Below are 141,563 nucleotides of genomic sequence, written 5' to 3' on the forward strand. Positions count from 1 at the left end.
GCATTAGGTCTGTGCCCACAGAGACAGAGATCAGGTCACCCTTTGTGTTAATTATTCACCCTCTTTGCAATGCAGAATTTTACATTTTCACGTGAGGAATGAGGTCAGGTTCATATCCATAAGGTATTATGAAAAGAGCTACTGAACTTTTTGTTACAGAGCATGACCTCTGAGTCAACTCTATAGGACTGCAGAATCTGGCTTTGCCCATGTCAACACTAGGAGTTACTCACTGGTCGGTTTCTCTGGGGTCAAATTAAATCCCAAGTCCACCTGAAAGGCTCCACCTTCATCGCCATCACCAAGAGTGATTTTACTTTGACTTCTTTGGTATTTATGGACTGAACTTCTTTTCCACATTTCACATGTCCATTCTCGCCCCTCACCAAATGGAACAAAAGCTTTACACAGTCATTCAGTTATTTGCCTCATATCTTAAAGCATAAAAAATACAAATATCTGACCTTTTCATGAGACTCTTCCTTCGTTTTTGGTTGACTGGGTCAAAATCTTGCCACTCATTTCTTTTCCTGAGTCTTAGTTTTTATGGTTTTGAAAGAATTGTTTTGTGTTTTCTTATGATGTATGGGGTTGTAGATGTATTGATAAATATTCTACTAGGTTGTGAACTTTTTGAGGGACAGTATGCCTCTATGTCCTTATCCCAGACACCCACTAAGGGCCTGGCATTAGGTAGGCTCTTATTCTAGGGCTATGGAATCTCGTCAAACACAAGGGCTTTACCTAATGCCCAGGGCCACATGCATTGTTTTCTTCTTCCTTCTTCCTTCAACTTCCTGAGTCTGCATAAAGGCTTTTTTAAAATAACCATGGCTTGCCTACTTTTGTTTTCTTCCATAATCTTGTCCAACTGGCTCCTAAATTGTTTCAGAGTAGCTGTTCACAGCTCAGAGTGAGAGATCCCCTCATAGTGCTTGAACAGGGAAGAAACAACAGACAGACATGGGAACCAGCTCAGGAGTCAGAACCAGACAGATGTGGCTTCATATGCTCACTCTGCCCCGTGGCAGCAGAGTGACCATGAACAGGTTATTTAGAACTCTGCCTCTCACACAATCTGTGGTAAAGGATCAGGTTTTTGAAAAAAAATTAATTCATTTTAGATCAATATTTTTACACAATACAATTCTTTCTGCAAAAGGCAAAATTATAGCAATGGTAAAAAGACTAGTGGTTGCTAAGGAGAAGAGGGTGAGGAGGAGTTGAGTACAATTGAGGTGAGGAACATGGGTTTTTTTAAGACAGTGAAACTATCCTAAAAAAATTTTTTTTTACTGTTTATTTACTTTTGAGAGAGAGAGAGAGAGTGAGAGAGAGCACAAGCAGGGGGTGGGGCAGAGAGAGACAGAGACACAGAATCCGAAGCAGGCTCCAGGCTCTGAGTTATCAGCACAGAGCCTGATGTGGGGCTCGAACTCACAAACCATGAGATCATGATCTGAGCCGAAGTGGGACACTCAACTGACTGAGCCACCCAGGTGCCCCAGGACAATGAAATTATTCTATATGATTCTGTAATGGTGGATACATGACACCAAGCATGCGTCAAAACTGGAGAACTTTATAGCACATAAAGTGAAACTTCACGCATGCAAATGAAACAAGGATCATTTAGGAGGTCAGGGATCCCAGGATGGAATGCAGAATGTGACAGAACAATCTAACTGTATTGGGAATATACAAAACAGTCTTGCTAAAGGCAGTGGGGAAATGGTGCTGATATGAGTAACTTTGCAAATGAGTGAAGTCTATAAGGCTAAAGGCAAAAGAAACTAGTAAGTTGCTTCTCATGGAGGCGCAGGCTAAGAATTCTGCCAACACTATACAAACTAGAATTGAGCAATTAAGTGGATGGTGATGGTGGCAGCTAGGTGGCTCTCTCTCAGGAGCAGGAAGTTACAGGTAAGTAAGAGGAGGAGGCTAAAATTATCCGTGTGAATTGCAGGTGGGGACATCAGAATGAACTGATTCCCAAGGTTAATGTAGGTCAGGACTCTGAGATTAAATGTGCTAGAAGTACCGTGCACTTGACCTTCATAATGCTTAGTACCACATTTTAAAATATTTGTACAATGTCTATTTTCACCAGCTGACTATATGCTTGATGAGGACAGGTCACCCATCTGCCTTATACAGGCCTGGGTTTGAGAATATTTTCAACAATTACTAACAGAATTCAAATGGAGAAACTACAGATAACAGAACTCATGTTGAGCTTAATGTAGATACTGAAGGTTATATAAAGAATTTATAAATATGTGTATGTTGTGGGTTAGTACACACATATATTTCCTTTCTCTGTCACCTGAGAGACACCAAAGGAACAGTGGGCATGCCTAGCGTCAAGATTTTGGCTTCTAATGCCATCCTCCCATAAAAAAGAACCTGGGTTCCTTGGAGAAATGACGAATTCTAGGACCAAGGCAAGATACACTGCAGCATCTTGTAGAAGTGCAGAAAGTAAAGAAGTGCTTAAAAAAATAAAACACAATGATGAGACATGTCAAAGGGACACAAGGGCTAATTGAAAAAGTTCCCAATGGCTAAAGCTGGGACAATTTGAGCAAGATCATAAATAAAATATTGGATTCTTTTTAAAAAAAATTTTTAATGTGTATTTTTGAGAGAGAGAGAGAGAGAGAGAGAGAGACAGAGTGCAAGTGGGGGAGGGGCAGAGAGAGAGGGAGGCACAGAATCCAGAGCAGGCTCCAGGCTCTGAGGTGTCAGCACAGAGCCTGATGTGGGGCTCGGACCGAAGAACTGCGAGATCATGACCTGAGCAGAAGTCAGACGCTTCACCAAGTGAGCCACCCAGGCGCCCCATAAAATATTGGATTCTAATCTAAAGTATAAAATAAATATTCCCAAATCCATACTTATAAAAAAATAAATGGGGGACAAAAGACAAATCTATGCAGAAGAATTCCAAATAATTTATGTGATATTGCCCTCTTAAGGAGGTAGGACATCATCCCCCAACACTAAAGGGTGGGTTGCATATAGTGACTTCTTTCTAAAAAGTACAGTATGGAAAGGGGGAAAAAAAAGAGTGGAGAAACTTGACAAACTTTACCTCAGCCAGGTTATCAAGGTCAACATCAGCAGTGACAGGTCATGTTGAGAGCATGTACCCTTGATATGATGTGATGAAAATGGCACTTCTGCGATGTTCCTTGCCAAAACCCACAACCTCAGTTTAATCATGAGAAAAACATCAGACAAATTCCAGTTGAGGGGCATGATACAAAGTTCCTGACCAGTACTTCTCAAAACTGTCAAGATCTTCAAAACCAAGTGTGAGAAATTATCACAGCCAAGAGAAGCCTAAGGAGATACAACTAAATGTAATGTGGCTTCCTGGATGGGATCCTGAACACGACAGAAAAAAGACCTTAGACAAAGAAATCTGAATAAAGTGTGGATAAATAATGTAAATAAAGTAGTAACTTTAGTTATCAGTATTGGCTCATTCATTGTGACAAATGTACTTACTTACATAAGATATTAATAGTAGGGGAAATGGGTGTGGAATATAAGGGTACTTGTACTACCCTTGCAATTTTTTTCTATTTTATTTATTTATTTTAAATTTACATCCAAGTTAGTTACCATATAGTGCAATAATGATTTCAGGAGTAGAATCCAGTGATTCATCCCCTGTGTATAACAGCCAGTGCTCATCCCAACAAGTGCCCTCCTTAATGCCCCTTACCCATTTAGCCCATCCCCCCACCCACAACCCTTCCAGCAACCCTCAGTTTGTTCTCTGTATTTAAGAATCTCTTATGTTTTGTCCCCCTCCCTGTTTTTATATTATTTTTGCTTCCCTTACCTTGTGTTCATGTTTTATATCTTAAATTCCACCTATGAGTAAAGTCATATGATATTTGTCTTTCTCTCACTAATTTCGCTTAGCATAATACACTCTAGTTCCATCCATGTTGTTGCAAATGGCAAGATTTCACTCTTTTTGATTGCCGAGTAATACTCCATTGTATATATATACCACTTCTTCTTTATCCATTCATCTGTTGATGGATATTTGGGCTCTTTCCATACTTTGGTTATTGTTGATAGCACTGCTATAAACATTGGGGTTGCATGTGCCCCTTCAAAACAGCACATCTATATCCTTTGGGTAAATACCTAGTAGTGTAATTGCTGGATCTTATGGTAGTTCTATTTTTAACTTAAAAAAATGTTTTTTAATGTTTTATTAATTTTTGAGACAGAGAGAGACATGGCAGGGGAGGTGAAGAGAGAGAGCAAGACACAGAATCCAAAGCAGGCTCCAGGCTCTGAGCTGTCAGCACAGAGCCCAACGTGGGGCTCGAACTCACAAACCACAAGATCATGACCTGAGTCGAAGTTGGACGCTCAACCGACTGAGCCACCCAGGTGCCCCTATTTTTATCTTTTTGAGGAAACTCCATACTGTTTTCCAGAGTGGCTGCACCAGTTTGCATTCCCACTGGGAGCACAAAAGAGATCCTCTTTCTCCGCATCCTCCCCAACATCTGTTGTTTTCTGAGTTGCTCATTTTAGCCATTCTGACAGGTGTGAGGTGGTATCTCATTATGGTGTTGATTTGCATTTCCCTGATGATGAGCGATGTTGAGCGTTTTTTCATGTGTCTGGTAGCCATCTCTACCATTGCAATTTTTCTGTAAATCTAAAATTATTCATTTAAAAATGCTATTAAAAAATAAATTCTGGGGCGCCTGGGTGGCTCAGTCGGTTGGGTGGCCGACTTCGGCTCAGGTCATGATCTCACGGTCCGTGGGTTCGAGCCCTGCGTCGGGCTCTGTGCTGACAGCTCAGAGCCTGGAGCCTGTTTCAGATTCTGTGTCTCCCTCTCTCTGAGCCTCCCCCGTTCATGCTCTGTCTCTCTCTGTCTCAAAAATAAATAAATGTTAAAAAAAATTTTTTTTAATAAAAAAATAAATTCTATTAAATTCTCTTAAATGCTATTAAAAAAATGAAATTTACAAAAATCAAAGATATATAAAATATGAATTCCCAAATTTTATTTTATCTTTTAGTTTTCAAATTGTAGGCTAGGTTTACAACTATTTTGTGATTATAAATGCATGATGATTACCTAAGGTATTTTTTTCTGATAAGAAATAAATTATGGCATAATTAGAGACCCTTCATTGCACTTTTAATTTATTCTAGTTCAGTCATATAGAGCAGAGCTTGGCAAACTTCATCTGCAAAGGGCCATAACGGTCTCTGTCACAACTACTCAACTCTGCCATTTGTAGCAAGAAAGCAGACATAGTCTGAAAATGCATGGGCCTGGCCGTGTTCTATTACAACTGTAATTACGGGGTACCTGGGTGGCTCAGTCGGTTGAGTGTCCAACTCTTGATTTTGACTCAGGTCATGGTCTCATGGTTCATGGGATCCAGCCCTGCATTGGACTCTGCAGTGACAGCGTGGAGCCTGCTTGGGATTCTCTGTCTCTTTCTGTGTTTCGCCCCCTTGTGCGTGCACACACACACACACACACACACTCTCTCTCTCTCTCTCAAAATAAATAAACACTTGAAAAAAAACCTTTAATTACAAAGACAAGCAGTAGGTGAATTTAAGTCACGGGCCATAGTTTGCCAACCCTTTGCATTTTAACCAAACATTTGTGAGATTTATCAATTTCCCCAAGAATATGTGATAGGTTTTCAAATCACTATCTTGTGAAGCAACCTTCTCATAAATTTTTTTTCCTTGTGAAGTTAAACATTTTTTTTGTTTCCAGTGAATATATACTGATGGGTCTCATGAATATGGAAATGTTTCCAACAATCCTAAGAGAAATAATCATCCCTTGAGACATGTCCACTAAATATATATATTATTTCTTGGGATTCCAGTTAGTGCCAGAGTTTCAACATTGTCAAAATCTTCATTTAGTTTCCATGATTTTTTTTTCTGGATACAATTCCCTTGCATTGATCTATTTACCAGTTCTTGGGCTAAGGCTATACTTCAAATTGCTATGGTTTTATATTTTGATGTTTGGTCATTTCTTCAAAATTTATTTTTTCATATAAAGTTGAGAATCAAATTTTCAAATTCAGAAAACTTTTGGCATCTTAATTCTTTTTTAAAAAATATTTCCTTTTTTAAATTTTTATTTACTTATTTATTTAGAGAGAGAGAGTGAGTGAGCATGAACGAGGGAGGGACAGAGGGGGAGAGAGAGAATCCCAAGCAGGCTCCATACTCAGCGTGGAGCCCGATGTGGGGCTTGAACTCACAAACTGTGAGACCATGACCTGAGCCAAAATCAAGAGTCGGACACTTAACCAACTGAGCCACCCAGGCGCCCTGGCATTTTAATTCTAAATGCAGAGATAAATATAGGGAGAATTAACATCTGTACACTATTAAAGATCTTCACCTAAGAATGCAACATGCCTTCCACTATTTAGTCAAGACTTTAAAAGTCCCTTGTTGGGGCGCCTGGGTGGCGCAGTCGGTTAAGCGTCCGACTTCAGCCAGGTCACGATCTCGCGGTCTATGAGTTCGAGCCCCGCGTCAGGCTCTGGGCTGATGGCTCGGAGCCTGGAGCCTGTTTCCGATTCTGTCTCCCTCTCTCTCTGCCCCTCCCCCGTTCATGCTCTGTCTCTCTCTGTCCCAAAATAAATAAAATAAATAAATAAATAAATAAAAGTCCCTTGTTAACAGTTTAAAATTTTTTGTCATGTGACTTCTTCACAGTTCTTTTAAAGTTTGTTCCTAGCAGTTTTATGTCAAATGTTTATTATTAGATAAAAGAGATACACAACTTTTCTGTTAAAGTGCTATAGAAATTTTCAAACACCTCTCAACTCCTGTCCTTACCTCCCTGTGACCAGCTTAGGTCTGTGAACTACATTTTAGAAAGCGCTGATTTAGACTTCTCTGAGACTCAGTTTCCTTTTGAGCCAGTAAAGATAGTAAGCCCTTTTCAGAGGATAGTTACTAGTCAGAGTTGAGTGTATGCTCCAGGGAGGGCACCGAGCACAGTGCTGGGTACAAGGCGGGCTCCTAACAGAGGCTTTCTCGTGGGTTCCTCAGGCCCTGCAAAGAGGCATCCCTGCTCTGTCTGCCATCCTCTATGCTCACGGTGCCTCCTTCTCCCTAACCCCCTCCAATACCCTCTTCCCAGTACCGGCCTGACTCTGTTTTCAGGTTGAAGCCCACAACCTCCCTTTAATGGGAGTGCCCTCTCCTCTTTTCAAACAGCTCTCCCTTGCATGGAGCCCTCCCTCCCTCCACACCAGCCTTTCACTGTGGGCACTGTGGGCCATGGGCCACAGGGGGTTGAAAGCCCACCTGCCTGCAGTTGGTATCTTCCTTTGTCCTCTTACTGCTGCGGCCGTGCAGAGGAATGCAGAGACAGCACTGGCCCAAGCCCCCACTCCTGCTGACCCACATCCACCCACAAGTCTGGGCTGGGTGGTAGATGTGATGTGACACCAAGGTACAAGAACTTTGGCACAGAAGCTGCTTGAGGCCACCCCATCTCTAATACCTACCCAAATCCTTCTGTTGTCCAGTGTCTTTGTGTCCTTTCTCCCCCATTCACCCTCTTCTTTTTTTGCCCCATGATGCAAGCTGTGCCATTTCCTTTGCCTTCCTCCTCTGGTAGTCTTTGGAGCCATCTTCCCCTTCCCTTCCTCCCTCTAACTCTCAGGTCTCCTTTAACTATTGGTTGTCACTCTGGGCACTCAGAAAGAGTCAACACAATTTTTCCTATCCATACCGCCCCCCCCATGTTTGGTCCCTCCAGTGAAAGACTGTTAGTCAAACATTATCCTGGATGTTTCTATGAGAGTGTTTTTAGATGAGATTTACATTTATTATTTTTTTAATGTTTATTTTTAATGTCTATTTTTTGAAAGAGAGAGAGAGAATGTGAATGGGGGAGGGTCAGGGAGAGAGGGGGACAGAGGATCCAAAGGGGGCTCTGTTCTGAGTCAAAATTGGATGCTTAACTGACTGAGCCTCTCAGGTGCCCCTAGATGAGATTTACATTTAAATTAATGGATTTTGAAAAAAAAAATTAATTAATTAATTAATGGATTTTGAGTAATGCAAATTGCTTTCCATGATGTGGTGGGCCTCATCTAATCAGTTGAAGGTTTGAACAGATTAAAAGGCTGACTGTCTTGAGCAAGAGGGAGTTCTCCAGTAGACTGCCTTTGGACTTCATCTGGACACTGGCTGTTTCTAGTTTTCTAGCAGACTGCCTTTGGACTTTGAACTCTTCCTGAGTCTTCAGCCTGCCAGCCTCCTCCATCAGATTGTGGAATCACCAAGGCTCTGCAATTGTGCAAGCCAATTCCTTGCAATAAATCTCCCTCTAGGGGTGCTTGGGTGGATCAGTCGGCTAAACATTTGACCCTTGATTTCGGCTCAGGTCGTGATCTCACGGCTCATGAGTTCGAGCCCCATATTGGGCTCTCCTCTGATGACAGCATGGAGCCTGCTTAGGATTCTTTCTCTTCCTCTGCCCCTTCCTTGCTCGTGCTCACTCTCTCTCTCTCTCAAAAATAAATAAATCAACATTAAAAACGTCAAAAATAAATCAACATTAAAAACGTTAAAATAAATCTCTCTCTCTGTGTATGTATATATACATTACATATATATGTATAATTACAATATACAATTACATACGTAATTAGGGGGAGAGGGGTTATGTTTCTCTAGAGAATCCTGACTCATACAGGCACTCTCATACATTGCTAACTGCAAAATTTTTGAAAAGTAATTTGGCATTATGTATTAAGAGTTGTGGAAAGATCTATAAACTCTGACTCGGTAATACCACCTCTGGGAATCTATCTGAAGGAAATGATGAATAGAAGGAGAAGCTACTGGCATATTCACCATAGCACTATTTACAACAGCTAAACAAGCAAACCAGCCAACAAATCATCTAAATGTTCAATATTAAGGGCATAGTTAATTAAACTGTAGTAGCACTACTTGCTGAAACTCAGTAAAATTATAAAAACATGTGATATTGCAGATGTTTAATTAAATGAAACAACTGAATATAAAATTATATCTAGTGTTGTTCCAGCCATGTTAAAATGTATGCGTGGGTGAGAACATTGGGAGCAAAAATAATTATTAGGGTTATTTATTTATATTTGGTTTTCTGCTCTCTAACATCAGGTTTTCTCTAACATTTGTGTAGTGAATTTATTTATTTATTTATTTATTTAAAAGATTAAAGGAAGGAAGGGATAGAGGGAGGGAAGAGGTGGGGGGAAGGGAGAGTGAGAGGACAGCAGACATCTTGGACACTATTTTTGTGGTGAGCACAGTTGTGCCTGCCTTCGGGGTACGGGCTTTGCACCCCAACTCCACCAGGAAGGTGGGCATACAGCAGCTCCTGGAGGGGAGGGAAGAGCTGCTGTCTGGCTCTCCCCGTACCAGTCACCTTTCCTTCCACCACTGGGTTCCTCCTCCACCTATTCCAGTCCAACTATCCTTCACTACCTGCTCACATCTGAGGACTGATTGAGTAGCCAGGGTCTGTCTCCCTGTTGTTCTCCCAGTGGGAATCCAACAAGGCGGGGAGCCAGGGTTAGGCCCGGAAACTTGCCTAGAACTTTAGCCAACTAACTGCTAGTGATGAATTCACCCAGTGGTGGCCCAGGGCCACCTGGAGGCCCAGATGGCTCCTGGGGTGGGGAGAAAGGAGACTTCTGGATGTTTGCATATGTTCCTCCTTCTGCCAGAGAGCCTTTTCCTCTCTTTGCCTGGTTAATTTCTAGAGTCTTGAGAGACTCAGCTAAGACATACCTCCTGCAGGAAGCCCTCCTGGCTGGTGCAGGTTGGGAAAGCCAGGAGAATAGAGGCTCTGTCTTCTTAGGCCTAGGCAGAGCTGAAATGTAGAAAATATTCGCCAACTGAAAAGAAAAATCACTTGCTTGTGACTGACCTGGCTCTTAGCTTCACATCTCCCTGGGTCCCCAATTCCCTCCACCACACATACTATTTTTTGAAGAACAGCTTCTGTGATTAAATTTGCATGTCATAAGGAGGGAGGAAATACTTCAGTGATGCGACAGCCATGAAAATGCACCGCTCAGCTCTCCTGCTGCAGGGAACATAATTGACTGACACCCCAGCAGCTGCCCCTCAGCATCCTCCACCACCTTTACCCAAAGGACATGCTTCCCCCCTGCTGCTTCGACAAGGCCTGGGCACAGAGACGGTATCATGCAGGCACATTCCAGAAAAACATGGGACTTCTCCAATGGGTGACTCTTGCTTAAGGACATCTTAAGTGCCTGATGAAAACCTTCTTAGACTTGCCGGCAGTCTAAAACTCTTCCTACTCAGCCTTCATCCTTCCTTCCCTGTTTCTCTCACAGGGGTCAGGCCCGCATCATGATGTGAAGGTTCTTCTCACCTTCTCTGGTGCCCTCCCTGTGGTGGCCAGTTTTCAAGATGGCTCCTAATGACCCCACCTCCTGGTATTCATGCTTGTATATATCCCCTTCCGCATTGTACAAGGGTTGGTCTGTGTGACCAGTAGAACATAGCCCAAGTGATTAGCATGTCACTTCTGAGGTAAGGTTATAAAAGATACCGCAGCTTCTGTCCTGGCTGCCTCCTCTGCCTCCTTCTCTCTGTCTCTGTCTCTCAGAAGCTGGCTGCCATTTGTTGAGCAGCTCCAGCCTACAAGGTGAGGAGCTGAAGTCTCCAGCCAACAGCCACACGAGAGAGCTGGGAAACCTGTGGCTGACCTTAGCCCCTCTGCTGACAGCCCAACCGTAACCTTCTAAAAGGCTCTGAGCTCAAGACCCACCTAACTCGGTCTCTCCAGATTCCTGACCCTCAGAAACTGTGAAATAATAAATGTTGTTTTAAGCCACTAAGTTATGGACTACTTTGTTATGCAGCAATACACAACTCCCCTTTTTCTATCAGAAGTATTTCCGCCAGCAAATCTTTTGCGTGTCTAAGCCCGTCACAGCCTCAGCTTTTCAGGACACTGAAACAACATGGGTGTAAACAGGTGACAAGAAAAACATTCAACCCTTCCTGAACGTGTGGAAGTGGTAGACACTTCTAATCACAGATCACTTCAGTTAATCCTCACAGCCATCCCATGAGATAATACTGTCCATATTTTATTGATAAGGAAACAGAGGCACAGAGTTTTCTCTTTGGTGGAGAGAGAACCCGGAATACCAGAAAGAGCTGTAGTACGTGCAGGAGGTTCTAGTTCTGACTCAGCCGTGTGACTGTGGACAAGCCATTTCATGCCTCTGGGCCTTAGTTTCTCGTGTCCGCCGCGAGGCCCTGAAATAACTGGTCTCTGAGGTCCCTTTTAAGGGTCACAATAAGGTATCACCAGGATTCTGAAAGTTAGAATGGTAAAGTTAACATGTAATAGATAAGATCAGACACACACACACGTACACGTGTTGTGTACATACACAAATACATGGGACCCAGATGTCAACCGCAGTCATCCTTTCCTTGCAGTCTAGAGATAAAAGTTGGATCAAGCCCCATCCCACCTCCCTTGTCGAGTCCAGTGTTCCCCCCAGAACCCTTTGGTGGTGGGGGGAAGGTGATGCCCTTGTGCCAGTGCCCATCCCCCAAGCCCTCCCCAACCCTACCCTAGTTTCCTGTCTCATGGCTTCTTAGGCTTCACCCTGCATAAAGCAATTGTGCTTTTTTCTCCACCTCTCTGTCAGCCCAAATGTGAGACATGGCCTTTCTCTCCTTGATCCCTGGCCCCGTTTCCTTTCCCCCATTAGGTGTCCACCTGCCACAGAACCCTGACTGTGGGCTCCAGTTCACTGGCCACGCTGCACACATAGTTGCCTGTCACTGAACGGCAGGCAGTCTTTCTGTCACCTGCCCCAGGCTGCCTCCCTCCCCACCCCAGCTGTCTAGGCACCCCCCTTGCCTCTGCATGGAGTTGCCAGATAAAATACAGGACATTCAGTTAAGTTTGAATTCCACACACACAACAAATGATCTTTGGTAGAAGTATGTCCCAAATATTGCGTGACATACACTAAAAAGTTATTGGTTGTTTATGTGAAATTCAAATTTAACTGGACAGCCTATATTTTTATTTGTTCAGTCTGGCTTCCTCTCCTTTTCCAAGGCTTCTGCTCTGCCTCCCTCTGAGCTCTCCCCTGACTCTCCAGATTGTGTTCACTGTGTAGGTCAGAGCAATCCTGGTCTCCCCAGATCTCATCCCCAAACTCAGCCCTGGACTACAACTGCATTTCTAAATCCCTCAAGAACATCTGCTCCTTTATTAGCTCAGTGCACCCGTAGCCTATGGTTTCGTCCTGAATTCCTTTAACTTGTGATTCTAAATAGCACCTTCCTCCTCCGTTGGTGGTATAGAAGTCATCTTAAACACAAAACAGCTTCCCACGCTGACATCAGGGTTTAGAAGGCCTGGTAGTGCCAAACAATGCAAATTATAAGGATAAAGAAAGAATTTGCAGGCCAAGGCTGGTCAACAAGGAGAACAAGAAAGGGGGCCCAGGAGGCTGAACTCGGCGGGCAGCCAGACGGGAGAGGAAAGGCCCACGGTGCAGGAACACAGCTCTCCGCTTCCCAGAAACCGGCTGCGGCAATAGCCCAGTGTTAGCCGTTGGAGAGCATTAGTGAGTATGGGGGAAAGCTTTCGGCAGTCAAATCAATTAGGAACATTTCTTGTAAAATGACATTCATTTCAGAGCCTTGGTTCGGCCAACACATGTAGTGAATTTCCAGGGGTGGGGGGGACGTAAGCGGCCTTCTCCAAACCTAATTGGCTTTAAGAGTCCTTTGTTTTTTGGAAAAGGGTTCAGCTCATGTGGGCGTGTTCTGCTTTGGGGAATGCGGCCTTCCCACTCCCCTCGCCCCTAATTCTGGTTCCAGACTCCCCAAGCTGCCTAGTTTGGGTATTCAGATACCCAGAAGTTGTGCACAGGACAGGCACCCTGTCATCAGACACAGTATCTTAATCCTTGCAAAGGCGCAGCTCGCACTGAGGATGAGTAGACGGGACCAGGGGAGAATAACTCAGTAGGCATCACGCACCCACCCAGCTAGTTGAGGAGTTCTAGCGTATGTTTTCAGGGACTAAACGGGCATTCTCGTTCATATATCAGCTGTCCCCCATGGCTTTGGTTGGCAGGAATCATTTCCCCAGAGGCCAGGCCCTTCCTCCTGGCACTGGGCTGAGATGATGAAGCAGTGGGCTCCTTGCTACCTCCCACTGAGCACCTTCCAACGCTAGAATTATGGGCTTTAGGAAACATGGATCTTTCATAAACATTAACCTTGCTGAGGACCAATGGGGTCATCATAAGCCAGTCTTCTTAGCAATGGGCAAAAGGCCAGTGAGTGTCCAGAGGTGTGTGAGGGAGGTAGTGAGGAAAGGGGAAGTGTGAGAAGGGAGAGGAGAGATGAGTCAGGGAGGTGTGACAGCCAGTGCTGACAGAGGATTTGGTAGGTGCCCAATACTAGAGGGCAGTCGGGGGAAGAGAGGTGGGGGAAACAGGAGGTCAGAGCACCTGGGCTGCTGCAGGCCGGCTTCACCGTGGTTTCAGGCTGAACCCAGGAGAATCAGCCAGGAGGAGATGCATGTCCTAGCCTGGGAGGCCGAGAGTTGGCCGTGGGTCTGCACGGCCGTGGGGGAGTTCTGCAAGTGTGGACAGAGGCTGGAGGTCATCCCTGCAGGAGCCACCTGCTCCAAGCACTCACGCCTGGGGAGAAGGGCCTGTGGAAGGTGAGGGCCTGGCTGGGCTCTGCAAACTGAGACTCAAAGCCTCTCATATCCCATCTTCCCATTGGATGTCCCTTTCCTCAGCCACTGCCCTGACCCTTCTTGTCACGAGAGGAGAGGGAGTTCCCTGTGGGCCTGTGGAGACTGGAGAGACTCGTGCTCTATGGGATCCCCCTACCTACCTGGGCCAGGACACCATGGCAGCCAATTCTATTTCCTCTGCCTGGCCTAGGGGCCTGAGCTCACAGCCACCTTCTCTCTGCCCAGAGGGCAGCAGCCAGGGCAGTCCTGTGACACGCCGCCCCCCCCCACCCCCCTTACAGTTCCCATGGCAGCCCAAACTGAAACTGAATTTGACGCATTCTCTTATTTCCTTGTTCCTTTTGGCACCTGGGTCACTGCCATCCTGGCCCCAAATGCCCATTGGGCCAGCACCCTCTGGAGTTAGGGACCCACCCAGGCAGACTCAGAGTCTGACAGTGTCGGAGCTGGAAGGGACTGGAGTGGCCAACTAGTCCAACTTCATTTCACAGACAAGGAAACTGAGGCAAAGTTGGGAGCAGCTGCCCAAGGTCACACAGCGGTGAGACTGTCCAGGTTTTAGAATCTTGGTGACCTGAACCGAATCTCTGAGCCGAAAAGATACCCACACAGAGAGCCCCTGGGATCAAAATCCAGAGGTCCTTCTGTCCAGTCTCCTGACTCCAAAGGGCTGGTGACAACAGTGGTCACTGCTACCCCATAACCTCTGGTGTGTGTAGTTATCACCCTGGCTGCCCATTGACAAATCCAGCCCAGCGCCCTCCCTGGCCCCAGCACCAGTTTTTACTCACTGACTTAACATAGGCCCTCATGTAAACTGTTTCCCCTACTAGAGCCTCAGTGTATTCACCAGGGAAAGGGGGGAGAATGAGCCCAGTAGATTCTTCTTCACAGTGGTCTTATAAAGCCAAAATGGGAGTCAGATGCCAAAGCACTTGGGGTGGGACTGTGTGAGGCCCTTGCAAGGTAATGGGGAAGGGCGATCTGCACTAGAGACATTTGGCTCTACTCGGGCCAGTGGCTCTGGCGGCCAGTGGCTCGGGCTCTGTCTTGCCCGGCTGACCTCTGAGCCAAGCAGATTCTGGCTTTGCTGACACCTTCCCTTATCTGGAGGGTTCTCCTTCCGGCCCTTGGTGCACCCATCGCACCACCTTCCTTTTAGGAAGAGTCAGTGCCCTTCTGGTTTGGGAATCAGATGGAACTGGATTCAAATCTGCACCAGCCAGCCTGCTGTATCAGTCTTGGTCTCAACAGCTGCCCCTCCTGTTAGGAAAAGTCTCAGATCCTTCAAATGGCTGATAAGCCCTACATCTATGTTCCTGGAAGCGTCCTCCTCTGGCTACCTGCCTCAGCATCACTTGGGGAAAGAGGTCAATGTGCAGGTTCTCCAGCTGTGGCTCAGTGGGGGGGGGGGGGGGAGGCTCCAAAGCCAGCATTGAAATCAGCACCCCACCCCCCGCAAAGATCCTCATGCCCATAGAGTTTGAAAACCTCAAAGACCTGACACGTACCCACCTCTCCAGCCTCCTCTCACTCTTCCCTTCCCCACATCAATCCCTCTGGCCTTCCTTCAGATCCTTGATTAGGCATAGTTTCTATCCACCTCAGGGTCTTAGTACATGCCATTCCTCTGCCCACAGCTGTCTTGCCCCAGCTCTGCCCAGCTGACTCATGCTCCCCCTTAGCCCCAACTTAGGCATCCCTCTCCCTGCCTCCCCACCCCACTTAAGTAAATGCTCCCACTGTGTGTCCCTGGAATGCTCTCTACTTCTCCTTCATTGCACTATCACAGTGATAATCATTTGCTTGCCTTCTGCTTAATATCTCCTTCTGGACTGGACTGATGAGGGCAGAGACTGGCAGTCTTGCTCCCTGCTGCCTTGATCTCTGCTTCTAGCCCCATAACTGGCACAGATAGGCACTCGATAGACATTATTTGTATTAAAGAACTAACCTCCATGTTTAATTTTCTCAGCTGTAAAAAAGGATAAAAAAGACCCAAGGATTAAGGATAATATATCAAAATGCCAAACACAATAGATGCATAAAACGGTAGCTTAAGAAAATGACAAGACAAATGGGACCAGCAGCACAAAAGAGCCCACACAGAGCTTTATGGAGAGAGCAGTGAGGACATTTTCTCCAGGGTGGATGGTTCCGTTTCCTTCTCCCGCCTGTGCATCAGGTGGCCTCAGGGTGGGAGAGGGTGCCTTCCGGTGGGAGAGGGTGGAAGGCAGAGGTTTGGGCCTGGACCTGCCTGCTACAGAGCCAGGCCCCATCCGGGAGCCGGCCGAGGCCCAGAGTTGCTGTTGAGGAAGATGGCAAGAGGCGGGCAATGCCTGTGCAGCACACACAGGCTGGCTTCCCTCTCCTCTAGCGGAATGGATGGTGGCAGGCTGAGGGCCTTTGGTGAATGTGAGTCCAGCTGGCCCTCAAGCCCGCACTCACGGGCATTACAGCTTCATCACGACAGCTGTGCCAATTCATCTCATCCCACCAGACCAAGGGCTCCCCATGGCAGGCGACTGGGACTTATTCTCCAGGTGCCTTTCCTGCACCCAGCACACAATGGTGCTCGCTTAACGATCCCTAAATGAACTTATGGATTAATTGATGAGTAAGACGGCCCAGCATGGTGGCCTCGGTCACGGGAGAGGAGAGGGGTGTATGTGTCACACTTTCATGAACCAAGGGGCTGGAGAAAGGATGACTTCAGAAGCGGCAGTGGAAAGCGATGGCCTCCAAACCTGGGAGTAGAGGGTGGCTGAGGAGTTGAGTAGGGGGAGGCCGGCCTGGACTCTGGCGTGACATGGTAGCTTCCATCCCTTGGCTTAGCCAGGGCTGGGTAGCATTTGGTGGGGCTATTGTGGGGGGCTACTGTCTCAAATCGTTTTCAAACTACAACCTACATAAAATACAGTTCACGTTGTTGTCCTCCACACAGGCACACGCGATTGTTTTAAGGGCTGGTGCTGGCCCACTCTGTTGGCGTGAGGGCCTATCCCCCGATCTCAGGGTAAGCCTGGGGAAACCACTGCGCCAGCTGGCCCATAGGCCCTGTCAGGCCTGGAATTCTGTGGCCTGAGAAAAAGTCATGTAAGAAAAACCTTCATTTGAAAAACTCACAGGGCACCTGGGTGGCTCAGTCACTTAAGCGTCCTACTTCAGCTCACGTCACAATCTCACAGCTCATGAGTTTGAGCCCTGTGCTGACAGCTCGGAGCCTGGAGCCTGCTTCCGATTCTGTGTCTCCCTCTCTCTCTGCCCCTACCCATCTCGGGCTCTGTCTCTCTCTCAAAAGTAAACGTTAAAAAACAACATTACAAACATACAAACCATGTTTAAACATTTTACTTCACAATGTTTTGACTTTTCCCTGATTGCTGTATATTTTTCCACAGGATCATTTTTAATGAATGCATTATGTTCTTTTGTACGAGTGTACGAGAACTTAAGCAAATTGCAGCACTGCTCCGTTAGGCAGTTTCCAGTTTTTGCCTTGTACATACGTCTTTGTATACTTGGCCTGTGATTTCCTTTGGATGAATTCCTAGAAGTGAATTTCGAAGAGAAGTAAAACCTTAAGACTTTCACTATATTTTAACAAATTACTTTCCAGAAATGTACCAATTTATAATCCTAGAAGAACTATGAGAGTCCCTTTCTCCGTATGTTTATCAATCCTGGGTATTGTCATTTATTCCAAATCTTTACAAATGGAAAAATTTTTTTAAAGTATCTTGTTTTGGGCACCTGGGTGGCTCAATCAGTTAAGTGTCTGACTCCTGATTTCGGATCATGATCTCATGGTTCATTAGATCGAGTCCCACATCCTGCTTGGGATTCTTTCTGACCCTCCCCAGCTCAAGCCCGTGCGCTCTCCCTCAAAATAAATAAATAAACTTTAAAAAAGAGTATCTTGTTTTGATTTGCATTTCTTTAAATACTAGTAGGATTGAAAACTTCCATATATTTTTGTTTTTTCATGTCTTGGTTCCCCTTTTTAATTTTATTTTTATTTTTTACTAAAAAAAGTTTTTTTTTTTTTTTTTTTTTTTTTCAACGTTTATTTATTTTTGGGACAGAGAGAGACAGAGCATGAACGGGGGAGGGGCAGAGAGAGAGGGAGACACAGAATGGGAAACAGGCTCCAGGCTCTGAGCCATCAGCCCAGAGCCCGACGCGGGGCTCGAACTCACGGACCGCGAGATCGTGACCTGGCTGAAGTCGGACGCTTAACCGACTGCGCCACCCAGGCGCCCCTAAAAAAAGTTTTTTAAATGCTTTATTTATTTTTGAGAGAAAGAGGCAGAGTACGAGTAGGGGAGGGACAGAGAGAGAGGGAGACATGGAAACCAGAGCAGGCTCCAGGCTCTGAGCTGTCAGCAGAGAGCCCAATGCGGGGCTTGAACTCAGGAACCGTGAGAACATGACCTGAGCCGAAGTCAGACACTTAACCAACTGAGCTACCCAGGTGTCCCGCTATTTTATTTTATAATACTATTATTACTTTGTAATAATATATTATATAACATTTAATATATAAATAATATATATTATATACTTATAAATATATAAATAACATATAATATACAATATGTAAATATATATAAATGTTATAAATATATATATTAAGGATATCATATCTTTTAAATATGTTGCAAATATTTTTCTTGAGCTATTTAAAATTGCCTTTCAAGTTAACCTATGCTTTTTGTTTTTAAATACAGGTTTAGCCTTCTTTTGAAATATTGCCAACTGCATTCAAAAGCCAATAATGATCATGTTTGGGTTTTGTACGTTATTCTACTCTTCTCACTGCCACCTCCCTCCCCACAATGTACCATCCAGAAGCAGATAATCGAGAGCTTCGTGTGGTTGGCAAGACTTACCTCATTTTCCAACCTCTTACTTTCTCTGCCCCTCTCTAGGTCATGGTCAGGCTAGGAGCATATAGTTAAACAGCTGGGTCACAGAAGGAAAGCTAAATATGGATATTCTGTGACCTGGATTACCCACCCGTGTAATCCCAATGGCAGTGATACGACTTTGGCCCCACTCTCCTTTCAGGGCACAAAGACTGGCCTCCCAACCCTGCCGCTAGTGGGACAGAGGGGCTGGCCTGCACTCCTCCTGTGCCCACCTCACTCCTGAGGGACTTTTAGGAAGACTCCATGGTGGAAACACCCTCAGAAGCCCTGCCTCTTTCTCACAAGCCCCAGGGCCCACCTACCTTTCCCTCTCTCACTGTGTGAAGAAACCACAGGCTTTTTTGCCTTTGGGGGATATCGAGTAGCAAGAGTGAAAAAGTTGTGGAGAAAGACAGACCTGCATTCTCATTCTGGCTCTGGCTCCTGTTAGCTGCATATTCCTGGATGAGTTACTTAACGTCTGGGCACTCAGAGACACTAAGGTGCAGGCAAATAATTTACTCACATATATGAGGCAGAACAGCCAGCAAGCTGTTGTCCATGAATAAAAGCAAAAATAGGATTTTTAAAAAATGTTTATTTATTTATTTTGAGAGAGAGAGAGTGGGGGAGGGGCCGAGGGGATGGGGAGAGAGAACCCCAAGCAGGCTCCATGCTGTCAGCTCAATCTCACAAACTGTGAGATCATGACCTGAGCTGAAATCAAGAGTCGGAGGCTTAACCAACTGAGCCACCCAGGCACCCCTCAAAAATAGGATTTTTAGGGGTACCCGGGTGGCTCAGTCTGTTGAGCGTCCGACTTCGGCTCAGGTCATGATCTCCCACTTGGTGGGTTGGAGCCTCATATCGGCTCTGTGCTGACAGCTCAGAGCCTGGAACCTGCTTCGGATTCTGTGTCTCCCTCTCTCTCTGCCCCTCCGCCATTCACGCTCTGTCTCTCTTTGTCTCTCAAAAATGAATGAACATTAAAAAAAAATTTAAATAGGATTTTTTAAAGAGGAGAGAGAGAGAAAAGGTCATCTGGAAACTGATTTTGCTTTATTTTTTGTTATTTGGTCAATTGATAGGTGGGTGGCTGGGTGAGGGGTCCTTTGGGTAGTCTGCCCGGAGCAGGCTGGCTGGAACAATGGGAGCCAGCAATTTTAGTTATTTCCAGATTCTTTGGGAAGCGTGAGAATCTAGCCATGTAGTTTATGGGATGGCAGACTCTGTAGCGTTCATCAGCTTCCCTTTGGTTAGCCAGGCTCCTCTTTTAGGCTGGTTCTCCCCATTCCCTCATGGGAATCTCATAGTAACCGCCTCCTTGTTATTACTGTGAAACCTTTACATGTCAACACCTGCAAGCGTTAGAGCAGGACGGTCGGGTCTGCTATAAGGCTTGTTTCAGAAATGCTAATCTGTTCCACTGAGACTGATATATTTCGGGACAGTTCGAACCTGCCGCCAATTTTGCTTTTGCTTATGAATGATTTCATCTTCAAGAAACACTAGGCAAAAGCAAAAAACCTGCACCCAGTGAATGGAGCCACCTAAGAATACAAAAAACTCACATTTGCCCACAGACGTCTCCCAGCTACCTCAGTTCACGGTGTGTGTTGTGAGCAACATCCTTGCACATCTGACATCTGATGTCAGCTAGCTCTCCTTCCACACTCCGCTTTAACACACAGCGCTGCTCTTCCAACACCATCATCCACAGGCAACTTCAGATCTTCCTCAAGGTAGAGTGCCATATTTACTGTAGTATGAGTGTCTTTCTTAGCCATTTAACGTGCAAAACTGTGCTACTGTTTTCACTAGGTATATTTTTAATGCCATTTACAAGTTTTTGAGTGTTGTGACACTAGCCCCATTTTCCCCATGAGCCCTGTGGTTTTTATCCCACGATTTTGCAGAGGATTATAGCCAGGACCAGCTACAAAATTTGTGGGACCCAATGCAAAATGAAAACGTGGGGCCCCTTGTAAAAAAAAAATAAAGAATATCAAGATGGTGATGGCAGAGCATTTGACCAAACTTGGGGCTCTCCTAGGCACGAGGGCCCCATCTGACTACACAAGTCAAGCCAGCTCTGGTTTCAGTAGAATTTGACCATACCAGCATGTGGTAAATCCTCAAAATGTTCGTTGTCATTACTTTTGTGGTTTTAAAAAAATGTTTTTGCTATTTTCAGGCTATAAGGCAGAAATTCTATAAAGACCCATTTCTTCACCCATCCAGTTGACAAACATTTCTTGAGAATCTACTGGGGATGGGGCACTCTACTGGGCACGGAGACCTGGGAGAAGGGAGTATATGGTGCTTGAATCAGTCATCCTAGTAAACCTAAGGCTGGGAAAGAACCAACGACCCATGCCAGGGGAACTTGGTTTCCCCAGGTCTTGGCTCTTGGGAGACAATTCTCCATCGGCCTCTTGATTTTTTTGTAAGTCTCAGGAGCAGAAATATAGACAGCCTTTTGTTCTAGATTATCTCTTCAAGGGTGTGTATATGGCGAACAGCTTTGAGAGATGAAATATTGTCTCCTTCTGGGACAGAAGGCAGATTTAGTTGCTGTCCAACATAATAAAGATAATATTTACATCTGGGAAATGGTGAGTAAGTTTTCTTGCAGCCTCTTAAAAAGATTGGGGTTTCCTAAAATCAGGGTTTCTCAGCTGTGATGCAAGCCCATTGTGTCACATAACTCACTTGGGCCTACCTCTTGGTTGCCCCTGTAGGACTTAGGGGGCCAGGGAAGCCACTGTGAACATGAAGTTTATGCTACCTGCTCTGTCAGGAAAAGTCCTTTGTCTCTGACCTCAGAGTCTCATGTCTTCTGTCAGCATCCATGATACTGTGGCAGGCCCTTCACAGTTCTTGACATCAGGTAGGTATGCCTTTTCAGCTTGGTAAATGGACTGTGAAACAATGGTCCTCAGGACAGTCCAGAAGAGAGCCAGAGGAAAGACAGAGCTGGGGCCCTGGGCACCTGGGGGGCCTCAGGTAGTACCTAAGCAGGAGGGCAGGTAAGGAAGCCGAGGTTTGTCTGGGTAGAAAAGGTTTTGGCCTGATGAATAAGCTTCAGCCAAACCTAAAGCACTGTGAAGACCAGCCAGGGAGAGTGGGAGACAGAAGAACTGACTGCAGAGCAGAAGAAGCTGGGGCAAGAATCCCTGGGACAACATGAGGGCTGGCCTCCTCCTCAGCAAGATGGTGTGGGCTTCCTAGGGGCCTAGTCAGAGCTTCTTGAGGTGGGTGGGAGGTGGTCACAAAGCCAGAGAAGGGCCTAAAATCTTGAAGCATTTTTGGGGACCAGAGGGTAGCTAGAAGTCTCTGGCCAAAGCTGTTCCTGCAGAAAGCCCCCTCTCAAGATGAGAACTTACACATTCTGGTTCCCACCCATCTCTCTCTCACTCCTCTCCATGAACTCAAAGTCCTTCATCCCTGGTAGAAAACCCTGGTAGGGTAGAGACAATCACCCCTACAAATCCCTCAAAAACAAGTGTCCCCTACACGAAGCAACCCCACCCACCTCGTAGCACAGCAAGATGGGAGCCATCACTTCTTACAAAGCAGGTCCCCAGGATGCTCCTCTCACCCCTCAAACTCTTCTCTGCAATTTCCTCCTTTCTGAGGCTTCTCAACCCCAGGCAGGTATTCTGGATTCCATCCAGGTACCCAATAGGTTTTAGCCACATTGGAGGGAATTTGGGTGAGTCAGCTACTAGTGTTTGTCACATTTCTCATGGTGCCACACAGGTTGGCAGCATTAAACCACCAATGCACCCATGAATGACTCTGGTTTCACCACCTCATTTATTCTTCACACTCCCTCAACACCCACACCTGGGTCACACCCACAGGGGCTAGACTCCCTATCTGCTTCCATCAGAATAACCGTCCTCCTGTGTCCCAGAAACCCTGGCCACCGTAGCCCTTTCCTGCAGTTTAGTAGTCCAAGATCTGGCTTTGAGTGGATGTCCGATTGGAGCCGGTAAATTTGCTCAGCACTCCCCTCCTCGTCTTCCCATTTTCTCCTTGCCTTCCTCACCTTCTGTTTCATCTGATAAAAGGCTATATGTTCAGCCCTGAGAAGTGTTTAAGAAGTCATGGGTTGTGTTTTTTTTTAATGCATTGATCATTTATACAGAAACACAGACACACAGATGTGAATAAAAACATAGTGAATTTGAATTTTGCCTCTTTTTCCCACATCAGGCTGGTGGGGAAGGAAGAAGAGGCTCTAACCAAAGAACAAGAGTTGTGTTTGGGGTGCCTGGGTGGCTCAGTTGGTTAAGCAACTGACTTCAGCTCAGGTCATGATCTCATGGTTTATGGGTTCGAGCTCCACATCAGGCTCTGTGTTGACAGCTTGGAACCTGGAGCCTGCTTTGGATTCTGTGTCTCCCTCTCTTTGCCCCTCCCCACTTGTGCTCTCTCTCTCTCTCTCAAAAATAAAAAAAAATAAATAAAATAAAAAGAGTTGGGTTCATGTTCTTAATCCTTTAAGCATACTACAGTGATCATTACTCCGATGGCATGGGGTGGGGGTGGGGCAGGCTTTCCCACAGCCAGGTTCTCAGAAAGCTGGGTCCTTGCAGTGTGTACCTGGCTCTTGCCACGAGGCAAACAAAGGAAGGCGGTGGCCTAATTGTCTCAGAGTGACCAGAGGTTTGAGGTTTGGTGACTCAGGCATGTTAAAGGGAATCATACATTCAGGAGCTCTCCAGGCAAAAACAGCTATGAAAACTTCTAAAGCATTAAAAAAAAACCAATCTCACATTTAAATTAGGCTAATGTAGAGGCACCTGGGTGGTTCAGTCGGTTAAGCCTTTGACTCTTGACTTCGGCTCAGGTTATAATCTCATAGGCTCTTGAGATCAAGCCTCACATCAGGTTCTGCACTGATAGCTTAAAGTCCACTTGGGATTCTCTCTGTCTCTCTCTCCCTTTGTCCCTATTTCACACACACTCTTTCTTAAATTAAATAAAATAAACTTTAAAAAATAAAAGTAATAAATTAGGCTAATAATTCTGTATAACATACTATATCACATATCATAATATACTAGTGATTATACTACATATTAATTATTATAATAAGATATTGGAGCCTACATTTGAACTCCCAACAGAAAGTTAGGTTGCATCTAGGGCTTGCAGGCTTTTTTTGAGACAGTCTAGTGTCAGAATAAAAAAAGAAAAGAAAAACCCTTCAAATCAAAAATATCCTTCTGGAGGTATTATGCTAAGTGAAATAAGTCAGTCAGAGAAAGACAGATATCATGTTTTCACTCATATGTGGAATTTGAGAAACTTAACAGAAGACCATGGGGGAAGGGAAGGGGGGAAAAATAGTTACAACAGAGAGGGAGGGAGGCAAACCATAAGAGACTCTTAAATACAGAGAACAAACTGAGGGTGGATGGGGGATAGGGGAGAGAGGGGAAAATGGGTGATGGGCATTGAGGAGGGCACTTGGTGGGATGAACACTGGTTATTGTATGAAAGCGATGAACCACGGGACTCTACCCCAAAAAACAAGAGCACACTTAACACACTGTATGTTAGCCAATTTGACAATAAATTATATTAATACAAAATTACTTAATTAATTTTCAAAAATCCTTTCGGGACCCAGCTCTTCCTTGCCTTTGCATATTATGCTTTTTAGTAGATTGATTCGTACCATTGCTCTGATTCTCCAAACCTCATTCTTTCAAACAGGGTCCTCTCCCTCAGCCTCTAAACCATAGCTCTTGAAGAACTTAAGAACTTGCATGATCATTGCACAAAATAAGCTAATCTGCATATGATTAACACTGACACCTGATCTAGCCAAACTGAAGACCTCCCAGTTTACCAGGAGCCTGGGGGAGACAGTAGCCTCCTGAGCCCCATAGCCAGGCCTCCCCAACTTGTTCCCCTTCCCAAGCTAGTCACTCAGCACAAATTATACTGTAGCCCCCTCATTTCCAAGAGCCGAACTGCCACCCAGAACAACCCCAGACTCTTGCTCCAAACAACATTTTGGCTCTCTTTCCATGTCACTTTCCCTCAGCCGGGGTGACGGGGGTAGGTTGTGAGGGGAGGGAACATTAATACTAACCTTCTATGTGCTAAGTTAATAGAAATTATTACTATTCCCATTGCGCAAATGGGGAGATCAAGTTTCAGCTAGGAGGTAGCTTGCCAATGGTGACTCCAAAGCCTCACTCTTTCCCCTGGTGCACTCACTCCGCCTTCTGGGGCTTGACCACAGTCCCTCTCACATCTCCCTTCCTCAAAAGGAGAACCTGCTGGTGACCCCTCCTTCAGGCTCACCACCTCACACCTAAAGCAGTCTCCAAAACCCCAGAAGCTTCATGCTTGTCTCGGTGCGAAACTCATCCTGCAGTATTACACCCACATGGGACACAGTCTTAGTGATTACAATCCTTCTGCCTCCTTCTCCCAACTGACCCTCCCCCACCCTGCTCTCCAGGGCTCCAGGAAGAATTGGTAACAACTGAGGGCTGGAGTGGGGGGAGACAACATTCCAGGAGCACCTGAAGAAATAATTTCAGGGGACAGAGCAAAGTGAGAAGTCGCTTTGTGTGGGCGAAAGGGAAAATGTCTAGGTTCTTCCCCACCCTTGGAGAGCAGGGAGGGGTCTGGTGTGGGGGGTGGGGAGTTGGCTGCCATGCCCAGCTGTGGAATGCCTGGGCACAGGGTAGGGTTAATTTATATTTATACACCCTGTCCCTCTTGCTTTACCCACCCTTATTCTCTTCTCTGGGTTCAGAAGGAGACCAGGAAGTACAAAACCTTCACTCAGCTGTAGAAGGTCCACCTCTGAAAAAGCAGGGCTGAAATCATGGGGAGGGGACAGGTGAGGTCAGCTCAGGCTGGGCCTCATACTCCATTTTCCACCACATCTCTTCAGCCCTCCCAGGGAGTGAGGGGTGGCCTCTGCATGGACATAAGGAGGCAAGGCTAGAAACGCTGCCTGTCCAGCCTCCCACCTCTGGGAAGTTTGATCAAGGGATCAAGTACAGCCATTTCCTTTGGCCATCCAGACTGGCTTGGGAGCTCAGCGGTGACAGTGACAGAGGCGGGGGGGGGGGGGTGCGGCGTTTGGGCTAGCCCAGGATGAAGTGGCCTTCCCTGCTGGACTTCCCTGTAGAAGTCATCCCATACACTTACCCTTCCCAAACTTTCTTCAGAGATTATACTAGCTTGGATAAGTGCCCCCCCCCAAATTCATATCACCAAGAACTTCACTGTGACCTTATCTGGAGATAGAATCTTTGCAGATATAATTAGTTACATTAAACAGAGGTCATACTGGCTTAGTGTGGGCACTACTCCAATGACTCATGTCCTTATAAGAAGAGTGAAGGCATCCTTAAGGGACTCCACCTGTTTCATTTTTTAAAAAATTTTTTTCAACGTTTATTTATTTTTGAGACAGAGAGAGAGACAGAGCATGAACGGGGGGAGGGGCAGAGAGAGAGGGAGACACAGAATCAGAAGCAGGCTCCAGGCTCTGGGCCATCAGCCCAGAGCCCGACGCGGGGCTCGAACTCACGGACCGCGAGATCGTGACCTGAGCTGAAGTCGGACACTTAACTGACTGAGCCACCCAGGCGCCCCTCCACCTGTTTCTTAACCCACCTGCAGAGTCCTTAATCCACCTGTTATTTTTAGGTCGCCTGAGTAATTATCTCATTCCGTTGGGTTCACCTCCACCATTAGACTGTCAGCCTTAGAGACTTAAGGGACCCCACATCTTGTAGACATAGCTAATTCATGTTCATTGACTTCTTGCTCTAGAAGGAAGGTCAGAGCAGTCTACAAAGACATACAAGGCCTGATTCTCACCTAAGGAAATGAGCCTAAACATGCAAGGAGCTTCATGCACGAAGACTCTCCACCCTGCATTACCTGTAATAAGTACAACTGTAAATAAGACGTGCCCAACATAATTAAATAAGATATGGTAGTAGTCCACTCAAATGAGTTTTATGAAAAATATGTGAATGAAGTGTTTATAATAACGGGAGAAAATGCTTGGGTTTAAGGTTAGTGGTAAAGTAGGAATCCAAATTTTATCTGTGATATGATAGATTAAAACTACGTGTATGAGGAAGAAGTGAGAAAACTGTCAATGTATTAAGAGAGGTTTTTCTTGGTGGTGAAACATTGATGATGTTTTTCTTCTCTCTACTTTTAAATATTTTCCATATTTGCTATAATGGGCATGTATTGCTTTTATAATGGGGAAAAAAATACTGACTAGTAAGCTTTATTTTAAAAGACAATTTTGGGCCTGGCCTGGACTCTCGGTCAGAAGGCTGAGTTGGAGATGTCTGTCGGCTGTCCTGTCTGAGAGGACAATCTGTCATTGTTCAGTTCCCATAATGACAACACGTCCTGAGTGTTTCCTGGGAACACAGGTCTACCCTAAGGGCAGGGATTCTGGTTGGGGTGCCAGGAAAGTGCGAGGACAACCAGGACAACGAATAAACGCAGGAGGCAAGACAGCAAAGCAGAAAGAGCACTGGAGACCTGGGGCCAAGGCCCACATCAGCCACTCACCGACTTCGTGAACTCGGTCGGACACTCCCTTCTCTCTGGGTCTGCACCTCTTCCCTGGTTGAATGAGGAGTGTGACTACATGGGATTGCCCAAGTCTCTTCCAGTTCTAAAGTTATGTTGAGTTTTTTTTTATTTCAGAATTTCGAAAGGGAAACCTAACTGTAGGCTGCAGAGAGCAAATTTGGGCCCCTGGGGGTTTGACTTAGCACTGTGCCTAACTTCCTGGACTTAGTGTTCTGCTCTTTAAATTTGAGTGAATGGACGCAGGGCTGTGGCCGGGTGCGATCTCTGTGCCCCAGTCCCCTCACCTGCAGATAGAATAGGGCAATGACCGTGCCTACTTCATGAAATTGCTGTGGAGATGAAATGCGTTAGTACGAGCCGACCTCTTAGAACACAACGTCGCTATTATTATTATTGTTATTATTATTTTAAATGCTTATTTATTTTGAGGGAGAAAGACAGTACAAGTGGGGGAGGGGGAGAGAGAACGAGAATCCCAAGCAGGCTCCACTTTCAATAGATTCCAATAAGGGGCTCAGTCTCATGAACCATGAAATCATGACCCGAGCTGAAATGAAGAGTCAGACGCTTAACTGACTGAGCTACCTAGGTGTCCCAGAACATCACTGTTATCAAAGCATGAGCCAGGGTGCCTCGGTGGCTCATTCAGTTAGGCGTCTGACTTCGGCTCAGGTCATGATCTCACTGTTTGTGGGTTCAAGCCCTGCATCAGGCTCTATGCTGACAGCTCAGAGCCTGGAGCCTGCTTCAGATTCTGTGTGTCTCTCTCTCTGCCCCTCCCCTGCTCACATTCCGTTTTTCTCTCTCTCTCTAAAATAAACATGAAAAAAATTAAAAAAAAAATTTTAAAGCATGAGCCTTTCGAAGATTGTTTGTGTCACTGGGATGGTAGCCTCCCTGGAAACGGGCAGAACTCTGAGCCACCTGCCCCTGCTCATCTCAGTAGATGGCAAGACTTTCCTTCTCTCACCAATACTCATTTAGATGGGTTGGAACTGCAAACCTTTCATGCCTTTTGCTTTTTCTGCTTTGTTACAATTTGCCTGTAGCTTTGCTTGGAAAAGGAGAATCTATTGAGTCAATGTGTTTATCTTCTTTATTTCTGGTTAGTTTCTCTTTCTAGTTAAAACATACAGAAAATTTTAAGCTCATAGTACATCAGGGGGATGTTTAGATCTAAAATAAACTCGCCAAAATGAAGAAACAGGAAGGACTCATTTAATACATGCACTTTTTCCTTTAGAGATTCTAACTTTTCTTTTAGACTAAGAGCACCATTCCTTTTAATTAGTATAGGTCATCTTATTTCTGGTGACATTTTAGGTTTGGACATGTTCTAAAAGCAGAATACGTTAGTAAGATGTTTTAAACAACTGAATGGTTCTTATCAAGTCATCAGCCTAAAGCTGACATCTAAACACTCTAAAACATAAACACTCTAAAAATGACCATCTTTACTATATTCCATCAGAAGTTGGCCTCATATTTACAATGTATTTTCCCTAAAATACAACAAAAAATTGGCTAAGAAATTTCTGCTTACGTTGTGAATCTTATTTCTCTACTGGCTTCTATTTTTTTTAGGACTTGCCTTTTTACATCAAGTGTTTTGACAAACACAAATTAAGGGCTGTGTGGCAAATAAATAAATAAATCAGAGTAAATGGATAAACTTAGATTTCTGGGCCTCAAGTCGGTACTTCCCCTGGGCCTCTGCCTGCACACTCAGGATGGCTCCTCCTTCACAGAGACACCAGGCGAGAAGATGCTGCTTGTGTAGGCGTTATACCCATCCCCCATCCCCCACCCTGTAGCCCCCACCCCCATAAGTAAAATGAGAAGGGAAATGAGTTAATTGGCGTGAAAATACTCGGCACTTTTAAAGAAATGGACTGAGAAACCCAATCTTGGGAGAATGACAGGGGCCTTTATGTGGCCCAAAAGGCCACAGCCCTTGCTTTCACCAGGGTCTGAGAGCCAAGGCCCTGGGAGCAGAGCTGCCCTTTGTCACCTTGGCGAACCCAACACCTGTTAGAGCTGTCCTGAGTTGGTGGGGGCTGGGGTGAGGGGGAATAGCCAGGACCTTGCACCACTGCCTTGGCTTGAAAGCCGAGAAGGAGCTAGCAGCTGGAGGCTGCCAACTAACCACGCCCCTTGCAGCTGGACCACAGTCCTTCCTTAAAGGCACATCTCCATGTCTGCCTGGGGGAATTAACAGCCGGTTCAGCACAAAGTAAGCACTCAGCACATGTTCAATCCCTTCTTTTCCTCTGGAGGCAGGCTGACCACAGACTGCAGCTTTGTGTTCTGTGGTCTGGGCCAAGCGGTCAGGAGAGCATTCTCCAATTTCCCTTGATCACCCAACCTGAACCAGGACTCAGCAATGATGGAGCATGTGTTCATCTCCCTGAGGCTGGGTTCTCTCCCACATGAGATAAGGGGTTGATATGCACCTCACAGGGTTATGGGGACATACATGGGGCCCAGCACTCTAGTTATAAGTCTTTATGTTTAGGACTTAATAAATCAGATTAATAAATGTCTGCCTTCCTGCACCATCTCAGTCTAGGTACCTTAAATCTGATGAGAAATAAGTTTATTAGCAGCACGAGGGTCTATCGGGGCACAGATTATAAGGATGTAAGCAATTTCAGCCACCACCACCCCCCCCAAACCCAAAAAACTAGGACCTCTTGCTCCTGCTCCAGTTAGCTTAGAAGAGAAATCTCTCTTTAGGATCTTGACTTCACTGCCCAGAACCCAGGCTGAGTCTGTTCAAGCCAAGTCTGTAACTTTCTTTCATGTGAAAAGGTCATAATCTTGTCCTTGCTCCAATTTACTTATACCCCAAGTCCAGACTGACCTCTCTTGGTGCTCCCCACAAAATATCAGCTTAAAGTTGGTTTCAGGTTCCTGCCCATGAATAAACCCCGCAGTCTTCTGGCCTAGGAGATCTCTACCTGGCAAAACAGAGAGAATCCACTCATTGCCTCCCCTCTTACTCACCCCTTTGAGTCCCCATCAGATGCCTTGGGAGGGGAAAAGGAAGGACAAAAGACAAAGAGAGAAGCATTTGTTACAGAGACCCAGAAACATCCCAGCTCTGGAATATGGGCGAATTAAGAAGGAGCCGGGCTAAGAGAGGGGACTTGAGGCAGGCAGGGAAAAGATGAATGAGATTTGCATATGCCAATGTCTAAACCCCACTGGGACACAGCAAAGACCCTGAAATGCAGATGGGCCTGGAAATTCTTTTCCACACTCCTCCTTGTCACCTGGCTGCCCTTATCAGTTTCTAGCCTTAGGGATGATGTTAGGATGAAATGAGGGGCCACATGCCCTTTCCGGGTGTCTTAACATTTCTAAAGCATTTTAATATGTATGAGCTCACAATCTTTGAGGTGTTATTTGACAGAGATACTTTGCTTGACCACATCTTAAGCTCTGGAACCTTCTTCTAGGCCTATCTATGTACTTCCTTGTAAAATCCAGTTTTAGTAAGAACCCTGCGAGTTCAGTTCAGCAACAGTGCTCCATACTCAATATCTGGTCGCCTCAATGTCCTATCTGGTCCCTCATCCCCCACTGTCCCCCAGGTGATGTTTGATCACCCTGGCCTGTCTTTGGCAAGAGTCCAGTTAGGTTGGTTTAGCCAGAATCCCACTTACCACTGGTGTTTGCTCTTAGTAGTTTCCCATCCACTGACCAACCCCCCCCCAACCGCCTCCCCCCCACCCCACTCCTTAACTATAAATTCCCATTTGTCCACGTTGTATCCAGAGTTGAGCTTGGTTCTATCCTGAAGTCCTTCCCCCTACTGCAAGGGTTTTGAATAAAATCTGGTTTTACCGCTTTAATTACTGTCCAGCTTTGGTTTTCCCTTGACGTATTATGCCTGTTTTATAGATAAGGAAAACAAGGTCAGGGAGGCTATGACTTACCTTGGGTGGCAGATTCAAGCCCAGGTGTCCTAATGCCCAGTGGAATCTTGGCCATCACAGTGGCCTCTGAAAAACACTATGCCTCTGGTCTTCCTTGCATTGGAAAGTGGGAGGTTATCTGTGACATCAGGTCAACAATGTGTCCAACTCTTACTTTGGTCTAACCTGGAAAGTTTTTTTCTACTCTGTAGATGGACACTATAGTCCAGACAGTGTCACCAAACAAAACACACAGCAGGTTAATAGAGAAAACTCATGACAGAAATATTATTAAGAAGGCCAAGTTGGGTCTTGGTGTCTATGTAAATTCTCTTCAGTGATATCCCCCTCCTATTCTGTCTAGGTACTCTATGCCTGAAATGTCTGTTTACCTTTATGGGTTTCCTGCTCTCAGGAGAGAATGGGAGCAATTCATCCAAACAGAGGTACAGGGACTGGTGGGGACACCATGTTACTTTTCTGCAGTATCTACATTCTAACTGGAAGATCTGGCCTTTGTGCTCTGGCTGTAATTGGACTTTAGCTTCAGTGAGCAAGAAGCCAACAGGTGGTGGGGCCTTCATGGTCCTCTGAAGTGGCATCACAGTGTCAGCCATTTATTCCTCTTTGGATATGGCTCGCTCTGCCTGGGAATGTGGAAATGCTAAATTCCTCATCCTGGGCTGTGCGGTGTCTGAGAGCCTGAGCTCCTTGCTTTGTGACCAATCGCTCCACAGATTCCCACATTCAGGAAACCAAGTCTTGAGGAACCAGAAGCAGGGGTTTATGCTGTGGCAAAGGATGGGGGAATATCTCCACTGTTTTCCTTTGTGGAGCTACACCAACTACCCTCCCTTCAGAACTTTGCCCAGTACACCCTGTCTGGGGTTCCTGTCCCTTCTTGGTTGTGAGCAAGTCACAATAAGTAAAAATGGGGTGCCCTGAGCCCTAAGATCTCCAGAAAAATCTCAGTTTCTTGTGGGATCACTATTACTTCTCCCCTGGTTCTACCCTCAACCACCCATCCCAGATCCCTCAAGCCACTTTCCCAGGTGGCCTTGGGCTCTCTGGACCCTGGCTCTGTGCTCCCTCTTCTAGAAAGAAGAAACCCACCATTTGGTGAGAGTCTGCCACGTGCCTGGTGCTGAGCAGATATTCTGAGCCCAACACCTCTTTCCAAAATTTACATACAGGGTATTTCTGATTCCTACAATGTCCCCCCCCCCACTTCCTGTGTTTCTTAGGGTCTCTTCAAATCTCATCCTCCAATTCATACAGCCCTAAACTCACTCTTTCTTGGCCCCTTTGTTCCCCCTTCTCCTCTGCCATTTCTTCTGAAAGGCTCCCTCCCACCGACGCAGTCCAAAGCTTTGGCTGGACAAGGCAGCCCTTGGGAGGGAGAGGAGGGTCCAGGAACCCAGGCAGGAGGGTGGCCCACTCATTCCCAGTGTGCCCTGGTTTCCATCCCCCACATCCTCCTCCCATCCCTCCCCCTAATTGGCTCAGGCTGACCAGGGACAGAGCAATAGGTATATCAGCGTTTTCTTTTTTTCCTGGTGGGGGAAAGAGGTGGAGATTGAGGAAAGAAAAGACGGGGCAAGGATGATTGGCATGGGGCCCCGCCTTCTTTTGTCCTCCTCCCTTGGTACTCTGGCCCCTCAGGGAAATACACCTGTTTCAGACCAGCAGCTGGTACAGACAAGTTTACCTCTGTTCCTTACCTGTTCCTCATACCCACTGCTTCTGTGCTGAAGAGCTTCCCTGGGGGAACCTGAGGGACTCTTTCTGGAGCCATGAGGGGAGCCCAGTGGAGGAGGGTCCCCTGGGTGTTCCTGAGCTGTTTATGTTCCTGTCTCCTTTGGCCAATGGTCCTGGGTAAGTGATGCACCTGGGGCAGCATTCTGGGGCAGGGAATGGCTGACTTCAGGGAGCCGGGGCTGGGGGAAGGAGAGAGAGGGAAGGAGGGAGAGAGAAGGGAGAGAAGTGATGAGACAAGAGGAGGAGAGAAGTGGGGAGAACACTAGAGAAACAGAGAAAAGAGGAGATAGAGACAGTGAGAAGCAGAGAGGTGCTTAGCGGGCAGGAGTGGCCTGGTTTTGGGAAACCCACTGGGGGAAAATATGGCTTTATTTTGTGGGGAGAGAGACAGGTAGGTGGAACTGTAGAAAGAGAGAGAGAGAGGGAGAGTTGAGGAGAGAGGCTGACACAGAGAAAACAGGAAAGCCGGGTGACAGAATGTGAAGGAAAACTGACATAAATATGCAGAGTCTGAGGAAAAGACAGTGAGAAGCAGATGAATGAGACAGAGAGAGAGAGAGAGAGAGAGAGAGAAAGTGGGGAAAACCAGAGGCAGACCTGAAAGGAAAGGGACGAGGAAAAAAAGAGGCAGACTGACTTAGAAACAGGTGAGACCAGAGAGCAGCTGAGGTGTGGGACAGTTGGCTTCTTGCCTCTGACCTGAGGTTGAAAAACCTCCTCTTGGGATAATGCCTTCAGGGCAGGACTCATAGGCCTAGTGTTAGCATTGGCCTCCTCCACACTCCACTTCCTTTCTATGAATGGGGTGGAAGCAAGGCCTGTTGGAGAAGTTCACCCTGTATCCTGTAGTCTTCCTCCAAGCTGCTCCTGGCTCCAGGACCAGGTTTTATTCTGAATTTCTAGATGTATGAGCCTTCTGAGAGGCTCTGGGGCTCAGAAAAGGATGAGGGGTCAAAAGCCCAGACCAAAGAAATAGTCACAGCTCTCTCCCCTCCTCAATAGGCCTGGGGAAGCTTTCACCCAAGGGATCATTTCTTGGGAGTGGGCCAGAAAGAGTATATTCTATTACAGATATTAAGAGAGATAGTACTGGTGAAGTGTAATACTCTGCCTTCCTTGATATGTTTAAGGTCTTGGCTAAGAGCAAATGAAACAACTACCACTTCCCCAACCCTCCAACCCTCCCACCATACCCCCCTTTACCTCTGCCCAAAATACTCATCACATCATAAGGAAATGGAGGCTGGAAAGAGCCTGCAGTGGCAAGCCACTTAGGAGTAGAAGAGAGGGATATGGAAGGGGTGTCCATGGGGGTTAATGACCATAGGCAATGGGGAGAAGGTGGCTTGGATTTAGGGGCCCTGGGGCCCAGTGTTGGCTTTGCCACTAACTGATCTGGTTCCTATGTCTAGGTCCTATTGTCCTCTCTCTCTCCAGGCCTTGGTTCCCCTATGTAAAAAATCAGGTGGTGAATGGCATGACCTCTGAATTCCCAAGTTCTTAAGTTTTGATATTCTGTGATGTAAAGTCAACAGAAAAAGTGTTCAGTCCCAGCTCTGTACTTAGTCCTGTCTTAGGGTCCTCCAGCTCAGGAGGAACCAGGAAATCCATGAAGAAGAGCTCAGAGGACAAGAACTGAGGTGGAGGAAAAAACCTTGGGGATCTGTGGGGTATGAACAAGAGAAGGAGTAAAGGACCATGAAGGTGAGGACCTGAAAGAAAGGATGCCTTGGAGTACTGGGGCCTGTACATTGTTAAGGGGACAAGATGGAGCAGAGCCCACAAAGAAGGTGGGCATGGGGTGGGAAGAGATGCCTCAAGCATCTGGCTGAGCATTTAGAGGATGTGAGGGAAAAAACAGTCTCCATTGGACAGGTAGTTGCCACCCCCCCCCCTTATGTGCTCCAAGAAGCTTTTGGGAAAGTAGAAAGTGTTCTCCCATTCCCTTGGATTGCTGAGGGTGACATATGGGTGAACTGCCTAACAGAAACTAGGACCTGTTTCCACACTTGCTGCCAGTACCCTCACCCAGGCCTGGCTCATCCCTGGAATAGGTGTCAGAGCCTCTCCACCAGAAAGAAAAACACTGCGGTTTCCACAAAGATGCTACAGTGGAAATGGCTTCTTGAAGGAAAAGCCCAGCTGTCAAATGTGAAAGGGGAAAAGGAGGGTGGACAGAGGTGGGCTGGACAGGGAGTCAATGGAAACTCAATGGCTACTAGTGGCTCCCAGCAAGAGTGACTCTGAGGAAGGCTGGCGACCCTGATTCCACAGTCTATGGCAAGGAAACTGGGTCAAAATAAAACTCAGTTGCTGGGGCACCTGGGTAGCTCAGTCAGTTAAGCCTCAAATTTCAGCTCAGGTCATGATGTCACAGTTCATGAGCTTGAGCCACACATTGGGCTCTGTGCTGACAGTACATACCCTGCTTGGGATTCTCTCTCCCCACCCCACCCTCTCTGCCCCTCCCCCATGTGCACACAGGTCTCTCTCTCTCTCTCTCTCTCTCTCTCAAAAACAAATAAATAAACTTAAAAAAAAAAACGCAGTTGCCAATACTATCAGTGGCCCAGTAACTGAGGGGCTGCTGCCCTGCCCTGTGCCCCCATGGGAAGGTTACTGGGCTGCCACAAGTGTAGGACAGAGGAGATTGGTGTCACAGAGGACCCCAGAGAGAAGGGTCTTCTGCTCTCCCTCTCTCAGAGAATCTTCAGTCTATCTGTCAGTCTGGGAGAGTCCTACCCAACTTGCCACCAAGGGCACAGGACATCTGCCCCACCCCAGGAAACTCTCACTGTGCTTGGAGATACTGAAAAGGAGAGAACCCTTGAATAACAGGTCCTAATAAGAAAATAGATCAAATTTAGGCAAGTGGCTTAGCAAAATGTACAGCAAAGAGCAGGAACTTCAAATCAGAAGACACTGAGTGAATGTTGCCACTTAGCCAGCCTAAGGACACATGAGAAAAGTCCCTTTAGTTTGGTGTCTTTAATGGCAAAATGAGTTAAATAGGAAAGGACTATTTCATAAGGTTGTGGTGAGGATAAAATGAGGTAGTATATGGTATAAAGTAGAAGAGCCATAAAATCTTGTTTGAGAGAAGGTCTACTGCTACCTTTTAGAGCTGGGGAGATTGGGGGTGAGGAGGGTGAATCCAGGAATGGAAAGGACACTTCTGTTGGCTCAGGCATTTCCATTCACCCAAGGAGCCTCTAAAAGGCCATCCCTGTCCTTCCTGTGGGCTTGCAAGGGCTGGCTCGGCTTATTTAGAATGTGGCTTATCATGTGAACTGACCCTGAATGCCAGCTCTGCCATTGGGCACAGCCCCCACTAGAGCTGACACCACTGCTTCTCGGTTCCTTGCCCAGCAATGTTCTCCTGATCCTTGATTTCTGGGCTCAGCTCTGGAGGCTGAGGTTGTCCAGGAAGTGTTTGACATGCAAGTGATTTAGGTCTTCATTCCCGAAAGAGGCCAAGAAGCAGTTGGCTTTTTATGTGTTCAAACAAGTGCTTTGCTGTCTATTCCCTGGTTTCATGGCACTGCTAAATGCTTCAGGGAGGCATGTAATGCAGATCTCTGAGCCACTTCATCAAAGGCCAGGACTGAAGACTTTATAGGAGATCTCCTAGTTCCAAACTTCCTCCTCAAATATTCATCTTTCCTTCTACTAGGCTGAATTCATGGCAAGCAGACACTTAGTCATCATTGTTATGCCCATTCCCCAGCACAGAATGGATGAGTTGAGTTGAAATGAATTCAATTTGTTGGCACTTTGCAGAGGTCCAAATACTCAACATCTTGCTTGAGACTCTGAAGAGGCTCCAGGAGCTGGGTGTCTGTGCTTGTGCATGAAGACTCTACAGTCATGGCCATGGCCATACAGAGGGCACTGGCTTGTGCTGTAGGCAGCTCAGTGTGCATTTTTAAGATATCTATTCTCTACATAAATGCCCCCAGTGAAAATAGCAGTTTGAGTTCCAAAGTCCTGTTGGTGATGGGCTTTGGGAACTTCAAAGAAGGAAAAAGTTTGGAGTTATTCATTCACTTGTTGAACTTTTACTCATGCCAAGTGCTCTGGACACAAAGATGAATTAACTCATGCATAGTTCCTGCCTCCAAAGCTTTTTAAAGTTCACACAACCAGTAAGTTGGGCAGCTGGGACTACAATCCCAATTTCTGAACTCTTCGTTCACTGTGTTTGCATTGTATAACACAAACTTTTACAAACAAATCTCTAAACCAGCCCAGCCCACCAATGAGGATGAACAGAAACACTCACAACCCCTGTGACGGTCATTCATTCATTCATCCATTCATCCGTTCATCCATCCATCCACCCATTCATTCATTTGTTCATACATTTGTTAATTAAACAACTATTTTAGGAGTGCCCAACATTGTTCTAGGGCAGCATTGTGTGTACATAGTGAGGGATGGAACAGACAGGGCCCAGCCTCCTAGAGCTAAGATCTAGTATGCAGAAAGACATAAAATAAGTATAGAAAAATTCCCAATAACAAATGTGGTGTTATGTTGAACAAATGTTTTGATGAGAGTAAAATAGACAGACTTAATTTAAATTAGTAAGTTCAGGAAGGTCTCTCTGACCAAGTGCTGCCCTTTGAGCTGAGATGAGAAGACTGAGTAGTAAGTAGTAAGTCAGGTGGAGTAGGAGAGGGAAGAAGCGCAAGCCAGGCAGCAGAAGACATGCAGAGGCAAGAAAAAGCTTGACTTGGAAGGACCTGAAAGAGGCAGGTGCTATATCATGCAGGGCTTTGTAAGCCTTGGAATGGATTATGGGTTTTAAGGAACTAAAATGGGTAGACAGAGAGGGGTTTAGGTAGAGAAGTGACATAGTCATATTCGAACTTTGGAATGACTACTCTGGATACAGTAGGGGAAAATGGATTGGAAGTGGACAAGGGTGAAATGGGAGACCAGTTCACTGCTGACTGCAGGAGTCCAGGCAAAAGTTGTTCTGGCTTGCCTGGCAGTAGCAGCGGAGATCTGGGAAGGGAACAGGCAGTTGTGAAAACAGCATCAAGTCACAAGGACTGCTGCCTTCATCAGGATCTGAGAACTTTGCAATCATCAAGGTAACAGACAGTGCAAGTGCCATTTATTGAGCTTAGGTACTGAGCTAAGCATTTCACATGTATCACACACATTGGTGTTACAATTATCTACCATCACCCCACTTTTATAGATAAGGACCTCAAACCTCAGAGAAGTCAAGTAACTTGCCCATGTCACACAGAGAATGTTGATCAGTTTGACTCTAGAACATGCTTTTAACCACCCTATGGCCTTGTCAGATTCTGCCATTAATTGTCCATGTCAGGCTCAGAAAGATCCTAGTAAAGTGGTTCCAGAAGCACCATGTCTGTCAAGAATCACAGATAAAACAACCAAGCAAACACCAAATCACAGTAGTTACTACAATCTTGTTTTCTCGGTTCATTTCCTTCTTCCCTGAGTCAAAGACCAGCTAACCTGTGTTCTGAGAGAACTGGGGTGTTGAAAAAGTCACTGACATCATTATAGCTTCTTCAAGCATCTCTTTCCTATTCCTTCTTAGTAAACGGAGCCACCTCCTTTGAGTTGGTCTGAAATATTTAGGTCAATAACACCATGGGGAAAAAAAATTAGAATCTGATCTTCACAGTTGGCTCCAAGGCAAGAAATTTATCTCTCCTTTCCAACTACACCTACTTAAGTCACGCCCCAAACAATGCCAAGGTGTTTCTTCACCTTGGATACCGTCACAGGTCATTTGACCAAACTTCTGCCAGCATCTGTGTAGTGGCACTAAGGTTGCCCTAGTGAAAACCCCAGAAGCTCCAGAACCAAGCAAAGAGATGTCAAGACCCAGCTTTGAACAGATGTTCACAAGCACAGTTCCAACTTTCTTCTTCCCCACCCCTTCCTCTCCTCAGAAGTTCTATCTCTAGGCTCCATCATCTTGGTTTTGGATTTCATGTCTCCCTGGCTCCCATCTGAGGCAGGCACAACCTCCTAGCCTAGGGTTGCCCTTAGAAGTTTAGCTACAGTGGCCTGAAGTCTGATACAGTGGTGGTCACACCTCCCAGGCTGCAACCATGGTGTTGGCCTCCTCCTGGCCCCAGCACCACTGTGACAATGACAGGAGAAAAAGTGCAGCCTCACCCTCTCTCAGAAATCTCAGTTGGAGCAACCAAAGACCAGGGTACAGAGACACCTGAATTCATTTATTCAACAGATGTCCATGAAGTAATCCCTGTATGCCAGCCACATTCTAGGTGCTGAAGATATCATGAGATCAGTAACCCTAAGGACATTCTGAGTTAGCGTCTTTCCTCATCTCGAATTCTAGGAACAATGGAGGAAACATACCCAACAGACAGAATGCTGGTCACAGTTTCTGTTTCCTCTAAGATAAAAATAGAAACAGAAACCATAGCCACAACCTCCATTGTCACCTATTTCAGTTGCTACAGCCATGGCTCTAACAGCCATTGTATATATCATCTCACACTAACACTAGGTCCCTGAGGGGCAGCTCTTGGAGCTCTCCAGCTCCCAAACCCTGACCACAGAGAGACAGAAGCCTGAAATCACCCACAGTCCAGGAACAGCTCAGAAATTTCATTATTTGGTCACCAAGAATTTCCAAGGGAATGACAGTCTTCAACCGTGAGAAGCACAGACCCAGATGTGTGTGAGCAACAGTTTCCATGACCTGGTTCTTCCTCTGAGGCTGCACAAGTTACCATGATGAGGGTGAGAGCTGTGCTGGTTCTGAGGCTGACACACACACAAATGACCCTTGGCTCCCTACATGGGGTGGCAAGGCAGGGGGTCCTGCCTCCCTCTGTCGACCTCTTTATACTTTTCAGGGCACCTGCCACCCATCCATGAGTTCATTTTCTCTTCAAGGCTATCCTCACAGTTGGATGCTTCCTTAGCTCTAGACTGCCCCAGGCACAGCCTGGCAAAGAGCCCCACCAATCAGGAAATAACAGCAGAAAAGTGAAACTTTGGGGGTAATATGGCTCATGGGTTCCTCACCTCCAATTTCAGGAATGACTCAAGACAAACAGACCAGGCACTAAGAATAAACCTCTGATCACAACACAGGCACGTAAGACATAAGCTTTGTTTCCCTTAAAGGAGTGATTCATCGCACTGTGGGAATGTTATCTTCCACCAGCATCACCACTACGTCCACCACTCCTTCCCCTAAGTCAACAACACACCCATCGCCTCCTCATACCTGTGGAGTCACTAGAGGGCCACACAGGAGAAACAATGTCTATCAATACCATCAACCTCTGCCATCCCTGAAGCCCTGAGAGGACTCAGAGAATGCTAGACACCTCTCCTAGACACAGTTTAATAACTGTCTTGCTGAGAGCTCTCTCACTATAGTAGTAGCCAAGAAACCCATGGAGGGTTCCAGGACTCAGAGAAATGCCCCACCTCAGTGCCAGCCCTGATGCCCTCACTAGTCCTTGATGCAGGCTCCTCCTCTGAGATAACTTCTTTTAAACTATCTGTTTTAGGCAATATCACACATGTGTCTTCTGACAGTAGTTTCATCACCACAAGGGGTCAACAACCATCATAACTCACTCTGACATCCTCATGGAAAAGGAGACACCAGGAAAATTGGCAGAAATAGCCCGGAGTCATATCATTTGCCCCTGAAAATGTGCCAAACTGTCCCCAGGGCTCAGACCACTCAGCTTGTGGCAGACCAAGAACTCAGGGCAAGTTAGTCATCTTTTCTCCATCCCTCTACTTCATCTCTCCTGAGGAAGGGTTAGAAGAGCCCAAACTGTGGAGAGACTATACCCTCAGTGACCTCTCACAGCTAAACAATAGCTCACAATTTCCAAGTCTTGATGCTTACCTTTGAGCCCCTGCCCCGTCATTTACAAGGCATGCAATGTTGAGCAAGCTACTCAGGCTCTCCAAATCTCAGTTTCCTCATCTGTGAAATGGGAGCACTATTGACTAAGAGAAGCTATAAAACACTATGCAAATATGTGGTATCAACATTTGTATTATTTATAGAGTCAAAATGTACCTAGTGAGAGCAGTACAAAAGAAATCCCTATTCCCAACTGTATGGATCAATTAACCACAAGTCAGTTGACACTCAAGAACTCAAAGAGGAGACAATGTCTCCCACAGAAACGCCTTGGTAATGGGTATTCCTTACAGAAACCACGCTGCAGTACAGACAGGCCTACAGAAAAAACAATTAAACACTCTTCTCAGCCACAACCAGAGGAAGGTCAGTCAGAATCAAATGGCCTCTCTCTAAGGATACATGCTTCAGGACCCTGATTTCCTTATCACAGTTGTGACAGGGCGACAGGAACAATTCCAGTCACCAGTCTCTGTGGCCCTGATAAGACAACCAGACCCATGCCCTTAGGATCCAAGCAGCTACCTTCCAAGGAAGGGCAGTACAGGCATTTTCTAAAGAGGTCCCTGCTAAGGAGGTGATGAGAGACTCTCCTTTATGGTTCTTATTGCTGAATGTCAAGCTAGCAGTGGGTCAAGGTGGGGTGTGGAGCAATCGGGAGGAGCAGTTAGAGGCTGCGGCATTGGTCAGGGTAATAAGGATAACACAGCAAGTGAACAAGAGACCATGGTGGGAGAAATAATTTGGAGGAATAATAGTTGGTACCAAACTATGACGCTGGAGACAAGGAAGAGGAAAGAATCAAAGATGACTCAGGTATTTCTGTCCTGAGCATCTGGGGGACATGATGTTACAATTAACATAAGGAAGGAAGATGGAAGAAACAGTTTGAGGAAAAGTTTGGCTTGGTCGTGTTGCATTTGACAGGCCGACAGGAAATCATTGGAAAGGCGAATCTGGAAAAATGGGTGTGAAGTCAGGGTAGAATCACAGATTTGTAAGGTGTAAAAATAGATGTAGTCTAGCCAGAAGGAAAGTGTAGAAAGAAAGGGAAGGGCTGGAGATGACACTCAGAAAGCTGACTTCATCTGGGGGCTGGGAAGAGAAGAGAAATGGCCCAGGGAGCAGAAAGAATGGGGAGAGTGCTGGACGAGCAGAATTGTTCCGCTTCCAGGAGGGCAATGGGTGCGAATAGTAAGGGGACACTGGCTGAGGAGAAGATTGAGGTGGATGCTCAATAAATACTTGTCGACCAGATGAATGGACGGTGACAGACTTCACAGAGACTAACGAGGACTGAAAAGAAAATTGTTTTTGGTGATTAGAAAGGAGTTGTTTTTTTATTTTTGTTTTTTGGGGGTTTTTTTTGGTAACTTTTCAGGAAAGTGTTTTTGCTGAGGTGACTGAGGTGGAGGGCCGAGTGTAAGGAGAAGATAGGTGATAAAAAAGAGGTAGAGAGTGTAGAACCATCTTTCAGGATGCCTGTGGGTGAAACAAAAGATAGGGATAAGGAGACCTATGTCTCTCTTGACGTGAAATAAGTCTTTCATCCATCTTGTGGATTGTTTGTCAACGTGTTTGTCAACAGAAGAGAAGGAGACTCTCAGAGAAGCGATGGACTAAGCCACCTGAGGAGAGAAGTGGGGAGCAGAAAGGGCACTGGGTGTGTCTCTGTGTGTCTCTGTGTGTGTATCCTTTTGGTAGAGATTGAGCCAGTCTTCTGGGGTGAGATGAGGGACCGGGTGAGGGCAAAGATGTTTCCTGGTGGAGAGGGTTCTGGGACATAGGAGATCAAGTTAGATGGTCTTTTCGGTGAAGTAGAAGACGGACTGTCATAGAAAAAGGAGGGAGAGGAGAGGGAAAGTGTTTCTCTCAAATATCAGCTCTTCGCACTCAAATCCCTAGCTCTCAGCTCTGCAAATATGCTATGTATTTGGGCAGGGCGAGAAAGACAGGCTTCGGCTGTCTAATAATCTGATGGGAGCTGAAGAGCCGGGCTTGCATGCTGGTAAAAAACGAGGTCTGTTAATTCCAGCAAAACTTGAGCACCAAGAATAAGGCTGAAAATATTCTTGAGAACCAAGCTTGATCAAGAACCCAAATTCCCAGTGCCTTACAACTTCAGTAAGGTGGTTTTAGCTTACAAAAAAAAAATCTTAAGAGCAGATGCTATCATTTTCTTTCAAGGTCCTTAAAATGTGGTCCATTGATCACCGGTATCAAAATCACCCTGGGCATAGGTTAAACGCAGATTCCTGGACCGCACCCAATGCATAGGGATCAGATTCTGGTGGTGGGCCCCAGAATACACTTTTACAGGTTCCCCCAGGGATTTGGATGCATCCTATCTTTTGAGAACCACTTTATTTTTTTAATGTTTTATTTATTTTTGAGAGAGTGCAAGTGGGGGAGGGGGAGAGAGAGAGGGACAGAGGACCTGAAGTGGGCTCTGTGCTGACAGCAGAGACCTCGATGTGGGGCTTGAACTCAAAAACTGTGAGATCATGACCCAAGCCGAAGTCAGTGGCTCAACCAACTGAGCCACCCAGGAGCCCCTTGAGAACCACTTTCTTACCAAAAAGAGTTCTTCTACGGCTCTCCCCGCTACCAGGATTTCTTGCACAAGAATAACCCACTCACGTTTAGTAGATTGGGTTATTTGCAAACTGTTTTCCTAAGTTGCTGACTAATCTATTAAAGGAGTGGTTTAAGATTTTTTGTTTAAATGGTGGAGAAAGAAAAATACAGTACTGTAGTTTTTATGCAACTAACGCTAATCTCTTCCTTCTAAGACAAGCCCAACAGATTTAGAGATTTGTTAAGACCGTGCCTACTCCCCTACAGGATAAAACTGAGTTCCTAGCATGAAGAGACTCACTTGCTTTCCTATTTACTGGAGCAGGAGATTCTAATCAACGCAGCCCAGGACTGGAAAGTCTTTTAAACAAAGATTAAAAGAAGGACATAGTCCTGTTTGACAAGATTTAAAATTGATACTACCAAGTACAGATTTTTTCCAAAGGGAGAGAATATTGGGAATCAGGTACTGTTTCATATACTGCTAATGGAACTGTAAATTAGCATGACTTCCCTGCCAAGAAATTGGGCAGGATGTATTAATGACACAAACGTTTCTATAATAGCATTAACCCGGGCACCTGGGTGGTTCATTTGGTTAAACCTCTGACTCTTGACTTCAGCTCAGGTCAGGCTCTGCCCTGACAGCACGGAGACTGTTTAGGTTTCTCTCTCTCTCTCTCTCTCTCTCTCTCTCTCTCTCTCTCTCTCCCCTCCCCTCCTCCTTGCAGGCACACATGTGTTCTCTCCCTCAAATAAATAAACATTAAAAAAATAACAGCATTAACCAGTAAGTCCACTTACAGAAATCTATGTTAAGGAAATGAGCTGAAATAATGAAAACAAAACAAAATATTATACACAAAGATAGTCATCAAAGCTTTATTCATAATATCGACACATTGGAAAGCCTACCTGTTCAATAGTAAGTTAGTTAATTAGGGGCTGTCTCTATGATGGAATATTATTTAATGTATAAAGGCAACATCCAATGTCCCATAAGGGCATGGACACACACACACACACTATCACACATACATAATAGCAACACATGGAACAGGCATTAAGTAAGGTTTATTAGGGAAAAATTTACAAGCGTAGAACCAGTAGAGTGTACAGGATCCTTGAGTTCTCATTATCTCAAGATGGGTGGTTAGAGCTAAGCCCACTGAAGTGAGTGCTCCAGGAGGACTGCCCCTGTGCCACAGCCATTTACAGGGAAATGAGAATGGTGATAATGATGTTTTCGTTGAGGGTGGCTCAGTCTGTTAAGCATTAGACTCTTGATTTCAGCTCAGGCCATGATACCCAGGTCATGAGACCGAGCCCCACGTTGGTCTCTGTGCTGGGCATGCAACCTGCTTGAGACTCTCTCTTTCTCTCTCTCTCTAAAAAAAAAAAGAAGTTTTCAGTTGAGGGAATGGCTTTGTTGGGAAAAGGGGCCTCTAGAGCTCAGCAAGGAGAGTTAATATACAACACCCAAGACCTTGCCATTGGGCTTAGCTGGCCCAGTCCTCCTGGGCCAACACAGCTTGCTGTGCCTCCAAATGGGAGAAGAGAAAGAACTACCACCCCAGATTTGTCTCTCCTCAGGCTGTGTTTACAAAGAATAAATACACAAAGAGATGTTCATAATATTTTGTAAAGTTTTAAAAAATGGATGCAAAGTTATATATACTGGGTAAGTTAAACTATATGTATTTTTAAAGCATAGAAAAGAATGCTGGAAGGACACATAATAATATGGTTGTCTGGATAATGAGATTATGGAGTTTGATCTTTCAATTATCCGTATTTTTGCAATTTTAAAATAATGAGTAGATCTTCCCCAACATATTTCGATGAAGTGGTACAACTTTGTCCACAAAGATAAAGCACATTTTTTGTTAGATTTAGTCTTAGGTATTATATATTTGTCACTATCATAAACACTATTATTTAAAAAATATTTTCTTTTGTTGATGTATGGGAATACAGTTATTTTCACATTTTTTATTGTATATGTAGAGCCTTGCTAAGAATTTAAAATTTGGGGGACTTTATACATAAACAATTATATAATCTGCAAATGATCACAGTGTGTTTCTTCCTTTTCATACCAAAAACAACTTCTCTATACCTTCATATTCTTGTTTATTTTTATTTTTTGTCTTATTGCACTGGCTAGACCTCCAGCATAATGTCAAGTGGAAGTAGTTGTCACTGTCATCCTGGTCTCATTCCAAATTTTAAAGAAAATGTTTCTGGTATTTTAAGTGTGACATTTATTAATGTTTTTTATTGACATTGTTTGACAGGTTATGAGAGTTACCTTTTATTTTTAGTTTGCTAGGAGTTTTAACAGGAATGAGTGTTGAATTTTTTCATATGCTTTTCCTGCATCTGTTGTGATGATTGTGTTTTCCTTTCCATTCTGTTTATATGGTGATTTACATTAATAAAGTTTTATATTCTTGTATTTCTGGCTTAAACCCAGTTTAATCATGACGAATTTTTGATACAAATCCAGTATTGTATTTGGCTTACTAATATTTTTATTAGGACATTTCTATCTATATTATTATTGAGATTTATTGACCTATAGTTTTCCTTTCTTATACTGTCTTTGGTTTGGGTATTAAAAGTTACAACAGCCATACACAATTAGTTGTAAGGCATTCCCTCTTCTTCTAAGCTCTGGAAGAGTTTGAATAAAATTGGAATTATCCAGGGGAGCCTGGGTGGCTCAGTGGGTTAGCGTTTGACTTCGGCTCAGGTCATGATCTCACGGTTCATGGGTTTGAGCCCTGCATCAGACTCTGTGTTGACAGCTCAGAGCCTGGAGCCTGCTTTGGATTCCCTCTCTCTCTGCCCCTTCCCTGCTTACTTTCTCTCAAAAATAAATAAAAACATTAAAAAAAATTTTAAAAAGCCTTCTGATTTGTGAATGTGGGATGTGTTTTCATTTATTTATGTCTTCTTTCATTTTTTCAGCAATATTTTGTAATTTTTATTGTACAAGTTTTTTTTTTAGTTAACTCCTAAGTATTTTTTTCTTTTTGATGGCATTATAAACAGAACTGATTTTCTAACTTCCTTTGTGGATTGTTCATTATTAGTATATAGAAACAAAACTGATTTTTGTGTGTGGACTCTGTATCCTACTACTTTGATGAATTAACTTATTAGTTTTACAATTTTTTGTGTGGAACACTTACAGTTTTGTACATATAGACTTTTGTACGTATATACATGTAACCTAGAGTTTTGTACATATCATCTGCAAACAGATAATTTTACCTTTTCCTTTGTAATTTGGATGCCTTTTATTTCTCTTTTTCTTTTCCTTTTTCTTCTTCCTCTTCTTCCTTTTACTCCTTCTCCACTTCCTCCTCCTCTTCCTTTTCCTCTCCTTCTCCTCTTTTCCTTCCCCTTCCTTCTCCTTCTCTTTCTCCTCCTCCTCCTCTTCCTCCTTCTTCTTCTTCTTCTTCTTCCTCTTCCTCTTCCTCTTCCTCTTCCTCTTCCTCTTCCTCTTCTTCTTTTTCCCATAATTGATCTGGTTAGAATTTCTGGCACCTATGTTGAATAGAAGTGGTGAAAGCAAGAATCTTTGCCTTGTTCCTGATCTTATAGAAATAGCTTTCAGTCTTTCACCATTGAATATGAAGTCCACTGTGGGATTTTCATATATGACTTGTATTATATTGAGGTTGTTTCCTTCTACTCCTCATTTGTTAAGTGGTTTTTATCACGAAACAGTGTTGAATTTTGTCAAATGCTTTTTCCACATCAGTTGAGATGATCATGTTGCTTTTTTCCCTTCCTTCTGTTGATGTGGTGTATTGCATTGACCAAGTTTCGTATGTTGAATCATCCTTGAATTCCAGGAATAAATCTCAGTTGGCCATGGTGTATAATTCTGAATGAAGCTTGCTACTATTTTGTTAAGGACTTTTGTATCAATGTTCATACGAAATATCAGTCATAAGGGACCAATTTGTCTAGTGATTTGTAGTGATTTGTCTAGTGAACTCTGAATGAGTTAGGAAGTGTTCCTTCCTCTTCAATTTGTTGGAACAGCTTGAAAAGGATTGGTGTTAGTTCTTCTTTAAATGTTTGGTAGAATTCACCAGAAGCCATCAGGTCCAGGGCTTTTCTTAGCTGGGAGATTTTTGATTGTTGATTCAATCTCCTTACAAGTTATAGGTCTATTCATTTTTTATTTCTTTATGATTTAGTCTTGACAGGTTCTGTGTTTCCAGAAAACACATTGACCATTTCATCGAGGTTATCTAATTTGTTGGTGTATAGCTATTCACAGTGCTCACTTATAATCCTTCTATTTCTGTACGATTGGCAGCAAAGTCCCCATTTTCATGTCTGGTGTCAGTAATTTGAGTATTCCCTCTTTTTTATCTTAGTCCACCTAGCTACAAGTATATCAATTCTGCTGGTTTTTCTCAAAGAATCAACTTTTGGTTTTATTGATTTTCTCTACTGTTTTATTCTCTATTTCACATATCTCTGCCCTAATTTTTATTATTTCCTTCCTTCTGCTAGCTTTGAGTTTAGTTTGTTCTTCTTTTTTCTAGTTCCTTAAGTTGCAAAGTTAAGTTCATTCCTAATGCTCTTCCTTTTTGTTATCTACTTTAATTTCTTTTTCTTAATTCACCTTGCTGGAAGTTTGCCTAGTTTATCTTCATTTCTATTCTTAATTATATCCTCCATTCAGCTTTCTTTTTCCTTTTTCTTTCTGATTCTTCTAGTTCACCTTTCCTCTGAGAGTTCTAGATTTATGCAAAAAATATTCAATTTACAGTGTCCTGATCTAAGACTGTGTCTCCTTTTCTTATGGAGCCCTTAACTCTCAACACTTTACAGCTCAGAAATCTGTAGATTCCTTAAGAGCACTGACTTAACATCTCAGATTTTGACCCTTTCACTCTTAAGTGTTTACCTTTCTTTCTTCTGATCTCAGCTCTGCATTCAGAAAATATTTTCTACACATTATCTGACATTCATAGGTTTTGTAGTTAAAGACTTATCTCTTTTGCCATATTGCTGGAAATGGAGTTGTATCACTGTGACAAACAAAAATATTTGCTTAAAAATTGGACTATGCTATTGTGAAACTTTTGCTGCTGATATTAATTTTAATAGAGATGATGCAGCCTCCGAAAATATATTAATTGCCAAGAATCTATAATAAATTTAGTAAATTTGGCATGTGTATGGCTTCTGTGTGGTAACTCAAAGCCAGATAATAGAGCAATGCTTAGGAAAATGAAATAAGGTTAATAATAATGTTTTCTAATCTAAACCTTATCTGGATAAACCAAACTTTGGAACTTTATTGAAGAGAGTTTATATATAGAATCGAAAGTCCTGTAAGCAAATCTACTAATAATTCTAAATAAAGGCGGTCTCCTTTCAAAGTTGAAGCAGACTTGGAGTGCCTGGGCGGCTCAATCACTTAAGCATCTAACTTTTGATTTTGGCTCAGATCATGATCTCACAGCTTCTGAGATTAAGAGCTGCTTTGGTCTCTATGTGACAGTGTGGAGCCTGCTTAGGATTCTCTCTCTCCTTCTCTCTCCTTCTCTCTATCTCAAAATAAATAAACTTTAAAAAAGTAAGGTTGAAGCAGACTCATTTTGGGGTTAAATAGGGAACCAAGGACCTTCTAGCTCAATCCATGCATTTGTCCACACCAGCTTAGAAACATGTCATGTGTCATTAATTACTATTAACAAAGCATAGAAGGAGGCAAGTGAGTTACTTATATTTCAATAAATTAGAGCTGACTCATAACCATTCTCACTAACCTGAAATTCTAAATTGCTTTCGTAAGATGAGAAAAGTTGTGGAATTATAGTCAACTCTAGGAACTACACTCAAACCTTCTTTGCTGGAAGTTTGTCCCTCTGTGAACTTCATCTATTGGTTCACAACCCTCGTTGGAGCTTCCTAGATATAATTTGAAACTGTACTCAGAGCACAGGGAGAGACTCATGAAAGAGACAGGCCACTCCAGCTTGGTAGGTGGCAGTTTTAATAATAGCAAAGGGAACTGACATTCAGGCTTGGGTGGCAGCAAGATGAATAAATCCCTGCACCTGCCCACCAAATCCCAAAAGTTTATGAAGAGGCCCTATCTGGGCTCAGTCACATTTACCATGCAGGTGCTTTTGACACCACATCACTATCTCAAGGCTATGTCCTTGAGTGGATAGCCTCCAGAAGTGGAAAAGGCAAGCAGAACCCACATTCCAAGAATAAGGAAAGGGGTGAGAAGCCTGAAAGTGTCTAGGCCCAGCTCAGTGAGCAATGGGGGTGCAGGACAGGTCATGTCTTTTTGACTACATTCATCAACATCATGCCTTCAACTAGTTATGAGCACTGAGGTTTAAAAAAAAGTTTGAGAACAGCTAGGGAACTAATGAAAACCCAAAAGAATAAGTATCTAAAAGAAAAAAACAAAAAAGACTGAATGTTTCTTAAGTTCTTCTTTTGTTTAAAAGAATCAAGGCCTTTAAAATAAAATTCAGGAGGATGGTGCGCTGTACTGATTGAGGATTTGTCTACAACTACTGGGAGTGCAGTCAAATATTTTAAACAAACCAGATTAGTATGTAAATATTCGGCACAAAAGTAAGTTGAAAAAAATAGGCACGATCAATTAAATTACCATTATGTTATAACATGACCAGGGATAGAGTATGTACTCTTACTCTTTAGTATCTGCTAGATTGGAAGAAATGTTAAAAATGAGGAGGAAAAGTAGACATTTAATTGGCTTTGAAAAAAAACAAAACTCAGCTCAATAGCCTGCCCAAGATGTACACTAGAGGTACAATCAACAACATGCTTATTTGTTATTTCTACTCTGATATAGCAGCACCTTCCACGAATGGACAGGCTCAGACAACACAGACCACTGGAGTACCTCAAACCAGCATCATGAACGAGACCATGAGAGACTCTCAAACCAGCACTAACGCGGCTATGAGCAGACCACATACTTCATCCCACCTAAGTACACAAACCCTTAGACAACACAATTCCCAGGACACAGCCACCTATGGCAAAACAGGAACTTCATCTGCTTCCACTGTCAGCAACAAATCTTCCATGACGTCAGATATGTCCAAGTCACTGAACTCCACAGAGAACATTTCAGTATTTTCTAGTGCAAGCAAAACACTTGACGTGACATCAGAGTTCCGCCAAACACCAACCTCCACAGTCACCACTGGAGGAAACACAAAACACGCATCATACCCTGAAACAGCAAGTTTTACTGCAGTCACATCAATACTCTCAAAGACAACTGGAGTAGAGGAACAGTCCACGGCACCCACTTCCATCACTTCTGCTTCAGAGACAACAGCGTCTTCTCAAAGCCACGGGACTCAGACCATGGACACCATCAGGGAATCTCAAACCAGCACTATCTCAGCAGTGATCACATCAACTCCTTCATCGTCCCTAAGTGGACACACCCTTATAGAGAGCATCTCACAGGAGACTCCCACCTCTGGGGAAGCAAGGACTTCATCTCATTCCAGCATCAGCCACACACCTTCTGCAACCTCAGAAATGCCCCCGACAACATCCTCCACCGATGATACTTCAGCCTCTTCCCGTGCAAGCAACAGACATCAAATGACATCAGAGTTCCCACAAACGCCTCTTTCCACAGACACCACTGAAGGAAACACAAAACACATGTCATACCCTGAAACTGGAAGTTTGACCCCAGTCACCTCAATACTCTCAGTGTCAACTGGACTAAGAGAACACTCCATGGCACGCTCTTCCATCACTTCTGCTTCAGAGACAGCAACGTCTTCTCAAAGCCACAGGACAGAGACCAAGGACAGCACCAGAGAATTTCAAAGCAGCACGAGATTGGCAGTGATCACAACAACCCCTTCATCCTCCCTAAATGGACACACCCTTACAGAGAGCATCTCACAGGAGACTTCTACCTCTGGGGAAGCGCGCATTTCATCTCCTTCTAGTGTCAGCCACAAACCTTCCACAGTGTCAGAAATGCCCACGTCAACATCCTCCACAGATGACACTTCAGTCTCTTCCCATGCAAGCAACTCACATGCAGTGACATCAGAGGTTTCCATAACATCAGTATCAACAGTCACCACTGGAGGAAACACAAAACACACATCACACTCTGAAACAGCAAGTTTTCCCCCAGTCACCTCAACACTCTCAATGTCAACTGGACTAAGAGAACACTCCATGGCACGCTCTTCAGTCACTTCTGCTTCAGAGACAACAGCATCTTCTCAAAGTCACGGGACTCAGACCATGGACACCATCAGGGAATCTCAAACCAGCACTATCTCAGCAGTGATCACATCAACTCCTTCATCGTCCCTAAGTGGACACACCCTTACAGAGAGCATCTCACAGGTGACTTCCACTTCTGGGGAAGCACGCACTTCATCTCCTTCTAGTGTCAGCCACAAACCTTCCACAGTGTCAGAAATACCCACGTCAACATCCTCCACAGATGACACTTCAGCCTCTTCCCATGCAAGCAACTCACATGCAGTGACATCAGAGATTTCCATAACATCAGTACCAACAGTCACCACTGGAGGAAACACAAAACACACATCACACTCTGAAACAGCAAGTTTTCCCCCAGTCACCTCAACACTCTCAATGTCCACTGGACTAAGAGAACACTCCATGGCACGCTCTTCAGTCACTTCTGCTTCAGAGACAACAGCGTCTTCTCAAAGCCACAGGACACAGACCGAGGACAGCACCAGAGAATCTCAAAGCAGCACTATCTCAGCAGTGATCACAACAACCCCTTCATCCTCCCTAAATGGACACACCCTTACAGAGAGCACCTCACAGGAAACATCCACCTCTGGGGAAGCAAGGACTTCATCTCCTTCCAGCATCAGCCACAGCCCTTCCACAGTGTCAGAAATGCCCACGTCAACAATCTCCACAGAAGACACTTCAGCCTCTTCCAGTACAAGCAACAGACATCAAATGACATCAGAGTTCCTCCAAACACCAACCTCCACAGTCACCACTGGGGGAAACACAAAACACGCATCATACCCTGAAACAGCAAGTTTTACTGCAGTCACGTCAATACTCTCAAGGACAACTGGAGTAGAGGAACAGTCCACAGCACCCACTTCCATCACTTCTGCTTCAGAGACAACACCGTCTTCTCAACGACACGGGACTCAGACCATGGACACCATCAGGGAATCTCAAACCAGCACTATCTCAGCAGTGATCACATCAACTCCTTCATTGACCCTAAGTGGACACACCCTTACAGAGAGCATCTCACAGGAGACTTCTACCTCTGGGGAAGCGCGCACTTCATCTCCTTCTAGTGTCAGCCACAAACCTTCCACAGTGTCAGAAATGCCCACGTCAACATCCTCCACAGATGACACTTCAGTCTCTTCCCATGCAAGCAACTCACATGCAGTGACATCAGAGGTTTCCATAACATCAGTATCAACAGTCACCACTGGAGGAAACACAAAACACACATCACACTCTGAAACAGCAAGTTTTACCCCAGTCACCTCAACACTCTCAATGTCCACTGGACTAAGAGAACACTCCATGGCACGCTCTTCAGTCACTTCTGCTTCAGAGACAACAGCATCTTCTCAAAGTCACGGGACTCAGACCATGGACACCATCAGGGAATCTCAAACCAGCACTATCTCAGCAGTGATCACATCAACTCCTTCATCGTCCCTAAGTGGACACACCCTTACAGAGAGCATCTCACAGGTGACTTCCACTTCTGGGGAAGCACGCACTTCATCTCCTTCTAGTGTCAGCCACAAACCTTCCACAGTGTCAGAAATACCCACGTCAACATCCTCCACAGATGACACTTCAGCCTCCTCCCCTGCAAGCAACTCACATGCAGTGACATCAGAGATTTCCATAACACCAGTATCAACAGACACCACTGGAGGAAACACAAAACACACATCACACTCTGAAACAGCAAGTTTTCCCCCAGTCACCTCAACACTCTCAATGTCCACTGGACTAAGAGAACACTCCTTGGCGCGCTCTTCAGTCACTTCTGCTTCAGAGACAACAGCGTCTTCTCAAAGCCACAGGACACAGACCGAGGACAGCACCAGAGAATCTCAAAGCAGCACTATCTCAGCAGTGATCACAACAACCCCTTCATCCTCCCTAAATGGACACACCCTTACAGAGAGCACCTCACAGGAAACATCCACCTCTGGGGAAGCAAGGACTTCATCTCCTTCCAGCATCAGCCACAGCCCTTCCACAGTGTCAGAAATGCCCACATCAACAATCTCCACAGAAGACACTTCAGCCTCTTCCAGTACAAGCAACAGACATCAAATGACATCAGAGTTCCTCCAAACACCAACCTCCACAGTCACCACTGGGGGAAACACAAAACACGCATCATACCCTGAAACAGCAAGTTTTACTGCAGTCACGTCAATACTCTCAAGGACAACTGGAGTAGAGGAACAGTCCACAGCACCCACTTCCATCACTTCTGCTTCAGAGACAACACCGTCTTCTCAACGACACGGGACTCAGACCATGGACACCATCAGGGAATCTCAAACCAGCACTATCTCAGCAGTGATCACATCAACTCCTTCAGCGTCCCTAAGTGGACACACCCTTACAGAGGGCACCTCACAGGAGACTCCCACCTCTGGGGAAGCAAGGACTTCATCTCATTCCAGCATCAGCCACACACCTTCTGCAACCTCAGAAATGCCCCCGTCAACATCCTCCACAGATCATACTTCAGCCTCTTCCAGTACAAGCAACAGACATCAAATGACATCAGAGTTCCCCCAAACGCCTCTTTCCACAGACACCACTGAAGGAAACACAAAACATTCATCATACCCTGAAACAGCAAGTTTTACTGCAGTCACCTCAACTCTATCAAAGTCAACTGGAGTAGAGGAACAGTCCATGGCACCCTCTTCCATCACTTCTGCTTCAGAGACAACAGCGTCTTCTCAGAGCCACAGGACTCAGACCATGGACACCATCAGGGAATCTCAAACCAGCACTATCTCAGCAGTGATCACATCAACTCCTTCATTGACCCTAAGTGGACACACCCTTACAGAGAGCATCTCACAGGAGACTTCTACCTCTGGGGAAGCGCGCACTTCATCTCCTTCTAGTGTCAGCCACAAACCTTCCACAGTGTCAGAAATGCCCACGTCAACAATCTCCACAGAAGACACTTCAGCCTCTTCCAGTACAAGCAACAGACATCAAATGACATCAGAGTTCCCCCAAACACCAACCTCCACAGTCACCACTGAGGGAAACACAAAACACGCATCATACCCTGAAACAGCAAGTTTTACTGCAGTCACGTCAATACTCTCAAGGACAACTGGAGTAGAGGAACAGTCCACAGCACCCACTTCCATCACTTCTGCTTCAGAGACAACACCGTCTTCTCAACGACACGGGACTCAGACCATGGACACCATCAGGGAATCTCAAACCAGCACTATCTCAGCAGTGATCACATCAACTCCTTCATCATCCCTAAGTGGACACACCCTTACAGAGAGCATCTCACAGGAGACTTCTACTTCTGGGGAAGCGCGCACTTCATCTCCTTCTAGTGTCAGCCACAAACCTTCCACAGTGTCAGAAATGCCCACGTCAACATCCTCCACAGATGACACTTCAGCCTCTTCCCATGCAAGCAACTCACATGCAGTGACATCAGAGATTTCCATAACATCAGTATCAACAGTCACCACTGGAGGAAACACAAAACACACATCACACTCTGAAGCAGCAAGTGTTATCCCAGTCACCTCAACACTCTCAATGTCCACTGGACTAAGAGAACACTCCATGGCACGCTCTTCAGTCACTTCTGCTTCAGAGACAACAGCGTCTTCTCAAAGCCACGGGACACAGACCGAGGACAGCACCAGAGAATCTCAAAGCAGCACTATCTCAGCAGTGATCACAACAACCCCTTCATCCTCCCTAAATGGACACACCCTTACAGAGAGCACCTCACAGGAAACATCCACCTCTGGGGAAGCAAGGACTTCATCTCCTTCCAGCATCAGCCACAGCCCTTCCACAGTGTCAGAAATGCCCACGTCAACAATCTCCACAGAAGACACTTCAGCCTCTTCCAGTACAAGCAACAGACATCAAATGACATCAGAGTTCCCCCAAACACCAACCTCCACAGTCACCACTGAGGGAAACACAAAACACGCATCATACCCTGAAACAGCAAGTTTTACTGCAGTCACGTCAATACTCTCAAGGACAACTGGAGTAGAGGAACAGTCCACAGCACCCACTTCCATCACTTCTGCTTCAGAGACAACACCGTCTTCTCAACGACACGGGACTCAGACCATGGACACCATCAGGGAATCTCAAACCAGCACTATCTCAGCAGTGATCACATCAACTCCTTCATTGACCCTAAGTGGACACACCCTTACAGAGAGCATCTCACAGGAGACTTCTACCTCTGGGGAAGCGCGCATTTCATCTCCTTCTAGTGTCAGCCACAAACCTTCCACAGTGTCAGAAATGCCCACGTCAACATCCTCCACAGATGACACTTCAGTCTCTTCCCATGCAAGCAACTCACATGCAGTGACATCAGAGATTTCCATAACATCAGTATCAACAGTCACCACTGGAGGAAACACAAAACACACATCACACTCTGAAACAGCAAGTTTTCCCCCAGTCACCTCAACACTCTCAATGTCAACTGGACTAAGAGAACACTCCATGGCACGCTCTTCAGTCACTTCTGCTTCAGAGACAACAGCATCTTCTCAAAGTCACGGGACTCAGACCATGGACACCATCAGGGAATCTCAAACCAGCACTATCTCAGCAGTGATCACATCAACTCCTTCATCGTCCCTAAGTGGACACACCCTTACAGACAGCATCTCACAGGTGACTTCCACTTCTGGGGAAGCACGCACTTCATCTCCTTCTAGTGTCAGCCACAAACCTTCCACAGTGTCAGAAATACCCACGTCAACATCCTCCACAGATGACACTTCAGCCTCTTCCCATGCAAGCAACTCACATGCAGTGACATCAGAGATTTCCATAACATCAGTACCAACAGTCACCACTGGAGGAAACACAAAACACACATCACACTCTGAAACAGCAAGTTTTCCCCCAGTCACCTCAACACTCTCAATGTCCACTGGACTAAGAGAACACTCCATGGCACGCTCTTCAGTCACTTCTGCTTCAGAGACAACAGCGTCTTCTCAAAGCCACAGGACACAGACCGAGGACAGCACCAGAGAATCTCAAAGCAGCACTATCTCAGCAGTGATCACAACAACCCCTTCATCCTCCCTAAATGGACACACCCTTACAGAGAGCACCTCACAGGAAACATCGACCTCTGGGGAAGCAAGGACTTCATCTCCTTCCAGCATCAGCCACAGCCCTTCCACAGTGTCAGAAATGCCCACGTCAACAATCTCCACAGAAGACACTTCAGCCTCTTCCAGTACAAGCAACAGACATCAAATGACATCAGAGTTCCTCCAAACACCAACCTCCACAGTCACCACTGGGGGAAACACAAAACACGCATCATACCCTGAAACAGCAAGTTTTACTGCAGTCACGTCAATACTCTCAAGGACAACTGGAGTAGAGGAACAGTCCACAGCACCCACTTCCATCACTTCTGCTTCAGAGACAACACCGTCTTCTCAACGACACGGGACTCAGACCATGGACACCATCAGGGAATCTCAAACCAGCACTATCTCAGCAGTGATCACATCAACTCCTTCATTGACCCTAAGTGGACACACCCTTACAGAGAGCATCTCACAGGAGACTTCTACCTCTGGGGAAGCGCGCACTTCATCTCCTTCTAGTGTCAGCCACAAACCTTCCACAGTGTCAGAAATACCCACGTCAACATCCTCCACAGATGACACTTCAGCCTCCTCCCCTGCAAGCAACTCACATGCAGTGACATCAGAGATTTCCATAACACCAGTATCAACAGACACCACTGGAGGAAACACAAAACACACATCACACTCTGAAACAGCAAGTTTTCCCCCAGTCACCTCAACACTCTCAATGTCCACTGGACTAAGAGAACACTCCTTGGCGCGCTCTTCAGTCACTTCTGCTTCAGAGACAACAGCGTCTTCTCAAAGCCACAGGACACAGACCGAGGACAGCACCAGAGAATCTCAAACCAGCACTATCTCAGCAGTGATCACAACAACCCCTTCATCCTCCCTAAATGGACACACCCTTACAGAGAGCACCTCACAGGAAACATCCACCTCTGGGGAAGCAAGGACTTCATCTCCTTCCAGCATCAGCCACAGCCCTTCCACAGTGTCAGAAATGCCCACATCAACAATCTCCACAGAAGACACTTCAGCCTCTTCCAGTACAAGCAACAGACATCAAATGACATCAGAGTTCCTCCAAACACCAACCTCCACAGTCACCACTGGGGGAAACACAAAACACGCATCATACCCTGAAACAGCAAGTTTTACTGCAGTCACGTCAATACTCTCAAGGACAACTGGAGTAGAGGAACAGTCCACAGCACCCACTTCCATCACTTCTGCTTCAGAGACAACACCGTCTTCTCAACGACACGGGACTCAGACCATGGACACCATCAGGGAATCTCAAACCAGCACTATCTCAGCAGTGATCACATCAACTCCTTCAGCGTCCCTAAGTGGACACACCCTTACAGAGGGCACCTCACAGGAGACTCCCACCTCTGGGGAAGCAAGGACTTCATCTCATTCCAGCATCAGCCACACACCTTCTGCAACCTCAGAAATGCCCCCGTCAACATCCTCCACAGATCATACTTCAGCCTCTTCCCGTGCAAGCAACAGACATCAAATGACATCAGAGTTCCCCCCAACGCCTCTTTCCACAGACACCACTGAAGGAAACACAAAACATTCATCATACCCTGAAACAGCAAGTTTTACTGCAGTCACCTCAACCCTATCAAAGTCAACTGGAGTAGAGGAACAGTCCATGGCACCCTCTTCCATCACTTCTGCTTCAGAGACAACAGCGTCTTCTCAGAGCCACAGGACTCAGACCATGGACACCATCAGGGAATCTCAAACCAGCACTATCTCAGCAGTGATCACATCAACTCCTTCAGCGTCCCTAAGTGGACACACCCTTACAGAGGGCACCTCACAGGAGACTCCCACCTCTGGGGAAGCAAGGACTTCATCTCATTCCAGCATCAGCCACACACCTTCTGCAACCTCAGAAATGCCCCCGTCAACATCCTCCACAGATCATACTTCAGCCTCTTCCAGCACAAGCAACAGACATCAAATGACATCAGAGTTCCCCCAAACGCCTCTTTCCACAGACACCACTGAAGGAAACACAAAACATTCATCATACCCTGAAACAGCAAGTTTTACTGCAGTCACCTCAACTCTATCAAAGTCAACTGGAGTAGAGGAACAGTCCATGGCACCCTCTTCCATCACTTCTGCTTCAGAGAAAACAGCGTCTTCTCAGAGCCACAGGACTCAGACCATGGACACCATCAGCGAATCTCAAACCAGCACTATCTCAGCAGTGATCACATCAACTCCTTCATTGACCCTAAGTGGACACACCCTTACAGAGAGCATCTCACAGGAGACTTCTACCTCTGGGGAAGCGCGCACTTCATCTCCTTCTAGTGTCAGCCACAAACCTTCCACAGTGTCAGAAATGCCCACGTCAACAATCTCCACAGAAGACACTTCAGCCTCTTCCAGTACAAGCAACAGACATCAAATGACATCAGAGTTCCCCCAAACACCAACCTCCACAGTCACCACTGAGGGAAACACAAAACACGCATCATACCCTGAAACAGCAAGTTTTACTGCAGTCACGTCAATACTCTCAAGGACAACTGGAGTAGAGGAACAGTCCACAGCACCCACTTCCATCACTTCTGCTTCAGAGACAACACCGTCTTCTCAACGACACGGGACTCAGACCATGGACACCATCAGGGAATCTCAAACCAGCACTATCTCAGCAGTGATCACATCAACTCCTTCATCATCCCTAAGTGGACACACCCTTACAGAGAGCATCTCACAGGAGACTTCTACTTCTGGGGAAGCGCGCACTTCATCTCCTTCTAGTGTCAGCCACAAACCTTCCACAGTGTCAGAAATGCCCACGTCAACATCCTCCACAGATGACACTTCAGCCTCTTCCCATGCAAGCAACTCACATGCAGTGACATCAGAGATTTCCATAACATCAGTATCAACAGTCACCACTGGAGGAAACACAAAACACACATCACACTCTGAAGCAGCAAGTGTTATCCCAGTCACCTCAACACTCTCAATGTCCACTGGACTAAGAGAACACTCCATGGCACGCTCTTCAGTCACTTCTGCTTCAGAGACAACAGCGTCTTCTCAAAGCCACGGGACACAGACCGAGGACAGCACCAGAGAATCTCAAAGCAGCACTATCTCAGCAGTGATCACAACAACCCCTTCATCCTCCCTAAATGGACACACCCTTACAGAGAGCACCTCACAGGAAACATCCACCTCTGGGGAAGCAAGGACTTCATCTCCTTCCAGCATCAGCCACAGCCCTTCCACAGTGTCAGAAATGCCCACGTCAACAATCTCCACAGAAGACACTTCAGCCTCTTCCAGTACAAGCAACAGACATCAAATGACATCAGAGTTCCTCCAAACACCAACCTCCACAGTCACCACTGAGGGAAACACAAAACACGCATCATACCCTGAAACAGCAAGTTTTACTGCAGTCACGTCAATACTCTCAAGGACAACTGGAGTAGAGGAACAGTCCACAGCACCCACTTCCATCACTTCTGCTTCAGAGACAACACCGTCTTCTCAACGACACGGGACTCAGACCATGGACACCATCAGGGAATCTCAAACCAGCACTATCTCAGCAGTGATCACATCAACTCCTTCAGCGTCCCTAAGTGGACACACCCTTACAGAGGGCACCTCACAGGAGACTCCCACCTCTGGGGAAGCAAGGACTTCATCTCATTCCAGCATCAGCCACACACCTTCTGCAACCTCAGAAATGCCCCCGTCAACATCCTCCACAGATCATACTTCAGCCTCTTCCCGTGCAAGCAACAGACATCAAATGACATCAGAGTTCCCCCCAACGCCTCTTTCCACAGACACCACTGAAGGAAACACAAAACATTCATCATACCCTGAAACAGCAAGTTTTACTGCAGTCACCTCAACCCTATCAAAGTCAACTGGAGTAGAGGAACAGTCCATGGCACCCTCTTCCATCACTTCTGCTTCAGAGACAACAGCGTCTTCTCAGAGCCACAGGACTCAGACCATGGACACCATCAGGGAATCTCAAACCAGCACTATCTCAGCAGTGATCACATCAACTCCTTCATCGTCCCTAAGTGGACACACCCTTACAGAGAGCATCTCACAGGTGACTTCCACTTCTGGGGAAGCACGCACTTCATCTCCTTCTAGTGTCAGCCACAAACCTTCCACAGTGTCAGAAATACCCACGTCAACATCCTCCACAGATGACACTTCAGCCTCTTCCCATGCAAGCAACTCACATGCAGTGACATCAGAGGTTTCCATAACACCAGTATCAACAGACACCACTGGAGGAAACACAAAACACACATCACACTCTGAAACAGCAAGTTTTCCCCCAGTCACCTCAACACTCTCAATGTCAACTGGACTAAGAGAACACTCCATGGCGCGCTCTTCAGTCACTTCTGCTTCAGAGACAACAGCGTCTTCTCAAAGTCACGGGACTCAGACCATGGACACCATCAGGGAATCTCAAACCAGCACTATCTCAGCAGTGATCACAACAACCCCTTCATCCTCCCTAAATGGACACACCCTTACAGAGGGCACCTCACAGGAAACATTCACCTCTGGGGACGCAAGGACTTCATCTCATTCCAGCATCAGCCACACACCTTCTGCAACCTCAGAAATGCCCCCGTCAACATCCTCCACAGATCATACTTCAGCCTCTTCCAGTACAAGCAACAGACATCAAATGACATCAGAGTTCCCCCAAACGCCTCTTTCCACAGACACCACTGAAGGAAACACAAAACATTCATCATACCCTGAAACAGCAAGTTTTACTGCAGTCACCTCAACCCTATCAAAGTCAACTGGAGTAGAGGAACAGCCCATGGCACCCTCTTCCATCACTTCTGCTTCAGAGACAACAGCGTCTTCTCAGAGCCACAGGACTCAGACCATGGACACCATCAGGGAATCTCAAACCAGCACTATCTCAGCAGTGATCACATCAACTCCTTCATTGACCCTAAGTGGACACACCCTTACAGAGAGCATCTCACAGGAGACTTCCACCTCTGGGGAAGCGCGGACTTCATCTCCTTCTAGTGTCAGCCACAAACCTTCCACAGTGTCAGAAATGCCCACGTCAACAATCTCCATAGAACACACTTCCGCCTCCTCCAGTACAAGCAACAGACATCAAATGACATCAGAGTTCCTCCAAACACCAACCTCCACAGTCACCACTGGAGGAAACACAAAACACGCATCATACCCTGAAACAGCAAGTTTTACTGCAGTCACGTCAATACTCTCAAGGACAACTGGAGTAGAGGAACAGTCCACGGCACCCTCTTCCATCACTTCTACCCCAGAGACATCAGCATCTTCTCAAAGTTACAGGACTCAAACCATGGAGACCATCAGGGAATCTCAAACCAGCACTATCTCAGCAGTGATCACATCAACTCTTTCACTGTCCCTAAGTGGACACACCCTTACACAAAGCATCTCACAGGAGACACCCACCCCTGAGAATGCAAGCACTTCATCTCCTTCCAGCGTCAGCCACAAACCTTCGGCAACCTCAGAAATGCCCCTGTCAACATCCTCCACAGATGACACTTCAGCCTCTTCCCATGCAAGCAGCTCACATGCAGTGACATCAGAGGTTTCCATAACACCAGCATCAACAGACACCACTGTAGGATACACAAAACATACAACACACCCTGAAATAGGAAGTTTTACTCCAGTCACCTCAACACTCTCAAGGGCAACTGGAGTAGAAGGACACACAACACCCTCCTCTTCCATTACTTCTACTGCAGAGATGACAGCATCTTCTCATGACTACAGGACTCAGAGCATGGAGACCAGCAGAGAATCTCAAACCGACACTATGTCAGTCTTCATCACCTCAACTCCTTCATCTTCCCTAAATGGACACACTCTTACAGAGATCGTCTCACAGGAGATATCCACCTCTAGGAAAGAAAGCACCCTATCCTCTTCTAGTGTCAGCATTGCACCTCTAGCAACATCAGTTTTATTGACAGTACCAACCTCAAGAGATACCACTGTAGGTAATGGAAAGGACACATCAACTCCTATTACTAGAACTGTTATTCCAGTCCCTTCAACAGTACCCATGAAAAGTGGACTAGAAGTACAATCAATTGCAATCTTTTCCAGCACATCTACTCCAGGAACATCAGCATCTACCCAGAATTACCAGACTCCAAGCCTAGAGACCGCCAGAGAATCTGAATTCAGTGGAATTACATCAGCAACCACATCAGCTCTTTTATCTTTACCTAGTGGACTTACTCTTTCAGGGAGAATTCCTCCGGCAATATCTCCTTCAGGTGAAGCAATCACTTCACCTACTTCCAGTGACAGTAAAACACCTTTGATGACATCAGAGACATTGACAGCCTCAACTTCAATAGACACTACTGTGGAAAATACAGGAGATACATCCCTACCTGTAACTAGTAGTTTTCCTCCATTCATTCCTAATGTTTCTACAACATGGCAGTCAGCAATACAACCAACACCACTGTCTATCAGTACTCCAGCTCCAAAAACATCTACAGTTTTCCATACCCATGCAGACACAGAGACAGCAGGATGGCCTCATTCCAGCAGTTCAATGTCATTCATTCCAGATAAAACAACATTCACTTCCTCATCCTTCAGTGATAGCAGTCACACAACTCAGTCACAAAAAGAACTGTCTTCAACACCAATGGCTTCCACTATACTGGTTACAGAAAGTTCATCTTCTTCAATAGCTAGCAGTATTTCTTGGGTTACCTCTACAGTCTCAACAGTAGATGAAGAAGTGCCAACCCCACACTCCTATCTCAGCACATCTCCTCAGGAAACAACAGTGGCAATTTCCAAGTCTCACTGGACACAAGGCATAGGGACCACTGGAGATATTCATGTCAGCAGAAGCTCCAATGTAACCCAAACCATCAAAACAGTTACATCTGCATCTCCTTCATCCTTACTAAGTGAACATACATCTCAACAAACTATAACAGCAAGCCCAGCAAGGCAGTCAACACCACTCTCTAGCAGCACCTCTTCTCAAGAATCATCAGTTGTTTCCCAGATAGGTCATACTCAAGGTCCACGGACCACACAAGAATCCCAAACCACAAGTTTAATCTTCCCCATGACAGACACAATCAAGACAGTCACATCTGCAACTTCTCCTTTCAAATCAAGTGGACATTTGCCCTCAGAAAATGTTCCTCAGGATACACCCACCACAGGTGAAGTTACAACCTTCACACCAGCACCCTCAAGGGACAGCCACACAACTCAGGTCACTACCACTACCACAGAACTATGGACGTCACCAACCAGTGCTGACACCAGCCCAGGAACATTAAGAGGCACATCACTTTCCATTAAAAGCACCACTTTTCAGAGCTCTGTAGTTTCAACAACACTAGGCCCAAGAGGACAATCAACATCCCCTGCTTCTAGTGCCTCACCTGACACATCAGCCATTTCCCAAACCCACCAGACACAAAGCACAGTGACCACTGGAGAACCACATACCAACACACCAGCCTCCTTGGTAACAGATACCACCTTTTTGGCAGACACCCTCTTGGTGGGCACAGCTACAGCTTCTTCATCTACAGCAAGCAGCCAAACAACTTTAGGAAATGCTTTCCCAGGAATATCCACCTCAGATAAGATCAAGAGTTTCTCACCAACTTTCTCCAGGGAAAACCACATAACTCAATCAAAAACTGAATTGTTGTCCTCTGCAGCAAGTCATGACACTACTCCAGGAACCATGGAATTGGTGTCCATTATTGTCCCCAACACCTCTCAAGAAATATCAGCTGTTTCCCAGAAGGCTCAGACTCAAATTATAGGAAGCACCAGAGGATCTGAAGCCATAAGCTCAGTCTCCCAGGTGACTGACACCTTCTCAACAGTTACACCTCCACCTCCTTCATCTACAACAAATGTGCACATGTTACCAAAAACCACTGCCCACACTCTGTCATCTTCAGACATCAGCACAACACTTATCTCCAACCCAGTCAGAGACAGCCACAGAACCCAAACAGCAATGCCAACTTTGTTATCTGGGGCAACTGAAGGGCCGACTACTGTTGTCTCTACCACTCTGAGTGATGTAGCCTCTCATTCTCCTTCTACAGTTTTGGTCACAAGTGAAGTCCAGAGAACAGCTCCAAGCTCAGCCCTCCATAAAAACATGACTGCAGTGACCATTTCCCCTGTGGGTTCTGTCAGTAACTCCATGACAAATACCATGCAAGTCCCAACTTCCTCAGTGGGTGAGTCAAGCTCACCCATTTCTGAGCATCCTGCAACTGTTCAAACAGTAGCCTCTACTACTAACCCTACTACAAGGCCAATGTATATGAGTTCTAAGAGTAATCATAACAGTGTTGCTGGATCCATACCAACTTTGTCATTTCAACCTACAACATATTCTTCAATCAAGACCACTCCTGATACTTCTTCAGTGTCTAAGTATTCTAAGAGTCCATTGCCTACTCTACAGCCATCCACAGACTATGCTTTCTCTGACTTTACTTCCTCTGGTAATATGGGCACAGCTCAGACCATATCAAGTTTCTATACTTCAACCAGTGACTCTTCATTCTCTCAATCAGCCCCTGGCCCCGCAGTCACCTGGAGCTCCACCACTCTATTCACAGGGCACTCTGCTCCTCTGTCTGTTACCAGAACTTTCCCAGCATCCACTGCATCCTCAAGTTCCATTGTGAAGACTCAGACACCAGGTAGGTGGGGATTCCAATATCTCGGTCTCTTACAGTGGCCCCATTGGCTCAATTCAGCCTAGAGTGCTTGAGAGAGATGATGAGTTGACACTACCAGGCTGGCATTGAGGACAGGTCCACAAGAAGATGAGGTGAGTGGGGGTGTGGTGAGTGACAGGCTCACCATTCCCTCTGTCCCAAGTAGACAATTGTTTATGTTCATGGAGTGATTTGGTTATGACCAAAAGACATAAAAGAGACTTTCTAGCTGTCTCTTCCAGCTCCTGAGGTCTGTGACTCTCTTTGACTCTGCTACTTTCCGACTATAAGACCCACTCCAGTTTTCTCTCCCTGCATGCCCAGGAGCAATCACAACTTCACTGAGGACAGGCAGCCAGAGAAGCACAACAACATCACTACCACCAACAACCTCCCAGACCCTTACAACATCCACTCCCAGCACATCTACAAGCAAACACTCAACTGCTGTCCCAGTCCCTAACAAGCCCAAGAAAGGTAAGTGATTCTGTAGACCTGGGGCCCCTCTACATTGGGTTGGAGAGGATTGAGTTAGATGTAGATGCTGTAGTTGTGGCAGCCTGATTGGATCTACCAGTGAGGACCCTTGTGGGTAGCTGGGGGAGCCAGTTCTGTGGATACCTCTACTGTCTCATCTGGGCCATGGGAAGTCCAGCTGTTCCCCATCTCCACTTTAGAAGGGTGATGTAACTGAATACTCAGTCTCAGCCTGCTTGCTTATGGACTACCCTCTCAGGTTGTGAGCTCTCACAGGGGACAATGAGACAGCATCAGAGCTGGGTATTGAGGGCTGGCTTTGTACATAGCACTGGGCGAAGAGGTGGAAATAGAGAAATGATTAAGGTGCTGTTCAGTAAGAGATAGATCTGATGCCTGGATAGGTGCAATTAGAGGAATAAATGCAGGGTATTAGACACACAATGGAAGACCTCTAGGGGGCATTCGGGTGTGCTTAAGGTGAAGAGGAGGCTTCCTGGAAAGAATGAATAGGAGTTGGGGAAGGGGAAGTGTCCCAAGCAGACAGGAGGCTTGAACAGCTTGAATAAAGGTGTAAACATGAAAAGTAGTCCCAGTGTCGCACAGGGAGGAGATCCCAAAGCACTTGGGGACGCTGGAAGCAAAGTGAAGAGTGTTGAGAAATGGGGCTTCCATGTGAGGGACCAAGGAAGACATGGCTAGATTTGTATTTCTGAATGATGCTATGTTGGTTGGAGCATTGAATGAATTTGGAGGAGGCCAGGAAAGATGTATACAGACTGTTGTGGTATTCCAAGCAAACCAGGGGAGGACTGCCAGGAAAGAAAGGAGGAGAGCCATTTGAGAAATAGTTAGGGCAAGGTTTCTCAAACTAGAGCCCAAGTACTTCTAAGGAGTCCGAGGACAAATTTTGGGGGGTCTTCCAGTTTATCTAGAGAAATACCATCTTGGGAAATAAGTCTCATTCTACAAAATAGTATTTCAATTATTCATCTTCACAACATTGGAGGAGTTTTATCTTTGAATCCTTGAAGGAATAATTTGTTGGTATTCTGATAGCAGGACCTTTTTGGAAATGGATGAGAGTACCCACTGAAGGGGTAAAATGAAGAGATGGGTTAAATGCAAGTGGCGACGGGGAGAGAGGAGTCTTTGATGGCTCCCAGTTGGGTGGAGGAGAAGCTTGGGGAAGCTCTCTGTCAGCCCTAAAGAAGTCAAGGCCCATGAGAACTTCCTCCTCTTCTTTGTACTGGCCAAGGTGTTTCCCTCTTTCCCTATGGACCAAGCGTTGGAGATCAGGAGTTTGTCAGGAGGACTGTGGACTTCACCTCACCACTCTTCAAGCCCCAGATTGGCTTCCCTCTTGGCTCCTCTCTCCGGGATTACCTCTATGTGAGTCTGCAGCTGCAGCCCAAAGGGCAGGACATGTGACCTGCTTTTCTCTCTAGGGCTAGGAGATGGCCTGTGACAACGACCATGGCAGAAAGGAAGGGGGAATGCAACAAGCAACACCTACTAGGCACCTACTGTGTCCCTGCCACTGGCTCAGTTTGCATTCACATTCTTTAATGTCACAGTGCCAGCTGAGGAAGACTGGGAACTAGGCGAGGCTCCCGCTACCCTCATGGACAAAAGCGTCTTCACATCAGTATAGAGATCTTGGGGTCCAGTAAGCTCTCCACTATTTTCAGGGGACCTTTTAATGAGTAGGAAGCTCTACTTGGGAAACAACCTTTTGATGCTGTTTACATTTTCTATAATTATTTCCTGGTTCCTCAGTCCAAGTTCCCCATAGCTTCTGGAAGAGAGTTGGAATGCTAGTCATGGCCCCTGCAGCTCTCAGGGGCGGGTGTGGGGAGCTGAGGCAGGACATGCTAAGATAGGGCAACACAGCGATGGGAGTGAAAGTAGCAATCCTCTTGGCCCCATCTGATGTGGATGGACCTTCAGGATGGGGCTGAGGAGATTCACCCAGAGGTCTCTATTCTCTGATGGGCCCATGTATAGGTGGGGTCAGCCACTGAAGCAGGGCAAAACATACCATGTCAGGAAGGACTTAGAACAGAGGAGTGTCCTGCAGGTTATGAGCATTTGAGTGTGAACTATGTAAAGTGGGCTCTCCCAGCAGGCGGGGAGATGAATGTATGACCTTGTAGAGGTTGTTGACATCTCTAAAGTTCTACCCAGAACTTGGGGGTCACACTTCTGAGGAGCTTGCCCAAGGCTGGGACATTTCCTTCCTGACTCCCTCCTTGAATACTAATCAGAAGAGTCTTTGTGTCCAGTTCACAGATAATGGCCAGATCATTTTCCCGGAGTCAGAGTACCAGATTTTCTCCTACCCCAATCCTCCCCTTAGAGGCTTCACAGGCTGGGACCCTGTGGCCCTGGTGGCTCCATTCTGGGATGATGCTGATTTTTCCAGCAGCCATGGAACCATATTTTACCAGGTAAGCCTTTCAGACTCCAGCATTCGGGATCCCTCAGCAGCCAGCAAGGATAGACAAAGGGCTATGTTGAGGGTGTGCAAGTGTTACTGCTGTCAGAGCCTGGGCTCGGTGTGGGCAGAGAGTGATGCTTAAATATGAGGGTGGAGAGGAAACTGCAGGACTGTTACACAGACTCAGGAATACCCTATCACAACCATGAGAAGACCTGCAGTTGGTACCCTCATTTCCTTGTCTTTTCTGCCTTCCTTTCCTAGGAATATGAGACACTCTATAATGAACACAACCTGCTAGTCTGGCAGGTGGAGTCTTGGATTAAAAAGTTCGCACACATCCGGAACTACAAAGCCAGGTGGACCCTAAAGGTCACATGGGTCAGTGCCCCTGCCTATCCTGCCCAGTGGACCTTTGGGGTGAGTGGACCAATGAATAGCTCCCTGAGAACCATTTGGAAGCCAGATATCCTAGAGTGCTAGGCAGGGGACATTCTTCTAACTTCCTCTCTGATTCAAGGACACATTGCTGATTATAGCACCATTTCACTCCCACCCTGTTTGCTGAGCACTCACCTAATACTCCTTGGGTTGAAACATTGGAAATGGAATTTTTGCCAGCTGTTGGCAATTTATATGGCTCAACCTGATATTATTATCCACATTTTAGAGATGAGGAAGATGATGGTTAGAGAGGTTAAGCAACCTGCTCAAGGTCACCCAGCTGGCAAATGACAAAACCAGGCTTGGAACTGAGGTTTTTCTGGACTTCCAACTCTGGCTTTCAGCTGCAAGGCCATCCTATGGAAATGGTTGCACCACACAGTGTCCTTGCTCTTCCTTCTGGGGACTCAGCTCTTATAGTCCTTGTGTGTGATCTAAAGTCACTCATTTCTTCATTGGTTCAACAAGTTCATTGGTTACCTACTTTGTACAAGCACAGTGCTTAGCATCTGCCTTCAGAGAACCTCCAGTCTCACCTGCTGTCGTCCGTCTACAATATTTAGGTTAAGGGGACATTTGGACAATGTCCTTAAAAATATCCCAGGGTAACTAAATAGGCCTCTCTCAGCTCTCTGGGGTCATGGCTACTCTTTCTGAGGCCTGAGGCTTTCTCACACAGTCTTCTAACTGGATCCTAAACCAGAGCCCTTTATTGCCCCTCCCTGGACAGAAGTCATAAAGCAGGCAAATCCACCATGGAAGGGGCTTTGACACCCAGGGTGAAAGCTGCCCTACACCATCCCTAACTTGCTCTGGGTAGGCCAGGAAAAGATGATGTGGGTGCCTGGGCAGGGGTGTGGGGAGTGAGATGGGACATCAGGAAGGAGACCCCAGATCTCTCACAGGCATCCCTATGTTTGTCTCCAATCAACCTCCAGACCAACACCTACCAGGCCATCCTCTCCACAGACGGGAGCAGGTCCTACGCCCTGTTTCTCTACCAAAGTGGTGGTATGCAGTGGGATGTGACCCAGCGCCCAGGCAACCCAGTCCTCATGGGCTTCTCCAGGTAGGACACGGACAGTCAGCACTGAGTAGAAAATAGGAAGTGGTGCAGGGCAGGGATTTTGCTGTGCACCCACCCCCATCCCCCAGGACAGGCATGAAGCCTCCTTACTGTTGCTTCTGACTCACCTACTCTGCCTCCTGCTTCTTGCTATTTCAAATTAAAAGATACCCATTCACTTGGCCATTCTCTTTCCCATCCCAGTCCCCACACATTGTAATAATTCCCAGAGCTTTGACTTCTCTGCTATCTATGGACATTAGACAACCTCTCTTGACTTCTCAAATATCCCAATAGTAACAGCCAACATTCATTACACTATTCATTTGATTATCACAAAAACCGCATGAAGGAGATACTCTTTGTTACCCATTCCGCAAGTAAGAAAACTGAGGTAAAAATAGATCAGTAATTGCCCAAAGTCACAGAGCTGGGAAGCAGCAAAGAAGGAACTGGAACCCAGACATTTGAAGCTGAAATCTGCCTTCCTGACTTCTGGTGGGCTGAGAATTAGCCCCTCACCCAAGGCACCAACAGTTTGTGGGGGTCAGTGGGAAAGACAGAGAGTGGGGGCATGGGGCTGTGGATTCCTCTGTATGAAGGTGACTCGATCTCTGGCAACAGTTCTCAATCACAGCATTTCCAGATGCTGGTGTGTGCAATCAATTGTGAAGGTCACGTGTAATTTGCTACTGGTAATTGCTGCAAATTCTCTGAGATCGTGTTCAGGGTTGCCCCTATAATTACATTGCTTTCACTTGCTTTCTGATGTGCTGTAAAAGAGAAAAGAGTGGAATTATCCAAGTAGCTAGGGATTTCACACCCTCCTGAGTAGCCCGTGGTATGTGTCACACCTGCGTGCCTCACCTCACCTGTGTCAGAGAGGAAGCAAGGTGAGGAGTCACTGCTCTGAGGCATGCACCCAGAGTGAGGCTACAAACTCCACTCTAGGATTTCCCTTTTCCTGGAGCAGTGCTGTGAGCCTCAACACCAAGGGTGGTACACCCATTGCATCAGATCCTCACTCAGTTCTGAGGGATCTACAGATGTTACAGCATTTAATCCTCACAATACTGTGAGGTGGATGCTACTGTTGTCTCTTTCCTACCAATGTAAAACCTACAGATCTAAGAGGTTAAGTAACTTGCTCATGGCAACCATGTTACTAAGGGCTGGAATCGGGCACTGAATCCATGCTTGTCTAAATGCAGAGACTGGCTTTTAGCCCTCACCATGTACACAGCCCTCTGTCCCATCCCCAGTTGAAGGGAAACTAATCAGAAGGAGGCCTGAACTCTGTTGTTTTCACACCCCTGTCTCATAACCAACCTCTTATAGTTAGCAACCAGATGTAGAATAGATTAGGGTCATCCCACCCTTCACCCCCCATCTCTGCCCTCTCCTGCCTGCTGCTGGGAGTCAGTGATGCTGGCTGACTGGTGTACTGACTTCATAACTGACTGACAAGCTGATATCTAATAATTAGCTGGACCGAGTGACTGTCTTTCCAACTGACTGGATGAATGTATAACTTGCCGACTGAGAGGAAAGACCCTGGGAGTGACAGAGACCTGAAATTCTTTCCTTTGCCTGCAGTGGAGATGGGTATTTTGAAAACAGCCCACTGACATTCCAGCCAGTGTGGGAGAAGTATCATCCAGACCAATTCCTGAATTCCAACTCAGGTAAAAGCACCACCTCTCCACACATGAGCTGGACTCAAGTCCTCTGTCCTCAACTCCAGGTGTCATGACAGTCCTAGAGAGGCAGCTCTGTAGCGTCTCCACCATCCCAAAGGGTGTCCCCGGCATCATCTGACCCCAAGTGTAATCAGGACTTGGCACTACCCAAGGCACAGCTGGTACCTTCTGCACCCTCATGTAGTACAGTCTCAATTGGAGCTATATGTCTTTTCCCTGGGATGAGGCAAACCCAGGTCTCTCAGTGGGGCCCAGAGCCTGGGAGTGAGGACAGGGTCATGGCAGGAGGTGGGGATGTGAATGGGCACTGAGGACGATACTCCAAGTGTCCTGTCCCGGAGCTGGAATGAGAATCCCGATGAGATCCCTTGAGGGAATCTACCAAGAGGAGTTCTAGAGGTCTGACATTCTTTCAGTCATCATTTGTTGAGCACCCACTGTGTGCTGGATGCTGTGCTAAGAGTCAGGAATATGAAGGGGAAAAAAAAAGGAAAAAGACTATGTTTGCTCTTTTTCTAAAATTTTTTTTAACGTTTATTTATTTTTGACACAGAGAGAGACAGAGCATGAACGGGGGAGGGGCAGAGAGAGAGGGAGACACAGAATCTGAAGCAGGCTCCAGGCTCTGAGCCATCAGCCCAGAGCCCAAAGCGGTGCTCGAACTAACGGACCGCGAGATCCTGACCTGAACCAAAGTCAGACGCTTAACCGACTAAGCCACCCAGGCACCCCCATGTTTGCTCTTAAATAGCTCTCACTCTAGTAAGAGGGCCAGTACTTCAGCATCAGGAGTCCCCATGGGACATGAATCGATATACTGTCCAGCGACCCCAAAGGGAAAGAAATTATAGTTTCCAAAATGTGAGTAGAATGAAGGACATTTTAGCATTAGAAATCAGCCATGTAGGTTATGAAGTATAAATCTACTTCCATTTGTTCTGTGGCAAACTTGTGGTAAACAGAAGCTAAGTGGAATCATGGGTGCCATCTTGTGGAGATTCGGGCCCTCCTATCAAGATGCATCCACTTGAGACCTTGTGTGTGTGTGTGTGTGTGTGTGTGTGTGTGTGTGTTTGTGTGTGTTAGAGGGAGTATCTGATTTGTTTCCCATGATATCAGGCCATTGTGGAGAAGATCCATGAATAGAAAATCATAGACAATAATTATTTTCTTCAAAACCTTAACAAATTGTAGTTATCTTGATAATTTCTTCTTTTATGTGGGAACAGGGTCAAAATCTAATACATTATGTCCTGTTGTGTCTTACTGGATCCTGGAACCCCTTCTCACTCATGGCTATTGCAGTGCACAGTATGTAACTTACAGTTAAAGGTCAACTTAAATTCAAACCCCTGTCAAGGTTTCTTCTCCCAGCTACTTCTCCTTTCCGAGGATGGCATCTGGGCACAGTGGAAGCCTCCTCAGCCTCATGGTGCTGGAGTAAGCCCCTGCTTTGCATATCAACTTCTCTGTGGCTCCCCAGCTGCCTTCTGTCCTGGCTATTTTGGCCACTGACATGTCTGCGCAGGGGGAGAGGGAGGGTCTGGGAAAGCCAGGTGTCTGAGCTGGTGGCTGGTGGCATCACTTAGTGAGGTAGAGGATGCATGAGGAGAAACTGGTCTGGGGAGATTGGAAGGTGTTGGAGCTCAGAGTGGCAGACGGGAGGGTAGAGGATCAGTGGACTGAAGGTCAGGGCTAGGGTCTGGCTCTGAGTGGGTGTGGGCCTCCCTGCCCAGCACTTGTCCTAGGGTTTCTCCCCTAACATTCAAGCTTTAATGGTTTTTGGAGGTCACATGAAAGAGGCCAATCTGAACTGGGTCCCGTCCCTGGAAGAGCCATCCAGAGTGGGGGAGGGGCATACAAGGTGCAGTTATGAGTTGGGTTGCTAAAGCAGAGCTCGTGGCCCTAGGTGCTGGGATAACCCCTTTTTCCTGTACTTCTCTAGGTCTCCAGGGCCTGCAGGTCTATAGGCTACACAGGGAAGAAAGGCCCAACTACCGTCTCAGGTGCCTGCAGTGGTTGAATAGACAGCCCCAGTGGCCCCAATGGGGCTGGAACCAGGTGTCCTGCCCTTGCTCCTGGCAGCAGGGACTGTGGGACTTACGATTCCAGCCCATCAGCATAGGTAATACCTCCTTCCTGTCTTTTGGGGCACACCCACTGTCTCCCATAAGCCCACTCACCAACCCTCTGGTCATACCTGACCTGTCCCTTCCAGGGTCCCTCCCTGAGCCTCCCCCTGCATCCCTGCCCCCACCACAGGCACTGGGCCTGAGTATGTCTGCACTTGTCACAGGCTGGTGGGGCCTCGGCAGCAGGCAGCTGTGCCGTGTTTCTTCCTGGCGTGGAGGCGTGTGCTGCAGCTACGGGCCCTGGGGAGAGCTTCTCCAGGGCTGGACAGTGAGCACTCCTTGGCAGTTTGGTACGTGTGTCCCACAGAGATCTTACCCCCACCTTCTCTGGAGCTCTCTCCTCTTCTCTGTCAGAGACCAGGCCTGGGCACCAAGCCAAGCAGTGGGACCCAGAGAAAGAAGTCTTTTGTCCCCCTTCCCTCCCAGCTCCTTCCCCTCTCTGGCCATTGATTTCCTGATCTTGTAATGTTGGGAAGCTTCCAACATCCCTTCCAGCTGACATCCTAGGGATTTATAATTGAGTGCCTCTTGTCCCATCTTCACTTGGCCCCATTGCCCCAGACAAGAATGGAGGCATCTTTCTAGGGAAGGGGAGGGGATCAAGTCTGGCCCTGTCCCTCTGGACCCAGATTAGCTGGCAGTCTTGGGGAAGACATGGAGTCATCTCCTGCAGAGACCCTCCAAAGGAGCTAGAGAGCATAGGGTTGGAGGACCAGGGTATTGTGCATCCTCCCCCTTCCACCCCCCTGCCCCTGACAACACAGCAGCCTCCATGACCCCCAGACCATCAGCCACATGATCCCACTCTTGAGCTTTCTGAGCCCGGGGACTCAGAAAGAAAGCTCGTTAGCACAGTTCCAGCAAGCCTGCAAGGGAGACGGTAACTGGTCAATGACCTGAGGCTACTGAGTGGGTCAGGATCTGACCTGAGGTGTGCCTGATTCCCAAACCATGCCCCTGCTGCCCATGTCATCCTGCCCTACCAAACCTTCTGGCTGGGCTCTGCAGGTCCCCTGTCTGTCAGCAATACGCTGCTCTTCTCCCCAGACCAAGAACTGGAGCCATGGGACTGGTGCTGCCGTGGGAACGACAAGCCCTCCTTCTGCGCCCTGTACCAGCAGAGGCGGCCCCGCATCGGCTGTGCTGGGTACCGTCCCCCAAGGCCTGGTGAGGCTGCTGGGGCCTGCCTTGGGGCAGGGCTGAGGCAGAGGATCTGGGGAGGCATAGCTTCTTGGGGCCTGGACCAGGGCAGTGCTAGCTTCCCAGGGATGGGTTGTGGCCACAAGGGAAGATGCAGATGGTTCAAGTGTGCGGCCAATGGCAAACAGAGGAGCTTTGTACCTGGCATTGGGGAAGGGGTGAGAAGGTAGGGGGCGGAGGTAATGGGTCTATGTGAATTTGGGTAGGGGCACAAAAGTGCAAGAGGGCTTCCGGGAATGGTTCTACACTCAGTGAACCCCTCCCAGGCTTGAGTCTGCCTGGAGGCGGTGGGGATCTCAGACCCTTCCCTGGTCTGCCATGTCAGTGTGGTCTCTCCTTTTTTCAGCCTGGATGTTTGGGGATCCCCACATCACCACCTTGGATGGTGCCAATTACACCTTCAACGGACTGGGGGACTTCCTGCTGGTCCGGGCCTGGGACAGAAACTCCTCCTTCCTGCTGCAGGGCCGCACTGCCCAGACCAGCTCAGCCCAGGCCACCAACTTCATTGCCTTTGCAGCTAAATACAACACCAGCAGCCTGAACCCCATCACAGTGAGTGAGGCAGGGGTGCCGAGGAGAAGAGAAAGAAGGAAGAAGGGAACAGGGCAGCAGGGAGGGAGGATGCATCCTGCCAGGGTAGTGGTTCGAGACTCAACCCCAGAGACAGTGGGATTCGGGTCCTGGCTCCACCAGCCATGTGATTCTGAAGAAACAACTGAACTTCCAGTGCCTTGGTTTCATTGTAGTAAAATGAGGGTAATACTACCTACCCTGCAGGGCTGTTGTACGATTTAAATGAGATAATCTGGCCTCAGAGGCTGGCCTGGGCTAAGCACTCCCAAGATGTTAGTTACATAACCTCATCATCACACCCACCTACATGTTCCTCTGGGGCTCAGGTCCAAATTCTCTGAAGCCTCCTTTCTCAGCCTCTTGGCCCACCTCAGGCTTAGGCCTCCTCCAATTTCCTTCCAGGTTCGATGGCTCCTCAAGCCGAATGACACAATCCATGTGCAGGTCAATAACCAGACTGTGACATTTGAGACTAACCGTGAAGACCCAGAAGGTAGGCTGGAGACAGCTGTCAGCCACTTGGTCCTGCTTCCCCGGGTCAGGCTTTAGCAGGGCACCCAGGGCCTGGACGTCATGTAGAGACAGCAGCACTGGGGCAGTGGAGACGGGTTGGCACCCCTGCTTCACCCCCTGTTCTTTCAGCAGCTGTGCCTGAACAGCTTCTTCACCGCTTTCTCTTCTCACTTCTCTCCCTCCTCTGCAGTGATGGCTTATCTGTAGTAGTCCCTGTCTCCAGTCTCCAGGAAGAAGGGGGTGTCATGTGAGTGTGGCTTTCAGCCCCTGGGAAAGGCACTCCCAGGACACCCCAGAGCTGCTCTCAGAGTCTCCCCCTCAACATCTTGACCCTTCACTACTGCCAAGTCTTGGGTCTGCAGGGTATGAAAGCCGGTTTCTTTCTCATCTGTCTCTCAACATCCCAGGCCAGGAGATATTCAACACCACCGGCATTGTAATGACCCGCAATGGCTCCCTCGTGTCAGCCAGCTTCGATGGGACCGTGACCATCTCCGTGACCGCCCTTTCCAACATCCTCCATGCCTCCTGCAGCCTCCCAGAGGAGTATCGAAACAGCACAGAGGGCCTCCTGGGTGAGAAGCAGACAAGACTCTGCTTTTGAGGCAGCAGCAGCAGCAGTAGCATCAAGAGCACGGGCCCCAGCCCACAGGCAGCTCCCCGTCCAGCTGGCCTGTGGACACCCCAGGCTGAGCTTCCCTTTCTCAGCGTCCTTGGAACAGAACCCTGAGGGCACAGAGAGGTGGGGAGGAGCAAGGGACCTCTTCAGCTTCCTTTGAGGCTCATTTCTTGTTCTCCCAAAGCTCTCATTCTAGGGCAGCCAAGGGGGCTTTGAGGATGCCCTTTCTCTCCCTCCAGCCCCTACTTCCTCTCCCTTCTTCCTCCATTTTCTCCTCCTCTATCCCTGAGACTGAGGGGTGAGCTATGAGGTCTGGTCCTCTCCCCTCCTCTGGAAGGACTGAACCGAGAACAGACACAACTGGAAGGGGCTTCCCAGGCCCCTACTCCCCCTCACACCTTGAATGTGACCTGTTGGATGCTCCTCAGGGAAGGGGAGAGCCACAGTTCCAGGGTGGCCAATCTCCTACTCTGTCCCTCAGGAGTCTGGAACGACAATCCAGATGATGACTTCAGGATGCCCAATGGCTCCACCATTCTCAACAAAAGCGATGAGTGGCAACTTTATCAATTTGGAATGACCTGTGAGTCTGGGCCTGAGTCCTAGGGGTAGATGTGGCTGGGGTGGGATGAAGGAAGCATTGTCTCCCTTGGGCCTGTGGGAGCCAGACCTCCATCCTTTGTGAGGGAGGGGTGGAAAGGCCAGGAGGAAATGTTGAGGATTCTGGGGCCACCTCGGATTTGTCCCCTCCACCCCCATCCCCCCCCCCCCCGCATTTCTCTACCTGGAAGAGAAGGCGAGGGAAGTGGTGGCCCTTACTCACTAGAGCAGGGATTTCCAGCCTCAAAAGCTGAAGTCACTTTGTCCCTTCACACCCCCTCCCTCACCCCAAGGCATATAAAGTGAGGGTAAGGGGTGGACACAGCAGAAGTATAGCTGGAATCCCATCCCTGGTACCACTACCATTGTACTTCATATGTTCTAGGGGAAATCAATGATACGAGACTCCTTGGCAAGAGAGACAGCCCTCTGCCTTCCAACTTCACCCCTGTCTTCCTTTTCCAACTGAAGAACAACGACTTGGGTGAAAATCTGGTCTCTGAGTGTAATGGAGATGAGCAGTGCATTTATGACAGCCTGGCCACAGGAAACACAAGCACCGGCCTGAACACTAAGATGCTCTTTAGCAGATACCAGCTGATGAATGCCACCCTCAGTAAGTGGCATGAGGCCCAGGTGGCATTTGCAGACTTGGGTGGCAGATGTGGAGCACCCCCCTTTCATGAAATCCCTTTAGGCTACGCGTTTTTCAAATGTAACAGATTCTTTTGTTCATGTTATTCCTCTGCTCAGCCTCCCGTGACTCCCCAGCTCACTCCGTGATGGCCTTCACAGCCCTTTCCTACTTGACCCTCGAGCCTCTCAAACTCTTCCTCTGTTCCTCCCCACCCTCCACTCTCCATTCCAGACACACTGGCTTCTCTGTTTTCTTCAAACACACCAGGCTCACCACCAGCTCCAGACTCCACACCTACTGTTCTCTGCCTGGACTCCCTGCCCTTCCTCCGGACAGACTCTCACCTCCTTCAAGGCTCTGTGCAAATAGAGTCGCCTTCTCAGCAGTGCATTTCTTGGCTAGCCTGTCTAAAATTTCACATTTACCCATACTTCCCATTCACCTTTCCTGCTTTTTCTTTTTTTTCACCCTAGCATTTATAACTATCTAGCATATTTTCTAATTTGCATAGATATCTTTTTGATTATTTGTTTATTGCTGTGTCCTCACTACATGGAATAGTGTCAGTCATAGGTTAGGCACTCAATAAATATGTGTTAAATGACTGAATGAGTGAATGAATGAGTGAATGAACAATAAAATGGAAACAGCAGGGTTCCAAAAGACAGGTATCAGTGAAAAGTTTTTTTTAAGTTTATTTACTTTAAGAGAGAGAGAAAGTAGGACAGAGGCAGAGAGAGAGGGAGAGAGAGAAACCCAAGCAGGCTCTACACTGTCAGTGTAGAGCCCAACGTGGGGCTCAAACTCATGAACTTCGAGATCATAACCTAAGCAGAAATCGAGTTGGATGCTTAACTGACTGAGCCACCCCGGCACTCCATCCAGTGAGAAAGCATTTTCCTCTATTTCCTGACAAATGCAATGCCCATCTAGAGATTACCCCCTTGGTTTTCAGCCCTCTTCCAAAGGTAAAACTCTGTGATGATCTGAACAACCCTGTTCTCTGATTCATTGTGTACCATGCCCAGCATAGCATTCTGATCAGGAAAGAACTTGACCTGAATCCTGTGTGGGGAGAAGATAAAGAGAAAATAAGGATTTGGCCAGGTGGGCAGTACAACCCCAACCCCTGCTCTAGATAGACCTGAAAGCAGGTACACAGAATCATTCCTGCTTCCAAAGGTGGGTCACAGCCCTGGGAATGCTTCACACAAGCCAGAGGACTTGCCCATGAGGGAAGAAAGTGTCCTGCCCCAAACCCTGAATTCCCTCTTTGTGTTTCAGGTAAGTACCCACCTTCTATCGAGGGTGAGCATGTGGTGGAAGCCTATCTGGGGCAGACCAAGCTGACTCAGTACACCAGCGGTTCTGAGAACGTCATATTTACCCTAAGAAACAGCAACACTGACTTCAAGCTCTTTGGTAAGAACGGTTGGCTGCAGGTGTAAGGGATGAGAGCAGAGTCAAGCTTTAGGTAATTTTGCATTATTATACCCTGTGCAGCTTCATTCCACTTTTCCATCAGAATATCCAGGACTAGCATTTCTTGGAGTGATCCCTAAGATTCAGATAGTGTCCCCAGTGAAGAGCAGTGATGGGCTTTTGGCAATCTGGCCAGCTAGCTGCACTAACTCGGGGTACATCCAAGTGACTCAAAAGTCATGTCACCTCAAATCCAAGAACATGCAATCATCTTTAACCAACTTTATAAAATCACCAAATTATTAGAAAAAAAGTATAACCATTAAAAAAAAACTAATTTAAAACATTTCAAATCTATTAAAAGAATGATATAATGTGGAACATGATTTAAAGATACAAATATCTTCTTTTGGTATGTTTCTCACTTATTTTTATATTTATCAACCACATTTACCTAACTTTGTCTCTGCTTGTGGCTTTTCTCTGCTGGGAGCAAGCAAAGCCGCATCTCTGTCAGTAATGGTGTGGAGATGCCCAGTCCTGCAACCATGATCTGGGTCAAAAAGTCAAAGCCCACAGGATGCAATTGCCTTCTGTTGCCAGTACCAGTGATGCTAGTGACTGTTCTTTGCTAAACCAAATCTATTAGGGACCTTATTTTGAGCTCAGAGCACCTCTCTGCCTCGTTTTCTTTCTCTGTGCATAAGAAGGGACTTCTTTGTCTACATCCTTTGGCTCCATGTGGCATTCTGTCAGGTGCTAGCCAATGGCATCAGGACATTTTCTCCTCCACTGGGCTCCTCTCCTGAGGAGTGAAAACCTGCAAGTTACTCTCATCTGCTCCCTACTATCAACAACTCTCAACCTACTACTTTATGAAGACTTTCTTATTTTCTTGGAAAACATAAGACAGGTTTTGATCAGAAGAGTCCTTGTTGACAATGTTTCACTGTTGTCTGGTGTCTGAAAGTTAAAGGTCCAAGAAGTGAGGGAGTGGGCAAGAAATCAGGGCAAGGGATGTGAAGGGGCAGCCAGTTTAGTCTGCAGTATAGCCTGGGGAAGCATCATCCTGGTCTTATTCTCTTCCCTCCTAGATGTCCCATCCTCCTGCAGGCCCAGGCAGGGGTTGCCCTTTGGGGTCTCTTCAGGGATCAGCTGCCTTCCCTTCTGTGGAGTTCCACCCAACAGTCAGTTAGCGGGGCTCATGCTACCTCCAGCTTGGGGTGTGACCAGGATCACCGTAAGAAACCAGCCTTGTTCAAAGAAATGCCTGATGACGTTTGAGGGGTGATCTGAGAGAGGTGGGGGAAGGCTAGCATCAGCACTCAGGGTATTAGATTCCAGGATGTGTCAGTCGGCACAGCAGTCAAGGCCCCCAGCTCTCATGGTCTTGTTTTTCCTGGGGCAGAGAATGGGACATTGCTATGGACACCAAAGTTGTTGGAACCATTCACTCTGGAGATTCTAGCAAGAAATGCCAAAGTCAACTTGTCATCTGTACTCCAGCCAAAGACAGTGGTCTGTGCCTGCAGGGAAGAGAGCCAGTGTTTATACAACCAGACCAGCTGGGTGGGCAATTCCTCCCTGGAGGTGAGTATTGGGAGGAGGATGGGAGGGAGGTTTCCTTATTGAGGGGAAAGGTGGTGGGAACTGAAGGGATGTCATACTTCAGTCCCTGTGTGGTAATGTGTGTGTGTTGGGAGCTGTGGTAGGTGAGTCGAGCCAACACCAATCTCAAGCCAGGGGAAAGAATGCTCCAGGGAGGCCCAGCAGGCTTGGCGAGGATGTACAGGACCACGACCTAGTCACAAAGGTGCTCAGTAGATGCTGGTAGAGTTAAGACAAGGACTCAAGGTCCACAGGTTCTCAGACCAGAGAGGTCAGTACAGAAACACCCAAAAGCCTTTAATGGTTCAGCCTCCTGGCTCCCTGGTGATCAGCAACCCATTACAGGTGGCCGGCTGCAAGTGTGATGGGAACAGCTTTGGCCCCTACTGCAAACGCTCCAGAGACCCCTGTGAGGAGCCATGCTTCCCGAATGTAAAGTGCATTCCTGGGGAGGGCTGCGAGGCCTGCCCCCAAAACCTGACTGGGGATGGGCGTCATTGTGCAGGTGAGCCGGCAGCAGGGCCCTGGCAGGAGGAGGGCCTGGGCACAGTTGACACCTTGAGGGCCTAGGGCAAACCACTTCTCCCCCTTTTCCAGCAAGTCTTTAGAATGCTCACTATAAGTGGGTACAGTAAGGAAGTGAAGACATATGGTGAGGTGTGAAGCTGCAGGAGAAGAGACTGTGCAGGCAGGGGGAAGGATGGCCAGGGCAGAGCAGACCTGAGGCCCTGATGGGGGAAACCCAGGGCAAAAGACTGAAGAAGGCCTGGGGAAGGGAGGAGATGTCCAGCAGCAGCCTGCAAGCCAAGGCTCCAGTGAAGTCATGATGAGGGAGATCACAGTGAGGCCTTCACTAAGTCCCTACAGCACCCAAATGAAATGTAGAGGCCACTGTGTCTTCTGAGGAATGGCCAGAGCAGGCAGAGCCACAGCTTTATAAGGCAGACAAAGGGATGGAAGTAAGGAAACCAGGCTGGCGTGCTCTTCTCTTGCCAGCCTTCTGGGTCCTTTCCTGATGCAGGGGGTCTGACAAACATGCCATTCCCTCAGCAGAAGTGGGAGAACACCTACCTGGCAAAGGAAAAAGGGTTGCCCAGCAGAGAAATATCTGGAAAAGGGAGAAGGATAGTTTGAGGCTCAGAGTGACTCATAAGCAAAATGCAGACTGAATGGGCTTTGGGGGAAAGAAAGCAAGCCTGTCCTAGGAGCAGCTTTCTGTGGGCCGGGGCTCCCCACAGCTGCCCAGCCTGATGCTGCTGTCCTCCCTCCTTCTTCTGCAGCTCTGGAGAACTCTCCCCTCTGTCAGAACGTGTCCTGCCCTGTGAATTACTGCTACAACCAGGGCCACTGCTACATCTCCCAGACGCCAGACTGCCATCCCACCTGCACCTGTCCCCCAGCCTTCACTGACACCCGCTGCTTTGTGGCTGGGAACAATTTCACTCCAACCATCCATCCAGGTACCAATAGCTGCCCTCTGCCTTCACATTTCTCTCACCTTGGGGGAAGATGGGGAACTCGGGGGACCAGAGCTTCATTCCTCAAACTCAACAGGGAAAAACTCCAATCTCTCTCAGGTGGTGGTAGGTTGGTGGCTATGGGAGCTGCGGGGGGAGCGGGGGCAAGGGGAAGCTTCCACAGCATGAACCCCAGGCCTGAGCAGTCTGCTGAGGAAAGACTGGAGGTGACTTCATGGCCCAGAGAGATGAGAGTCAGGAAGCCCTGACCATAGTGGAATGGGCACTAGGGTGAGGTTCAGCAGAATCAGTCCCTTCTGACTCCTCTGGTGACCTTCTGTCACTGTCGAATGGGGCAGTCTCCCTGAGCTGGCCCAAAAAACTTCTTGGGTAAGTCTGTGTAAACTGTGAGGTGATTGTGAACCTGCTTCTCCCATCTCCAGATCTTCCCGTAAGAATCATCCAGCTCTCACTCAGGGAAGGAGAAAATGCCACCATGACAGATGTCAATGCCTCGGTCAGTGCTGCAGGCCAGCTCTGGGTGGGGAGGTGGGTCTTGGCAGGTTTAGGGTAGGGTCTTGGCCATCACTTATATGTTCTACATCTCATCATCCATCTAGATTCAGTTGCCAGAAGAGGCTGGAGCCTCCTGCCCCAGGGAAAGCAGCGAATGAGGAAGGCAGGAATCCCCCAGACAGAGACCTCCAAGGGGACTGGAATAACCAGACCACAGTGAACATTGTCTAGGGTGGTCAAGTCACCCCAGCCCCTCCTTCTGAGTATCCCTAAAGACCTGCACTTGGTCTGGCATTTCACCCCCAGGAAGCCTTCCCTGACTTCCCAGAGGGAACTGGCAGCTCCCTCTTCTTCGTTCCTATGCCCTTGTCCATTCCTCAACCACAGACAGAGTACCTCAGTAGTTGAATTACTGAGGCTCTATAATCCTACATACCCAGGTTAAAATCCTGACTCTACCATTCCCTCAAGCAGGTGTAACAATTAGACAAATTATTTGATGTCTCATCTGTAACACAGAAATAACAATAGTACCTATGTCAATGGGTTGTGTCAAGTTTTAAATGATAATGTATGTAAAGCACTTACTGCAGTGCCTAAAACACAAGTGTTCAAGAAATTATAATAATTATTATTATGATTGCTACTACTACAGCATTCCACACTCTGAATGGTAAAATCTGTTCATGCTTATTCACTTCACCAGACTATGGGTCTCTGAGTATAGACTGTTCCTGAGTCAGCTTGAAGTCCCCAGCACCTGACCATCCCCTAGGTCTGGCTAAACATAATCAATGTTCAATATACATGTGGGGAGAGAATGATTGGGTGAGTCATGGAAGAGAGGCAAGGCATGAGTCATTCATTCCAGATTCTCCCCTTGTTGTTGGAGGCAGGGAGGTATGCCTTCACTTACCAACAAACTTTTAATATTTACTTGTTTATTTTTGAGAGAGAGCAAGCACGAGTGGGTGTGCAAGAGAGCAGAGGTGGGGCAGAGATGGAGAGAGAGAATCCCAAGCAGGCTCCGCACTGTCAGTGCAGGGCCCAAGGTGGGGCTTGAACTCATGAACCATAAGATCATGACCTGAGCTGAGATCAAGAGTCAGATGCTTAACTGATTGAGCCACGCAGGTGCCCTTCACAAACAAAATTTTATTAAGCAGGGACCCATGCCAGTTACCAGGCTAGGCTGGGGTTTAGGGATGTAGAAATGGATGAGAAACATTCTGTAGGTCCTGGCACTCATGTGCAAAGAAAGAGCCAGACATGGATAAACAAATGCATTCAAGTGGGAAGGGTGTCCTCTTTGGACAGGGCCTCATTCCCACTCCCCCACCCACTCCCTAGGTGGCCTACAGACTGGGGAAGCTGGATGTGCGGGCTTTTCTCCAGAACAGCAAAGTGGTACCAATGTAAGTGGGACTGTCCCCGCCTGCTCCCCAGTTCCTCCCTTCCCCTTCCACCCTTAGTGCCTCACTGTACCCCTCCCACACAGCAATTCTGGGGCAACACAGGCCTCAGGAAGAAACCTTCAACGCTGGAGTGTCATCTCAGAGTTCCAGTACCTCCCTCGGGGTCCTGTTATCGACTTCCTAAACACCAAGCTGCTGGATGCAGTGGTAGAGGCATTCTTACCCCAGGCCTCATGGAGGAGATGGAACAGAAGTGAGGGGCCCAGGACCAACGTGAACTTCCATTCCATCTCCAGGGAAGATGTGTACAGTGTGAAGGCTCGTGAGTCACTTTCCTGGGGATAGTCACAGGGATAGCTGAGGGAGGAGGTAAATGGAGGGGACCTATCACAGATCTTCAGCCCACACAAACCCATGGTGGAAAACTTTTCTATGGAGAGCCACAGATAAGCAAGAAGCAAGTAACTTAGTTTTTTGTTTGTGATTTAAAAAAGATGTTTTTTAATGTTTATTTTTTATTGAGGGACAGAGAGACAGAGCACAAGTAGGGGAGGGCCAGAGAGCGAGGGAGACACAGAATCCAAAGCAGGCTCCAGGCTCTGAGGTGTCAGCACAGAGCCCAATGTGGGGCTTGGACCCAAGAACTGTGAGATCATGACCTGAGCTGAAGTCGGACACCTAACTGAGCCACCCAGGTGCCCTTTTGAGGGAAATTATAAACATTTTACCTACCAGCTTTCTAGATACAAGAGCAGAGCACAAAATACTGCTTGATGAACCCGCAGGGATACAGTTTCATGGAGCATTTACTCTAATTGCCAATTTCCGACCATGACCACTAACGGTTTTCTTTTTTTTAATAAAATTGTTAATGATTTTGTTAAAATAACATTGCACTTTATAAACATAAGCAGGGACATCCCTTTTACCTTTGCCCTCCAGCTAAAGGATATTAAGCTGAAGCCTGGAGACCTGGCTCGGGGGCAGAAATATCCCCTCCTTGAGAGGTGTGACCCTAGGCAAAAGCCATCCCCAATCCAAGCCTTAACACCCCAACCTGGAAAATGAGACAGGATTTCTGAGGTCCCTTTCAGCTGTGATAGCCCCTTGTTATCCTGGAACAAGAATGAGATGAGTTGGTAAGCTTACCAAGGAAGGAAAGGATTGGCCTACGCTACTTTGGGAGTGTAGCAGAGAACAGGGCAGTAACCACACCGAACCCAACAGAAGCCAGTGTGTTACTGGAGGGTGGGACCAAGCAAGAGCTTCTTCTGGGGTCCAGTCTGGGTCTCCTCCCTCTTGGGAGCGACAGTGTGAAATCCTCTGAACTACTTTGTGTATGTGCGGTAGGGGGTTAGGGGTAGGTGGTAAGAGAACAATTGTCCTAGACCTGACTATAACTTTTATTAAAGAAACCAAACCCCTCCCCCAAATTTTATTATACAAGTACAATATGTTTATCGTAGAAACTTTAGGAAACACAAATTAACAAAAAGAGAAAAAAAATCACCTGTAACTCCAATCCCCAAAGACAAGTCCATTTCGCACACATCCTTCTGAATTTTCTTTTACACACAGGGATCTTCACAAATATAAATATTGTTTATAATAAAGGATAAAGTCGTGCCTAATGTTTTGATAACCTCATTACTTAAACAACTGTGAACATATTACTTTGTGTATTATGTATGTATTCCCATTTGATATTTTATCACACATTTTAGCATAGTGTGCTATATTTTACTTAAACAGAATGTTATACCAATAGTGACCATTTACTGAGTGCTTACTATGTTAGGCAACGTACTGAATATTCTGTATATATTATCTCCTTTAACTTTCACAACATGGTAGGTACTATTATTATCGTTTCCTTATAAAAGATAAGGAAATCGAGGCTGAAAGAGTTAAGAAATCTCCCCCAAATCACACAACTAGTTAGTAGTAGAGTTTGAATTTTAACATAGGTCTGGTTTCCTTCAAAGCATCTGCCCTTAACCAATGCACTTTCCCTGTCATGGTGGTTACCGGTTGCACAATATTCATTAACAAAATCCCTCTTATTAAACACTGTTGCTGTTATAAACCATGCTGCTCTAGACTTCCGTGAACATAGGTGTTTGTGCACTTTTCCAAATATTTCTCAGGAAAAATGCCCGAAAACGGCATTCTTGATCGAAACCGTATAGACTTGGTGTTACTGATTGCTTTCATGTTCATCTGCGTCCTACCTGACAGTGAACGTGAGCATGCTGAAGACTTACTTCAAATGCAATGGCTACAAGGGTTACCACCTGGTCTACAGCCCCCACAATGGCCTGACCTGTGTGTCCCCGTGCAGTGAGGGCTACTGTGAGCACGGAGGCCAGTGCCAGCACCTGCCCCAAGGGCCCCGTTGCAGGTGAGTCGGAGAGAGGGCAGGAAGGGCAGTGCTGGGGAATCCGAGCTGGGCAAAGATGCTGCAAGGGGCCCAGAAACCCCATGGTATTTTGTGGTGTCTGAAAGTTAGGATGTATCTTCTGTAACTGAGCAAACGGGGATCAGAGAAAAAGCGACCAGGGAAAAGATGTGTGAGTGCCTACCCTGTGTGGAGAATAAAGATGTTATATCACCTCTAAAACTCAAACTAGCCACTGGGTAGGTATTATGAACATGTTTTTTTTAGTTTATTTCTTTATTTTGAGAGAGAGAGAGAGAGAGAGAAAGTGAGCATGAGCAGAGGAGGGGTAGAGAGAGAGAGAAACAGAATCCCAAGCAGGCCCCATGCTGTCAGCGTGGAAATCATGACCAGAGCCGAGATCAAAAGTCAGTTGGATGTTCAACTGACTGGGCCACCGAGGCGCCCTGGTATTATGAGCACTTTTTTTTAATAATTAAAAAAATTTTTTTTAATGTTTATTTTTGAGAGACAGAGAGAGTCAGTGGGGAAGGGGCAGAGAGCAAGGGAGACACAGAATCCAAAGCAGGTTCCAGGCTCTGAGCTGTCAGCACAGAGCCTGACACAGGGTTTGAACCCATGAACCATGAGATCATGACCTGAGCCAACGTCAGATGCTTAACCAACTGAGCCACCCAGGTGCCCTGGTATTATGAGCATTTTAAGGAAGAGATAGGTAAAGAACCTGCCCAGGGTACCCAGTAAGTTAAGCAGCAGGATGTGGGTTCCAAAGGCAACCTCTTCCACCTGATTTTGCTTCTGGGGTAGACATTCTGCTGTCTCTTTGTGGAGAGGCACCCACTGCCTTGTGTCTAGGTCCATCTCTGCCCCTCCTTAAGAGTACCAGTCAGGAGGGGCGCCTGGGTGGCGCAGTCGGTTAAGCGTCCGACTTCAGCCAGGTCACGATCTCGCGGTCCGTGAGTTCGAGCCCCGCGTCAAGCTCTGGGCTGACAGCTCAGAGCCTGGAGCCTGTTTCGGATTCTGTGTCTCCCTCTCTCTCTGCCCCTCCCCCGTTCATGCTCTGTCTCTCTCTGTCCCAAAAATAAATAAATGTTGAAAAAAAAAATTAAAAAAAAAAAAAAAAGAGTACCAGTCAGGGGAGGCCCTCTGCAACTGGTGTCCTAAGTCCCCTCAGTTCATCAGCAGTCTAAGGGTCTCCCATGAGGGGAGTGCACTAAGCCTACAGGCCTGCTAGGGAAGAGAAGGGCAGTGCCACCCAGGGCCCTCATGTCACACCAGTGCATCTACCCTCATGCCCATTGCAATCCCAGATACACCCAGCCCTCTCCCCTCCAAGGAGGGCTGGGAGAAGCCAGGGCTGTGCCTGCACATGCTCACCTGCAGCCAGGTGGAGCTGACTCCAGGTGAATTCACCCCCTCCAGCCTCCGCTAGCCAGTGGGCATGGCTTCAGCTCCACCTCCTTCCCCAGAGGGGATCCCAGCCTGTTGTGGAAAACCTCCTGGGGCCTCCCCGCTGCTGACCATGTTTTCTCTCTCTGTCCCCAGCTGTGTGCCCTTCTCCATCTACACGCCCTGGGGAGAACGCTGTGAGCACCTGAGCATGAAGCTTGGCGCCTTCTTCGGGATCCTCTTTGGAGCGCTGGGAGCCCTCTTGTTGCTGGGGGCGGTGGTGTTTGTGGTCCTGCACTTCTGGTGCTACCCCAGGAACCAGTACTCCTACCCTCTGGACACAGAAAGCTGAGGCCTCACCCCAAAGGGGTAGCTGTGGCCTAAGATACTTCAGGACCCACCCCAGCCTCACCCACGTATTGACCAGTACCTTGGCTTTGAGGAGACTGGGAAAAGGAAGGTGCCTGAAGGTGATTCAGGATTCTTCAAGGGAATGAGTAATAATAAAAACAATAGCACACCTTTTCAGTAGACACAGAGGCAGACAGAAGGGGCCATAAAGACCACCTACTTAAAGGATGGATTCTTACACATACATACCTGCAAGAAGGACACTGACCTACATACACACACATCAGAGTTAATAACGTCTCAGTTAAAATCCAAAATGCATTTGTATACAAAACTCCAATTTACTTCTAATTAAAGTCTATTTAAGTAAAATCCTTCTGACTTTTTTGTTTCCCAAGCCATGGATTCCACTTGTGGTTTTTCTCAGGGGCCTGAAGGGTGAGGCACAGGGAGTGGAGGAGAAGAGGTGGGTTGGACCCAGTCCTGCTTCAGCCCTCAGCTACTCTCTGTTGGGAAGCTTTTTGCTCCACCCAGGTGAATCCTTGCTTCAGCCCCCACATCACTTTCTTCCCCTGAGGAGAAGAACACAAGCCAAAGCCTGGTTTTCGGAGGAGGATGGTTGAGATACCCCATATGGAGTAGCCCGGACTCACCTAGGAACCCTCCCTGCCTTGCTAGTCTCTGTCCATCAGTTCTGAGAGGGTAAATACACTCAGTGCCTTTACCTGTCTGGTTCCTGTCCCCCACTGCTTGTGTTCCCTGCAGGAGGGATTAAACTGTTGCAGCTCCCTTTCTAAGGACCAACTTGAGAAGCAGGCCACCAACCCCCCCTTCCTTAGACCTGAAGCACCCAATCCCTCATATACGATCTCTGTCCTTTCCTGAGCCCCAATGAGCCTTCTGAGCATCTCCACCCCACAGTCCCATGGCCCCACTCTGCTTGCTCCCAGCAACCTGACCAGTTTTGACCTCACACTTCTCTCCTAGCAGGCAGAATTTCACACCTATCTGGTGTAACACATCCAACAATAAATGGGTCCACAATTCCCGTGTCTCAAATACCTCAATTCCATCTCTATTGCAGAAACTGGACCTCTTGGTCCTAAATCCCAAATCTCTGAGGGGAGAATCTGATTAGTCCAGTTTATGTCAATTGTCCATCAGTGGTCCAAACTAGTGTGGTCAAAGGGTAGGAAAAGAGGTCACATGACACAAACCTGGTGCTCAGGCTCACCTTTGTTGGTAAAGAAGTGGTGTTGCAGGAAGTTCAGGAGAAACATGATCTTTGATCTGAACAGACTCCGCACTGTCTGCTTTTCACAGAGAATGACTACTCCCTGTAGGCAAGGCCTCTCCCATGTGTACAAAGTTGTGGCTTTATCCTCAAACACCCCAAAGTGTAATCAAAGCTCCTTATGAAACCACTTTTATTTGGGGTGCCTGGCTGGCTCAGTCAGTAGAGCACAAGACTCTTGGTCTTAGGGCTGTGAGTTCAAGCCCCACATTGGGCATAGAGCCTACTTAAAAAAAAAAAAAAACTTATTTAATCCTAGCATTAATTTATCAAGAATTAAGCATATAGCCAAATAGATTCACTGGTGAATTCTACCAAACATTTCAGGAAGAAATTCTACCAGTTCTCTATAATCTCTTTCAAAAGATTGAAGTGGAGGGAATACTTCCTAAGTCATTCTATGAAGCCAGCACTACCTTAATACCAAACCCAGAAAAAAATCATACAAAAAAAACTATACAGCAATTATCTCTCATGAACATAGATGCAAAAAACTTCAACAAAACATTAACAAATAAAATCCAACAATGAATAAAAAGAATTATATGCCATGACCAAGTGGGATTTATTCCAGGTGTGCAAGGCTGATTCAATATTCAAAAATCAATTAAGGGGTACTTGGGTGGCTCAGTGGTTAAGCATCCAACTCGATTTTGGCTCAGATCATGAAATCATGGTTCGTGAGATTGAGCCCCATGTCAGGCTCTGTGCTGATGGCATAGACACTGCTTGAGATTCTCTCTCTCTCCCTCTCTCTCTGCCCCTCCTCTGCTTGAGCCCTCTCTTACTGTCTCTCAAAATAAATAAATAAACATTTTTAAAAAATCAATCGGTGTAATCTATCACATCAACAGAAGAAAAAAAATCGTGTGATTATACCAATAGTTGCAGAAAAAAACATTTGACAAACTCAAACACCAAAATTCTTGGCAAGCTAGAAATAGAGGGGAACTTCCTCAGCTTGATTTTAAAAACCCTATAGCCAAAATCACACACCAGAGGAGAGGGGCGCTGAAGGGTGGGCAAAATGGGTGAAGAGGATCAAGAGGTAGAAACTTCTAGTTATAAAATAAATAACTCATGGGAATGTAATGTACAGCACAGGAAATATAGACAATAATATTGTATTAAGTCTGTTATTAGACTTATTATGGTGATCATTTCATAGTATGTAAAAATGTCAAATCCCAAATTTGTATGCTTGAAAATAATATCATATTGTATGCCAATTATACTTCCGTTTTAAAAAAAAGGATGAACCCTAATGTTAACTGTGGACTCCGGACGATAATGACATTTCAGTGTAGGTTCATTGATTGTAACAATGCTCTCTGGTGAGGGATGTTAATAGTAGGGGAGGTTGTAAGTGTGTTGGGGGAAAAGGGATATATGGAAACTTTGTACTTTTAGTTCAGTTTGCTATGAACATAAAACTACGTCAAAAAATTGAGTTTATTAATTTAAGCAATTGTACAAATTTAAACAAAAAGAATTAAGCACATATGTCACTACAGGGAGACAGGGTGGGCTGGGGGTGGTGCCCAGCAATTAGAAAGAAAGGGATGTAAAACAAGGAGGGAGGGAGAGGGGTAACACAAACATGGTGGACTGATGAGATGGCCCTTGCCCTGACCATTCCAACCCAAAAACTAAGTTATGCGATGAAGACTTTATAATGTGACCCAAGATCAGAGAGGGTATGCTTGCTTTGAGCATAAGGTCCAAAAATTACATCTCATCCTAAACCCAGTCAGGACTCTTGGCAAGGGATTGACCCACACTGTGCAAGACGTGATTGTTACAGATACTGTGTGTCATCAAGCAGGGGAAGAGGAAACCTGAAAGAACAAAAGCAAGGTGGCAAATGGGGGGCAAGCCCACTCAAACCCAAAGTCCTTCTTCCCCTCATCCCATCTTCAGACATTAAACTTCTTCTGCTCTCACTGGGCAACAGCGGACGGGTGGGGGCTGGAGGACAGAATAAGTGTTGCAGACAATCCTGCCAAAGGTTGTGGAGATATCCAAGGCCTAAGAGAAGCTCCAGGGCTTGCTAAGAAGGAAACCCGCAGACTGGGAAAAAAGAGGAGGTGGGGACACTGGTTGAAGAGGAGGCATTCAAAGTAAGGTTGTCAGATTCAGAGAATGAAAATACAGGAAGCCCAGTTAAATTTGAGTTTCAGAAAAACCACAAATAAGTTTTTTAGTATAAGATGTCCCATGAAATGTTTGGGACACACATGTTTTAAAAAGCATTCATTGCTTATCTGAAATTCTCATGTAACTGGGTGTCCTATATTTTACCTGCAACCTGGCCAAAATGGCTGAGGCACTGGGGATGTAGAGAAAGGTTGTCATGCAAAAAGAAGGAGGTGTCTGTGTGGGAAGGAAAGGTCTCTTGGGGCATCTGACTGGCTCTGTCGGAAGAACTTGTGACTCTTGATCTCGGGGTTGTGAGTTTGAGCCCCATGCTGGGTATAGATACTATTTAAAAATAAAATCTTAAAAATAACAATTCAAAATTAAAAAGAAAAAAGGCTTCTTGGTAAGTGGTGCCATTCAGATCAAGGACACAACAGCAAATTTTCATCAGCCCACTCTCCAGATCTGTGTGATTTAGATTCTGTCACTCATGCACCTGGAATAAAGAACTGAAGGGCCCTTCTTCAGGGTTCCAGGCATATGTTAGTTTGGCAGAGGGGAGGAAGCCTCCACCCCCATTCCCAGTGGGCGGCAGGCACTGGAACACCCTCAGTGGGCACTGGGCAACTTTAAAGGGCTTATAGCCAGACACACAGATACCCTTGCCCATCCTTCCCTGCTTTCAAAGGAGCCTTCCAGAAACTCCTCATGGGCTTAAGGCAGGCAGCATCTAAAGACCAGCACAGGGGCACCTAGGTGGCTTAGTTGGTTAAGTGACCAACTTTGACTCACAGGTCATGATCTCACAGTTCGTGGGTTCGAGCCCTGTATCAGGTTCTGTGCTGACAGCTTGGAGCCTGGAGCCTGCTTCAGATTCTGTGTCTCCCTCTCTCTTTGCCCCTTCCCTGCTCTCTCTCTCTCAAAAACAAATAAAACATTACAGCAAAAAAAAAAAAAAAAAAAAAAAGACCAGGAAGGCAAATAATAGATAACAGGCATAATATACCAGTGTAAATATTTACCAAAAAATGATGCCCACTGATTTGAATTTGGGGCACACCCATGGGATCACTTACCATTCACTGCTTTCCACTAACTGGTGGCCAGTCCCCCTTAACAGAGGTTGAAGGAAGGACTGGCTGTGGCAGGAGCTTCAGCTGAAGTCTCTCGTCAGAAGAGTCCCACCTCATGTTCTCACCATGGCCTTGTGATTTTGCTTTCTGAATTGTGCTGAGCCACAGATGACTTCAAACAGGCTATCTTGTTTAGGTACACACCTATCTTTGTCTTCATGAAATATGTGGCCTTTTCACCTCATATACACACACCTTTGAGTCTTAAATAACTGGAGAATTTTCTCCAGGCTTTCTGGTTCTTGCTGGTTGGTAACATTACTTCTGCTAGTTCTGGTCAATACCAGTAATTCTCTCTCTCTCTCATGTGCACGTGCACGCACACACACACACACACACACAAGCACAATTACACACTTTAATTCCCAAATGCTTCTAATTGGTATAGCCTATATTTTACAAAATTTTTGGTTTCCAATAACAGTAATCAGCACTGCATGTACATGTATGTCCTTATATGTGGATAGTTAAGATTAAATTATCCACTTTATCAGGTATCCCCAATTCAAATAACTCCACGGGTGCTTCGGTGGCTCAGTTGGTTAAGTATCCACCTTCAGCTCAGGTCATGATCTCACAGTTTGTGAGTTCAAGCCCCATGTCGGGCTCTGTGCTGACAGCTCAGAGCCTGGAACCTACTTCAGACTCTGTGTGCCTCTCTCTGCCCCTTGTGCTCAGTCTCTCTCTCTCTCTGTCTCTCTCTGTCTCTCTCTCTCTCAAGTATAAATAAACATTAAAAAAAAATAAGTGCAAAGCAAGAAAAGAAAAACTAAGAATTTGGTGTAGAGAGGAGCCAAGATGACGGAACAGCATGGAAGTTTTTTGTGTGTCTCGCGTCCATGAAACACAGCCGGACCAACACTAAACCATCCTACACACCTAGAAAACTGATTGGAGGATTAACATAATCTGCACAACCTGAACCACAGAATTCAGCAGGTATGTGGCGCGGAGAGGTGAACTTGGGGAGAGAGAAGCCGGCGGCGGGCAGGGAGCAGCCTTTGCAGGCGGAGAGAGGATGGAGACTGGGGTGGGGGAGAATATGGGAAAAGCACCCCTCCCCAAAAGCAGCTGGAGAGAAAGTGGAAAATTGGAAACAGCCACAGGGACTAAACTAAAAAGGGAGAAAGGAGAAAGGAGAGAGTTTAAATTCCATTAAGACTGTAAACAAGGGTAGCGCAAAGGCTGCAACTCTGCAGCTCGATACCTGGCAGTGCTCTGGTGGGAAGGGCGAATCCCCAGGAACAGAGTGGGGTCCAGGAGGTTCTCGGCCACATGGGGAAAAGCAGTTCCACTGCTGGAAGGACATTTGGTAGAGACTGTTGAAGCCACATGGTCCCAGCAGACCCCAGAAAACGGCCACATTTGCTGGTGCTGGAACAAGGTCGTTAGATGTGAAGCCTCGTGCTAGATGTGTGTTGTGATTTTCCATAATCCCTGAAAGGCTGCTGCTACGCTAGCTCGTGAACTTTTTCTGGGGCGGCTTGCACCTGGCCGCAGTCTCTGGGCTTCGGCAGCAGCACGGTTTGGCGAACTTTCCTGGGTGCGGTGGCGTTTGGCCGTTGCCCAGGGAGACCCTCCCGCAGAGGGGCGGAACGGGTCGAAGCCGCAGTCCTTCAGAATTAAGGGGCTCATTTGTCTCATTTGAGACAAAACTCGGGAGAGAGGTACTGCCTGGGGCTTGGTCACAGACAGTGAAGAAGCGGGTAGTGGACAAAAGCTGAAGACAGAGGACGGGTACGCGATTACTGATCAGAGAGAACAGAGTTTCCATACTAGAGACTGATAGCTGGGTGACGCCATTTTCGCCACTCCCGCGCATGCGCGTACGCACCTATGAGCACTGCAACAATCCACCCCAGTAGGCTAGCATCGCCATCTCGTGGAGAGCGGGGCTGTTACACTGAGCCCCGCCCAACTGGGCCAACCTGGCTCTTCAAGAACACTACACCGTGTAGTCTCACTGCCTACTTAGTTTATGGACTATAAAGCGCTACATAGTCTGACTTCTAAGGGAAAATGAAATAATTTCAGTCCTATTTCAATCTGTTAGCAGATCCATCTATTCAATTTTCTTTCTTTTTTTTTCTCTTTTGCACTATTCTTTTTCTTGAATACAGAAAGAGAAAAAATTCACTTTTATTTTCAATTTTTATTAAAAATATTTTTATTTAAATTTTCTACTATATTTTTTACTTTTGTGTAAATTTTTTCAAATTCTATCTTACTTCTATCATTCTATTTTAGTCTACTTCAGTGTATTCACCTTTTCAAATTCTCAAATGATTTCCTTTTTTTTTCTCCCCCCCTCTTTTTTTTCCCCTAATCTGTCAAACCACTTTCAACACCCAGACCAAAACACGCATAGGATCTAGCATCATTTATTAGATTTGTGTGTGTGTGTGTGTGTATGTGTTTAATTTTCATATTTTTTTAATTTTAATTTTTTTAATTTTAATTTTTCCTCATTAATTCCTTTTCTTCCTTCAAAATTACAAAACGAAGGAATTCACCCCAAAAGAAAGAGCACAAAGAAACAACAGGCAGGGATTCAACCAACACAGATATAAGCAAGATGTCTGAACCAGAATTTAGAATCACGATAATAATAATACTAGCTGGAGTCGAAAATAGATTAGAATCCCTCTCTGCAGAGATAAAAGAAGTAAAAAATAGAATGAAATTTAAAATGCTATAACTGAGCTGCAATCACGGATGGATGCAGTGGCAGCAAGGATGGACAAGGCAGAACAGAGAATCAGCGATATAGAGGACAAACTTATAGAGAATAATGAAGCAGGAAAAAAAAGAGGGAGATTAAGGCAAAAGAGCACGATTTAAGAATTAGAGAAATCAGTGATCCATTAAAAAGGAACAACATCAGAATCATAGGGGTCCCAGAAGAGAAAGAGAGAGAAATAGGGGTAGAAGAGTTATGTGAGCAAATCATAGCCAAAAACTTTCCTAACCTGGGTAAAGACACAGACATCAAAATCCAGGAAGGACAGAGAACCCCCATTAGATTCAACAAAAACCGACCATCAACAAGCATGTCATAGTCAAATTCACAAAATACTCAGGCAAGGAGAGAATCATGAAAGAAGCAAGGGAAAAAAAAGTCTTTAACTTACAAGGGAAGACAGATCAGGTTTGCAGCAGACCTATCCACAGAAACTTGGCAGCCCAGAAAGGAGTGTCAGGATATATTCAATGTGCTGAATCAGAAAAATATGCAGCCAAGAATTCTTTATCCAGCAAGGATGTCATTCAAAATAGAAGGAGAGATTAAAAGTTTCCCAGACAAAAACTAAAGGAGTTTTTGACCACTAAACCAGCCCTTCAAGAAATTTTAAGGGGGACTCTCTGAGGGGAAAAAAGATAGAAAAAAAAAATATATATATATGAAAAGCAACAAAGATTAGAAAGGACCAGAGAACACCACCAGAAACTACAATTCTACAAGCATCATAATGGCAATAAATTCATTCTTTCAGTACTCACTTTAAACGTCAATGGACTCAATGCTCCAATCAAAGGACATAGGGTAACAGAATGGATAAGAAAACAAGATTCATCTATATGCTGTTTACAAGAGACCCACTTTAGACCTAAAGACACCTTCAGATTGAAAATAAGGGGATGGAGAACCATCTATCATGCTAATGGTCAACAAAAGAAAGCCGGTGTAGCCATATTTATATCAGACAATCTAGACTTTAAAATAAAGACTGTATCAAGAGATGCAGAAGGGCATTATATCATAATCAAGGGGTCTATCCACCAAGAAGACCTAACAATTATAAACATTTATGCGCCAAATGTGAGAGCACCCAAATATATAAATCAATTAATCACAAACATAAAGAAACTCATTGATAGTAATACCATAATAGTAGGAGACTTCAACACCCCACTCACAGCAATGGACAGATCATCTAATCAAAAAATCAACAAGGAAACAATGGCTTGGAATGACACACTGGACCAGATGGACTTAACAGATATATTCAGAACATTTCATTCTAAAGCAGTAGAATATACATTCTTCTCCCATGCACATGGAATGTTCTCCAGAATAGACCACATACTGGGAGCCCTAAGTAAGTACAAAGAGATCAAGATCATACCGTGCATATTTTCAGAGCACAACGCTATGAAACTCGAAATCAACCACAAGAAAAAATTTGGAAAGGTAACAAATACTTGGAGACTGAAGAACATCCTACTAAAGAATGAATGGGCTAACCAAGCAGTTAAAGAGGAAACTAAAAAGTATATGGAAGTCAATGAAAATGATAACACCACAACCCATAACCTCTGGGACACAGCAAAGGCAGTCATAAGAGGAAAGTATATAGCAATCCAGGCCTTCCTAAAGAAGGAAGAAAGATCTCAGATACACAACCTAACCTTACGCCTTAAGGAGCTGGAAAAAGAACAGCAAATAAAACCCAAAACCAGCAGAAGACAGGAAATAATAAAGATTAGAGCAGAAATTAATGCTATCGAAACCAAAAAAACAAAACAAAACAAAACAAAACAAAACAGTAGAACAGATCAATGAAACCAGAAGCTGGTTCTTTGAAATCATTAACAAAATTGATAAACCACTAGCCAATTTGATCAAGAAGAAAAAGGAAATGACCCAAATAAATAAAATCAAGAATGAAAGAGGAGAGATCAAAACCAACACAACAGAAATAAAAACAATAATAAGAGAATATTATGAGCAATTATATGCCAATAAAATGGGTAATCTGGAAGAAATGGACAAATTCCTAGAAACATATACACTACCAAAACTGAAACAGGAAGAAATAGAAAATTTGAACAGACCCATAACCAGTAAGGAAATCGAATTAGTAATCAAAAATCTGCCAAATAACAAGAGTCCAGGGCTAGATGGCTTTCCAGGGGAATTATACCAAACATTTAAGGAAGAATTAACACCTATTCTCTTGAAACTGTTCCAAAAAATAGAAATGGAAAGAAAACTTCCAAACTCTTTCTATGAAGCCAGCATTACCTTGATTCCAAAACCAGACAGAGACCCCACTAAAAAGGAGAACTATAGACCAATTTCCCTGATGAACATGGATTCAAAAATCCTCAAAAAAAGATATTAGCCAACTGGATCCAACAATACATTAAAAAAATTATTCACCACGACCAAGTGGGATTTATACCTGGGATGCAGGGCTGGTTCAGTATCCTCAGAACAATTAACGTGATTCGTCACATCAATAAAAGAAAGGACAAGAACTATATGATCCTCTCAATAGATGCAGAGAAAGCATTTGACAAAATACAGCATCCTTTCTTGATAAAAACCCTCAAGAAAGTAAGAATAGAGGATCATACCTCAGATCACAAAAGCCATATATGAACGACCCAATGCTAATATCATCCTCAATGGGGAAAAACTGAGAGCTTTCCCCCTAAGGTCAGGAACAAGACAGGGATGTTCACTCTCTCCACTGTTATTCAACATAGTATTAGAAGTCTTAGCCTCTGCAATCAGAAAACACAAAGAAATAAAAGGCATCCAAATTGGCCAGGAGGAGGTCAAACTTTCACTCTTCACAGATGACATGATACTCTATATGGAAAACCCAAAAGATTCCACCAAAAAACTGCTAGAGCTGTTTCATGAGTTCAGCAAAGTTGCAGGATATAAAATCAATGCACAGAAATCGGTTGCATTCCTATACACCAACAATGAAGCGACAGAAAGAGAAATCAAAGAATTGATCCCATTTACAGTTGCACAAAAAACCATAAAATACCTAGGAATAAATCTAACCAAAGAGGTGAAAAATCTGTACACTGAAAACTATAGAAAGCTTATGAAAGAAATTGAAGAAGACACAAAAAAATGGGAAAAGATTCCATGCTCCTGGATAGGAAGAAAAAATATTGTTAAAATGTCAATACTACCCAAAGCAATCTACATATTCAATGCAATACCTATCAAAGTAACACCAGCATTCTTCACAGAGCTAAAACAAATAATCCTAAAATTTGTATGGAACCATAAAAGACCCCGAATAGCCAAAGCAATCTTGAAAAAGAAAACCAAAGCAGGAGGCATTACAATCCCAGACTTCAAGCTATACTACAAAGCTGTAATCATCAAGACAGTATGGTACTGGCACAAGAACAGACACTCAAATCAATGGAACAGAATAGAGAACCCAGAAATGGACTCACAAACATATGGCAAACTAATCTTTGACAAAGCACAGAATATCCAAAGGAAAGAATATCCAATGAAATAAAGACAGTCTCTTCAGCAAGTGGTGCTGGGAAAACTGGACAGCAACATGCAGAAAAATGAACCTGGACCACTTTCTTACACCATACACAAAAAGAAACTCAAAATGGATGAAAGACCTCGATGTAAGACAGGAAGCCATCAAAATCCTTGAGGAGAAAGCAGGCAAAAACCTCTTTGATCTTGCCCACAGCAACTTCTTACTCAACACGTCTCTGGAGGCAAAGGAAACAAAAGCAAAAATAAACGACTGGGACCTCATCACAATAAAAAGCTTCTGCACAGTAAAGGAAACAATCAGCAAAACTAAAAGGCAACTGACAGAATGGGAGAAGATATTTGCAAATGACATATCAGATAAAGGGTATCCAAAATCTATAAAGAACTTATCAAACTCAACACCCAAAAACCAAATAATCCAGTGAAGAAATGGGCAAAAGATATGAATAGACACTTCTCCAAGGAAGACATCCAGATGGCCAACCGACACATGAAAAAATGCTCAACATCACTCATCATCAGGGAGATACAAATCAAAACCACAATGAATACTACCTCACACCTGTCAGAATGGCTAACATTAACAACTCAGCCAACAACAGATATTGGCAAGGATGCAGAGAAAGAGGATCTCTTTTGTGTTGTTGGTGGGAATGCAACCTGGTGCAGCCAGGGGTGCAGCCACTCTGCAAAACAGTATGGAGGCTCCTCAAAAAACTAAAAATAGATCTACCCTATGACCCAACAATTGCACTACTAGGCATTTATCCAAGGGATACAGGCATGCTGTTTCGAAGGGACACATGAACCCCCACGTTTATAGCAGCACTATCAACAATAGCCAAAGTATGGAAAGAGCCCAAATGTCCATCGATGGATGAATGGATAAAGCAGATGTGGTATATATATACAACAGAGTATTACTCAGCAATCAAAAAGAATGAAATCTTGCCATTTGCAACTATGTGAATGGAACTGGAGGGTATTACGCTAAGTGAAATTAGTCAGAGAAAGACAGATATCATATGACTTCATTCATATGAGGAATTTAAGAGACAAAACAGATGAACATAAGGGAAGGGAAACAAAAATAGTATAAAAAACAGGGAGGGGGACAAAACAGAAGAGACTCAAAGATATGGAGAACAAACTGAGGGATACAGGAGGGGTTGTAGGAGGGGGGATGGGCTGAATGGGTAAGGGGCACCAAGGAATCTACTCCTGAAATCATTGTTTGTGGGGGGCCGGGCCCTGGTGCCAGGCTGAGACTGGGTCGAGCAATGTTCCCCGTTGACTCAAGCCAACCCGGTGGTTCCCCCTCCCATTCATGTGGGAGGCCAGGCCCGGCGCCAGGCTGAGACCGGGTCGAGCAACGTTCCTTGTTGACTCAAGCCAACCTGGTGGTTCCCCCTCCCATTCCCCCACTTTCAAGGGCATACGAAAGCCTTGTCAAGGCTGAGAAAGTTAATTCCTGAAGCCTGTGGTCTGCAGGTGTTGGCAGTAATGCTACCTCCCTTTTTCTACCCCAAGTCAGATAGAAACAAACATGGGAATTGTGTTTTGCTAGCAATCTTATCAACAAGGTCTTGTGACCTGTCTAGAAAATGCACAAGAAACACAGAACTAAATGTTTTGGTTGGCAGCGATTATGTGAAACCTGTTTATTCTTAGAATGACCTGACCCATAAGAGTCTGGTTATAAAAGATTGTGTACAGCAACAATAAAGCCGTCACTTGGGCCATCAGCCCAGGGGACCCTCCTGTTCCCAAACTTTCTCTTCTTTTTTCTTGCATTCCCCTACCCTCAGGACCCTGACCTCGGTGTTTGTCGCGCCGGTCGCGACATTGTTTCACTATATGCTAACTAATTTAAAAAAATAAAAAAGTTAATAAAAAAAAGAAAATTAAAATGAGTAATAGATACTTAAAAAAAAGAATTGGGTGTATAAAACTGCAGTGTTATATATTTATGCCTAGTTATAGTACAGCTTAATAATAATTATATCATTGTATTTATATGTTGTTTAACTTCAGCACTAAATGCCATTTTTCTCAACTTTCAGAGCCCACGTTTCATGGCCACCTGCTCACGGGGCCCATCATCTCAGTTATTCAGCAAACAGTCCAGTGCCCTCCATGTACAGGGCTCTGTGCTGGGCTTTGTGGCTACAGAGATGAATACTACATTACAGTTGTCCTGAAGCACATATGACTTAACAACCTTGTAAGTAAATGAAGCATGATGTAGCATGGTAAGTGTTATAACAGAAACATAAAAAGACTAAGAAACTAGCTCTTCTTTAGGGAATTTGGGGAAAGCTACCACAAGGAGGCACTGAGTGACCTGGGGCTTCTAGGCATGAATAGAAGTTTTCCAGACTGAAGGGACCAGAAGAGAGGAGAACATTCTAGGGAACAAGAATCATGATGTGCAAAGTCTCTGGATGAAAGCAGGCGTGACTGGGAAGTAGTAAGTTTCTTGTGGAAGGAACACAGGACACCGAGCTGGGTAAGTTCTCCATATCACAAAGACCGTTGCACACAAAGCTGGGAGCTTGATTCCTTTGGTAGAAACAGGACTAGCTTTGACTTTGGAGAGGGAACCTCTAAAGAGAGTATGAAAGGTAAACACTATTATTAACCAAATGACTATACTGGGATAGCTTATTTGTGTTTTGTTTTGTATTTTGCCTTTATTGGCTGTTATAACACAGCCTGTTCATTACATTGGCCTGTAATGAACACATTTATTTATTGGGCTTTGCACAGATTCTTAGTTATTTCCTCAAGAACCCCTTTGGAATGAAATTAGTTAAAGGGATGCACATTTTTAAGGCCTTAGCTAGTCAAATTGTCCTCCAGAAAAGCTGTCCCAACTTCATTCACACAAGCAGTGTTTAAGAGTGTTCTTTCCCCTCTCACACCCTCATCAACATAGAAATTATAATTTTTATAATTCTTTACTTATTGATACACAGTTAGCAATATCTCATTGTATCAATTTACTTTTTTTTTTTGCCAGTGAAGTTTCTTTTTCATGGAAAACAGGCACTAATATTCCTGCTTTTGGAAGGCATTTATACTCCTACTTCCCTATTGGTATATATGCTTTTTTATTGCCTTGTAAGAGCTGTTTGTGTATTAAGGAGATTCTGGTTTTGCCATATATGCCATATATGGTAAATAAATTCTTTCAGTTTATTATGTCTGTACATGTCTGCCTTCCCCTACTAACTTTAGCCCCTGTGGGAAGAGACATCTTTGAATCCCCCACAGCACACAACATGGTCTCTCTTCTGTTGTCGGTGCTCATCAAATATGCTGGGAAGAATGTTTCCATTATTTTTGTCCAACCTACTTTATAAAACTCATTCTGCCCCACTCTGCAAGAGAAAGGGGATCAGTTGAATAGGCACACTCCCCTTATTCACAAGAATATCCAAAGTTGTCTTATTTCCTTCATTCATTTAACAAATATTTACTGAGAATCTTTTATGTGCCAGACACTGTCCTAGATGCTGGGTATACTGGAGTGAACAAACTCTTACATTCTAGTTGAGGGAGACAGATAGTAAACAAGACAAAGAAATAAAATATGTATTATGTTAGGTTGTAATCAATGTCACGAAGAAAATCAAAGCAGAGGGGGTGGTCAGGCAGACCCACTGCGAGGGTGGAAGGGGTGGAAGTGTTAGCCAAGTGGATATCTGCAGGAGAAGCATACTAAGCAGACTGAGCAATGCATGCAAATGTCCCCAGGCAGGAGCGTGCATTCAAGGCCTGATGCATTCATAGAACAGCAAGGTCAGTGTTGCTAGAGCGCAGTTAGCAAGTTCAAGAGGCTGGTGGAGGGGCACAGATTGCATACAGCTTTGCAGACCATTATAGGACCTTGCTTTCTGTCTGAATGAAATGGGAGGGTTTGGAGCCAAGGAGTGGCTTTGTCTGCCTTACATTATAGAGCGACAGCGCTGGCTGGTGTGCTGGGACTACACTGGAGGTGGGGGGCAAAGGTAGAAAGAGGGAGACCTGTTAGGAAGATGTTAGTAATCCAGGTGAGAGACCACGGCAGCTCGGACCAGGTGAGAGCAGTGGAGGTGGTGAAGAAGGGTCAGGCTGTGGGCATATTTTTGACAGCAGCAACGCCAACAGACTTCTCTGATGAGATGGATGTAAAGTATGAAAGAAATAGAATAATAAAGACTGGCTTTGAGAATTTTGGCTTGGGGAACTGAAGGATGTAATTGACATGATGTAGAAGACACAGGCAGAGTAGGTTTGGGGGAAAGATTAAGACTTTGATTTGGGGGGCACCTGGGTGGCTCAGTCGGTTGAGCGTATGACTATTGATTTTGGCTCAGGTCATGATCCCAGGGTCATGGGTGGGATCAAACCCTGTATCAGGCTCCATGTTCAGCATGGAAACTGCTTGGGATTCTCTCTCTCTTTCCTTCTGCCCCTCTATCCCACTCACACACACTGTCTCTAAAATAAAATAAAATTAGAATAGAATAGAATAGAATAGAATAGAATAATAAAATAAAATGTGTGTGTGTGTATATATATCATATATATATATATATATATATGAAATATTGAATGTGAGATATCTCAGACCAAGCAGAGAGGTTGAATATATACATTAACGATAGTTGTATTTAAGAGGTGGGATTTTAGAAATTTTTTTCTTTCTCTTCTACTCCTCTTTCCATTTCTGTCTTTTTTTCTTAGCCCTTTTTAATTTTTTTAAATTTTTTTTCGTTTATTTATTTTTGAGACAGAGAGAGAGACAGCATGAACAGGGGAGGGGCAGAGAGAGAGGGAGACACAGAATCTGAAACAGGCTGCAGGCTCTGAGCGGTCAGCACAGAGCCCGACGAGGGGCTCGAACTCATGGGCCGTGAGATCATGACCTGAGCCGAAGTTGGACGCTCAACCGACCAAGCCACCCAGGCACCCCGCCCTTTTGAAATTTTCAAAATTTGAAAATCATAAGCAAGTTTTTTTACAATAGAATAAAGATTAGCCATATTTATTTTTTTAAATAATAATAACTTGACTTATGAGCTAGAGGAAGGAATACTTGAGTATTACAGACTTTCTTGTGATCTGTTTGTGTCCAGAATTTGAAATTCAGGTCAATTCAACAAACATTCTCTGTCATCCTACTACAGGCCAGGCACTCTGCTAGGTTCAGGGGATACTAAGATAAATATGGTCCCTGCTCCAAAGGAGCTCAAAGTTCAAAAGGCTCCAGGGCCAACCTCAGCAAGTGTTATAATCAAGGTCCAAACCAAGAACCAGGGGAGAATGAAGGAGGTAGGTAAAGGGAAGATGCCCTAAATCCCTGTATCATATAAATATCAAAACAAACAAACAAACCCACACATACCCCATACTGATAAAATAGATAATCTCTGGGCCACACTGAATATAATATTAATGTCCAATGGAAGCACAAAGCAGGTGACAGATGGGTGATCAAGTCACTCTTTACTGAAACACAACACATGTGCCAAAGGAAGTCCAAGAACATCTTTGGAACACTCCCCACCCAGACCCCCACACACTCAGGCATATGTGAGTCAGGGTCCTGCTGCCAGGTCTGGGAAAAGGGCTTAGGCCAACTGACCTCCTGGGAAGCTCCCAGGTACATCTCAGCACAGTAACTTGGCTCTAGTCTATGGGGGGCCCAGACCACCAGCAGCACTTCCCCCTTTGGCACACAACCATGCCTGGCCACAGCTGATATTCCTTAGTCCTTCTTGACACGCAGCAGAGACACTTGGATGGGAGGCATGTGGGTATGCAGTTCATGGAGGAGCTGTAGGGCAAAAGAAGAAGGTGGTACTTCCAGCCCACCTGGCCTATGAGTTCACCACAGGCCAAGGACAGGAAGGGACAGTGAGAGAGAACGTAGGAGGAGGCCAGCAACACTCCCTGGGCCCCCCACCGGCTAGGCATGCACTAGGTGCTTCATGCACACAATGCTATTTAACCTCACAATAACCTTACAAAGCAGGTAGTATTCACTTCATTTTATAAGGGAGGAAAGTAATATGGAGTAACTTACCCAAGGTCACACAGTTAGGAACTGGAATTCACCCTCAGATCTATATGGCTCCAAACTTATTGTTTGTCTGAGTCCTGAACCCTGAGCCCTACATCAGTGTCCCGCTCCTGACAAGAGCTCGTGCCCAACACCTACATGGCCTGATTCCTATGCCTCAGCTCCTGACCTGTTCTCTCTCCCTGGCCTCTTTCTGAACCCTGAAATAGTTTCCAGTCTGGGGGACTCAGATCTGGCACCATTCTGGCTTCCCTCTTTGACTAGGATTCACACTTGCTACTTTGATTATCAAGTGCAGTAGGCATTTGTCATTTCTTTGGCTGTCCCAATTCAAAACCCCCATGCTGTGCTCAGAGATCTCATTATGGGAGTCCTGATGGGCCCCTTTCCACTAAGAGAACTTTAAGAGCCCAGATACTTCCTCTTCTCATCCCCTAGCAGCAAGATGTGGGCACAAGAGCTAGACTGAGCTGACCTAGTTTAACCTTACAGTGATTCATATTATCCCCATAATCTCTGACCCCAGAATTCCACCATTGGAAGCTTTGTCCAGTGATCTGGGTCTTAGGAGAATTTTCCCAACTTATACAAATATACCCCAATCTTGGTCCCCATCTGGAGCATACATCTATGGGGTGTTTTCCTGCCTCGCATTCCTATTTCCTTTGGGGCCTGTCCTTCTCATTCCATGTGGTTGAGCTGTCACTCATAGTGGCCCTTGCAGGCCAATGAGATCAGTGTTTCCCTAGTATAATAAGCAGACCTTGGGAGAGGGAAGTGTCTGTGACTCTAGGGCTGTCACAGTCACCTTTCTGTACATATGGAGAGAGATTCTGAACAATGAAGAGCTAAGAGAGGTAGAGAAAGAGAAAATCTTGATGATCATGTCTAAGCTGCTGGATACAGCCATAACTGAAGCTGGAACAGTCACTTCTAGTTTTCTCAGCCAATAATGCCTTACCTTTTCTGTCTAAGCTACAATGAGTTGATTTCTGCTACTTGTAACCCGAAGTCCTGCCTATCTGCCCATTAATATCATTGATCTTCTCCCAAGGGCCAGAGGGCCTGACCTTCCTAGGGCCTGAGGAAATTGGGGGTGAAGGAAAGAATTTCTTTACATAGCACAGAAGGGGAATTCCCAACTCAGGAAAAACAGACAGAAGCCAAGCCAAGCAGGGATCCTTAAACTTAGTTCCTAATTCTCTCCTCTACTTTCTTGGCCCAGAAAGTGCCCACTCACCTGCTGCATCAGCCTCTCTGCCACTCTAGGGTCAGTGAGGTCTTCTGGAGAGGCCACACTCAGCCGCAGAAGGAAAAAGCCTCCATCCCCACCTACAAGTTTAAAAAAAGCAGCAGATGAAAATATGGGTAAGTCAGTTCAGGAATCATGACATGACCCATGCTACCCAGCCTCTGTCCACACCTCTGCACATGTGTGCTCACTCTCATGTGTAAATGTGTCAGTGTTCACATGGGAGCTTACATTTACTCACTGCAAAGAGAAAGAGGACTCCTTCTCTCCAATAACTGGGCTCCTTGTAGTCCTCCCAACAAGAGTGAAAAAGGCCCCAACCACATTCAGAGAAGTCAAAAGAGTAGTGTGAGGAAGGAGAAATCTAAGTGAATCTAGAATGTTCTCAAGGACTAGCAGTCACAGATGGGCTGTTGGGAAAGGGTCCAGACAGGGAGAATGCCTGAGAGAGGCCGGCTCTTGGAGGTGATGCCTTCAGCCAATGCTTTCCAGTTCCAAGTTGGTGGAGGTTTCGATCCAGCCTTCCCAATTTAGCAGCCCTGTAGGCAAGTTCTGCCTTTTGTTGAGCCCTAACCTGCTTGCCTTAACTGCCCTCTTGTAGTCATTTCCCCCTCTCAGAATACTGTTAGGACTGATCTAGTCACTGCTCTTCTATATTTATATAGACTGATAAAGATATCAATATTGATATCTCATCCTTCTTGTTTTTGCTGCCACATGCATATTTCATGGCCAGAAGATTCACAGGAAAATAACTCTGCCAGTTATGTGTATGATGGAGGCTGGGTAGTTGGGGAACAGCAGTGGGAGAAAGACATTTTATGCTGACCCCTTATGAACCTATTGATTTTTAAATCATGTCAATGCAGTATCTAATCAACAAGCAATAAAGAAAAGCATTTTTAAATAAAGATATATTAATAAATTGAGCTTTAAAAAATAAAAGCACAATAGGAGGTTATGAGTTGGAATCAAACAGACTTCCATTTGGAGTCCCACTGCTATCTTTCTAGCATCTTTAAACCTGTTTCCTCACCTGTCAGGTGGGGCAATAACACCCACCTCATAAGGTAGTTTTGAAGGTTTAATTAGAAGAGATAACACATGCAAAGCTCGTAGTTCACTGCCTGACATCAGTGAGAACATTCAGCCAGTGCCAATGCTTCACTGGTTGTGAAATATTTTTATATGATCTCTCCCTGGAATACAAAAGATGTTCAGTAAGGTGATCGTGATTAATATTTTTATTTCACCTCCCCACAGAGGCAGGGCCAGCTGAGGACACCACAGGGATGAGGCATGAGGACAGTGACAGGAAGTAGAGGTGTAGGCTCCAGGCTGACCAGAAGCTGGGTTGACCCAGCAGCCTCTGATGAAGGGGCCTCATCCCTGAGAAGTATCTGTTGTCTCAGACATGTAGCTTTAAATGCCCAAACGTTTGCCCAATTTATTCATTTATTTAAAGTCACTGTCTATGGCTCCAAGCCCAGCAAGCCCCACTCTTATGGGGTCCCAGCTGCTCAAGGGGCAGCAACTTGGGCCAGACATTCACACAGTGCCCCTCTGTGTGGCTCTAGCTGAACCAGAGGTTTCCAGAGCATGAGGACTGTGGCTTTTGAATACAATTTGGGGCCTCACCCGGCACACAGTAGTTACTCAACCGTTAATATCACAGAAGGGCAGAGTTGGAAAGGACGTCATTGTTCATGCAACACAGCCCCCTGCAGTTACTGGTGGAGAAACTGAGGCCCAGAAAGGAAAAGGACCTGTCCTAGGCCACTAGATTGTTAAGGGCAAAACCAGGGTCTCAAACTATTTCTCCAGACTTCCAACCCCACAGTTTTTCCATATGCCTTCCTAACTCTTCCTGTTTCTGATTTTGGCAAGAATCACTAGAAGATCATGAAGACGTGACCTCAGAGACTGGGCTCAGAATAAGCCTCCAGATCCTTCCTTCCTCCCTATCCCTTAAGCATGTAGACATTCTGGAAATTCCCAACTCCAAATCCCCAAGATCACACCTCCAAGAGCCACTTACCTGCAGTAACTTCTGTGGTCCACCTTGTCTGAGCAGTGGTGGGCATGGCTGTTGGGGGCTTCCATTCAGTCATGCTGGCTGTCTTCAAGGTCTTTGCTAAGGCTGTGGTCTTGACTAAGGTGATATTTGCCTCTGGGCTGCTGTTGGCCACAGTCAGATGCACAGAAGGAAAGGTGTTCCTGCTGATGGGGATGGACCCATTGGTTGTGCTGTCTGTGGTTGAAGTCTCTGAGGGGGTGGAGTTCTTGCTAGTGGTTGCTTGGGTGTGGCTGTAGGCCCTATCTGAGAGTCCAGCAGGGGGAGCCACTTTGCCCACAGTTGACCCAGTCCCTGTGGAGATTGTAACTGAGACCTCGGTGTGACTTGTCTCAATAGAGAAGGCTGAAGTTTCTTCCAAGGGGTTCGTGCTGACTGTCACCGAAGTTGTGCTGGGGGTAGTGGTCTTGGCTGCTGCTGTTTCTCCTTCTATGGTGCTATTAACAGGTATCGGGGTCTCAACTGTGGTATCAGGCATGACTGGTTCTGTGCCTCTGGCTCCTGACACGGTCTCAGCAGATGTCATGGTCTTGGTGAAGTCTGATTCTGATTCAGTGGAATCAAGCAAAGCTGACACCTCAGAGGCTGACAGGGCCTTTCCTCCTGTGGGATCATGATCTGTGTCCAAGGTCCCGGGAGTGGTGGCAGTTGTTTCTATTTCTACAACGCTGCAATTGGTAACCTCAGTGTCGGTGATGGTGTAGGCAAGCAAGGCTTTAGCCGGAACAGTGGTGTCAGATGCCAGGGCCTGTGAGGTGGCAATGGCCATAACTGAGCTGTCAGAGAAGGCACTGCTCTCCGAGGTCAGGGCCTCGGCTTCTGCAGAGGTGTGAGCCAATGTCAAGATGTCAATTACGATCCTCTTTGCCTCTTCTGAGCTGTCATCGGTACAAAGGGTGTCAAAGACAGATTCCACGAGATCGGTGCCTATAACCGTCTCAACTGTGGTCATTCCAGTTCCTGTGGGGCTGCCACTTGCGGCTGATGCCTCCATAGGAGTGGTGATCACAACCATGAATTTGGAAGGTATCATTTTTGTGAAGGCCCTGGTCTCTATTGCAGGAAAAATGGTCTTGGTTTCCCTGATCTCTGCATCTGAAATGGTGCTGGCCAGGATTAAGGTCCTATCAAAGGTCTGGGTGCTCAGGGTTTGAGTTTCCAAAGGGATATGGCTTTGCACAGAGGTCTCAACAAGGTCAGTCATCTGGAAGGCTCCCTGTGAACTTGTCTTGATCCCCGGAGTCATGGTAGTCACTTCTATGTGGTTTGTTGTCACCAAAGGGCCTGGTCTGCTGGTGCTAGGGCCTGTGTTGGGTAAGACCACCTTTGTAAGCCATGAGTCCCCGTGGACTGACTTCACACAAGCCCTTGTGTTTATGGCCTGGGCACTACTGGGAGGAAAGTGGGGAGGGGAAGTTGTTTTTACTCCATTTTTCATCTATACATACAAGAAAGAAGGAGGTGGTATTGGGAAGACCAGTCCCATGTGTCAGCCATGGAACTGGGATCACCTGACTGATGTCCTCTGATGACCCACTTGAGGCAAGCAAGCCTCAGAATCTAGTTGATTATTGGTCTGAAGCCATCAGGGGGGAATGCGTGGGGCCAGGATCCAGCTTCAAGGGGGAGAAAAGGAGGCATAAGTCTAAGTGAATCAACAACTACAGAGCAAAAATCACGACTCTCAGAACCTTCTCAAAGAATCCTTGTCACTTTCCATTGATACTTTATTCATCCAGCAAATGTTTCCCCATGGAAGTGAAAACTCTTCAAATACAGGAAACATCTGTGGTTTTGTATTTAGAGGTATCTGGGAGGACTGGGAGAGAGGAGCCTCCAGAAACAGAGTGGGTGGTGGCTACTGCAAAAGGGAAGAGAGCAGGCAGAGTCCTTGGGGCTCCAGCAAGGAACCCTGGGGTCCCATCATCTGATGTGGCAGGGATAAGATCCCAGAACTACAGAAATGATGCACCAGGCATGTTCCACTGGAAACAGGGAGCCAAGTGAGGCAAACTTCACTCCTTAGAGATGCCACTAGCATTTCTCTACAGGGCAGAGCATCCCTGTTCATTTGATGGACCCTGTGAGATTGTATGCACAGTGGGCCGAATGGCACCAATGGCCCTGGGGAGGCTACAGCAGGATCTTTTTATGGGCTGATAAGCATGCCTCTCCCATCTACTAAGGAGGAAGAGTTCCCTCTGTAAGTGGGCCAAGGACCCTTTCAGGGAGGGTTACCAGATTTAGCAATTAAAAATACAGGGTGCCCAGTTAAACTCAAATTTGAATTTCAGATAAACAAGCAATAATTTCAGTGACAAATAATGTTTTCAGTATGTGTATTTCTTACATAATATTTGAGACATACTGCTAGAAAAAGCTTTCTTACCTGACATTCAAATTTAAGCTGATTCCCTGTGTTTTATCCAGTAACCTTACTCTTGGAAGGAAAAGAATCAAAATATGAGCCCTCCTTTTCAGGGTTCTGATGGTTTGAGATGGTCTTTACTGAGATCTACTGGCCCAAAAGTATCCAAGGACCCAATGGAAGTGCAGGACTAGTTGGTCACCTCATCCCTGGCTGGCTGTCAGGACAGGGCCCCAGGTCCTCAGTTTGTCCATTGTTTCTCTCTCTGAACAATAAAAGAACACTGGGCCAGGAAGCAAGAGATTGGGTTCCAGCCCCAGGCCTATTGCCTACTAGCTCTGGAGTCCAATGACTGGTTCAAATCCTGACTCTGCCTCCTACTAGCCAAGTTAGTCCACCAGGCCTCTCCAGGCCTCCATTTCCTCCCTTGTGAAAGAGGGTGATCATATCTGCCTTGCCATAATGGTGAGGACCAGAGGAGAAGGGGGATGGGAAAGTCCTATTTTCCAAAGACTGTAAGGGATTACTAAGGATCCCTCCCAAGCCTTGTCTTCTCAAAGAGTCACTTGAGAGGACACAACCAACTTTAATGCAGTGAGAATGTCAGGCTGTCCCCACATGCATATCAGGTCAGTCATGGCATTCACTCTCATTAGTTGTTCTGCAATCATGCTTTTACAGGAATATACTTTCTCCTCCCCACTTCAAAGCCCAAGATATTTCTCTGAGCCTCCTCAGTCCCCACACAGTGAAAGCAAAGCTGTGTCAACCCACCCAGCCTAGAGCCCAACCAGTGGTGCTCTTGGGGTCTGACCATCCACCTCCCCTGAAGTATTTTCTTCCTTTTCCTGGAACCCTGTGATACCATCCTGCTGTGAAACCTCCTGATGCTTCCAACCCCGTAGCTTCTTCACACCCCTCGGGGCTCTCACAACCCCACCCAAGTTTCTTACCCGCCAGAGGTCTTCTCAAACACAGCAAAGCCTACCCAATCCTCTACAGCTCTAGAATGCTGCAGCTTTCTTGGTCCATTCCTCAGATCAAAAAAGCAGAGAGGAAGGCATGTGTACTATAGATCCTGAGTTTGAGTCCCTTCTCTGCTGTTTACTCCGCTGCTTACCAATCATGTGACCCCGACCAAGTCTCCTGGCTCAAGCGTGCATTTTCCTCATCTATAAAATGGAGCTACAGGTACCTATTTCATAGGGTTGTGAAGACTAAGTTCAATTAAATGTAAAATGTGCAGCACAAGCCTGGCAGGTCATGAGTGCGTGCAAGAGACAACATGGTCCTAGTGGTAGGCACATGCGGAATAACATTCTGGCTTTGCAGATGAGTTGCAAGATGGTAAGCCTCAGTCCCATCTTGTGGAGAGAGACGGGTAATAACAAGACCCGTGTCTCTCTCATGAGGTTACCGAGAGGATTAAAAAGATGGTGCATGGGAGCATATAGGAAGTCTCGGTCCCTTCCTCTCAATTTGGCTGCGAAACTAAAACTGCTGTAAAAAATAGTCATTACGGGCGCCTGGGTGGCTTGGTCGGTTAAGTGTCCGACTTCGGCTCAGGTCATGATCTCACGGTCCGTGAGTTCGAGCCCCGCGTTGGGCTCTGTGCTGACAGCTCAGAGCCTGGAGCCTGTTTCCGATTCTGTGTCTCCCTCTCTCTCTGCCCCTCCCCCGTTCATGCTCTGTCTCTCTCTGTCCCAAAAATAAATAAACGTTAAAAAAAAATTAAAAAAAAAAAGAAAAAGATAATGCAGGATGTTGATAATGAGGGGAGATTAGGTATGGGGGGGTGCAGAGGTTATATGTGAACCGAATCTCTGTTTTTTCTGCTCAATTTTGCTGTGAACCCAAAACCGCTCTACAATAAAAAGTCTATTAAAAAAATAATAAAGACAATGCATGTGACAAGCATGGCACAGTTCCTATGACACATCCATGTCAGTCTCTTTCATAAAAGCCCTGCCCTTCTCAGAATCCGCCCTCCCCAGGCAGTCTGTAACAGTTGGACTTTTCACACAAAAACTGTTTTTTAAAGGAAATCTGGGCTAGGAAATAAACTTGGAGGAGTTGGAATCTTGTCAAGCTGCTTTCTTTGGCTTTAGTCAGATTTATTCCCTGCCGGCACCTCCCTCGCCCCTCCCACCCCTCCACCTCACACACTCCCCGCAGAGACAACCAGCAGCTAGGGCACAAGGACATCATTCATCCTACGGGCTGCACTGTCATACATGCGTAAGCTGACACACTGCCATTTGCACACTCTTTATCAACAATAGTAATACTTCAGATGTAGCTTTATGGTTAATTCTAATTAATCAACCACAAAGGGCTGCCGGTACAGAAACTCACACCCAGAGCCCTGTGAGGAGAGCAGCCCACACCTCCTTACCTGCAGAGCTCCCGGGGGCCCCAGCCTCACAGCAGAAGAAAAGGGGCAGAGCCAGGCTCCAGAGAAAGCCCATCCTAACAGGAGCTCCGGCCATCATTGCCCAGCACGTCTGCCCAAAGCCTCTCACTGCCACCTTTTCCTGCTTCCTCAACCCAGAGAGGAGGGGCAGGCCACCTGCCTTGGTGTGGCTGGGTAGTTTCCAGAAGCAGCCAGGTGATCATAAATGCACAGGCTGAGAGGTAGCAGGGTGCATGTCAAGGGCTGTCAGCAAAATACCCCTGCTGCCTCCCTGGCCCAGTGACCTCTCCTCTCTGAAGTTTGATTGGAAGATATAAAATCATTCCCACAGTGATATTCACCCCTCAGTCCTGCAGCCAGGGAGGCCATGGAAGATAGTGTTTCACATTTCCCCCCTTTCTACAACCCTTCCCTCTTCTCCCACCCCTTGTGCATGGGATTTAGGCTTTTAGTTCAGCACATCTGGGTTTCATTTCTAATCCTACCCTTTATTAGCTCTATGACTAGGGCAAATTAAAGAATCTTTCTGAAGCTCAACCTCCTGATCTATAAAATGGGAGTAATCTTTAACTTGCTGGGCCATTCTGTGAGGACGACATGAGAGAGTAAGTCTCTTACACAGTGCCTGCTACATACTGGTTGCTCGTGGAATACATGTACATCTTAGGTGCTCAATGAATGAGAGCCCTGACATCTATCCTGATCCTCAAGAAGTAGAGAGAAGGGACAGCCCCCCAAAATCTGCAGGAGACAGTGTGGAGCAGGACTCTGATCTCTAACATCTTTCCAATGATTCCCGTGATTCTGCATCCCTGCCAGAGTCAAGACCATGTCCAGACTGGAGGTGTGGAACGGGAAAGGCACTAGCCAGGAGAAGGGAAAGGGAAAGTGTGCAGATCGGAGTCACAGAGCCTGGGAGGAGGGAAGTGGGAAGGTGCCAACTTACAGAAGCTTAGGGGATTTGGCTATAAGAAGGGGAATGAGGCTGAAGAATATATTTCCAAATACCCTAGAAAAGAATGTCACCCCTTCCAGGGGCCAAGGAATGGGCTGCTGTGGCCACAGCCAGTGGCAGCAGACAAGGTACCTGGGGGATGTCAGGGCCAGAGTTTTGTGATGAAAGCCACTCTATAGTAGAGTGGATCAGCATCAAGAAATCACAAAATCTTACTGCTGGAAGGAACTTCAAAGTGCAGTCAGAAAACCTAAGTTCTCTTTCCAGCTCCTTCCTTAAGAGTGGCCCAGGAACTGTGTGATCTTGGACAAGTTATTTTCCCTCTCTGGGCTTCCATCAACAAGGTCCTCTTGGCCATGCAGTCTGAGGTTCTGCATTGGGTGTACAACACTGTCTTCTGGAACTTCACCCTACATTGAGATGAAAAACAACAACAACAACAACAAAACTCTGCTGCCTGGAAGAAGGAGAGAGTCATTCCAGAACGTGGGGGGAGACTCCATGAGAAGAGCGTGAGCAGGTCCACCTGGGACACAGTCCAGGACGTGGAGTCAGAGATCTTGGACCCCAGTTCCAAAAACATGGTTGATCTGTAGAGTATTCCCGACAGGCTGAACCTTTCTACCCTCCCATTCAACCTAAATCCTTCACTTTATCAAAAGGAAGGATGGATATCCCCCTGGGGGATTTCAGAAGAGGAGAGGAGGCCCCAGGCCACAGCAATGACCTGAACTCTGTTTGGCCCTGTCTTGTAGCATGAGATCTAGTGTGGGGCTTCCCCCTAGAGAAGACGGAAGAAACTCCAGCAAAAACAAACAGAACTCTTAAATACAGAGAACAAACTGGTGGTTGCCAGAGGAGAGGTGGATGCGGGCATGGGTAAAGTGAAGGGAGTAAGAGGTACAAACTTCCAGTTATAAAATAAATACATCACTGAAATGAAAAAAGAAAGAAAGAATGCAGCTCCTTTCTGCCACTTCCCTCCCCTTGTGAGCTACCTCTCTGCCCTGCCAGATCTGGGAGAGGGACTTCCTCATTCCAGCAGCCAGTGGCTTAATCTACAGACTGATGCATTTCAGGTGCCTTTCTCATGCCCACCGCGGACTTCCCCTCACCATTTCCTTTTTCCTGTCATCATTTAAGTGAACAACATCTCAGCTCCAGCCCAGTTGCCTGTGATGGGATCTAACCAGGAACCTACTGGGAGGGAAGTCTGGCTAAATACCTCCCTGGGTTTGCTGAATTTTGCTGGGTCCATTTTCCTCTACATCTGGGGGAATTTCCAAGCCTGGGCACATGACTATTTTTTTCTTTTAATGTTTTATTTGTTTTTGTGTGTGTGAGAGAGAGAGAGAGAGAGAGAGAGGCAGAGTATAAGCGGGGGAGGGGCAGAGGGAGAGAGGGAGACACAGAATCCAAAGAAGGCTCCAGGCTCTGAGCTGTCAGCACATGGGGCTCAAACTCATGAACCGTGAGCTGAAGTTGGACATTTAACTGACTGAGCCACACAGGTGCCCCGGCACATGACTATTGACCCTTGGGTCATAATAAACTTATCCAGAAAGTTTCTGGACTTTTTTTTTTTTCAGCCCAACTCAGCTCTCACCCTGAGCGAGCATTGGAGGCTGGTTTCGTTAACTTAAACATATATGGAATACTTACTATATGCCAGCATTTGCAATACGTCACTAAGTAAAACAGATCCCTAACCTCATGGAACTAACTTCCTGGTGAAGACAGATGGCAAACAATGAACACAACAAATAAGTGAATTATGTAGGGATGAATACTATGGGGAAAAGAAGGAAAAAAGACAAAAGGAACCTGGTATTGGGGGGAGGCAGGGGGGAGGTACAGCTTGCTGTGTGAAATAGCACGGTGAGAGCTGAGCACTGACCTGAAATTGGTGAGAAAGTTATACCTGGAGAAGAGCATTCCAGGCAGTGGGAACTTCTAGAGAAAGGTCCAGAGGCCTAAGGCAGGAGCAAGTTCAAGGAGCATCAAAAGGCCCATGTGACTAGAGCACACTAGGGGCAGATTTGAGGGATAGGAGGACAGAGTGAGGGTGTAGATGATACAGGGCTTTGCCAGTCTTGGGACTGGTACTCCGAGTGAGGTGGGAACAGATGGGGCCTGGGAAGTTATGAACAGATGGAGCCATGGGATCTAACTTTAGAAGGATCGGTCTGGCAGCTGCACTAAGAATGGGAGCTTTTTCCCTAGTCCAGGCAAGACAGGAGGGTGGCTCTGACAGGGGAGGTAGCAGAGGAAGTAGTGGGAGTCGATCAGATTCTGGATGTATTTTGAAAATAGAGTCCACATAATTTCCTGCCACATTGATGTGGGATGTCAAACAAACAGAAATCAAGAATAAGTACAGACTTCTCAGCTTGAACAACTGGAAGGATGGAGTTGTCATCAGTGCCTTTTGGGTCTGGCTCTTTCATCAGAGTGTTTAGAACCCCTCTGTCCACAATGAAACCAGTGCATATTATAGGGATGAACCTGGCTCAGGACAAGGGTTATCAAGTAAAGCCCAAAGCACTGTCCTGCCAAGAGTCTGATAAAAGAGTCAACTTGGTCAAATGTCCTCAAAATACAAGGTTATAAATCTGCTAGACCACTGAGATATAGCCCAGCTCCAGGCCACAGCTAAGTTGTTCTGGGTTTGTTGGGAGGAAAAACTTTTTTCTCCTTCAACATGGGTCTGATGATTGAGGGTCTGCAAATTAATTAAGAACAGACAGATGAACAGGTGAAAAGACCAAGTTTATTGACAAGGGCACCAGGAAGTTGCTCAGTATTGAATAACTCACTGAATAGCCAGATATCAAGGTTTATATACCAAACATAAAGAAGGAGTGGGAGTGGAAGGGTGGGGGGTTTAGGGCTTCCATGGGTACAGAAGGTTCTATTAGGCAGTCTGTCTCCATGGCAGACTGAATTGGCTAGAAAATCACTCAGAAGGACACTAATGGCAGGTGTATTTTTGGAAGGCTCTGCTTTAGTTAAGGGAAGTTCAGATTACATTTCTTTCTACATCTTCTATTGCTTTAATGTTTCTACTTTAAAATATTTCTATAGCAACTCTGGGGGGTCCAAGTGTGTCCCTACAAGTTCAAAATGTTAAGTATGCACAGATTGTTTAGATGGGATCCTGTCAGGCAGAGTTACCCCAGAAGAGGTGGTGAGAAGCATCTAAATTTGTAAGGACCTGAGAATGGGCCTTCCCCACGCTAACCCCTATTCCTTGGGCTATAGTATAGGAAACTCCAGAGAGCCCTCTGTCCACTTCTTCATTCATCTCTTTGTTAGGGTATAGCCCACATACAGTAAACTACATCAATCCTAAGTAGCATACAACTTGATGAATTTTTACATTTGTATACACCAAGGAGGTATCCACACTCAGACAAAGATAGGAGACATTTTCAGCATCTCATTAGGCTCCCTTGTGTTCCCTTCCAGTCAGTATTTGCCCCCCAAAATCATTGTTACCTCTATCACCATGGATTAGTTTTGCCTGTTTTTGATCTTCATGTAAATGGAATTATGAATACACACTCGTTCGTGTGTGGCTTCTTTTTCTTAACATTATGCCTGTGAAACTCACTCATGTTGTGTGTAACAGTACTTTTTTGTTGTTAGATAGTATTCCATTGTATAAAATACACCACCATTTATTTATCCATTTTCCTATTGATGGACATTTGAGTTGTTTCCAGTTTTTCACTATTCTGGATAAAGCTGCAATGAACAGTCTTGCATTTGTTTTGGGTATATATATATATATATGTATATATATATATGAGTGGAATTGCTGGGTCATTGGGCATACATGTGTTTAGCTTTAGTGTATAGTATCCAACAGTTTTCCAAATTGATTGTGCCAGCTTCGGCTATACCAGCAACATATAAGAGTTCCAGTTGCTCCACATTCTCATCAACACTTGCTATCATCAGGCCTTGTAATTTTAGACATCGTTATGAATATTAATTTCTCTTTGTAATTTCAATTTGCATTAAATTAAATACCAGGCAGGGCTGGTAATGCAGACCCTCTGTTTTTCCAGGGCTTTTCCCTGGTAGTATGCTGCTGCCAGGGAAATGACTTTCATAGGGAAGATATTTGGAAGATGGGGAGGGAAGATGGAGAGCCAGATAGAAATGAAATATGCATGCACATATGCACACACGTGTACACTCAACTAGAGAGGAAGCTGTACCAGTATTGGAACATCTCAGAAACAGTTTCTTCAGTTTGGAATAACCTAACTCTGTTCATCCTATCTGGGATGAAAGGATGATATAGGAGCAATTAAAAGAGATGGAGTTTCTGGACATTTGGAAGGAAAATAATCACTGAGTGAAGAGAGGGAAAAGAGCCCATAAATCAACATCTTTGGGCTTTCTGTGAGGCCCACAGGATGATCCCAACTGGAGAGGCCACATCCCACAGAGCCTTACTTGAAAAGGACTTCCTAGCAAGGAAGGGAGAGAGACCACTAGGTCTGGATGTATGAGACCAGTTCTTCCAAACAGGGCCCAGGGATGTCTCCTCACCCAGGCTCCTCCATCCCTAGGCAGGAGAAGAAATCTGTGGTTGGAAGAGCTAGAGGGATAAAGCATGTGTTCCCAAAAGCCAGTAGGTAGAACACCTTTTGTACACCATTCAAGTCCTTTTGGCCTTGCTTCCTACTCCAGCCATTGCTACGGTGACTACTTTTCCAGGAGTGGTGAGGCAGTGCCTTGCCATGTTCCATTTGCTCTCTGCCAGGGTTTCCCTGATGCCAAGGCTTGGGATGCTTCCAAGAGCTGCTCTGCTCTCACATACCAGCAACAAAGAACTGAAAGAGTTAGCGACTAGTGGAGCAACCTATAAACCATGAGAATGGGAGGCAATGGACAGATGCTTCCTATTCCATCCCCAGGACAGATGGTTCTCTGAAACATTTCATAAGATTTTTTTTTTTTTTTTTTTTTTATTTTTATTTTTGGGACAGAGCGAGACAGAGCATGAACGGGGGAGGGGCAGAGAGAGAGGGAGACACAGAATCGGAAACAGGCTCCAGGCTCTGGGCCATCAGCCCAGAGCCCGACGCGGGGCTCGAACCCACGGACCGTGAGATCGTGACCTGGCTGAAGTCGGACACCCAACCGACTGCGCCACCCAGGCGCCCCTCATAAGATTTTTTTAAAAGGTCCCACAGGATCGGCGCCTGGGTGGCTCAGTCGGTTAAGTGTCCGACTTCGGCTCAGGTCATGATCTCACGGTCCGTGAGTTCAAGCCCCGCGTCGGGCTCTGTGCTGACAGCTCAGAGCCTGGAGCCTGTTTCAGATTCAGTGTCTACCTCTCTCTCTGCCCCTCCCCCGTTCATGCTCTGTCTCTCTCTGTCTCAAAAATAAATAAACGTTAAAAAAAATTAAAAAAAAAAAAGTCCCACAGGATCAAGCAACTAATCAACCATAGTGGAGGCCAACTGAATAATGCATCTTTGTGTTGGGTCTCCCTTCTTCTCTGCATCACTTCCCTTTTCCCTCACCTGTTCCTTGGAGTTCTGTTCCCAAATAAGTTATTCAGAGAAACTAAGCTAAAATAGAACCAATAGAGCCAATAACTGGACTCTGACAGGACCTCCTTTGCTATAATCATTTACTTAGAAACCAGTGTTCAGATTAGCCAAAGCCTGGAGGAAGGCATGGGCAGGGATAATGGGTCATTCTATTTAGGTAGAACATAAGAGTGGGGAAAGGGACTTATAGCAGATAAAGCCAGAAATGTGCCTTGGGCTCATGCTGTGGAGGGCTTTGTAGCCATATGTGGGAGGTTAGCTTTTGTTCTGGAGACAATGGGAAGCCAGTGGTGGTTTCTGAATGAGGAACTGGCAACACCAGAACTCTACTGTGGGCAGTAAAATGGGGACAGAGACCAGTTAGGGGAGATCCCAGGGCAAGAGGACCAGTTAGGACGCTGTGACCTGGGACTTTGGCAATTGGAGTATAGGAGGAGCAGAAATGAACCGTGTTGTGAAGTAGAACTAGAAAGACTTGTCACCTTGCAGAGGAAGGCCACAGGCAGAGAGAAGAAAAAGAAGACCCTAAGGCCTGGAGTGCAGGAAGCTGAAGGGTAGGGAACCATTCACCAAACAGGGGGAGGAGCAGGTCTGAGAGGGAAGGCAATGGGTTCAACAGACCCCAAAACCCCCTGGCATCACTCTCCTGGAGTTTTGAAATCCTCACACAAGGAAACTCCCAGAAAGCCAATCCCAACCCACTAGAAGAAGGTCACCCTGCCTCTTTTTACCGTGGGAAGAAAAGTAGGTGAACATGAGGCTAGGGATCAGACCAGGCTATTTTGGGATTTAGAGGTGGTCACATGATACCTGGGAAGGAATACTGAAGAAGGAGGCACAGATCACTTAGCCAAAGGGGTGCTAGGTTCTCGCCTTCTGCTTTCAAGAAACAGTTACTATATTCATTATAACCACCACAAACAATGAATACAATGAGCCAAATTTATGTTTTATAATCTGTATGGCTGATTTAATTTTTTTAATGTTCATTTATTTTGAGAGAGAGAGTGAGAGAGAGAGAGAGCAGGGGAGGGGCAGAGAGAGAGGGAGACACAGAATCCGAAGCAGGCTCCAGGCTTTGGGCTGTAAGCACAGAGCCCAATGCAGGGCTTGAACTCATGAACTGTGAGATCATGACCAGAGCTGAATTTGGATACTCAACTGACTGAGCCACCCAGCCATGTATGGCTGATTTAAATGTGTTTATGACTATTGCAGATTTCCGTCTTCCTCTGGTTGAACCAATATAGAAGCACGCAGGATAGAAACCAAGAGACAAGCACAGTGGGCCCAGTGGTAAGGCCCCAGCAGACCTGGGGATGCTGGGGGAGGGGAATAGGGTGGGCTCTGCATCACAGGGCCCTGGAGGAGCTTCATGGGAGATGTCAGGCTCTCTTCTTGATTTTCTTCATGGAGATGGAGAGGGGCCTCCCTGGGAGGCTGGTGTGCAGAAGCTGCTGGACCTAAGTGAGCAGGAAGCGAAGGCCTACACCCTCTGCAGCTTATCTGCATGTCCCCAAATAATAGCTATGTCTCGTTGTACATCTACCAAGGCCCTTTTGTAACAGCTCTACAGGGCAAGCTCTGGGACACAGATGAGGAAAGGGAAGCTCAGAAAGGCAGAAGAAGTTACTTCAGGTCATCCAGTAATCATCCAGGTAATAAGTGGTAGAGACAGGATTTGAACCCAGGTCTTGCTGGCTCCCGAGTCCATGCTCTTTCCTTGTACCATGCTGCCTTTCTTTCTGCCCAATGGTCATAATATGCTAGAGTGGGGACTGACGCCTCTGCTCCAGTTCTGGGCAGAGAGCTCTGGACAGGTCAGTGCTGAAGTCACGACCCAAACGAAAAGTAAAGAACAAAGGATGATTTAGGGCAGAGAGCAGCCAACCACAATCCGTGGGCCAAGTCTGACTTGTTGCAGGTTTGTGTGTGTGTGTGTGTGTGTGTGTGTGTGTGTGCAGATCACAAGTTAAGAATGTTTTTTATATTTTAAGTGGTTGAAAAAAGTCAAAAGAATATGTCATGACACATGAAAATTATATGAAATTCAGGTGTCAGTGTCCATGGTCAGATACCATGGCTCCTAGCCCTAAAACCGTGGAGCTGTGCCCCAGCTCAGGTCTCTTTCCCCCCTTGGTAGTGGTTCCCTGACTCTGGGGTCTACAGGCCAGGGAGGCAGGAGCAGCTTGTCAGCACCCCTTCCGGGAGAACCACCAGGGTACTCACCACATTCTGTATCCAGTCTAGGTTGCTTCTTGCAGGGCTCGGGGGGGTCTCCCTCCTCAGCACCATCTGCAGCACCATCTTGGTATTCTGAGAAGCTGAGAAACACAAGGCAAAAGCTCCTGGCCTCCTCCCTGACTCCCAGTCTCCCTCCTCCTATGTAGCATCCCTAGCGCCTCTCTGCAGACTCCTGTCTTCCCTCAAAAGTCTACATGGGTCAGGTCAAGAGGCATCTATGTTGCAAGAGATGCGGGGGCAGTTAGGTGACCCAACCACCTCACTCGCCACCCTGATCCCCAACCACCAACAGCTTAGCCTCTCCCTGTGGGGATCTGGGAAAGGAGCTCAGAGGGGAGCAGCAGGTGGTCAGGAGCAGTGGGGAAACAAAGCTGGGAGGAATATGTGGGCACTTTTGGTACGAAATGGACCAAATGTGAGGATCTCAGGATTATCAGGGCCCTCAGGAGGCATCCAGTCCACATCCTGGCCTTGGCCTGAAGTACAAGCAAGGGGCTTGCCTCTGTCCATCACAGCATCCGGCTCCGCCAGGGGTGGGAAGGAGCCTGCATGTGAGTTATCCAGGGTGCACAGGGCGCGGTGGTCTGGGCAGCAGTCTGACACCTCGTGGCAGAATTCATCACAGTAGCAGCTTCCTCTCTTGCAGTGGTGATCTGTTCCAAAGCAGCAGAGGGGCTGGGGTTGGGAGCAGCTGCCTGCAGAAAAAGGGGACATTAAAAAGAGACAGGTATGGGGCACCTGATGGCTCAGTCAGTTAAGCCTCCAACTTCAGCTCAGGTCATGATCTGGCCGTTCCCCAATTCGAGCCCCACATCAGGCTCTGTGCTAACAGCTCAGAGCCTGTAGCCTGTTTCGGGTTCTGTGTCTCCCTCTCTCTCTCTCTCTGCCCCTCCTCCACTCACACTCTGTCTCTCTCTCTCTCAAAAATAAATAAATATTTAAAAATTTTTAAAATAAAAAGAGACAGTTGTAACAAATGGCACTGGGACAACTGGATATCCGTGTGCAAAGGAATGGATTTGGACCTCTACCTCATACCATACATAAAAATTAACTTAAAATGGATCACAGACCTAAACGTAAGAGTCAAAACTACAAAACTCTTAGGTGAAACCATAGATGTAAATGATCATGGCCTTGGACGAAGCAATAGTTTCCCAGATATGACACCAAAAGCACAAGCAACAAAAGAAAAAAATACACTGGACTTGATCGAAATTTTAAAGTTTTGTGCTTCCGAGGATAGTATCAAGAAAGTGAAAAGACAACCCATGGAATGGGAGAAAATATCTGCAAATCATACATGTGATGAGAGAATTTTATCCAGAATATGTAAAGAACTCCTACAGCTCAACAACAACAACAACAACAAAAAGACAAATAACCCAATTTTTAAATGGGTGAAAGATATATCCAAAGAAGATATACCAGTAGGCAACAAGCACACAAAAGGATGCTCAACAACATTTGTTATCAAGGAGAAGCAAATCAGAACCACAAAGGAGACACCATTTCACACCCATTAGGAAACAGGTGTTGGTGAGAATGTGGAGAAATTGGAACACCATCCACTGCTGGTGGACTTGAAAAATGGTGCAGCCACTCTGAAAAACAGAGAAAAACAGTTTGGCAGTTCCTCAGAATGTTTAATTTAGAGTGAAAACCATACAATGCAGCAATCCCACTGCTGGGTATATACTTAAGAGAAGTGAAAATACATGCTCACATAAAAACCTGTGCATGTATGTCCATGGGAGCATTTTTCATAAGAACCCCAAAGTGGAACCATTTCAAATGTCCATCAACTGATGAATGGATAAAACAAAATATGGTATACCAGTCAGCCCCCAAAAAGGAATGAAGTTCTGACACATTCTACGATGTGGATGAACCCTGAAACATGATGCTAAGTGGAAGCAGTCAGCCACAAAAGGCCACACACTGTATGATTCCTTTTAAGTGAAATGTCTACAATATGGAAGTCCATAGAGACAGAAAGTAGATTAATGGTTCTCGGGGGGCCGGGAAGTATGGGGAGCAGGTAGTGACTGCTAATGGGTACAGGGTCTCCTTTGGGAATGAAGAAATGTTCTGAAATTAGACAGTGGTTCGCACGACTCTGTGAACATACTAAAACCCCCTGAACTGTACACTTTTAAAAGGATGACTTTTATGTTCCATGATTTATATCCCAGGAAAGCTGTTATTAAAAACAGAGGCACAAGAATGAGTCGGGGCTGAGAGAAAGAGATGAATGAGAGAGAAGAGGAGGGTGGCAGGGGTGTGACAGCAAGGAAGACAGAGAAGCAAGAGAGAAAACAACAGAAGTGTGACAAGAAGGACCAACAAAACTCCCACAAAGTTAGAGGAAGGTCTCCATGGTCCCAACATCAACCTTAATTCTGATCATTTTCCCAAGTTGCTCAATTCAATTATATCTGACCAGTGTATATCCACTACCAAGCGAGGGGGTTCATCTTTTTTTAAGGGAAGGGGAAAACAAGGCATTGGCAGGTAGGGACGTGGCCGAGGTCATCTGGTGAGTCAGTGGCTCAGGTGGGAATGAGCCCCAGGTGTTCTCATACCCAGGACTCTCAGTGCTGTTCCTGACCCATGGAATCAGCTCCTGTTAGGTTAGCACCTGCCTGGGGCTTTGTTTAGGCATAAACTTGAGGGCCTTCCAAAGTTGATGCGATCAACAGGGAGTAGGCCCCTGAGAGGACCCGGGGTTAGGTGTGGCTCACCCAGCCTGTTATGGAAAGAGGGGCTGGCAGGTGTCTGATGAAAGGGGGGCGGTGGCCTGGGAGGTCAGACCTCTCAAGGTGATGGCGGGCCAGGCTGGGGTGGTGGCCTTTGAGTTTGGCCTGGCTTCTGTCTCATGCTGAGCTGGGAGCCTCCTGCAAATGAGTAGTTCCTCTTCTCACATCCTTCCTCTTCCCAAGTGCCTGGTTCAGTGTCAGGTTGTCACCAATGCCAAGGATGGATCAAAGAGGGCTGGAGGTGAAAAAGAGCCCCAGAGACCATCCAAACAAGTGTTGTAGCCCATTTGTGAGTCAGAGATCAATTCCGTGATCATGACCAGCATTTATTTTATTTAACTTTACTTATTTATTTTGAGAGAGACAGAAAGAGAAAGAGAGAGAGCACACAAGCAGGGGAGAGGCAGAGAGAGAGGGAGACAGAGGATCCAAAGTAGGCTCTGTGCTGACAGTACTCTACTCTGAGCTGGGAGTAGAACCAGCAATCCTGACTTCTTCCCTGCCGTTTCCACCACACCAGGCTTCTCATTCAAAAAGCCTCTTGTTGCACTTGCTACTAATCTCTGCCATTCTCTAAACACCCTGAATACTCCTGCTTTGGAGCCTTTGCTCAAGCTGTTTCCTTTGTGTGAAAGGCCCTTCCCTCTCATAGCCACTAAAAGAAAACATTCTTATTCTTCAAGGTCATGTTTAAATTCAATCTTCCCTGGGTTGCTAAGGAACAAGCCCGTTATTCTGAAAATGATAAATGAAGAATTAAATATTTATCCAGCCTTTCCATACAAATCAAGTAAATGACAAGGGAAAAGTCTTTATAGAAGAACTGCAGCTAATAAGTGCAGAAGGAGCGACAGAATCGGAAAGCCAGCGTTTGGCAACCCCTAATGAAAAAAATGGATCTATGCAACAATCGTCAGTGGAGGTTAAAACCATTAGAGAAAGGTTGAGGGAGGATGTTTATAATGGACCTACCACAGGGGCGCCTGGGTGGCTCAGTTGGTTAAATGTCCAACTTCAGCTCAGGTCACGATCTCGCGGTCCGTGAGTTCGAGCCCCGCGTCAGGCTCTGGGCTGATAGCTCAGAGCCTGGAGCCTGTTTCAGATTCTGTGCCTCCCTCTCTCTCTGACCCTCCCTCGTTCATGCTCTGTCTCTCTCTGTCTCAAAAATAAATAAGCGTTAAAAAAAAAATTTATAATGGACCTACCGCAGATTGCATTTGTTTGATCAAGTTTATTTAACACAGTAAAGTGGGACCACTGGACTTTGTGTGTCCTTCGAGACGCAATAGCAAGTACACAGCCCCACCTATGGTATATTCTTGCCAAAGTAAATGAACCTTAATTACCAGGTTTCAGGAAATGCAGAGGACAGAGAGACAGCCACATAGATTCAATCAGATAAATCCAGAATGTAGGACTTTTTACAGGACAAAACGACCTGGTTCCGTCAACTAAAAACAGCATGAAAAAAAGGAAAAGAGGACTGATAGATTTGAAGAGGCTTAAGAAATATACCAGTAAAATAAATAAATAAATAAATAAATAAAAAGAAATATACCAGTAAATGTAATGTGTGGGCCTTGTTTGGGTCCTGGTTAAAGAAGCCAGTTGCAAAAAAGTCTTTTTGAAAGTTGGAGAAATATGAATAGGTATTAAATGGTAGTAAGTAGGGGCGCCTGGGTGGCTCAGTCGGTTAAGCATCTGACTTCAGCTCAGGTCATGATCTTGTGGTCTGTGGGTTTGAGCCCTGCGTTGGGCTCCGAGCTGACAGTTCAGAGCCTGGAGTCTGCTTAGGATTCTGTGTCTCCCTCTCTCTCTGCCCCTCCCCCGCTCACACTCTGTTTCTCTCTCTCTCTCAAAAATAAACATTAAAAAAAATTTTTAATGGTAGTAATTATTTTAATTATTTCATCTTTCATAAGGTATTGTGGTTATATTTTTTAATATGGTGGATGAGAATTTGGGCAAAATGTTGATAATTTTTAAATTGAGGGCGCCTGGGTGGCGCAGTCGGTTAAGCGTCCGACTTCAGCCAGGTCACGATCTCGCGGTCTGTGAGTTCGAGCCCCGCGTCAGGCTCTGGGCTGATGGCTCGGAGCCTGGAGCCTGTTTCCGATTCTGTGTCTCCTTCTCTCTCTGCCCCTCCCCCGTTCATGCTCTGTCTCTCTCTGTCCCAAAAATAAATAAACGTTAAAAAAAAAAAAAATTTAAATTGGCCAATAAGAACAGTAGGTTCATTATATTATTCTCTCTCTTTTTGTGTGTGTTTGAAAATTTCCATAAGGGGGCACCTGGGTGGCTCAGTCGGTTAAGGGGCTGACTTCAGCCCAGGTCACGATTTCCGGGTTCATGAGTTTGAGCCCTGTGTTGGGCTCTGCACTGACCGCTCAGAGCCTGGAGCCTGCTTTAGATTCTGTGTCTCCCTCTCTCTCTGCCCCTCCCCTGCTTGCACTCTGTCTCTCTCTCAAAAATAAACATTTAAAAAAATTAGAAAACTTCCACAAGAAAAAAAAATTTTAAATAAATTTGATCTATTCTGAAAGGCCTTCCAACACATCTCCTACCCCCTAGCCCCCGCCCCGCCCCCAAGCCCACCTGGGATAGAAGGGATTAACTACATTTATTGGGATTAACTCTTTCCTTTTACTCTTAAAACCTATTGATTTTAGCTTCTAACATAGCATTAATCCCTGTCTGTTATTACAGCCTTCTTTCTGGAGGTATATCTGTCTTCCCTACCAGCTCACCCAAGGTAAGAAATGCATCACTGTAGTTCTGCTGTCAAATAATTTTTATTCAATTTAATTCAAAATATCTGAATTGAGGGTTGCCTGGGTGGCTTAGTCAGTTAAGCATCCTACTTCAGCTTAGGTCATGATCTTGCAGTCTGTGAGTTCAAGCCCCACGTTGGGCTCTGTGCTGACAGCTCAGAGCCTGGAGCCTGCTTCAGATTCTGTGTCTCCCTCTCTCTCTCTCTGCCCCTGCCCTACTCGCACTCTCTCTCTCTCTCAAAAATAAATAAACACTTTAAAAAAATTAAAAAATATATATCTGAATTGAATTTGGGCTCACACTGGAGTTCCCACAGTGTCCAAGGTCAGGAGACAGTTATAGCTTCCAACAGTCCTGACTGGTTCTATCACAAAAATGACAGCATAAGAGACCAAGCACCCATTCACTCATTCATTCATTCATTCATTCATTCATTTTATTCTATTTTTTAAGTTTATTTATTTTAAGAGAGAGAGAGACAGAACGAGCTGGGGAGGGGCAGAGAGAGAGGAGAGAGAAAATCCCAAGCATGCTCCCCACAGTCAGTGTAGAGCCCAGTGTGGAGCTCGAACTCATGAACCATGAGTTCATGACCTGAGCCGAAACCAAAAGCCAGATGCCTAATAGACTAAGCCACCCAAGTGTCCCTCATTTTATTCTATTGAGTGGCTCTCTGAGCCAGGTACCATGGTGGATCAGGGACATATATTCTAGTGCCCTGCGCCACCAGACCCTACAAAAAAAACACTTTCCAGGAGCTCAGTCTAGTGAACAGTGTCATCAAACTACAAGTAACCAGAACGTCACCATGCTGTATGATCAGTGCAGGTAAGAGGCGACAGCCATGGGATGTGATAGAGAAGCAGTGAACCACTAGGAAATGGCTTCCTAGTGAGCAGGCAATAGCTCAAGTGACCATCCTGTTGGCCTCAGACCGAGAGGCTAGTAAAAGTGACAAGTTCTGGAGCCCAGAAAGGAGTGGGTGAAGAACCTAATAATAGAACCTGCTGATAGTTTGCGCCCCTCCAGAGCAATACTCCTGAAACATATTTGACAATTTTATAGAGAAGAGGGCGAGCGTGCTGAGGAAGGGTGTGGAAAGGGGGCCCTGGGCAGCCTCCTCCTCCCTCTGCAGTTCCCACTGATCCTGCTCCAGCCCCAAACCTGCAAATTCCCCTCAGCAAAACTGAAGTCCTGCCCTTCCCCAGAAGTCCTCTACACAAAACAATTTAATAGCATAGATGTTGTTACTTAAGCACGCCCCTGGAGGCTCCCATTCCCACAAAAAGTATCCCTAACAATGACATTTAGTTTTCTCCCAAAAGGCATTCTAATAAACACCGCTTTATCATCCCACTGCGTTTCCAGGGGTATTTTAGCAAACCACATCAGTTGGTGCCTGGCAGTTGCCCCTTGAGCCTGCCTATTAATCTGGATCTAGGCTTTGTCACACCACCTTCCCTTCTGCCTCCCCCACAGTGCACATTCCAGAGCCCCATGCTGCCTCTACTCACAGGAATCTCCTTTGGACACTCCTCGGGGATCCCCAACCAAAGCAGACCCTCCCAGCTAATCCACATCTCAGAAATATGAAGATGATCTGTACGCAGAGGAGCCACATTAAGCACAAGTAGGTGCTGAGTAAATGAACTCTTTAATTAATTAATAAATTAGCATTAGCCCTTGGGAGGTAAATCATGCCAGGAACAAAAATGATTGAATGAATGAATGAAAGAGACTAGAAGCCAGGTTCCTTTCAGCTGCCAGCTGGGCTCCTCACCTGTCTCCTGGTTTGGGGTCGCACAGCTCAGCCACAGCAGGAGGAGGAGAACCAGACACATGGTTGCAGGCATTGAGCAGAGACAAGAGTGTTTCAAGGACCAAGGCCGGGGCTTTTAATACTCACCCATCCCAGTAAGCTCATTTGGTATCTGTGCCCCTAGGCAGGTGCAAGCTCACATCTGGGCAGCCCTGGGCAAAAGGCGGGGAAGGGGGGGGGGTGGCACCAAGACAGTGGCACAGGTGTCCCAGCTGCTTGGAATAGCTTGTACAAACAGAGGTAATGCAAGCAAAAAGAAAAAAATTATTTTCCCCATCTGCTGGGGATTCCAGACCAGCGGAAGAAGCAGAATCAGACAAACCAGAATGATATTGTTGTCAGGGACTTTGGCAATCTTCTAATCTGAATCACTCCTCCCCACATCCCCTCCCCCATTTTATAGATAAGAATACTGAGGCCCAGAGAAGGCAAGAAGCACCACAAGTTCACACAGCTTAGTTATCGTAGAGCTGAAGTGAGAACCTTGATTTCCTGGCTACTAGTCCAGTGTTCTTTCAACCAAAACATAGTGGAGGTATTCAGAGACACCCCTGGGGAGTTCCCTTCAGCCAGGAAAATCAGCTGGGCAGCTCTGCTTCCCAGGGCTGGTATAAGTCATCTACACCACAGAGCTGCTGGGAGGCTGACAGACCAGGAGAAGGCTGAGGGAGAGAGATTTGCGGGGACTATCTACTACCAGAAAATGTGAAAAGTAAGGTGACTCTATTGGCCACTCCAGAAATGCCCAACTGCAGTCTGGGGCCAATTCTACCCTTGGCCCAACCGGGTTTCTGTTGCATCCCTGCATGCAAGTGGCACAGGATCTGCTTTAAGAGCCCGTAAGTGCCTGAGACAGACTCAGGAACTATGCCTGACTGCACCCTGTCACCTTCCACTATGGAGACAAGAAAGATTAAATCTTACTTTCCAAACCTCCCTGCACTTGGTGATCAGTGATAGAGTTCTGGCCAGTAAACCACAGTTGGAAATATGCTGGAGAACTTCCAGAGTTTAGCTTTCTTTTAAAAGGGACAGGCAGGGGACACCTGGGGTGGCTCATGAGTTAAGTGTCTGACTTTGGCTCAGGTCATGATCTCATGGTTTTATGAGTTTGAGCCCCGCGTCAGGCTCTGCACTGACAGTGTGGAGCCTGCTTTGAATTCTCGGTCTTCCTCGCTCTCTGCCCCTCCCCCACTCTCATGCATTCTCTCTCTCACACACACAAAAATAAATAAATAAACATTTAAAAACAAACAAACAAATAAATAAAAGGGACAGGCAGAAGAAGAGAGCTCGCTGGCACTCCCCTTTTCCCTACTTCCTGTCCTCGACAGCATGTGATGCCAAGAGCCCTGACAGCCCCTCCATAATCATGAGACAACAATTGTACAAGGACGAAAAGTCAACACGTTGGGGATGGAAAAAGCCTGGGCCCCAAAAATATCACCAACAACGGAACCGGTGTCAGCAGTTGGCTACCTTGGGACTTCTTGGTATTTGAGGACAATAAACCTCCATTTGTTTGTCACTCTTAGGGTCTCTGTAACATGCAACTGAAGGCGTACCCCGTAGTGATAATATTTGGAAGCTCTCAGACCAAGGCTGAACAACTAGCCCTCAGAGAGGCCCTGGTGGAGACTGTACTTGGTGGGAGGTCGGATACAATGAGCTGCAGAAGTTCCTTCCGGCTCTGAGATTCTAGACGCTATGAAAGAGGGAATACCATTTCCCTTTCTAACAGCCTCTGAATAGTTGCTGTGGGGGGACACGGAAAGACTCAAGTGTTCTCACAGGGCCAAAAATGCTTTCTGTCACTTTGTCATATCCTTAAAACTCATTAACTGATTTGACAGTATTATTTAAACACCTATTCTAAGCCAACACCGCGGATTTAACAATGACCCAGACAGACACAGGTATGCCTTCAAGAAGCTTCAGTCTAGTGGTAAGAGACATACCAATGGGCAGTTACAATACAAAATTACAATGAGAGGGAGAAGCAGAGGAGGGGGACCCAGCAGGGGCCTGGGAAGAGGGGGTGGAAGTGTGCTGCAAAGACTTTCTAGGATACAGCTTATGCCAAAATTAGAAGAGGAGTTGGGATTTATCCAGATGGAGCACTGAGTGTGGGAAGGGAGATTGTTCTAAGAGAGGGAATGATGTGTTTAGAGATTTCATGCTATATAGTTAATTCTCATAATTCAACTTCATTTACTATGTAGAATTGCATTATTATGAGAGGAATATAAAATAGTGTGGCCACTGTGCAAAACAGCATTGTGGTTCTTGAAAAAATAAAAATAGAACTGCCCTGTGGTGCAATTTCACTTTGAAATATCTAGCAAAATAATTGAAAGCAGGGACCCGAACAGGCATTTGTACAATAACGCTCATAACAGCATCATTCACGATAGCCAAATATCCATCAATAGTGAGTGCATAGGCATACAACAGAGTATTATTCAGTCTTCAAACAGGAGGGAAATTTTGACACATGGCTACAACATGGATGAGCTTTGAAAACATTATGCTACATGAAATAACCACATACACAAAACCAAATACTGTACAACTCCACTTACGTGAGGTACCTGGAATGGTCAAATTCATAGAGAAAGAAGGTAGACCAGTGGTTACAAGGGACTGGGGGACGAGGTAACAGAGAGCTACTATATAATGGGTACAGGGTTTCAGGACAGTGTGATGACAAAGTTCTGGAGAAGGATGGTGGTCATGGCTGTGGAACAGCATGAGTATACTTAGCACAGGGAATATATGCAATAATATTGTAATGACTTTGTATGGTAACAGATAGTAACTACACTCAGTGTGGTGAGTATTTTGTGTTTTTTTTGTTTTTTTTTTTTGTTTGTTTGTTTTCAACGTTTATTTATTTTTGGGACAGAGAGAGACAGAGCATGAACGGGGGAGGGGCAGAGAGAGAGGGAGACACAGAATCGAAAACAGGCTCCAGGCTCTGAGCCATCAGCCCAGAGCCCGACGCGGGGCTCGAACTCACGGACCACGAGATCGTGACCTGGCTGAAGTCGGACGCTTAACCGACTGCGCCACCCAGGCGCCCCTGAGTATTTTGTAATTGTATATAGATGTGGAATCACTATGTTGTACACCTGAAGCCAATATGATATTGTATGCCAACTACACTTCAATTAAAAGATGATAAAAAATAAAATAAATGTCTGTGATAAATAAAAATAAATAAATAAAATAAAAATAAAATAAAATAAAATAAAAATAAATAAAAATAAAATAAAATATGTCTGTGAATGTACTTAACCAATGTGAATGTGCTTAATACACTGAAATATGCATTTCAAATAGTTAAAATAGTAAATCTTATGTCTATTTTATCACAATAAAACATTGCATTATGAGTTTTCAACTTTTAGCCATTCTCTTGCTGGTAGACATTTGGATTGGTTCCAGTTTTCCATAATCATAACCAATGTTGCTGTAAACATTCTTAAACATTTCTCCTCCTACACCACCTAGGAATGAAATTGTTCAGTCATAGGTTGTACACATCTTCAACACGTGAGTGAAATCAAAGGTCCATAGTGATTTATCTTCCAACAGGCAGGATTTCTTGTTCCACATTCTTTTTTTTTTTTTTTTTTTTTTTTTAAATTTTTTTTTTTCAACGTTTATTTATTTTTGGGACAGAGAGAGACAGAGCATGAACGGGGGAGGGGAAGAGAGAGAGGGAGACACAGAATCGGAAACAGGCTCCAGGCTCTGAGCCATCAGCCCAGAGCCCGACGCGGGGCTCGAACTCACGGACCGCGAGATCGTGACCTGGCTGAAGTCGGACGCTTAACCGACTGCGCCACCCAGGCGCCCCTCTTGTTCCACATTCTTATCAACACTTGATGTTCTCACTTCCTCTCCCCCCCAATCTGATGGGTGTGACATCACAATTAATTCTAGCTTTAATTTGCATTTCCATGATTACTGCTAATTTGGGGATTACTGATCATCTAGAGTTCTCTTCTTTAAATTGACTATTCGTAACCTTTGCTCATTTTTAACACTTTGTTTTTGAGTTTATATGAAGTTATCTTTTTCTTACTGAGAGTAAGAAAATCCTTTATAAATTCCAGTTACTACTCCTTTGTAGGTTACATGTGCTGTAAATATATTTCTCCCTGTGTCTGGCTTGCCTTTTCATTTTGTTTCTTTGATGTGCAGAAGCTCTATATTTTAAGGCAAATTTTCTGTCATGGTTTGTGCTTTTTTGTGAATTATTTTAAGAAATCTTTATCTAATTTTTTTAACTGTATTTTCTTCTAAAAGTATTCAGATCCATTACCTAAAGCTGCTATAACAAATTACTACAAATTTGGATGGCCTCAAACAATAAAAATGTATTCTCTCACAGTTCAGGAAGCTAGAAGTCAGAAATCAGGTCCTGATAGGGGAGTGCTCTCCGAAGGTCCTAAAAGCAGATCCTTCTCTGCCTCTCCCCAGTTGGCGACAGTCCCTGGCCTTCCATGGTTTATAGGTTCATCACTCCAACTTCTGTGTCTGTCGTCACATGGGGCTCTCCTTTTGGGTCTCTGTCTCTTCTCTTCTTATAAGGACATCAGTCATATTGGATTTAGGGCCCACTCTACTCCAGGGCGACCTCAGTTTGACTGCATCTGCAAAGATCCTCTTTTCAAAAAGGCCACATTCATAGGTACTAGAGGATAGAGTTTGAACTCAAATGCTTTTCTGGGAGACACAATTTAAGCCACAAGAGCATTAACATTTTATTTTTCACATGTATGCCTTTAATCTACCTAGAATGAATTTTTTAAGTGTATATGTTTATTTTAAGAAAGGGAGAGAGGGGGAGGGAGCAGAGAGAGAGAGAGAGAGAAAGAGAGAGAGAGAGAGAGAGAGAGAGAGAGAGAGAATCCCAAGCAGGCTCCATGCTGTCAGTGCAAAGCCTGACATGAGGCTGAAATTCAGAAACCGTGAGATCATGACCTGAGCCAAAATCAAGAGTTGGAAGCTCAACTGACTGAGCCATCCAAGTGCCCCTATCTGGAATTAATTTTTGTATTGATTTGAGGTGTGGGTCTAAAATAACTCTTTTTTCACATGGATAACCAGTATCATATTATTATGTTCCCAAAAATGCATCACTTCCCCATTATTTTGTGATACGACCTCTGTCATAGATCAAGTTTCCTTACATGTATGGATCCATTTATGAACTTTCCATTTTGTTTCATTGTTTTAATTTGTCTTTCCGTATACAAGTGCCACACTATCTTAATTATGATAGCTTTAGAATATGTTTTGAGATCTGTTAGAGCAACATTGTTCTTCTTTAAAATTTCCTTGGCTATTTTTAGCTCTTCACACTATTAATTAATTTTGAACTCTCTTTCACATTGCTGTATTCTCTGTAGCTCCTGAGGTATGACTTATCCCATTGCATCTACTGATTCTTTCTCATAGCAGTTTATAATGTTAAGTTTTTCCATTAAATTTTTTAGCTTGAGATAATTGTAAATGTAAATGCAATTGTAAGAAATGATACAGAGCAGTCCATGTACCTTTCACCCAGTTTTCCAAAGGGTAACATCTCATGAAAATTTCAATACAATAACACAAACAGAATATTAACTTTGAAAGTGTCGAGACACAGAGCATTACCATGGCGAGAATTCTTCATGTTGCCCTTTTATAGCCACATTCACTTCGCTCCTGCCCCACACCCTCCATAACCTCTGGCAACCACTAATCTGTTCTCCCTTTCATAATTTTGTCATTTTCAAGAATGTTATATAAATGGAATCACGCAGAGTATAACTTTTAAGATTGGCTTTTTTTCATTCAGCATAATAATTCTCTGGAGCTTCATCCAGTTGTTGCGTGTATCAGTAATTTATTCCTTTTAATGCTGGGTAGTATTCTGAAGTATGGACATACTATAGTTTGTTTTACATTCAGCTGTAGAAGGATGTCTTGGTTGTTTCCAGTTTTTGACTAATAATGTCACCATTAGCATTCATGTACAGGTTTTTGGCAGTAAATATATGTTTTCATTTTGGGGGGATAAATGTGCAAAGTTGAAATTGGTGGGTCATATGGTAGTTGTACGTTTACTCTTGTAAGAAACTGACAAACTATTTTAAAAATTGGCTGTACCATTTTATATTCCCACCAGCAATGAATGGGTGATATAATTTCTTTGCATCCTTGACAACATTTAGTATTTTTACTATTTTCTACTTTAGTGATTCTGATAGATATGTAGCGATATCTTGTGGTTGAAATTTTCATTTCCTTAATGATTAATTTATATTGAACATCTTTCTGTGTGCTTGTTTTTGCCATCTGTATACCTTTTTTAGTGAAATGTCTCTTATTATCTTTTGCTCATATTCCAATTGAAGTGTTTATTTTATTACTGTTGAGTTTTTTCCATTAATTCTTTTAAATGGAGATGTAATTGACATACATTTACTATAGAGTTTTGAGACTTCTTTTTAGACACTAGCTCTTTGTTGCATGGGTGGCTTGCAAATATTTTCTCCAGATTTGTAGCTTGTCTTTTTTTCCCTTTTAACAGGTCTTTTGCAGATGAAAAGTTTTTATTTTGATGAAGTCCAGTTTATGGCTTTTTCCTTTTATAAATCATGCTTTTGATGTCAAATCTAAGAATTCTTTGCTTAGCCATAGAACCTGATTTTTTTTTCCTAAAAGTTTTATAACTTTACATTTAAATCTGTGATCCATTTTGAATTAATTAGGTATGAAAATTAGGTCAGGGTTGCTTTTTGCCTATCTATTTTTAATTGCTTCAGCACCATTTGTTGAAAAGGCTATCCTTCTTCCATTGAATTGCTTTTGCATCTTTGTCCAAAATCAGGTAGGCAGATTTGTGTGAGTCTATTTTTCAGTTCTCTATTCTGTTCCATTAATCTATGTGTCTGCCCCTCCACCAATACCACACAGTCCTTGATTACTGTAGCTACATAAGAAGTCTTGAAATTGGGTAGACTGATGGCTACTTTATTCTTCTTTTTCAAAATTGTTTTAGTTATTCTTGTTTCTTTGTCTTTTCATATAAAATTTAGAATAATCTTGTTCATTTAGACAAAAAACCTTGCTGCAGTTTTGATAGGACTTGCATCAACTCTGTATATAAATTTGGAGAGAATTGATATCTTTACTATGTAGAATCTTCCAATCCATGAACATAATATATCTCTCCATTCATTTAAATCTTTTATTTCTTTCATCAATAATTTGTACTTGTAGCATACAAATCCTGTACATATTTTGTTTGATTTGCACCTACATATTTTTTAAGTGATTGTAAATTTGTAATTTTGGTGCTCATTGCTAGTATATAAAAATGCAACTGTTTTTTGTATGATTATTTTATATCCTGCAATATTGCTAACCTCACTTATTCTAACAAGGCATTTAAAAGAGATTCCTTGGGATTTTCTACATATCCTGAAATATGTATAGATGAAATAATATGATGTCTGAGATTTGCTTCAAAATAATCTTGGCAGGGGCAGTAGGTGGGGATATAGATGAAACACAATTGTGAGTTGATAATTGTTAAATCTGGATAATAGGTATATGGGGATTTAGTATACTATGCTCCATATCTTTGTATATGTTTGAAACTTTCTATTATATAAAGGGTTTCAGCTGTTATTCCCTGTAAAAGATGCAAGGATCCTCATTGCAGGGTAAAGTCATAGTGGTAGACACGTCATTCAAGACTGATTATGATCTGACTTCTCCCATAATTATCCAATTGTTCCTTGAACAATTAAGAAAGGACCATCTTCCTGTATGTTTCACAGCTGTCTAAAGGCTTTTCAGTTCCAGCTCTTTGTTTTCGTTCCTGTTGCACGGACCGTCCTCTCTTTCCCAAGAGGCTCTTCTCCTTCCTTTCAATATTAAATTTCAACCAGCCTTTGAGAGTCAGCTCCAGAACCAAGAAGCCCTCGAGGGCTGCCCTAATCACTCTGGCCACATTTATCTCCCCCCTTCTGACCTTCCAGAACTCCATCTTTATCATTCATTTCAGCATAACACAGTGGGCAAGACTGGGGTTTATGGAGCCAGACTGCCCATATCGGATCCAGGCTCCATTGTTTACCAGCAGTGTCACTTTGGGCAAGTTACTCAAACTCCCTGTGCCTTAATTTCTTCTTCCATAGAATGGAAATGATAATGGCATCAACTTTATAAGGTAGTTGGGAGGATTACATGGGTCATCCGTGTAAAGAATTCAGTATAGTGCTCAGCACACAGTAAACATTCCACATCTAATGATATCATTTGTGCAGTCCTGTTTTATAACTAAATAGTAGGTGCCTGAAGGGCAGGAACTATATCCAAGCACTGAGTTATACACAGAGTAGATGAAAAGAATCACACAGTCATCACTTGAGTCAGTTTACATCAAACAAATAAAGTCAATATTTGATTGCATAATTTGGGGATTATTCGAGTCATTGCCTTCTCTTTTGCCCTTTTACTGACTGTACTAGGGTTCTTTGTCAGAAAAAAAAATCATAAAATGGCCCTCAAATTCACCTCCCTATCATAAACCCTTCATCCTGCTAATAATAAAACTCTACCAAAATTCTGTCCACTTAAGAAACACAGGGATATACTAAAAAGATTTGAAGGGAAGGTTAAAGAACTAGACTCAGAACAGGATAGGAAACTAGAAGCTCCAGAGTCTGAAAGGCGGGAATGACAGTCTCATCACCACTTTAGAATAAGTGCCAGCCCACCTTTTTTGGTCTTTGCCTAACTTGCTCAAGGTTCAAAGTCTCGGGAAAGAGTTCAGGCAATCCAGATTTGAGCCATGTGCCCACCTCTTGGTCAGAGGGTTAAAAACAAAAATCTGGTAAGGTTTTTGTGAGAAAAGATATTACCTAAGGATTAAAGAGAAGACTTGCTCTAACTTTTCTCTGGGACTCCTGAGATGACTGGTACTTTGTGGAAAGAATGCAGGCTGGATAAATATTTCTGTTTGGCTGGTAAACTCTTCACCTCTAGTTTTAAGACTTTACTTCTGCCTGGGTCCAAAGTGGGCATGGTAAGGGAAGTAAATGCAAATGCAGGAGTAGTTTCTGTTCATAGTAGTTTCTGTTTATGATGGAAGCACCACACCAGAGTCAAATGGTGTTGTTTGTAGTCTTCAAAACACCTGGAATCTGAGAAGTCTCTGGAAAACTGTTTAGATGGAACTGCCTGGACCTTCTACTCTACAACCTGCCAGTCAAGAGAACTTTTCTTAAGTCCCACGAGTCCCTTATCTGCCCCCAGCCTTCTGAGGGACCCTAATTAGTTGCAATGTACCCAGAAGCCAAAGTTCCTCCAGGATGAAGGTAATGGTGGGCACCTTACAAACTATCAAGATAGGGGTGCCTGAGTGGCTCAGTTGGTTAAGCATCTGACTTCGGCTCAGGTCATGATCCCACAAGTTTGTGAGTTTGAGTCCCACACCAGGCTCTGTACTGAGAGCTCAGAGCCTGGAACCTGCTTCAGATTCTGTGTCCACCCCCCACCCCTCCCTCACTCACACACACTCTCTCTCTCTCTCAAAAATAAAGATTAAAAAAAATAAAAAAAAAAAAGAAACTATCAAGGATAGAAACCAAAGTCTCTAAGTCTGATGCGCAAAATGTTTATGTAAACTCCAAGGTGTCCTCTCCCTGTGTGTGCTCGGGACAGAAAGTCTAGACAGAGGCACCAGTTCTCAGGGGAACTGGGCATGAGGCTAGGAGATCAAGAAGAGGGAAGCCCTGGATATTTTCTCAGCCAATTTGGGTCACCTTATCTTGTGCTGAAGAATGTTTGGGGAGTATTTTAAAGCAATAGCTGTCTTGACTACCCTTTAATATCTACACACTTTTTGTACATTCCCTCCCTTTTTGTAAATTCCCTGCATTTCAAGGGAAAGCATTTTTTCCCCTAAAACAAAGCAAAAACCAAAATTAACTCTATATATTCTAAAACATAATATGACCAGTTTGCAGATATTTCAATAAGTACATGAAAAGCAGGGGAATTACTGCATAATTCCATCATTTTTTAAAAATTTTTTTAAATGTTTTTATTTATTTTGAGACAGAGAGAGGCAGAGCATGAACAGGGGAGGGTCAGAGAGAGAGGGAGACACAGAATCCGAAACAGGCTCCAGGCTCTGAGCTGTCAGCACAGAGCCTGACGCGGGGCTCGAACTCACAGACCATGAGATCATGACCTGAGCGAAAGTCGGATGCTTAACTGACTGAGCCACCCAGGCGCCCCATATAATTCCATCATTTTAATAGCGCCATACTTATTTTTTTTTTTGTATTTCCTTCCCTTACTTTATGTATTTTTTTTCTTTCCAGGGACATTTTTTCATAGTTGTAATGGTGTATATATACTTTTTTAAAAAACGTTTTTATTCAAATTCAGGTTAGTTAAAATACAGTAATATTAGTTTCGGGTGTACAATTTAATGATTCAACACTTCCATATAACACCCGGTGCCCATCACAAGTACACTCCTTATTATATACTTTTTAATATATAAACTTCTCCTTTTGCAATTTCAGATTTGCAGAAAAGTTGCAAAGATAGCATGAGAGTTCTGAAAATTTTCAGTTTTCACTAAGTTACCATCTTACATTTTTCAACACTAAGAAACCAATATTTGTGTATTACGTTTAATTTAACTTTAGATTTTATTTGGATTTACCCAGCTTTGCTGCTGTCCTCTTTCTGTCCCAGGATCCAATTCAGGATGGAACATTGTATTCAATCGTGTCTCCATCGCCCCTTCTGGCATGTGGCAGTTCCTCAGTCTTTCCTTGTTTTTCATGACCTTGACAGTTTGAGGAGCACTGGTCAGGTACTTCAGGTAGACAGTCCTCAAATCGGGCTTGTCTTATGTTTTCCTCATGAGCAGAATGAGGTTATGGATTTTTGTAAAGAAAACCACAGAAGTGATGTGCCCACCTCATCACATTATATCCAGGGTGTATAATATCCACATGACATCATTGGCGATATTAACCTTGATCATTTGGTAAAGGTAGTGTTGGCCAGGTTTCTCCATTGTGAAGGTGCTACTTTCTCTTTCCATACTTTTGTTTTTTTAAAGTGAATTACTAATTCTAGTCCATTCTTAAGGGGAGGGAGGATTAAGCTCCACCTCCTGGAAAGGGAATAATTTACAGATATTGTTTGAATTCTTCTGTAAGGAAGATTTGTCTCTTCTTACTCATTTATTAATTCTATCATCTATTTATATCAGTAGGGATTCATGTGTATTTCACATATATTTTTCTCCCTTTGTCTCCATATGACAATATAACATTTTTTTTCTATGTTACTAGCACGGTCTTCATGACCATCATTTTAATAGTTGCATCTATTTTTAGATATTTTCCACTGTTAACTTTGAACTCACAAATTATGCTGCAGCAAACACCTTTTGAAACAATGTTCTATGATTGTTTGCATTCCAGCGGTGGCATGATGTTTGGAACACAGAAACATAAGTCTACTTAGGATATATGGATATATGGATGGATGGATGCGTGCATGCATGCTGGGCTGGCATCCTTTTTTCCTGTTGAACAGTGGTCTTAGCCTATGGAGATCTCAAGTCTAAGTTAAATGTTCAGAAGAGAAGCTTGAGAACTTGCTGCAAATCAGGCTTTGACTTCCTGTGAACCATAACTAGTTTGTAACAATAAAAAA

The 141,563-nt window shown here is 45.5% G+C and overlaps 2 protein-coding genes across 2 annotated transcripts; one reads left to right on the forward strand and one right to left on the reverse strand.

The window, feature by feature from the left end:
- The first annotated feature begins 33,049 nt into the window (after positions 1-33,049).
- MUC4 (mucin 4, cell surface associated) lies at positions 33,050-88,674 on the forward strand. Its single transcript, XM_047100432.1, has 24 exons — positions 33,050-33,131; positions 66,038-66,190; positions 67,449-67,582; positions 68,476-68,640; positions 68,895-69,050; positions 70,013-70,143; positions 71,737-71,825; positions 73,786-73,965; positions 74,137-74,262; positions 75,020-75,139; positions 75,519-75,727; positions 76,151-76,241; positions 76,669-76,836; positions 77,362-77,463; positions 77,866-78,096; positions 79,402-79,539; positions 80,948-81,129; positions 81,493-81,652; positions 82,428-82,607; positions 83,048-83,121; positions 84,471-84,535; positions 84,619-84,857; positions 86,774-86,936; positions 88,479-88,674. The coding sequence occupies exons 1-24, from the start codon at positions 33,050-33,052 to the stop codon at positions 88,672-88,674; spliced, it is 3,534 nt and encodes a 1,177-aa protein (XP_046956388.1).
- A 16,594-nt stretch (positions 88,675-105,268) lies between these two features.
- Positions 105,269-113,769, reverse strand: MUC20 (mucin 20, cell surface associated). Its single transcript, XM_047100433.1, has 4 exons — positions 113,673-113,769; positions 108,874-110,214; positions 106,824-106,915; positions 105,269-105,337 (listed from the first exon to the last, which is right to left on the reverse strand). Exons 1-4 carry the CDS (start codon positions 113,767-113,769, stop codon positions 105,269-105,271), a joined length of 1,599 nt encoding a protein of 532 aa, XP_046956389.1.
- Between the last annotated feature and the right edge of the window lie 27,794 nt (positions 113,770-141,563).

Source organism: Lynx rufus, unplaced genomic scaffold, assembly GCF_022079265.1.
Source record: "Lynx rufus isolate CCGP_SWC_20201006 ecotype Redwood Valley unplaced genomic scaffold, mLynRuf1.p SCAF_5, whole genome shotgun sequence".
NCBI lineage: Eukaryota > Metazoa > Chordata > Mammalia > Carnivora > Felidae > Lynx > Lynx rufus.

What these genes read in the sequence shown, in the direction of transcription:
- MUC20 (XM_047100433.1), bottom strand. Translation starts at nt 113,769, where the DNA reads ATGATGGCCGGAGCTCCTGTTAGGATGGGCTTTCTCTGGAGCCTGGCT. An exon ending in GGCCCCCGGGAGCTCTGCAG is followed by an intron (nt 110,215 to 113,672) that starts GTAAGGAGGTGT and finishes TACCCAACACAG; the next exon opens with GCCCTAGCACCAGCAGACCA. An exon ending in GACCACAGAAGTTACTGCAG is followed by an intron (nt 106,916 to 108,873) that starts GTAAGTGGCTCT and finishes TTAAACTTGTAG; the next exon opens with GTGGGGATGGAGGCTTTTTC.
- MUC4 (XM_047100432.1), top strand. Translation starts at nt 33,050, where the DNA reads ATGAGGGGAGCCCAGTGGAGGAGGGTCCCCTGGGTGTTCCTGAGCTGT. An exon ending in CCTTTGGCCAATGGTCCTGG is followed by an intron (nt 33,132 to 66,037) that starts GTAAGTGATGCA and finishes CTGCATGCCCAG; the next exon opens with GAGCAATCACAACTTCACTG. An exon ending in GCTGATGAATGCCACCCTCA is followed by an intron (nt 78,097 to 79,401) that starts GTAAGTGGCATG and finishes TTTGTGTTTCAG; the next exon opens with GTAAGTACCCACCTTCTATC.